Source organism: Numida meleagris, chromosome 3 (assembly GCF_002078875.1).
Source record: "Numida meleagris isolate 19003 breed g44 Domestic line chromosome 3, NumMel1.0, whole genome shotgun sequence".
Lineage (NCBI taxonomy): Eukaryota > Metazoa > Chordata > Aves > Galliformes > Numididae > Numida > Numida meleagris.
Genome location: NC_034411.1, coordinates 18,925,044 through 19,069,222, shown reverse-complemented (window position 1 = coordinate 19,069,222; position 144,179 = coordinate 18,925,044). Strand labels below are relative to the sequence as shown.

The following is a 144,179-nucleotide window of genomic DNA, read 5'->3' as shown; positions in this document are numbered from 1 at the left end:
CAAAAGCAGTGAGAGAAGATGGTAAGGTAGATACAGGACACAAAAAAAAAAAGTCTGTTAAAAGATCTTGACTGTTGGAAACAGAAAATAAAACTGAACTAAACAATGGAAAGAAGCCAAAACGATGGAGGACGATGTGATATTAACATGTATGTAGTAGTTAATGTAAAAGAAATAGCTTGAATTCAAAAAAATGTTCATGTTTAAAAGGTATCCAATACTTTTTAAAGTACCTGGAAGATAGTTATATCTGTAAAATATGGGATGTAGTTAAAATCAAATTTATCTGTAAGTAACATGCCAGCTAATTTTTCCTGCCACCAGCTGTATAAAACCTGTTCATGAGGTGATATGTTGTCTTTGCTAGCATGTGTGAACATCTGCATGTACATTTTAAAATGTCATAGGCATGAATTTTCCTCAATCACAGGAATGGGAACTTCATCCACAAAACTGTGATAGGGAGTAAAATCTCAGTCAGTGAAATAACAATGATATTTTGAGTATAATAGCCATGTAATAAACCTAAGGATATAAAATCACAATATAAATAGAAAACAGAATCTATGTTAATTTATATTATCTTTACATATATTCTAATAAGTATGAAATACGATATTATTTAATAATCATAATTGTATTAACAGCAATTGTAAACCAGACTCAAACTGTCTAAGGTGTGATAGGCTTGGGTTGCAAGTAGAAATACATTTCCTGTATATTAGGAAAATGCCACCACATATTGGCAGCCTTTGCCACTAGCTACTTGATCCCAGGCATGACCTGTAGAATTAGAACAAATGTAGGGATTCAGGCTAAACATGTGAAGGGCACAACCTATGTGTCTGCACAATTCCATTTAGAATTTGTGGGAGTGCAGAAGAAATGTTCAGTGTTTAATCCTGTACCTTGACACTATACAGTGGACTCACGGTGCATAGCGGGTTTTCACAGCTCATTTAAAGGAGTAAGTAAGAAATGCATTTTTCCTCAAGTCACTTCTAATGATACTGACCACTGGGATTTACCAGTTGCTTTTTCTTCTCAGATTTGAGGGTTATGATTGAGTGACTGTACAAGATGCATCAGGACAGTAGCACAAGTTCAAATGCTGGTCTCAAGAGTCCTGCCCAAAAAGAAGAACACTGTTTAAGGCAACATAGCAAAATAATCTTTAGACTACAGTCTGAAGGGAAGAATTTATAGAAATTCTATGAAAAACCTGACAAGCACTCTACATCCCCTTTATAGGTTTAGGAGGTGTGGAAACTTCACACCTTATCAGAACTCTTTTTCTAACACTATGATGTTTATTGTGTACATGTGTTCATAATGCATGGCATCAAAGTTTTCTCAGAACCCTAGAAAAAATGGTTTTAGGAGTTCCTTTGTTACACCTACTACACATTTTCATCAAAAAAATGAGCACGTTTGGGTTTGATTACTATTGTGCTCACTGTGCTTTTCTGGGGCTATAGAATTGCAGCACAGAGGCATTTCTAGAAAAGGACAAAGGGCCCTTGTGCAGAATCTAATTTTATTTTGCCTAGTTTTACTTTGCTAGTGTTCCCCATCAAAATTCATTTAATTACAGAAACTACAAACACAACCCTTCTCTGTCTTCTATCTAATCTATCAGGACTAGGAATTAACAAGGCAGTCAGTCGAGGGTGTTTGTTTCAGACAGTCTGATTACCATTATAGTTCCAAGTTATTAAACCTCCTTAAACAGCTCAATCTCAACCTCTGTAAAAATGTACAAAACTTCTTGACTCTTGCTGAATAAGATGTGTGTTTAAGTGCCTGATGATTTTTTATGGTCTTGGGAACTCTGAACGTTTTAATGAGCTACAAAGTGGTGAAGATCTGTGTGTTGCCCAAAACCAAGCTGTTTAACTTAAGGTTTTCTTCTAGCATATGCACAGACTTAAAATGTGTTCTGGGTTATTTGTTGGTGTTGTTTTTTGTTTTTTTTTTCTTTCTTTCTTTCTCTTTCCCTCCCCCCTCACACCCCCCCACTTCTGGCTCCATTCCTTTCAAAGCTTAGTGCTAAAGTTTCCCCAGGCAGCATTTTCCAAAACAGCTCAATTTGTTGGTGTCATAGGCTTGCTTAGCACACACAGGACACATTATTCCCTATTTATTTTGAGTTCCAGTATAAACACATTTGCAGCATTAAGACCAGCTCCTTTCTGCATGCCTGTGATTTCTGTTTGGTGGGTGCCAAGCTGCTTCTGTAAACGTAAGGGTGCAGCCAGAATCCACTTTGGTGGCTTTAGTAACCCAGTCTCTTTCACTTCTTCTGCTTAGCAATATTAGGTAGTACAAATAACGTTTGAAGCAGAAGATTCTGTGTGTTCATGTACATTTTCACTTCGTCTAAAAGAAGGAAAAGAAAAATGGCCCTGGATTCATTTACAAAGATATGCTTATGATGCAAATGCACAGGAAGTCTTTAACTCTGTATTTACCCTGGGATGCTCAACATGTATGTATTTGTTTGTGCCAGAAATCTTTTTTTCTCTGAAATATTTTCTCCACTCTCTCCCCAGCTTGTTATGGTCCAACAGTAAATATTATTCAGCAGCTACGCAAGAAATATTGTGTGTGTATTACTGTTATGAACAGCCATGGATCTGGACTGAGTACAGGTAAAAAGAAGCTATTGCAGATACCACAAGCACAGGCATTCTGCCTATTGCCTCCTTGTATGCTTCCAACTTTCTCCTCCATACCTGGCCATGCCACCACCAAAGCAGGCCAAACTTGTTGATCTAACCACACATACTTCATTGGTATTTCATACCAGTTTACAAGAGAAGCTGACAGTTCTTCAAAGTTGGAGTTTCTTTTTTTGTGTGTGTATTGGGTGGGAAAAAGTTAGAGCAGATTGCTCATGTGGTGCAGTGTTCATTGATGCAGGAGCTGGATCCTTGCTCAGTCAAAATGTTTACCATCAGCACTGCAAAAGTTTACTCTGATTAATAAGCCACACAATAAATTTTTAAAATGAAAGTTTTTAATATAATGAATCTGCTTAGTTCTGTATTTGTCTTTGCTCCTAGGATGCTATTTAGTGCTTACAGGCTTCCTTGTCTATATCTTTTCGGAGACAATATTCCATGGAGGTACACAGGCTTCAGCATAATTCGATGCATGTTTTCTACACAGTTGAAACACTGCAGTAGAAACAGAGTTAAAAAAAAAAAAAAAAAAACTACACAGGTAGTAGAGTAACAGTGGATTAGAAAGTCACTAAATATGTGTTAGGACAAGAGTCTCATCTGGCTCAAAGAGGTATATTTCCATTGAAATTGAGGATCTGGCTTCATACTATCTAAGCACTTGAAAACTTCAAGACTTGGCTGCTAAGCTTGTGAGAACAAGCTTTGTTGCAAGATTTTCAGCATTGAATGCTTGAACTTGGACCACAAAGATATCCTTTCGTAGAGTGTTTTGGCATTTCACCTTCTGGCTTGGGCCAGAATCGAGATGTACATGAACATGGAAAATAATTTTAAAGCAATGGAAATGTTCAAATGGAAACATCAGATGTGTCTGTGCTAATGTTTAGTTTGAGGGAAAACTTCTGATCACAGTTATTTTTATGTGTACCATTTCATTCATCCATCATTCAGTAGTGCTCATTTTGAAACGGACTGAGCTTGAATCTCCCAGGAGGGGAGAGATAATTTTGCGGTTAATGCACAGAACTAGTAGTTTGGAGTTCTGGCTTCTCAGTCATCTAGAGTGATTTTAGGCAGTTCTCTTAAGCCCTGATTCAGAAAAGTATGTAAGCATGCGAGTAACTTTAAGTAAATGAGTGGCCTTATTAAATCCAATAGTTCATTTAGCAATGCTATGGACTATTGTAAACTATTCTTGTTGATGAATAAACAACTGGTATTCCTCAGGCTGTGTGCTCAAGCTTTGGAAAATAAGAAGAGAATGCACTGGGCAACAGAACAGTTCCCAGTACAAAGGAATATTTATCAGTACAAAACACTGGACAATCTTTGGAAAGGGTACTGACTCTTCCCTTGTTTTTGGACTAACCCTTCCTGTGTGAGGTCTTCAGATATCCCAAGTTTCTGTGGGACTTTTTGTGATTTTTCTGATGAAATAGCTGAGCACCTACCTAAAAGAATGGAACCCAACCAAACTCTATTCGGATGAAAAACATCTAAAAAAGAGTTGTAGATACTGACTGAAGAGGTAAGAGAACTAAGGAAACTGTTCCTTCTGTGAGGAAGAACTTTTGTGTTGGGATGCTAGGATAGGGTCTGGAGTTTCATAAACACCAGTGCAGATTTTCAGGATTTTGTTGGCAAAATACTGAAAATAGTTCATGTAGAAATGTGTAATAAAGCACAGGGGCTGAGGGGGTGTATTATTCATTACTCTGCTTTATTACACTGCTCAGGAACTGCGAGAGCTAGTATGAAATATGTTGCTTCTCCCAGCAGATTCTCTATAAATGGGAAAATCAAAACTTATTCTACTGCCAAATAAGTGCACTGAAGGTTAAATAATGTTGTGCTATCTAGTGCTATTCTCACACAGCCCATGCTAAGAACTGCTGAATGGTGTGCCCCCACTGGTACTCTCCAGTCATGCTTGGGTGGGAGTTACTTTGAAATATCTCTTTAATACAATGTTGCATCTTATCCTACTGTAAAACAGATGGCAAGCTAGAACTGGCCCAACTTCATATCCGTCAGAGTCCTTCACTGCCCCTTTACGCTAGGAGAAAATGCCTTCTGCTTCTGTGCACGCTAGCATTGTTGAGATAGTGAACATTTACGGGGCACTGCAATGAGCAGATACCTTCTCTTCTCCATTTCATAGCTTCAGAAGAGTAAAAGCTATTTTGTCTCTTATAAGCACTTGGAGATCCTTCCTGTGCAGGAAAAAAGCCTATAAGGACGAACCTTCTGACTCACCATATACGCTGCCTGTGCTGTAGAGGAATCTGTTTTACTTGGGACCTTCTCTTCCTGTTCTCTTTGCCTTGGCCCCACTGCCACGAAAGCAGAACTTATCTAGGCAAGTATTTACTGGGCAGTTTTATTCCTGCCATTGCGACCCTGACAGCAGTATTGCGTACCTCCATATCATTGCTGGTTTCTGAGACAGTGCAACTGTGTATATGGGAAAAATAGCCACAAGTAATGCTTTCATTTGAACTCAGGTATGCGGTTCTCCACTGCACCACAAAGGTCCTATATAAGCTGATACATCTCATTTAAAGGGCTGAAATTTAGTGTAGGCAGAAGTTCAAGAGCATTATCACCAACATACGTATATTTACATGAGTTACTTTCCTTAAGCACCTGAAATTTTTTCTCTGCCTAAATGGACAATTTGGCACCTCTCTCTCTTCTAAGAATTTCTGGAATTCATCGGGTAGGTCTCATGACACCAAAGTAGCAGGATTCACTTGAATTCACACATTCCCATCATCAAGGAGGATGTTTCCCAGCAGGTCTTGCATTAAACTTGACTGAAGAGAATGTGAAATCCAGATCCCCATACTGCTTGTGCATTTAATCTCCTGAGGAAGGACTAGAGACTAGGATCCTTTTAAAATTTAGATTTCTTACCCTTGCTCAATAAAGATTTCCTAGCAGGCTGTAGGCTTTCCAACTTGAAAGTAGAAACAATGACTCCCTGCTTTCGTAACACTGGGGGGAATTTGGAAAGGAAAATGACTGAGAGGGAGTGGGACATTGAAATGTTACATCAGCTGAGGCTTTGTAAGTATCTCAGAAGCATAGTCTATGCTTGCAAGAAAGTTATTTGTGAATCTCCTCTAATCTACTTTCCATGTTGATGAATGTCAATTAAGAGGATTTAGTCTTCTGTATTAGCCTAGCATTATTCTAAAAAAGCCCTGAAAATCTATAACCATTTTTAAATAACAAAATAATCCTAAAACAGAACTAAGGTGATTTATATTTGTATTTAATTGCAGAAATAAATTTCTTTCCCTATGGCTGAAACACAAAATCAGCACACAAAAACATTTCCGTAGGGGACTCAGTAGCTTTGTTGGTCCCCAGGATCATCATTCTCAGCATGACCAGTCTGAGGACGTTCAAGGCTCTAATTTTGATGTTATTTTTGGAAATGGCTTTGGTTTCTGCAGTTTTGGCTTTAAGTGAGATTGGAGTCATGCTTCTCAGCCCCAGCTGCCAAGCTAAACTTTTCCCTTGGTGTGAAAGCACGTGTTTACCCACGTGCAATACAAGCTACAACCACTTGCTGTAATTGCATTTGTCAAACTTCTTCCTAAGAATATTACCTCTTAACAGCATTCACCTTTTCTGTTTGTCTGTGCTCAAAATGGAAAGAGTTAAAAAATGCAACCAGCATGTATTGTATATGTGTTAGTTTACTTTAGAATGAAAACAACCCACAGCATCAGTTGCTGTTATTATTGTTAATTCATTGCTTCACAGTATCAACCTCTGTATGACTTGATGAATTTCCACGACCCATTCATTATTGCAAATGCATTTCCAAACACTTCATATAAAGCGGGCTTCAGATAGCTCACCACATTCTAATGAAAAGCAACATTGTGAACCAATACTGGGGAACAGTCATTTACAACAAACCCTCAGCACCCACAAGTCCAGCAACACAAAGCAAATAACAAACTGACAAAAGTAAGTTGTTGTTATACATGTAACACTGAATTCCTGCGTAGCTGTGTTCCCCACACTAGTGCATTAAATTCTGTTGAGTAGTTTGTACAGGCCACTCTGATTCTGCAGACCCAAATTTGGTATCTGGTTACTGCATATCATCCAGTAGACTAAAATCAAATTGGATGTGGCAGCCTTGTAGAAGGGCTACTAGCATGCCAGTTTGACCTATTTGAAATCTAAAGCTTCTTGAAACTATTTGTATCAAACGAAGACTAACCTGAGCCCTTTCAGAACTCAAACCACATTTCCACTGTGGGCCAAGAGCAATAGAGTGTAATGCCCCTTTATGCTCCTAGTCCTGTTGGTCCTTGAGGACTGACTCCAAGGCAGTTCTAGCTTCTATTTGCAGCTACATAGAAATACTTTTAATGAAGAGTAAGGGAACAACTTGCTGAAACAGTGTCTCATCCTGTCACTCATGGATACTCTCTGGCCACCAACCCACACGCTGCTCGTACCATGCTGGCTGCCAAGAGATTTTCCAGTAAATGTTGAAGTTGTTGCTTTTTGTAGCGCTACCTTCACTTCTTCGCCTGCCCTTCAATCAGGGACCTACAGTTCTGTTACTGACAGTAGACTCCCAAGTAAACCAGAAATTAATGATAACTGTTATTTTTCATTTCTTTAGCCATTTGCAAACTTTTGTTCAGGCTAGCAGACGACAGTGCTCAAATAACATATGAAAAAATGTTCATCTTCTATTTCTGTCCTAACCAGAAACAGACTGTCTGGTAAGTCTCACTGGAGAGGTTGTTCACTGAAAATTTCAACCTCCATATTGTAGAAGCAAGAGGTCTAAGTACACACTGAAATTTCAAAGTATTCATCTGGCCAAAACATTCAACAGGCTTTGATTTCCCTCTGCTACTAAAGAGCCCTATTATACTTTCTTGAATTTATTACCATCTAGTACAAGTCTGTCTGTCATCACTGCCCACTGTTTTCTCTTGTGGAGTAACATTTACTGAGTGTATCTTTACTAGAATTTTTAACAATTTCTGATCAGACAAATCCGTACACCAGGGATATACATGTGTGTGTTATCCTTTTCTCAGAATGCTGGCAGAGATCCACTGAAACAAAAGTACCATATGAAGTCTGTACGAATTAGACCTGAAAATATATACTTGCATTTCTCATTCCGTTCAAGACCTCAAAAGCTATATTTGCAGATAGCTTTTTTGTAAGCACACCAGAGATTTGATAAGGTTTCGCTTACAACACCTCAATATATTGTTCCATTTGTTCACCTGAATCCATCTTAGAACGTGAGAAAAGCCATCCTGTATCAAGACAAAGATTTCTCTAACTCAGTAGCCCATCCTTGGCAGTAGTGATAGTGCACTTAGCAGTGACCTTTTCTCTTATGAATTACAGAGCTCCTTGTCTTGTAATATGCAATTTAGGGGGACTGAGTTGGGGACTGAGTTGGATTGCGTTATGTATTCACCACTGGGCCTGTCCCTAATGAGCTGGTCTAATCACCAAAAGAATCTCTTTAAACTTTTGGCCTTCACAACGTCAGGTTGTAACAAGTTCCAAAATATAATTATATGCAATGCGAAAACATTACCCCCTCTGTCCATGCACTAAATATACTCCTTTGATGAAGATACTTATCTCCTTTGCTTTTCCTTGGACTGCTTTTCACATGTTGATTCTGACTGGCATCAGGAGATCAGGAAGACACATTGCATCTTGGAAGAAATACAACAAAAGCAATGTGGCCTGCTCCTCTCATTTTAAGGGCGCATTTATATTTGTTTATCTAATCAGGTCTATTACTGCATGTGCTTTGCATACATCAGGAAATGTTCATAAGAGCTGTCAGGAAAGAACTATGTGGAATTCAGTTGTACTTGAGAAATAATGATACATTGCCACAGGAAAGGTTAAAAACAGCTTGTGAAAAACCCCTTAACAGAAACGATCAAAAAAGTTGGTTGGTTGCATAATATATATAATTATTATATTTTATTATATATATAATATATATATATATATTATATAATATATTATATATATTATATATATATAATATATATAATAAAAACAATAATTCTGTTGGTCTTGATACTGAGTCGTCTGTTTATTCCCAGCGTATGATGACAAAGTTTGTGGTTGGATTGTGTTTTTAAACACTCTGCATACCAGAAGAGTTCAATATGGAGGCAAAGAGAAGGTGCCTTGCTCTAATTGTTTTATGCAAAAAATTTTACAGTTAATTGACAATAATAGGAAATACACCTGTTTTCATTTTTCATTAAAAATTAAAATCTTGGACTGTATAATTCAAGTGTTTGATTTCAGTTCATAAATCTGTTTAATTAAAGAGAGAATATTTATGATTTCTTATGGTTTGATATGAAGTAAGGTAGCTAAGTGTGTGGTCTTTCCTAAGTTTTACTTTGAGACCTGGGTCTTGGGTCTTCTTTAAAACAAATTATGTAGGCTACAAGTTGTAATGAATTGAAACTGATGATGGCTGAAATGAAACCTGTCCTATAAGCTGGAACCTCAAAAGCAAAGCTATATTCTGCTTTCTTTTAATTTCCTGCATTACACCCTCGCAACCTATAATCTGTGAAAAGGATGTAGCAAATACCTCACCAAAAAAGAAAGAAAGAAAGAAAGAAAGAAAGACAAAAGAAATAAAAGCAGAAAGTAAATATACAGACAGAAGAGACATCACCATTGACAGACAGAAGGTCATAAGGTATTCTTTTTGGTCAAATATGTTTAAAATGGATTAACTTAAACTGGAACAGCTTTAGAAACTCAAGCTTTTGCACTCATTAGAGGAATTAGAGAAAATGAAAATAAATTATTAATATATCTTAGGAGAACAAAAGCAAGAAGGGGATTTGTTTGTGATATATGAACATTTCAGAGGGAGTAAAGCAATTGCTTCTATACAGCAGTGTTGACCAAGAAGCTAATGGCTTTAAAGTGGGAATGAATAAACACAAACCAAAAGTGAGAAGAGGTTATTAGCCATCTGAATAGCGTGATGCTGATGCAGCCTTCCAGTGGGATTCACAGGAACAGAAAGAACTTGATTAGTTTCCGAGGCAGATTGTGTACCATGGTTGATTGCAGTAGTAAAGGGCTGCATTCACTGACCTACAGTTCTCATAAGGTTTCATGTTTCTGTCTTCAGATACAGTACTTGGGTTTAGTTCACTGAGCTGTTAACCTTGATCCAGATCTTCAGTACAGATTTTTGGCTAGCGTGGTCTTTACTGAAACCAAAGAAAATATTTTTAAGAAAAATCTGCAGCAAAGTGAAGTGCTTTGGGTTCTTAGGCACAAACAGAACACAGCAGGTAGGGTCATAAGAAAAGAAGTAATATAAGGCATATATTTATCTCCATACCATTTTTGAGCAGATATTATTTTAACTGATAGCATATTTAATTTATCTTGGTCTAGGTTCCAGGTACATGAAAGAACTCTGATACCACACCTGGACTCAGAAAAAACAATATTCAGATGTTTTTCAATAGCTGAATTTCAGAGGAAGGAGAAAAATATTTGTGATTTGCCTCCAATTATATCCTTAGTGAGCTGAAAAGAGCACCGAATTATAGCATGGCTTCAGTTGGAAGGGACCTCAGGGAACACCAGGTTTTGCCACAGGCAGGGCTGTCAACAACTAGATCAAGTACTAGATCAGATTGCTCAGGGCCCCATCCAGCCTGGCCTCAAACACCTCCAGAGACAGTATCCACAACCTCACTGGGCAACCTGTTCCAGCACCTCACCACCCCTCAAACACCTCCAGAGACAGTATCCACAACCTCGCTGGGCAACCTGTTCCAGCACCTCACCACCCTCTCAGTGAAAAACTTCCCCTACATCTCTAGCAGAAATGCTAAATCACGGCCTGAAACTGGGATTGAGGACCTGGTGGGAAGGCAGGGCCAACCCAGGGGAGCTCAGGTGCAAGCAGTGCAACTGAGTGACCAGAAGGGGTGGATCCTGGCTCCACCCCTTCCCAGACCTCATTTAAGGGTTGGCAGTGGAAGGAAGGGTATTTTGCTGGAGATTCTTATGTACCTGAGGCTTTCTGAAGGTAAGCAGCTTTTTTTCCTTTATTTCTGTGCCCATGGCTGCTGCATTTGGGCTTATCCTTGTTTGCTGCAGCCTGGGACCTTGCTGCTCTGCTGTCACTGGTGTGCTTTCCATTGTATTGCAACATCTAATCTATGTCTTTCCACCTTTAGTTTAAAACCATTCCCCCCTTGTCCTATCACTACTTACCTGAGTAAAAAGTTAATTTCCTTACTGATGGTAATCTCTCTTTAAATATTTGAAGGCCATAATGAGGTCTCCCTGGAGCCTTTTCTTCTCCAGAGTGAACAAGCCCATCTCCTTCCGCCTTTCTTCATGGGAGAGGTGCTCCAGCCCTCTTGTTTTCTTGGCCCTCCTCTGGACCCTCTCCAAAAACTTGACATCTTTTTTTGTGTCGTGGGCCTCAGACTTTGATGCAGTACTACAGATGGGGCCTTATGGGAGCAGAGTAGAGGAGGACACTTATCTACATTCCTCACTCTGCTGGCTACCCTTCTGATGCAGCCTGGGATGCCATTGGCCTTCCACGCTTCAGCGCGCACTGCTGGCTTGTGTTAAATTTCTTGTCAGCCAGGACTCATAAGCCCTTCTCAGTAAGGCTGCTCTCAAGAAGTTCTTCTCCCAGTCTGTATACACATCTGGGATTACCTCGACCTTACACTTTGCTTTGTTGAACCTCATTAGGTTTGCATATGCCCAATATTTGCATTTGTTTTATGGATGTCAGCCTTCCAAACTTCAGAGCAGCTTGGCCCAATTTTTAGTATACATTCATATATCATCTATTTATATTTTCTTATTTATCTTACTCATCAGTAAATCTCATTTTCAGAAAATTCTCTCAATTTTTAATTAAGTCAACATTATAATTGCCAGGCACAGTATCATTACTGCAGTAGGAATTTCACCTTGTGCCAGTAGAAGTCATGGGACTTATGCCTGAAGGCAGCCTGCAAATCATCTTCATTAGAGGAATACAAGCAACTGACTCTGAGGCTTTTAGCTTTAGATGAACAAAGAAGCCATATGAGTGGTATTACAACCTCTGGAAGAGGAATGGTTCTGCTCAGTGGAAGGCTGGTAATCCTGCTTCAGGCAGGAGGTACAACTAGATGACTATTGGAAGTCCCTTCCACACAGCATTTCTATGATTTACTATGATTAAAAATACCCAGTTTATAGTTACAGTATTTTTAGCTTTGGCTTCAATCATTTCTCTTAGAAGTCACATTTCCTATGGAAGAGAAAAAACTTTCTACGCAGCTTGAAATGCAGCCTTAGCTATGGTTTGAAAATATAATCTATATTGCTTCCTTAGCACAAAGAGAGCACTTTGCATAGCATCATGCTCTTTGGGTCTTTTCCTTTCTCCATAACAGGCTGACTTTAATTTTAGTGGTTTATGATCAGGTACTCAGAGACAGTGAGTTGACCCACTTCAGCAATAATGTATTTATAAATACAAAAGCATTGTGAATCAGCAAGAATTCTTAACCACTAAATTATTTATTTTAATTTTAAGAGGATCAAAAAGTAAATACAAAATATAATGTCTTTTGAAGGGTAAAACTCTTTAGTGGAGTTCACATTTTAAACCAAATATGTCACCAAAACCAGGAGTTTACAAAATTGAAACTGAAGGTAATTAAAGGCTGAGAATAGGCTGGCAACCAAGGAAGAAGAGCTTGATAAATGAAAGAGGACAAAGCAGGATGCAGACAAGTTGAACTGAAATGAATAAGAGCCCTTCATCAATAAATTGGATGCTGCTAAGGAAGTGATATATACTCATTAGCCATGTCTTGTCATAGTTCAAAATGAGTATGCTTAATCTGCAGCAGGAGCTTTCTGAGACAGGAGTGAAACTGAAAAGAGCAACACCACAAATCCAGTGTCATGATGACTTTACAACCTATACAGTTAAATAGTTCATTACATTTCTCAATAAAAGGCTCAGAAAGGGCCCACTAGGTTACGATTTTCTTTGGCAAAAAAAAAAACCCTGATTTAAACACAACAAAAAGACTTGCATGGGTTCAAGAAGGGTGACAAAAGCACTGTTTTTTGCTATCATTGGAACACTATCAAATTATGTGTCCAAAACAAATGTATCTGAATGGAAGTAGTTAAAATACTGGAGTAAACCAGTCCAATTCTTTTAAAGATATTGTTGCTAGCAGTATCCTCCCCCATTTGAAATCTGCATTGGGAGATAGAAACCCACTTCAAGTAAATGAGTCACTTTTGCTTCCTAGCCAGAACAATTAAACTTCTTGTATAAAACATGACCTGAAGCCTGCCCTTCACCACATCATCCCTCCTCAAACTCCCAGAGGTCGGCTCTGACATTTAACAGCTCACAAATTTAGTTTCTTAGCTCCTGAGGCCAACAGCATGCTTTAAAACCAGAATTCTGTTATTGGGATTCATATGTGCATGTGCCATACATGTATACACATACACAGCAAGCACGTAGGTTGTGAGCTTGCTTCCAGTTTATTCAGCATTATAAATGTATTTCTATCATAATGCAAAGATAATGTCTTCATTTTTTTTTTTTTGTATAGCTGCTGTAAGTCATCAAGGTACACATTGTCATACAGAGCACCCTGTCACTGCTTCAGGACAGAAGCCTGTCATATGAAACTGCACAAAACTGATGATAAGTCAAAAAAAACAGTTAACACATTTTGTAATTTGGTATTACTTTATTGCTCGCAGCTGAGTAGTTTTAGGTGAGGGCTTTTTTTTTAAGTTGTTATTGATCTCTTGCCATATTGTGCTCACAATTCCCTAAAAACATTAGCTCACTTCTACGCCAGTTTTAAAGATTAGCTCATCTGGGCTATGTACTTCGGTGTGTAGGTGTTGAGTGCTAAATACAACTTAATTTTTCTTTTTTAGAGGACATTTTTAACAATAACAGCTACTTAATTAGTTTGATCTTCTGAGCAATTTATCACACTCCATGTATTGGGATGCAAACGAGGTCATCATTTGACAGGTGCAATTTGAGAGGTGAGGAGGAGGGAAATCTGTTATTTATATGTATTTTCCCCTTATAATTTCCTCAATTTTCTAGAATGTTTCTTTTTCAGTAGCAGTAGGAGTACAAGTATTTCCTTATAGTAACAGTTCTAAATCAAAATTGAGTAATTTAGAGCAAATAAAGACAATGTGTCTTTTCCTTAGCTGCTCTACCTCTTTCAAAGAAATTCCCCAGTGCATGAAAGAACCATTAATTATTTTGGGGACTTGATAAGGCCCAAATGAAATGGAAGCTACAGATGAGGGGTTTTTCCAAAATTTATTCTTCCAAATCAGCTTCTTTTTGATATATGCAAACTCTACAGCAAAGTTTCCCTAGTGCAAATCATTTGTGAAATCCAATTTTATGATACTGAGAGAAAGTAGTAATTATACATAATGTTATATTTTAAAAATCCCACCCAACAACAGATCCCAGGTCTTTTTCTAAGTTTGTGAGGGCTTTCTGTCTCCACTCTGTCACACCCTTAAGCCATCAGCCTATCAGCATGGGTAAATGCATGGAAAAGCCCCATTGAAGCTACAAAGATTCATCTGAATAGATGCACTTTCAAGGTGTTAAAGAAGACTACCTTTATTTTTCTGATTTATAAGCTGAGGAAGTTATCTTCTAAGCAAACAAATAACAAACTCAGACATAGCAATGTAATAAGTTATATTACGTTCCTTCTAGCCAGATTTTACAAGCTGGCCACCAAGGTCCTGTAAAATTAAACCAACAGCTCATCACAGAACTTTGCAGCATAGAGAGAGCATAGAGATGGAGAAGCCCAATTAGGTCATCTACTCCAGCCCACCCTTCACCTCTGCCAACGATGCAAACTTCCATGGTGTTCTCATTTTATCGTAGCCCAAGGAAAATGAATTCCATCTCATATAAAAGAAAGAATGTAAGGTCAAACATTGAGACAGAGTACAGGCTGTGCTTACAATAGCCAACGCAATTCTGCCGAACTGTCTTCCATCCAAAAGAGGGGGGAAAAAAAACCCAAGTCATCCAAGCAGCTGAACACTTAAGTGAAGGGGTATTTTAGTCATTTTGTGAAAACTGCTGACATCAGCAAATGGAATTACTCTTATTTTTGAATGACATGGTCTGTGACCTGGTGTTCCATTCTTGGAGCTGTAATCATGTTATGGCACTGAAGTCAATGCTGTTTCTATGATGTCTGATGGAAAAGAGAAACAATGCTTTTTTTCTTATTTTTTTTTCACAGACAGCAGATTTTTTTGTATTATTATTATTAATTTTCAGGAAAGCCAGATGTTCTTATGCCTCCTGTAAACTAGTTTCTTACAGTTTCCTATTCATTTTAATTTTAAGAGGGTTAATTCTGACTGCTTGCCTTTGAGGTTATTATTTCAGAAAGCCCTTTGATTTTTTTTCTTCCAAGATTCATTTCATAGACTTTATGAAAAAGTAAAAAAAAAAAAAAAAAACTAGATAGGATGTTTCGGAGTCCGTTAGTTATATTGGCTGGCTGTTTTTTTTTATTGTCTTTGTTTTCCTGTGATCTTTCAAAATCTAATGAGCCAGCTTCTGGAATTGCTGAAATCACACCACTGAATTGACAGACGAAATTGCTCAGCACCTCAACAAACAGAACAATTGGAATTTGCACAAATCTGAGTCCCTCTCCTTCCTTTTCTGGGGAAAAAGATGCTTTATACAAGTCTGCAGCAGGCAACTGGGTCGTCTTTAAAAGCATTTTTCCAAGAAAGAAGAATAACATGGGATGGTATACAACGATACTTCCAGGCACAAAGTGTGACTGGAGGTTGCATGGTGCTGTGACTGCAGAGGGCAAGCAAGGGAAAAACAAACAGGCTGGCATCTCTTCCCATATTTTTAATACCACAGTTAAAACTGGAATATGGTGTAGGTCAACAGGAATACCAGGTGGTTGCATTTATGGAGGCCGGATAACCATTAACTTTTACCCTTGTCGTGAAGAAATGTTTATAAAACCTCCATAGCTCCTGTCATTTGTAACACTGATAGTGATCAGAATGCTTCCAACAATGCTTCTTTTTTGTATTTTGCTTCAGTTGTATATTGAGTGGAATTTAACTCTAGTTTTCCAAAAACTCAAGTTATGTTAAATGAGTATACCCACACACTACCTCAAGATACATGGTAAAAATAATGCTCTTAAATTAATGTGTTTCACTTGTATTTGTATATGTTTCAAATTAGCTGTTATTTTTAATGGTTCACTATAAAAAGCCCCCATTCTCTGTCAGAGGGGAGTCTGTTCCTAAATGGCATTATACTCTAGGGATATATTTAAATAACTGCACAAGTTCAGATTTTTATTTTATTTGTGATTAAATTATGATTTACTTGCAAATCAAAATTTAAAAATGAAGTGTTAATTCATTTGTAATTCTTCAGTAAAATAATATTGCAGTCCCATGGTTTACTGTATAACACACAACATGTAGCAAAAAAGAAAGAACGTTCTAATATGGAAGGTGTACAGGAGTTTGCTTCCCATGGTTGCTTTAGATGGTCATATGGAAACTTTTCTCTGTCTATTGAACACATTTCCAAAGTTAACTAGGCCTTGACCTACTAAATAAAATAAAACAGGTCATAGAAAAAAAAAATACTCCAAAACTATGAAACTACTGCCTACCGTGGACGCACTCTTCTTTCCTTTGTCAGCTAAATACAGCTCCCTCACGTAATTTATCACTTTAGGAGAATACCTTCTTTGTCTGAGTCAAGATATTCAAACATGACATCTGTGGTGATGTGTGTGGGATGAACTGATTCAAATTATTCACTAGGAACTGCAGAGCTTTTAAAGAAGTAATGGTGTGTTGTTCACAGAGGTATAAAAGCAGGACTAAAACAGGCAGCAGAGCACAGTCTGGAAGATTTATGTAGGTCATTCTGAAAGTAATGCCTCCTCATTGTTTCCAGGGAATACACAACAGATATAAAGAGCACGATAACACTGTAAGCAATCTTGGCTCTTCAGTGTCCAGACTAACTTGGCAGTTGCTAACTTTTGTCACCACACAACGTATTTTACTCTTCATCTAGGATCAAAGCGATTAGGAGGTTGAAGTAGTAATTAGTAATGATTGAGCTACCGATTACTACCCTCCCAACTACTACAGAATGCTATAAATTGAGTGTAAATTTCTCCCAAGACCCTCTGTGAAATATTTGCACCTTGTAGTAGGTGATGGCTATGATGTTCTTTATTACTTGACATTTTATAGAAAGACACTTCAGTGAAGTTTTCTCTTCCATTGGTCTAAATCCATATAGTTCTTAGAGAAACATGAAGCAATAAAATGAATTATATCCCCCCAGTACTAAGGGCTGAATTATGATTGTACTACATTATGACTGATGCATATTAGGACTGAAACGTACCACCTTATATTGTGTCAACTGGAAAATAAAAATAGAATGATTGCCAGCTAACATAAGGTAAAAAGTACCCAAAAATTGTCTGCAATTTTTGCATATATTACTTGAATTTGCAGTGCATCTTTGAAATGCTGCCTTTATACATAATATATGCTGACTGTGTTTTATGGTCCTTTTTTATTTTAGGACCTGAATTTTCAGGATGAATGTTAACAGGTATTTCAAGCCCCACTGTGAAAACTCTTCCACAGATGAGTAACAAATGTCTCTACCTACAAGCATAAAGCTACTTGGTTATGGAAGAGAAAGGATTGAACTCATTGCCAAAGCAACATTTGCTTGTAAAATCTGTGGAAGGATGGTCTGTGGCAGGAGATTGGAGAAACAGAGAGTCTTTCTGAGGTTTTATTCAGACAACAAGCTTCTTGAGAAGCCTCATTTAGTCTGCAGAACCTGCACAGGAAAACAGGGACATTTTCTCATTTACTGCCTATAGATCCTTAACAGTACAATCAATCAATAATAACCAGTAATACCAAGATGATTGTTCCTTGACTACCTTTCACTAGGACAGAGGAGAATCAGTTAGGATCATAGACGCTTTATACACATTGCAAAACACGAACACGACCAAGGACAACCAGGTTGTTCCCATGCACTAGGATATCAGAAACAGATATTTTGAAACTGGGTAGAAAGATTTATGCTTTGCATAAATGTATCATTCACTATTGTGCAATACTAAACAACGGTGGTAGAAGGACTATCTCAAGCACAGAGAACCTTCACAACAGTAAAAAGAACTGCTAATCTCGTCTGAAAATATGGGTATGATGCTTTCAGAAGTTGGACTAATGCCTTTGTGCTGCACTGCCTGGTGCTATATGGGGCCTTTGGCTACCTACTATATGCCCCTTTCCCTACAGGGCCACAATGAATGAAGTAAAGAATGTGTGTTGTTTGTGAACGATGGTGAAAACACGTCTTTGGCAGAGACCCTCCTGTGACATATTACATGCAATTTTAAAAAACAAAGGGGTAAAAGAGAGAGAAAGGAAGGAAAATGTACCCATTTTATCCTCCTCCATTCTCTTAAGATTTGCCATTGCCATATGGGATCTTGTTTTGCAGGGCTTTGGATCAGTATCAAGGATTTTGTTTCTTCAGTTTTAAGAACTTTTCATCACTTTTTCCTTCTAGCCTGAAAATGCAACCTTAAATACTTTACCAGGGAAAGCTTCGGTGTTTGAAAAATAATTTTACTCTGTGCCAGCATCTGCAATTGAAATCAGTGTCAATCCTGATTCAGTTCTGACTCCCACAAAGGAATATTCATTTTCACCAGGAATTATCTTTGTACATGTGTACACCTATTGCACTGGGCTGAAGAAAGAACAAGGAATTCTGTTATTTGAGTACACCCTTCTATTGTTTGTTCTTCCTTCTCTGATTCCCTCCATACCCTGTAATGCACAAAGACAGAAGAATATGGTCTACCACAAGGTGTCTTTGACCCACAGGTAGGGTGGAAATCACAGCCTTGCATTACTCAGAGATGAATATGGAATATGAACTAATTAGTAGGGAGGGGGAGAAATCTGGTAAATGACTATCATTATGATTGTTGTGCAACAGATAAACATGTACAGGACTGCAGTGCGTGGGAAGCTGGAATACGAGATTTGCCCTCCTGGGTCAGGACAGTGTTGGGTTAAGCTGAGTATTCTTCTGTCAGCCATCTTCAATGTGTGCTGCGTCTGAATAATGTGAGAAACCACAACAATGAGCCCACTCATGTGCAGCTCTTAAGGAGAGAGTTGAAGGTGAAACTGTCCCCTGATCTCCAAGTGAAGAATGAAGTTTATCTTCATTTCTTCTGTCTCACCAAGTGTTGTGAAATGAAATAATCTTCATATTCTGTGCCTAACTAAGATACTGTTTACACCCTAGCGTTCTCCTTCTCCCATGGTTACTCAGTATAAAGCTGATTTTATTTAGCATGAATTCTGTATTTAAAACTGTATGTATCTCACAAAACCACTCAGACAAGTTTCTGATTCATGAGCCTTGCTGGATTTGGATGTGACCCCCTAAAGATGTTACTGCCCATGGCTGTCCTGTGTACTTATGAACTGATAGTTGCCAAATCCATCTTAGAAGAGCAGAACAAGTAGCATCTACTTGCTAGTCACATTCCCTGAAGAGTATATTAACAAAATTCAGATTATTTGCATTAATCCCTTGGCTGGCAGCAAAGCAATGGACACATTGCTGATCCTACTATTCCTGCTGTAGTTTCATTATCCTGCAACAGGGTGTAGATGAGTGTGGCACTATCTCTGCATGGCTCCGGGGTCAGCAACTTCATGCCTGTGGTTCTTCCTTCCTCTTTCTGTCTTCTGAATTCCCACTTGATAATTTACAGAGATGTCTGTGAACCTTTAAGCTACATAAATGGCAGCACGTAATAGCCTGAAGTTTTGCATTCATAAATTACGCAGTGAAAATTCTGCATGACCTTATAGCATTCCACTACTACAAGGTCTGTAACACAACTTTATAAATATGTGGGTGCAAATATCTTGGCTAAAATCAGCTGCTTTCTGATAAATTTTGCTGTGCTGAGGGTAGCAATTCTTTTAGCTCTTCTCATCTTGTTAACATAATGCTCAACTTTCTGTATGATTTGTATAACTTTATAGACGACTGTTTATGCTAAAGCTTTAGAGGAAAAAAATGGTACTGACACTCAAATTTTATCCTCTGGGGTTTTTGAAAGCTATATAATTGATTATTTAGTATCCAGAAATATTTCTTCTGTGTATAAGGTGATTTATAACCTTAGTTTTAAACAAATCTTGGACCTAGTTGAGGCTTCCACTTGAGTGGTTGATTAAACAAAAGACGGAAACGGTGACAGCTACTGTATAATGGATTTCTGTGATGAATTTCCAGATGATTGATCATTCACCCAAAAACTTTTGAACTTCAAATGTTTTCAAACGTTGTCATGTCTAGGCTGCAACTTAGCCTGAATATCTGTGAACAAGAGGTGGCAAGAGCCTAGCAACAACAGTAGTGAAATATACCCTGAAATAATTTTGCAGAATTACTTGCATGTTATTTTTATCAGTTCATCAATTCTAATTTTCTGTCAGGAGTTAAAAAATTAGTTGTCACCAGACTGATTTCTATATGGTCCTGAACTCAGAGTCAACAGGAGTTTTTCCACTGGCTTCAATGGGATTTGATCAGACCTTAAAAGGAAAACCTTTCTATAGGACTTTCCCCTAAGGACATAGTTGTTCACAAGGGCAAACTTCTAACAAATCCTCAACTGCTCTGAAATATAGTCAGCAGTCTGAGACCATGAGATAGAACATTTCTGTTCATTACTTGTTTTCTGCAATAGAAAATTCTAGTCTGTATGAAGTACAAGTTGAATTCCTGTTTTGAAAATTTAACTCTGCATTCTTCAGTAAGTGGATGCAGGAGATACTCCTTGCTACTACACTACTACACCATTTTTTTGTCTGATCTCAATCCTTTTTTTTTTTTTTTTCTTTTCCCTTCTTCTTTCTTCTTCATTTTTTTCTTAAGATTAGCTCAGATGTTCTCATAAGAACAAAGTGATGACCAAACAATGGCATGGTGAAGAAAGTGGTGTTTTTTTAAGGCCCTTGGAAGAATAGCAGGGTTACCAGGAATTAGCAGAATGTTAACAGAAGAAGCAAGGAGCATTAGGCAGAGGAAGAATCTGAGAACAGGATGCTGTTGCTCCCAGTCTGGACCTAACAGCCACTATCAATCATAAGCACTGTATCATGCTGGAAAAATGCAGGAATAGTGTGTTCACAGTGACACTGCAGAAAATAATCTTACCTCAGTTCATAACCTTACATTTCAGTTAATAGTTCACCTAGATAATTGCAACATATTCTTCCAGCACCCGACGCTTGATCCCAAATCATAGTGGAAATTTGGTTGTTTCTATTTTACAGGCAAAACTGCAAGTTCCCTTTCTGTTAAGAGCTTTTTCCAGAGGTTGAGCAAGGATATGAAAAATGTAGTTGATATGCAAACATATTCTTCAAAAAAAATTTGATCAAGTTTACCGAGTGCTGGAATCTAATCAAGTTAAACTAAATGGAAATAACCAAAGTACAGAAACAGTGGACTGGAGCCAGTAGTTCATACCCCTGTGAGTGGTGCCTCTGAAGTCCATGGTCTAATTTATTCTTGGTATAATTCTGTGGATAAATCCACACTCTTGGGACTTCTCTGTGAGTTGCAGGTTCCAAGTCTCTATCAATAATGAAAGCTGAATTGCAAATCAGGAAAATACACAGTGAGAACAGGAAGAATCTGCTGATGCTTATACATGTTAAGAGATGGAAACTTCCAAAGGCAGAGCATATTGTGAGCCACAAGACATAAAAGTATATTGGTTATTAAATGGGTGGACAATATATGGCCCTTGCAACATTTGGGAGTGCTATTGAAAGGGTATTCATAACTTTTTATTTCCATTTCAAAATCAGTAAATCTCCACTGCATTTTTTCCCTCTTCTGCTTTATCCTAGTTGCTTGTGTTTAAATAAACCTCAGTATTGCACACTGTTTTAGTGCCAGTGATAAGTTTTTAGCATAGTATATATTCATTACAAAAAGGTAACTTTTTGTTGTGTTGTTAAATTTCTGTTCACAGGCTTAAAACTATATTATTTTTTTCTTTTCCCCCCAATAGATTAATATATTTAACAGATGCCATTTCAAAGAAATAAGAACAGATTTTCTTAAGATTTTTAAGTGCTTATCTTTAGAGAGCAAGTCACGTTCTTTGGAATCATTTAATGTGTCACAGTGACATCCTGATTTCCAGCTAGCAGTTAAAATGTTCTCATTTCAACATGTGATTATTTCTCTCTGGAAAGAATGTAGTGGCAAATACAAAGCAGTATTTTTTTATTTCTCGTTTTGATTTTTTATATCCAAAATGGATGCTTAATTGAGAAATAAAGAAAACAAGACATAATTCCTGTTCCAGTGAACTTGCATCTAATATATCATCATGGTTTTGAACAGAGATGAATGCTGTGGAAAAAAAAAGAATAATCTGTGTAGCTTTAGGGTCAGCTAGGCATTCTCAGGAATCATTTTCCATGTTATTCAGCCAGTAGAGCACTTACCATATATGTTCATAATATTTACATACCATACTGTTCTTAGTTGTAAAAGCTCAGGGTCATATTGTCACACGCCTTGGAGGATTACTGGGAAAGTTACTCACTTGTAGCTTGGTGCCTGCTTGTCTGCATGCACATTGCAAAACAAAAGGAAATCCCCTTCAATTCAACCTATGCCAACGGCACTCCTTCCTAACCTTAACAGAGAAGGTCGGCTTTGGTGTAAGTCTACTGACTCTAGGATTTATTAACGTTTCAGTAAGTATTCCAAAAAGAATAAATTCATATTAAAAGAAATATTGTCAGAAGTACCTTGAAGATTTAGGAGGACAAATCCAAAGAGTAAAGGATTTATGAACCCAGACTGCATAGGTTATATTTTTCCTAAGAGCATCCTGGGAAGCTGTCGCGATACCTTGCCTCTCCCACTTTCTTTACATCATGAAGAGGCTCAGATGCATTCGGTGCTGGCTCTCCCACGCGCCTGCAAGCACTCAGGTTTGCAGCTCCGCTGGTGAGCCTAGCAGCAAGCAACCTGGAAGCTGTCTGTCTGTGCAGATGGGAGGACACTGGGAGGTGCAAGGCAGAGCTGGCGACTGCTCCAGGGGACTGGCCTTCCAGTCAGGGAAGGCAGAGTCCAGATTTGCGCGTGGACTTCAGGGGGTTTTTCCCAGATGACCTGGCAGCTTTCCCCTTCAGCTCTGTCTTTTGACATGCTGAGTGCTAGAAGTGAGAAAAATTGTTGAAGAGCATAAACGGAAGGTCATATTGCCACTACTATAATCACTATATTGTGTGTGTGTTCACGCACATTATGTTTATGTTCACTATTGCCAGACACCTTCTTTTGCAGTCAGTATTACCACAAACTAGTGAAAATATGTTATAAATTTGCAACCAGTCATCTGGGCATCAATATTTCCATATCCATTCAAGTTTTAGAAATTTTGCAGACTTAAATTGTTGTTCCTCTTTGAAAGCTTACAGCTGCCTTTGATTTTGTTCAAGTCTGACAAGAAAGCAAATACCATTTCCCTTCCCTTTTTGCTGATGGTGGTATTGCTTATCTGCATTTCTTTCTTGTATAGTTCCCTGGCAATCCCTTTGCGGTAAAAGATGAAAAATATGAAGAAGTCACCTCAGAATCGCTGCAGCTTTTCTCACCCCTGAAAAAGAGAATTAAAACAACTTCACATCAGTGAAATTGACTGTGATGCTGCCAAATAGAAATTATTATTATAAGGCCTTTAGATGTTAGCATAACAAAATAGATCTTAGATTAATGTTACCCAAAACAGCCTTTAATGGAAAAAAAGCCACACCCTGCTAATGTCTCTGAACTTAAGGGATGCAAAAAAAAAAAAAAGAATGATAAGAGACACCGCACAATTTTGTACAGAGCACAGTGTTCCAAAAGTTTAACAAATAAGGGCATGGAAGAGCAAATCCTGTTGGTAGTTCTCATAAGTTAAAGATGACTTCATTTATTATTTTACCGAATGACACTCTCTTGTTCAAGTAATTAATATATATGTTGGAGGACTCAGCTCAGGACACAGCATTAAAAGTTTACATTTTTTGCACACTAACTGCAAATTTCATTATGACTGAGGGAAAATAAGATGTGCAGATTTTTAAACATCATAAGTGATCGTGTGCCTGGTGAAAACTGTATATTTTGTATGCTTTTTCATCCCTCCTAAAACATGTCCTTACAGTGACCTTATAGCTATGCAATGTCCCCGTATAATGACATCATAAAGAGGCCTCTAAGTTGTAGATTAATTTGCTTTCTGCTAGTAAATATTAATCTACTGTCATTAAAATGGGAGCAGAATGCCCACATCTGTGTCAGAGTCAGGCCTTTGGAGACCGTGTTAATGTCTGCAGTGAAACTGTGTGATAAGGAGCTGTCAGAAACACAGGAACTCTTACATTTGTGCTATTCTGAGCTTCTCTGCTGATGCTGAGTTAGCAGTTAATGTGAACATTAGATCATGTTCTACCTGTAGCTCTCATACTTTTCCCTCTCGCCTTTAACCTGCAACTGTCTGTAAACAAATTTGGGAAATGGAAATTCCCTCCAAGCTTCTTGGCATCTTCCTCTTTTTTGCTTTTTTCTATCACATTTTCATACATTCTTTCTTTATACGGTTTGAGCTGAGAAAACCTTTTTAATTAGACTATTGTGATCTGATCACCACAGGGGCAAGGAAGGAATTTCTTCCTGGAGGGCAGCATTGCAGAATTAGCCCAGAGGGATAATGCTTCACTTGTTTTTACTTTCCACTCACAAATCTGATGTTGGATGCATAATGCAAGACTTCATGGACCAGTGGTCTGACCCGATAAGGCAAATCCTATGCTCCTACCTACACTGCATGGCTGGGATTTTACTTAAATCATTAAAATCTACATTAAATTGAGTAGCGCATGAGGAATCTTGAATGCCTAGTGTTTAAATTTTTATTTTTATTTTTTAACTAAAGCCCTTAATTAGTGCACAAAAGGAATGCCAGAACAGTATGAGTCAGATCAGCTGGATACAGGCAATGTAGCAAAAAAGGAGAAGCCCTTCTTCAGAACTGAAGAACCTGATGAAATAAAAGCTAGTTTCTAAGCAGCTGTGAAGTGGACAGAAGAGCCTTCATAGCCTGCAGCCACCACCTCCTGCATGGGACAACCTCAGAACATTTCTGAATCATCTTTGGGATTTATAGAAGCCAAAGACTGATAAAGAGATGAGCCGGTTTCCCCAGAGCCTTACAGGGGACTTTTGTAATCTCTTGTTTGAGGATTCTAACCCTCAGGGGAACCCTGGTGAAAGGACAGACCTTGTAGATGCCTTTGCCACAGATTTAGTAACAATAATCATCATAATCATAATCATAAAAAACACCACCAGTGACAAAAACTAACATCCTTTTATTTAGAGCCAAAAGTTTATAAGTTGATTTGCAGAAAAATTCCATTGGAAGAAAGAATGAAAAAAGTCTGCTGATGAATATGAGCTTGTAGTCTCAAAGTAAAGTCAGGCCAATAGTAATTTATTTGGAATATCTGTATTCCAAAATTCTGTATGAATTTTGTTACACATAGGCTTAAGTCTGCTTAGTTGCTGTCCTTCAAACAAATGTAGTCACAGTTACAAAGGTTGAGAAATTCAGACCTAATCAGGAGACTGAATGATACAGAGCTGAAATCTGATTTCCAGTGGATATCGTCTAAGTAATTCCTCTACTTAGCTGTGGCATCTGTGTGCCTAAACCCCCTACATACTTCTGTAAACCTCAAGCCATTATATGCATGAGTGAGGAACTATGCAAGTTTTTGTGCCTGCAACTCTGAGCACACAGAACTGGAGAGTATTTCTCATTTTTATAGAGTTGTATATGATGTCTAGAGCCTAGCCCAGCTACTATGAAGCATATTTTATATGTTTTATTTTTCAGTAGCCTCAAGCTTATAAGTGTTCTGCTAGACTGTTATCAGTAAGAATTTTGTAGAAGATGAGAGAAAAGAAGATAGTGCTTCAAAATAATGCTTGGGAAGAATGCCACACTCCCTGAATCTGAAAAGTGGCCATCATCCAGTTTTCACACAATCCCATCACTCAAAACATTTTTTCCTTCCAAAAGTGTAAGAGACTGGATTGAAGATCTAAAGGTTTGCTGTAGTATCATCTCAGGCACAGGCAGAACATTAAAGATGGAGAAGCCTGTTGTGGTAAATGGTTTGACTGGAGGAGGTGACTGCAACTGAATGTTACTACATCTGTAGACTTTATAAAAATGTGGGTGGCTCTCACAGACTAAATAAATTCCATAATATCAACCATTACAAGCTTTGTAGAATGGGTCTGCAAAGCTTTGTAATGACTATCCATGTATTTGATGTCTATGGTTCTTACAGAGGAAGTACTGTGGATTTTAATAACGAGGGAAGAGATTTTTTTCCTGCAGTATAATAGATAAAAGAGGTCTATAACTGTGCCCAGGAACTGAGGAGTTGCTTAGAGGATTCAGTTTCCTGTAATATAGGAAGAGCTCCACCCAACATGGACACTCTTGATCTGAATGGGAGGGGATGCATAAATCTCACATTAGTAGATATGCATACAATACCAGCACTGTGAAACTATCTGAGTAGTGGGGGCCATGTCATCATTTGCAAATGATCAACCAGTGCTGTGTTCCCTACTCTAATTCTTAATAAAAAACAATCAGGAAAAATAAGTTGTGAATCAGAAGCACTGAGGAGAAACTGCCTTAGAAAATATAGAAATTGTATCAAAAAGTGAGTAATGTCATTCACAAAGGCCCTTCATTTAATCATACCTGTAAGAATAACCTCCAGGTTCCTTCTCCTCCCTCTCCACCTTTTCTCTGGCTGCATTCAGCATAGCAGAAATGTTATACAAGAAGGAGCTCTTTGCAGAAATGTAGAATGAAGGGTTGGTTGAGGGCATCAAAACAGGGATTATAAAGGAAACTCTCACACTCAAAGCAGGGGACAGCTATTTGTTGTCCCACAGGGTGGCAGGTTCAGCTGTGGCTTATCAAAAGCTATGGCTATTAAAATGCTATTTGTTGTAACCGTTTACCATTTGCTACTGGCTTTTAAGACTGGGTGCATAATTACTCTCAGAATCTCTGCTGGATCATTTAGAATGGCTATTGTGTATTGCTGCACTTTAATAATTTTCAAAGGCTGGTAGCCAAAAGTGAAAAACACAACCTTCCCTTTTATGTAGGAATACCTTAAGCACTGCCTACAGCTAGATTTTAACACTAGGCTAAAGCTGAAAATATTCACTAACTGCTAGTGTTTTGAAATAACTTTTCAGTTTCTTGTCTTGAAGTATTGCTTTGCAGACTTTCTGATGTGATATTTGGTGTAGATTTGGTGATATTTAGATGAATTGTTGCCCAAACACTTCTGACTTGCAGGAGGTGACAGAAGGACCAAATACATAGTTTTTCTCCTAAGATGACACTTTTGGGAAGAGAAAGAAACACAGCTTGAGCTGCTACGTCTTTCCTAAAGAGAATGCCATCAGGAGCTCTCCTCCTACCCCAGTGATAACTTCACTCATCTTTGCCCATATTGACATTCCCAGTGCAGGCAGCCCTTCAGTGTTTTCACCTAAATTGTATTCCATGTTATGAAAAAGTTTAACAATATACGTACCACTAAAATCTCCTAGAAGACTTACCCATTTGTTTTGCATAGGAAACAGGAACAGGAAGTGAAAGGAAGGGATGTCCTACATGCCACATCCATATCTGGTGAGCATTGCTTCCTATTAACTGAACTCTGAGTGCAGAAACTCATCACTAATAACATTTTACTGGCTGCTGTGAAGAAACACATTAAAGAAAGAGAAAGTGCAGGCTCAATGCTCTGAACACTATTTAGGAATTCTCCAGAGAAGAACAGAGAGAACCAGCATGAATAACTGCTAGCAACTTTCTCATTAATTAAAATTGGACAAGCAGCTGGCAGCTGAAAGGGGGAGCTGTAGGTGGGGGAATCCTGTGGTTTACCACTGCATTCCTTACATTCGTGAAAGCTATGGAATATTTCACTGTAGGCCTGCCAGAAACATTGATGGAGATGTGAATTAAAAGAAAGAGCTGTCTGAAGGTGACAGAGATATTGGACGTGGCCCAGGTAATCCACAGACTAAAATATATGAAAATGTAATGACATATACAAAGCAACTTCTGGAAAGAACTTTTATTCTGCTGAAAGGTGATACGATTCAAGAGATGCTATAGTCTGCAAGATGAACCCGTCTGGGCAAGAAACTCAGAGAAGAGGTAGAATAAATTTTTCCCGTGCCATCCCTCTGAGCCCGAACACTGTGCTAAGGGTTTTGGCCAGAGCTACTCAGCATCTCCATAGGAGCTTTGCTGGGTTGCAGCATGCTGTGGTGTAGCTTTTCCTGTCCTCTCATGAAAAGACCATGATGCGTTTTGTGAAAATATTCCTGCTCTAAAAACCAGTATTTGCCATCAGCCTTGTACATAGCATTGTTCTTGTTCCTGGAAATGCCACTTCAGAAAATGACACGCTCATTCCTGAAGGCAGGTACCTTTTATTTTTTTCTAATTTGCTCCCAGTCTTTTCTTTAGACTGTGTGTGTATAGCTGATCAAAATGCACTGATTTCCTTTTGCAGCTTGGTCCTTCTGCTGGTACCCTTGGTCTTCTTTCCAAATTATCCCTTGTACAGTCATGGAAACACTTGGAAAGAATGCAATTATTGCTTCATAACCTTGAGATTTTTGGCTATCTGGCGTAGAATACAACCTTATTCAGTGTCTTTTCTGTATCAGTTCTGAAGGACTTTACAAATTATGTGAGGAATCAGTAGTGCTGTGACTTGGAGATCCACAACAGGAGCCATCTTGTGTGCAATAATTAAATGCAATTTCCTTGCACTTAGAACACTGGAAAGTTGGCCAGTCATTATCATGTGGAAAATAATTTTAAATCCCTCTGGACAGTCATCACAGACAGCTGGAAGATTTTACCCCAAAACAAAAAATCATCTTGAAAACTGATGACTTTGTTACTGTTGTTCTGAGCGTGAACCAAAGGCTTGGGAAAAAATAAAAATAAAAAAAGAAGCCTTTCTTAACCATTCTGTCATCAGTTACCATAATTTCTTCCCCATTTCATCTTTCTAATGGCTCATTTCTGTTCATGGGTGGCATTTAGACGATGTTTGTTGCTCAAACATTTCCAAATTTCAGGAGGTGACAGAGGAACAAAAAGAATGTTTTTAGGAGGGAGGGAACCATCTCTGATTCCTCTGTCTCATTAACATTGGTCCCTATCTTAACTTTCTTGCTTTGTAATAGGAGACTATTGGAGATTTAACTAAAACAACCTCTAATGGTCCTTTTATCCCTGAAGTGTAAATATATGGGACTTCTAACGCTTCCTTGTTCTTTAATGAGGTGTTTTCTCTTTCTCACTTAACAAAAGTAGGGGACATCAATTTATTTCTTCTAAGACGACTGACTACAGTTGTCTTTTCCAGCTGAATCTAAGCATGAGAGAAAGAAGTTCTATGCTCCTGAAGCAAAGCCTTTGGTTTTTAAATAAGATGAAGTTTTATATAAGAAACACATACAATGAATAAAATACAGTTATACAATATATCCAGTGTAAGTTTCCTGTTCTGCTGCTGCCAAGATAATTCTTCTTCAGGGAGTCTTTTGAATATTCACTTCTAGAATGGGATCCCTTACTTTGCTTTTTCTTTCTAGTTTATACCCAGGCATATGGTTGCTTCTGGCTGTAGAGGAAATTTCAAAGCATTTCTCAAGCAGCCTTTTATTTCTCTGTGAATTTAGGGGACTTTGTTTTGTGGCATCGCTGGTACCTGCCATAGGGAAGAATCTAAAAGGTGCACTCAGACTATCTGATAGTACAGTTTTTTGATGGATACAACAGGCCACAGCTTGCTAATTCACCAGCCTCCTTTTCTTTCCCTGTAGGCTGTGGAATGAGCTGTGCTCAGAAGTGAGCATGGTCTCATTCTGCAGGCTGTATACTATACACAATTTGTTTTTTCATCTGGGTTTCAGACATTCTTCAGAGACCATCTACAGCAAAATACACCCTGCTAACTTTGCGTTGTTGTGTTGATATTTCTTTTTGTATAATTAATACCTTTCCACTTTTTAATGGAAGGAGTTTTGAAACAATCTAGATTTTTCAAGTAAGAATGCAGTTAGAGAACTTCAAATCAGTTAATTACAGTTAAAGATTAACCAAAAGTGGTCTTTACATAAAGGATTTTATTTCCATTAACCAGTATTCTCAATAGATTCAAATACTAGAAAAGAAACAAACTTTTATCACATTTACACACTCAATACACGTAAATGTGATATAGTTATATATGGTAATGCTACAACCATAACATGGTTCCAAGAAACTGTTTGAAAGATCATACTCACTTCTAAAGCAAACTGGGGGAGAATTCAGCTGATATTTCTTCATATACCTGTATTCCTGGGACACATATTTTCCTTTAAACATTTATTACTGCTCTGTGTGTGGCATAAACAGATAAAAGCAGTCAAGTATTACACAATGAAACATTTTTGTGATAGACCCTTTTTTTCTGCTGAATTGAAGAGCAGCCAAAGACAGACTGACCAGGATTATTATTCATCCCATTTTTAGTGAATTTATACACTAAAATGGATGTCAGTCTTTTCTGTTTCCTGTAAAGAAAGTATGTATTTATGTTGAAATAATGATACTGTGTTGGATTGGCTTAGTGTAACAGTCTGTATTACTTTCCTCATTCTACAAACTGATGTTTTGTTCCCTACCAGTGAATCCAATGGAAGATCCCAAAGGAGGGCAATGGATTCCTTGGATCTCAATAGGCTACTGTCAGCATTTCCAGGAAGGTGTTAGAGCCGGAAAACCAGATGCTTCCACAGTGGTCCTCCTCCTCATCTTGCACCTTCTTGCTGTACTAAACACTCAGGCTTTTCTGCCTCCCAGAAAGCTTCTTCAAGTTCTCATTTATTTAATTTCCACTTGTATTACAACTTCTTTTATTTTTTTCCTGGTGTGAAGGGGAGGAAGAAGAAGGGGCTTTAAAATTGTCACATTTAGGTATCTTCCTCCAAATTAACTCAAAAGACTACTGGTAGGATCAAATTCATGACTTGGCAGTCTGGGTGCACTCTTTCCTTTGCATTCTTGTATTAATTCTTTCCCCATTACTATATCAAAAATTAACTTATCTTTGTAAAATCCTTACATTGTTTATCTCCTATTAGATATTCTTGCACACAGTGGTTGCCTCCCATCTTCCTTCCTTACATGCCCATAACGCTTGCTTTGACCCTCTTTTCCTAGTCTACTCCGAGCACAAGAACTATCCTCTCATTCCACTTGCACCCTGAAACTCAGTACTTTATCATCTTTGAGGTAATGTCATGTTTCCAAAGTAATCCTTGCTCATTTGACATACGTGATTTCTGTTTGTTTGTTTGTTTGTTTGCTTCCTATTTGATCTTCCTCTTAACTTACCCTCATGTCAAAATTTAGAGGTTTTCTGAATCACATCCTAACAAACATCTTGAATATGAGTGTTTCAGGTGGCATCCCTCTGGAACTGTGATGGTGCTTTTAATCATCCCTCTTCTTACAAACATACATATGAAAAGGGCATAGAGGGTTTCCCAGAGCCAGCCTTGTTTGGGTATTCAAACTTGACTCCTGACCCTATGCTTTGTGAAACTAGATTATGCTCTGTCCTCAGCAACAAACAAGATAAACAGAGTAGAAACAAAATCAGTTCCCAACTGGCACAACATGGCATTGCTTGCAGTGAAGATACCCGCAGTAGTTGTGACTCCCCTGGTGTCCACCTCTAGGAAACAGAGGATTAATTCTGTAAGTTGCAGAGTTAAAACCAGAAAAAGGCTGTGCAACTACCACACTAAAACACAGCACCAGAAAACATAAAAAGCAGAGTTAATAATATATATAATAAATACAGAAATACAATTTCAAAATCAGTTTCATTTTTAAAGAAGTAAAACTATAATTTACATAATTGTTTTTCTTAAAAAAATCCTCTTCCTCTCATATTTATTATTAAAAATAATAATGTTGTTAAAGGGACAGCATAAGCCCTGTGACTTTTCTACAACATCCTCTATCTTTTTCTACAACATCCTTTATCTTTTTCCCATGAAGATAATAAAATTCTTGAAGTAAACAGAGCAGATACCCTAAAACTTTCAGTGAATTCTAACAAGCACCTCAATTTGACTATCTGCAATCACTGGATCATCTTTTCATGTTGTGCATTGTCTTTGTGCTATTTTTTTTTCCTCTTGATCTCCTGAGAATCATCTGATAGTTGACTCTCCCTAAATTCTGTTTACCCTGTGAGAATATTTACAGTTGGATAAGAAGGTGTAATATCTGATGGCCTATTTCTGCATGTCTGAATGCCTCCTAGTTCCCAAGAAATCCCTATTCCTTCTCTATTCAAAAGAAATCAATAAATTAATTATTTGCCAGAATTTCTTTTAATTTTGCATGATAGTTGATATGAAGGAATAAGGAAATTCTGGAATGCTGGCCTATTTTTAACTCTGTATATTTCCACGGTCAAAGTTATGCAAGTGTTTTCTAAAATAGTGTAACATGTCCTCATAGTGGAACATGCATACCTTACAGCTTTATCATCAAATGCAGAAACAGCCCTAAACATCACAGGCAGACAGCTGAATGGGTGGTCTGAAACTCCTATCTTCCCTTCTCAGAGCAGAAGAGAAACTCAAGCATCAAGTCCTTGCAGAAGAGACTAATGTGTGGCTAGAAGATCAGATAACTGCAGTGCAGTTTACACTGATAAGGTCATTAATCCTTGCTGTTCGTAGGTTCACATACTTAAAAACTTTTAATCAGTAATTTGAGTTATGAAGAAGTGGGTGGCCAGTTAATCTGTTATTTGGCTTTTCACAATCAATTTCATAATATGTTCTGGATACAAAGGCAGCTTCTCTCACAGCAGTGGATGGATTTTCCTTCACTTAGAATCACATTAAAATATCCACTAAAAAATCTGTGCATACATAAGGAAACAAAATAACTTATTTGCTTGTATTGTTTTATTTCCCTCTATATGTGTGAAATCTGTTGTTTGGTAGTTGCTATTTTTAATCTAGCAGTGTAGTATAGTGCAGTGTTTCACTACTTTTTATACACCTTTGCACAGAAAGATTACAAGGCAATTAATAGAATCATAGAATCATGGAATGGTTTGGGTTGGAAGGGACCTTTAAGATCATCTAGTTTCAACCCCCCTGCTATAGGTAGGGGCACTTCCCACTAGACCAGGTTGCTCACAGCCCCATCTAGCCTGGCCTTGAATGCTTTCAGGGAGGGGGCATCCAAAACCTGAGTTAGAGAGGACAGTCGAAGGGTTAACTATTGCATGGAGCTGGGGTAAGTAGAATGTAAGGCAAGATAAGAAAAGGAACTCGGTGAAACTCCATTATCAGCAGGGACCAGTACAAGGAACCGACTGAAGGCAGAGTGACTCTGCAAAGCAGTAGTGGGGTGAAAAGGGCAGAGTGATGAAGACGTCGAACCTTCATCCAATGACCACCAGGAGGAGGGAGGAAGACCTCGAGCCTTCATCCAACGACCACCAGGAGGAACTACAACGCATGCGCTGGAGGGACGGACCATATGCAAAGGAATTCCCAGGAAGTGATGAATATGTAGATGAGTCCTGGGAAACATGCTGAATATGTAGATGGGTCCCGGGAAACCTGCTGAATATGTAGATGGGTCCCGGGAAACCTGCTGAATATGTAGATGGGTCCCGGGAAACCTGCTGAATATGTATAAGCTTGGCTTTTAAATATCTAACATTTCTGCCCATGGTTATGCGAGTTTGGTAGGGCGGTGACCCCCCTCGCATCCGGTGTGGGCGCAGCACCGTAATAAACATACCTGCTTTATAACCTAATCTCGGGTTATGGAGTTTGATTCCGCAAATCAAACCTCTCTGGGCAACTTGTTCCAGCGTCTCACCACCCCCACAGTAAAGAATTTCTTCTTGATATCTAGTCTAAATCTACCCTCTTCCAGTTTAAAGCCATTTCTCCTCATCCTGTCACTACATGCCATTATAAAAACTCCCTCCCCAGCTTTCCTGTAGGCCCCTTCAGGTACTGGAAGGTCACTATCAGGTCCCCCAGAGCCTTCTCTTCTCCAGGCTGAAGACAGCTTCTCAGCCTGTCCTTGTAGGGGAGGTGCTCCAACCCTTTGGTTATCTTCATGGCTCTCCTCTGGACTTGCTCCAACAGCTCCATACCTTTCTTGTGCTGGCAGCCGCAGAACTGGATGCAGTACTCGAGGTGGGGTCATCCTTCAGTTCATATTTTTTAAATTTAAATCCTTTTTTTGTAGAATGGATTCAGTCTGAAATATAGAATAACTTCTTCAAAACGTCACAATTTTGCTTTTGGTCTCATGCCATGTGGAAGGTACTGATGTCTTGTTCCCTCTGCCTCTGAACGTAATGTAACTCCATCGGCTTTTCAGGAGCCTATAAAAGTAGCACAAGTCTGCCAACAAGGAGTGTAACGCAGCTAAAAACTTCCTGCGTGTCCAAGTCTGCTTTCAGTGCCTACTAACTAAGCAGTGACTGCCCTTGCTACTTAGGGGACCTGCTGTACATTTAGGATGGCAAATTATGTGGAATTTCATCTGGAGCATACCCTGAAGTCAGATGGACAATAGTCACATTATGGAAAAGTTCTGTGTCCTTAGTGAACCTCACAGATCGGCCTCTTTAAATCATATCATTGAAGTAGGCAAACGGGAAAAAAAAGTTGCAAATTCAACACATTTGTGAGAAAGGGGGGAAATACGTTTTGGCTAAACACCAAACTCCATGATGTTTTCTTTTGCCCTTTCAGTGAGTGGCCTTCTAATTTGGAAAAAGTAAAGCAGTACACAAATGGCCCTTCCTTTTGTGCAACAAAGCGTCTAAAATTTGGGAGCAATCAAGAAAATCAATAGGCATAATCAGTTTTGCTTCTTCCCATCTCTTTCCTTTGCTGTCATTGTGACAAACACAACACCCTTGGTGATGGGCTGTAAATGCTCCAGGGAAATGTAGAAAAAGTACTTTAAAGTAGTCCTAACTCGCCTTTGTTTTCACAAATCTCCTACCAATTGTGTCTTTTGTAGACATTCTCTCCCCTTCTGTCACAGCCTAAACTTTTGGTCTAAGTTACTTGACAATGACCCTTTTCAAGTACTCAAATAAAACATGCAACTTTATTTGCAGTTCCTGAGGCAACCGCTATAAATGGAAGTAACACAGAGAACTGCTGTCAGTTTACTGTTATGTCACTATGGTGTCCATATATAAAAGCAAACTACTGTTTTCTCTGGAGCTGTAATAAATACATTTTAAGGCACTCAGTTGCTAAGGGAACTGATTGCTTTCAGGACAGAATTTGTAAGCTGGCTTTGGGGAAGAGGCCCAAGAGGCCCTCAGTGTGCCACTGTGGTTCTCAGCAGTTGCAATAACTGGTAGGACATGGAAAAGGGCTGAGTCCATCCCCAAAACAGACCTCTGGTCTCTCTGCTGAGTTCTTGAATATACATACTCTTGGGCAAGCCGTTAAGACCAGGAGAAAAATCTGATGGTGCTGTACAGGAACTGTTAGATCACCACCTGAACGAGTGATTGAGCATCTGGTGAAGAGGCATGGCCAGCCCTAGGAGCACAGGTGCAAGCAATTCATCTGTGAGACTGGAAGGGGTGGATCCTGGGTCCACTCCTTCCTAACATCTTTTAAGGGCCAGTAGCCAGGAGGAAAGCAATATCTGAGTAGAGGTGCTTCTCTCTGGGATTTTTCAGTAAGCCCTTGCCTCTGGAACAGGGTAAGCTATCCTTTTCTTATTACTGGCTTATGTTTAATACTTTTCATGCGTTACTCTAAAACTAGTTGGAGGTAATTTCATACCTAACCTGATGTATTGCCAGATAATCATTTGGTGCTATGAGGGTTCCTACTACTTCCCTAACTCTTCTGTTGTTGTTGTTGTTTTTTAAATGGGAAACATCCAGATTTTTTTCATGATGATATCTTAAAATGAAAAATGATTAGCAAAATATTGCCTTTGATTCAATCACTGTATCATTAGCACAGAACAAGTGCTTTTCTTGGTGTAATCTGTAACAGAGGTTCCTGTATGTGTTCTACCTTTCACAGTCAGTCTGCTAGAATTTCCCTTCTCATTCTTTTTATCCTTAGTATAGACCCTTGAAATACATAAATTGCTCTTATATATTTCCTAGGAAAATACCAGATACATCCATCTTACTGTTTAGAAATTCTTCATGTTTCTAGCAGGCTGCAAGAGTAGATCAGAAAACTCGCGTACCTACCTCACATCAAAATGTATTTGATGAAACACAGTTACTATCAATATATTAATGATCTTCTCATGAAACTAAAGCTATTAACTCCTCAATACTTTCCTTACTTTTCAGGTTAAGAGTGGATGAAGAAGGGGGCCCAGGTGAACTTCATGAGGTTCAACACTTAGGTCCAAGTGCGTGTACTTGTGGGCTATGGCACCCCCCCACTATCAGTACAAGCTAGGGGATGTAGAGATGGATGGCAATGCAAACCAAACTCACCTGAAGCTGTGAGTGATGGGACATTTTTAAGCCAACATTTCTAGTTGCAAATCAGTATTTCTACTGATTCTCTGCATGTCAATAAGACATTTGTCTTTGCCTCGAGTGCTAAAGAGCACTTTGCACAGCAGCTGGTCATACAACACCTCTGCATTTTCAGTCACCTTACTAATGACACTACACACAGCTTGCTTTCTGGTCTAGTTAGGAAACACAAGCCTGTATTTAGGTTTTCACATCACCTCAATTAGGCTTTCAAATCACTTCTGCCTAGCAGAAGGAAGGATGCATGCACACCTTGGTGCTGTCAGCAGGGCTGTGCTGACTCACCTGTCAGAGGAACATAACTCTGCTGTGTTTGCTCAGCTGGCCGGCCTCAGGGGGAGCATGCTGAGTGTCCCATGCCTTTACCAGCGGCAGTGGAATTAGTTCTGTTGCTCCCATCCACATGGAGTCAAAGCGCCCTGCAAAGTTTTAGCAAGACTCATTTGCAGGTGACGGAATCAGCAGGGCACAAAGAAGTGATTATTTACCTCCTTGTGTCTTGTCCTGTGCACTAGGTCAGATTGCTCTGTGGTGGTAAAACTACATTCAAGTGAAAAAGCAGAAGATGCTTATGTCCTGCAGATGAAAACTGCATGAGCCTTTTCTTACCATTGAGTACAGTTTCAAGGGGCAGTGGCTGTGATGAATGTAATTAGCAGATGGAAAATGGAAGGGTAATCAGTTCTGGACAATGCTTAATCCCCACAGTCTTGATATTCACCACAGCCCCACTGTGACTTAGGGATGTGCAGTGCGTTTTTAAAAAGTGTGAAGATGCAAGGCAGAATTTGAGTAATCAGAGATCTAAAATACTGTGGCTCCTGGGTAACTTTTAGGACAGATCTGGGAGAGGAAGGAAGTTGGGGTGAATAAGGATCCATCCTGACATCAGAAAGGGAGGATTCCTATGTTTTTTTCCACGTTCTTCAAAATTTAACTTTGTCAGTGAAAAAAGAAACCAATAGCCAACCTCAGAAACATTGATCTTAACTTCTTTCTTTCCAGTTTTATATTGTCTTAGCCTAAAAAGAAGTCATCTTTGGAAAATAAATTCCTTTTCCATTAAAAATGGGAAAAATAAATGGAAACACTCTTAAAGTGAGAGCAAAATGTTTAGTGGTACTTTTCTATTCAGTCCCTTTTGACTGAGAAAATAATACCCCTCTTGAGTTTTTTGATCGGGAAACCTAGAGCAACTTTGTGGAAAACATAAGCATGCAGAAAAGATAGTAGTAAAACATTTAAGGTAGCCATATGATGATCACTCAATCATAGAATCACATAGTGGTTTGGGTTGGAAGGGTCTTTTGAAATCATCTAGTTCTAGTCCCTGCCATGGGCTGGGTTGCTATCCACCAGATCAGGCTGCCCATGGCTTGTTCAGTAGGTGAGAGAATCCGAAAGAGATAGAAGCATTTTCTTTTAGCATGTAGAATGTGTATCAAAAATAGTCCTAGGAGAACTAAGGGGACTTCTAATAATAACTTTTTAAATGATTTTGGTAAATGATTTTAGCACTAAAAATGTTTAGCACAGAAAGCTATATAGCAGTAACACAGTGGGTGATCATCCAAGAATCAGTTTTATTCTTTGAAGCCCATTAGAGTTTCTCACAATATCCATATCCAGCAAGTGTGGCAAAAAAAGGCCTTATGTTAGGCAGGCATACAAAAGAAGAGGCAGGAGCTAAGAAGAGCTATGAGAAGAAAGGGGCAGCATGAAGGAGGAACAAATTCAAGATGTAGGAAAGGGTATTAAGAATGAGATTAGCCTGTCTGGAAGAATCCTAGACAGAATATGCAATTGGGAAGTAAAAGATATAGGCAGGTGTGAGCTGACAGATACAGCCCCCTGAAGATAAAGTGAGGGTGACTGAATGTTGTGATGTAATGGTAAGCCAATGGAAATAGCTTGTCTGAGAAGGGGAATTCTATTAAAAGAGCAAGATAAAATACAAAGTTGAAATATTTAGAGTATTACTTGTAACTCAGAAATGAATCAGTTCACGTATTCCAAGATAAAACCTGATATGTGTTGGGGTTTAAAAAAAAAAAAAGTTGCTTCTGCTAAGATGAGGGGAAAATTGTGGCTTATGTTTAACATAGACTAATTCTTTCAGAAAGTCCATTACAGGTTCTACTGAAGTTGAGTGTAATTCAAGAGACAAAGACTAAACAGCAAAGAATTCTTCTGGTGTTTTTTGTTTGTTTGGATTTTCTTGTTGTATCTTTGGTGTTTTATTTTTCTTGTTTTCTTTGTTTTTCTGGTGTAATTATAACATGGGCAGGAACCCTATTGAATTTCTGGAAACTCCTTTCTGATTTACAGATACTTTCGAAAAGTCTGCCTTGGGCACATGCTTTTTTGTGACTTTACATGGGTGTAAAACATTGAGCTATAAACTTTTCTTACTCCTTAAGTCATAATCTCCCAACAATGTAAGATACTAGCATTTAACTATAGCAAGTGAATCTCTCCAAAACTGAGGCGTCTGTCAGCAAACTTCCAGCAATTCTGACAGTTGTAGGGTTCATGAACACTTGGTGATTGCAAATACCCAAATTTGAAATCTCAGACTTTAGACCAGTTTTTTTTACCAGAAAAGTCAAAAATAAGTTCTACCTTCAGGTGCTATTCTAAATTACCTCAAGCAGAAAATGATTTTCATATTTAGTGTGCATTATAAATTTGCTTATGCTTATAGCATCACTGGTAATATTTGAATCCTTCCTGTGATTTTTCACATCCTTCTAAGGACTTGAGAACATTTTGAAGATATTAATTAAGTTTCAAACTAGTTCACTGAAGCATCGTCTGCCTATGTTCTTCTTTTCAAGAGGATGCTTTTCAGATGTTGCAGAGTAATGGACCTACCCAAGTGCTGATGAGATCTCAGTAACACTCCAGCTAGTTGCCATTGCATCTGGCCAGCCCTCAGGGTCTGGAAGATCTTTCTCAACTGTTTAACAGCCCTCACCTCTTGCAGGAGCTGAAGAGACAGACTGGAGAAGAGAATAATAGCATTAAAACTGAAAGTGATATTTTTTAACATGTTCTTTCAAGCTTAAAAGTGTTATTTTCTATGATTTTCAAAATTGAAAATCATAGGCAATAATCAGTTCCTCTGAGAATTTCTTGTTTAACTTGAGTTTACTCTTAAAAGGTATTCCCGTAAGAAGGAGGGACTCTTCTTTGGTTTGATTTATTATTCCCAGCTTTAATACTTCGCATTTCCTCAGGTTAAATTGTATTCTTCCCTGACTGACCTAGTGCACAGAAAGGTTTTTCCTCCTCTAGATCTGCTGCAATTACTCCTCGTTATTTTTTTCTCCTCCTTTGATCAACAGTAAACTCTCACTACTTTGTTATTGCTGCACTGCCGAATAATAGATCGGACAATTATGCTACTGAGTGACTTAAAAATACAAGGAACACCAGCTGTCACCAAATCCACTGTAACTGGTAAAGAAGAAAAGCTCAGTATGCACAAATACTCTGGCAGAAAAATCCAAGGTTTCTAAAGAGAATTAGCTTAACTAGGGTAAATACTGCAACTGCATTTTAAGGCCAGAATGCAGTAGCACCTACAAAAGGAGAAAATGAGGCTGCAAACCAGGTGAAGCTACTTTCACTAGTGCCCAATTGCTGACACCACAAGTCACATTTTTTTCCTGGAGGATCTCATCAAAAGCTCTACGGTAATGCTAATCTGAAAGTGTTTTACTTATGCAGATGCACTTATCCTGAAACTTGAGAAATTTTTTTGGTGTTTGCTGCTGATATTAATACAAGCTGGGGTATGTAAGGATGGATCACAGCCCTGACAAAAAGGACCTGGGGGTACTGGTGGATGGCAAGCTGGACATGAGCCATTCACATGCCCCTGCAACCTAGAAAGCCAACTGTATCCTGGGCTGCATCAAAAGCAGCATGGCCAGCAGGGTGAGGGAGGTGATCCTACCTCTCTGTTCTGCACTGGTGAGACATCACCTGGAGTACTGCGGCCAGTTGGGGAGTCCTCAGTACAGGAGAGACATAGACCTGTTGGAGCACATCCAGAGGAGAGCCACAGAAATGATCAAAGGGATGGAACACTTCTCCTATGGGGACAGGCTGAGAGAGCTGGGGCTGTTCAGAGAAGAGAAGGATCTGGGGAGATGTGAGGGCGGCCTTTCAGTATCTATCGAGGGGCTGTAAGAAAGAAGGGGACAGACTCTTTATCAGGATTTGTTGTGATAGGACAAGGGGACATGGTTTCAAACTTTGGATATAAGAAAGAAGTTATTTACAGTCAGGGTGCTGAGGCATTGGTGCAGGTTGTCCAGAGAGGAGATGGATGCCCTGTCCCTGGAGGCATCCAAGGTCACACTGGATAGGGCTCTGAGCATCCTGATACAGAGTAGGTGTCCCTGTTCATTGCCCGGGGGAGTTGGACTGGATGGCCTTTAAGGGTCCCCTCCAACTCAAATGATTCTATGATTCTATTCTAAGACAGCAACAACTAATGAAAGGAAGGAGGCTTTTCTCTAATGAGGCCCTCAGACGAATGCAGCAGTAGGTAAAGTATTCTCTTGTGCAGTTATTGGCCTCTACAAAATGCAGTGGCGAATAAAGGTCAGTAAGTGTCAGCACTACTACTACTACAAGAGGTGAACTCAGTGATCGTTATGGGTCCTTTCTAACTCAGATTATTCAATTATTTTACTTTTATATAACAGATGAAATTAGGAGATGGCTTTTAAGTGATACTGGTGCACTCTGCTTGAGCTGTTGGCTCTCTCAAGTGTGGGTGTTCCTGATTCTCTTGTTTATACACATAATATTTAGGAAAGCTGTGCCTTCCCAAGGGTCCTATTTTTGTAACAGGGATCAATGGTGGCTGAAGTCAATGGAATTTCAGAATACGCTGTAACACACGCTTCAGTGCATTACTCAATTGGAGCTAGGATGAATGGTACTGTTCAGCATTTCTAATCAATAGGGTCTCGTGTTTTTTGAGATGTGCAATATGTGCTTTTGATTTTCTTCTACTCTCTGCCTTTAGAGTCTGTAAAATTCCTCTTATTTGTCCTTTTGTTTTCATGATAGGTTTTCACTTGAAAGCCTGATCTTCTGCTCTGAGAAAATATTCTGAGATGTTTAACAGCCAAAATTGAATATCCACTCTAATTTATTTATGGCTCACTTTTGGCCTTTCAAAGTCCTCATTTCCAGAACCTCTCGCATTTTCTGCTTCATGAATTCTTAATGAGTTCCAGTTGAAAGTGGAGCACATCTGCATTTGAATCATAAAACCCCCCTGAAAGGTACTGTATGGCTTCCCACAAGCCCCCATTTCCCCCGCTGCTCCAGTCACTCTCCCTTCTTGCTAAATGTTGGCAATTTCACCAGTGCTCAGGCTGGCCCACTAGGTTTTAAAATCCTTTTAATCCTCTTTATGGTAACAGAAACATTTGAGACTGATCTTTGAAGGCTTTGTACAGTGCAGAACACCTGCAGCTTAACACACTGCACTAGCAAACACCCCCTATGAGTCTAATGCAGTCTGGCATTTGAGAGCACTGCTGCACAACACTGCTGGAATAATGAGGCTGTACCTTCACCTTAGGGCCCATACTGCCACCACTAAATCTGCTTTATCGAATGGCATAGCCAATAAGATTGCATCTTACAGGTGTTGCTGGAAGTGGTGTATTGTGCCAATCAGCAGCTGAATGCCTCCTGCTCAGTGCAGAGATCTGCATCCAGCACAAGGCAAACCTGACGGAAAGGCTTAGAACTTGCCTGAAGGTTGTGAAAATGCACTTGCTAATGTGCTCACCTGTGGCTTTTGATATTGCTCTAAAAAAAAAATAGATTTACAAACATGTAGACTGGATGAGTTTATTGAGATATAGAAGTTCTGGAAAGCTTCAACGGCTTCTGAAAATGTTGCCAAAAGAGATGTCATCAATCTCCTTATGTTTCTCTGCTGTCATTGAAATGTTCACCTTTATTTTTTTTATCTCTGCATCTTTTCTTTTAGTAGGACTATGGTGTACCAAACTGTGAACATACTGAGGTGTTAGCTCTGAAACTACTCTGATAAGGAGATACAGAGAGGGCCAAGACATAAAGAAAAGTAAGCTGTGCTGAAAGACATAAACCCACAATTACATGAGGAAATCCACTGTGCAGTCTTATAGCCGATAAAGAAGGTAATTCAGTGCAGAGGACAGGAAAGGAGGCCAGATTGGCATTTGTGACAACTAAAAGCTTGGATGGTAGAATGAAGAGCAGAAGATGCACGTCACTGGATTTCTGAGCGCACTGTGACTGTGCTGTGAGGATCGGGGTGGCCTTATTGCTCTCAACAGTGACCTGAAAGGAGGTTGTGGTGCGGGGCGGGGGGTGGGGCAGGGCAGCCTCTTCCTCTGGGTAATAGCGATAGGATGAGAGGTGATGGCCTCAAGTTGCCCCAGTGGGGATTCAGGTTGGATATTAGGGAAAAACTTCTCAGAAAGAATAGTACTGGCACAGGCTGCCCAGGGAGGTGGTCGTGCTCAAGGCATGTGTAGATGTGGTACTGTAGGGCATGGTTAGAGGGCATGGTGGGGATGGACTAGGTGATCTGAGAGGTCTTTTCCAACCTTAATGATTCCATGATGTTATAAATACAGAGGTGCAAAGCAGAGCTGTGACAAATGCTGCTAGCCCTGGATTAGATTCTGAGCTCATAGGAACTGGTGGGGCCTAATCACATAAAGGAGGGGAAAAAATATTTTGTCTATTTTATGTACTGCTGGCAAGTGTGGCACTGGTTATCCTAAGGAGAGCAAACGTACATCACAGGGAGAGATAAAGAATTTTGGCTGGGAGTTAGTCTTCCCTCCACATTCTCTCCTCAGTTTTGGAAAACGGAGGAGTCAAATGTTCCCAAGCTGATAACAACTCAATGAAAATTAATTTTCTTTACAAGCTGAGCCTCCTTAGTAGATGTTTTTTTTGTTTGTTTTTTTTAGTGAGAAGCAGACCTAAAATGCCAACTGTATTTTGCCTCTTAAATTCTTGGTTTACCAACATGTGATTAATAATAACTAAATTCATTAAGTACTCTTAAACTGCCACTAAAGTGCTTCAATGAATCTTTACTGGCTTTAAACTACTTAGGAACAGAAAATATTAGGCAGCTTGAAAGAAAATGGAAAACTAATAAAGTACTAGGCTACATTTTGCATTTATTTACACTGGAGAAAATATAGATCTGCACTGTTAATCCATTTATATGTAAACCTACCACATTTTTCCACTGGATTTTCTTATTGGAAGTAAAATGTTCTGCAGTTTTGCCAGTTCTACTGAGTAAATTCCCAACAAAACCAACTTGCAGATGACAGAAAGTAGGGATAGGTCTATATTATTTTTCTAGGCATTCTAGAAAGGCATTTTGTTTCCTGGGCCATGTGCTACATAAATGGGCTTCCGGGAAATAGGGTGGTCTGCTCCCTTTCAAGCGTCTTAGCTCTTTGGACAAGGGAGTGGCACCTATAGCTTTGGAGTGCATATCACTTTTACCAGAACATATTTAAGATCCTTGGGACTTAGAAAGATTATCTCGGAAACCATGCATCCAAATTATTCCCTTTCAAAACTGCAAAGTGCTCTGAGTTCATGCTTAAGAAAAGCAGATGGATTTTTGCGCTGGGTATTAAAATTTTAATTTCCATTATTTGTTTTTTCTAAGTAATTAGCTAATGTAAAGTTTTGGGGGTTTTGTATGTTCATTTTTAATGTTTTTTTGACTGTAAAACTTAGATAAATTAATTTGAAAATAATGCGATTTCTCTCTGGTTTCATCGTATCGTGGAAATGTTCCAAATCACACAGGTTTGGATTCAGAGAGCTTTCCTTTATATTTTCCATTGAAGGTCTGTGATCATGTGAAATGCCTTTTTGCTCTAACAGCCTTTTCATGTAAGACCCAGAAAAGCCTATGGAATTTCCAAAAGAAACCTTAAGGCTTTTTTTTTTGAGAATTAAGGGAAACAATTGGTAAAGGTTGCTCTTTTGAAGAACTCCCTCACCACCTCCAGACTTCCTTCTGATAAATGGAATTACTGATGAAACTCTATTTTCTGTTGCTAAAAATATAAAACTGTAAATTTTCAAACTGAAAAAGAGCCAGAAGAGCCTAAGGAACAATTAGAGTCAGATGAGAGGAACACCATTCCCATTTGAAACAGGAGGAGGTGACTTTAGCTAAGCTAAATAGTGAGTCTTGTAACATATTGTCCTTCAAATTGCATGGTACAAGCAATGCTGCAAATGCATCTTCACGCTAAGCAATGACTGACCTGCAGTTCAGGGAAATCTCAATCTCCTGCTTTCAAGCTATTTGGAGGAATGTGCACACAGGCTTCTGTAAGTACAGGGGTCCTTCTGAAAGTACACCTTAGCGCTGACCTATAGCTTTTACTGAATTTTTTTTTCTGCTGTTGCTATGGAGTCTTTACTGATTGTACAATGTAGAGTTTGGGTCATTGGAGTTGCTGCCCCACACAGGTCTGTCATCTCAAAGAGCTATTGTGCTGAGTTAGCACCTGTGAATGGCAGAGAGAAATGAGATGAAGAGAGATTTATTTCACTGTGATTTTATTTCTTGTACTTTCTTGCTGGAGTAGTATTTAAATGGCAAAACTTTGCCTAGAAGGAAGTGCAGTATCAAAGAGCAGAGGTATAAAAATACAAAAGCAATCCTATGCTTTTTAAGTTGAGCTCTAGTTCAATTTAGGAATACAGCAACATAAATCATTAGCAGTGTACACCTCTAATCTGAATTATGAAGTAAGATCTAAAACCTCTGCGAATTTGTGGGAAATTTGGATCAGTCTAAATTTCAGGACGTAGGTCACTCCAGTGATGCAGAAATATTAAGTATGTAGAAACACATTCCCCTATGTGATGAACAAAATTTTGTTCATGTCTGATATTCAGGATCATGCACTGAGAAGCTGGGTAAGCTCTATCCTGCCAATATTAAAAGACAAAATATATTATTTGCTTATCTGTATACCTCCACTGTGTCTTTTCATCCTCACAAGAGATGAAAGAAAGGGATGAAAGGTCTGTGCCCTTCCTTTTTTTTTTTTAAGGCTCTGAAAATCTCATAATCTAACTAAATTTGTCTTTTGCTGAAATTACTAGCCTTCCTTCCATATTTAGAGAGTTTATGCTTGTTTCTTTAATATAGTTCCTCTGAGGAGCTGCCAACTTCTTAAGCTCCTTTCCCTGAGACTTATTTTCACCATCTGTAATTCTGAATGTGTTTATTTTACAAGTGAAACAAAATTCTTAATTGATCTCTGGAAAGGCAATTCTTTTAGGCTCACCAAGTTCTCAACTGTTCATATAAGAATACTTGTAGATATGTATCAAAACATCAGCATCAACCATCAAATGCAGGCAAGGTATCATGTATCTGATATTATAGTGAATCTATACTATATTCCTAACTAAGACCACGAGAAACATTCACAATAAAACCACACAGTACAAACACAGAAACTTAAATCATGCTCACTGTAAAGTTTGCCAAGGTTCATGAATCTTCTGAACCAACCTGGCCCTACTTTAAAATGTGCACAAGACATGATTTTGTATTGAAACCAGGTGGGACTCAGGGGTTTTTGGTATTTGGGGTTCATTTAGAGTTGAAACTTGAAGCTGAAATCAAACAGGGTAACCCAAAAATGATCCAACTGAAGAAAACCTTTCAGATATTGCCGACAAACAATCAGATGTTCTTAACTTTTATAAGTAAACTAATCAAGGCATGTATGCCATTAAACTGTGAATCATATGATATGATTACATACATGGTTTTTGGAGAGTGCTTTCAGGCAAGGCATATAAGTAACTGACACGTCTCATCCACAAACAGGCTACATCTGTATCAGTGAAGGATATAAGCCCTCTTGCTTATCTGCTGGATGAAATCAAGACAGACCAGAGCCTAAAAATCCAAAAGTCTGCATTGCCACTGTCAGAGAGAAAAATGATACATCACTTCTGATGGAGAAGCTGGAGGAATGAAGCTTTTTTCTGTCCTTGTGAGATGCTGAGCAAGCACTCAAAGTGTCCTAAAAGTAAGAATCTTTGGTGGCCATAAACCTGTTTGAGCATGACTGTGGGCTTTTAGCAATTATAGAAGGTGTATAAATATGGAACTGGATTTGTTCTGTTAGAGAGCTCAAAGCCTGCACTCTAGAGATCTTGATTCTCCTCAAAGTGGACTCCATGTTTAAAAAAAAAAATGTGGTCTCAGTTTCTTGGTCTACAAGATAGCTCGTGTGATACGAAGTATAATTTGTAAGGCAATTTGCAAAAAAAAAAAGCACAGTAGAAAAGATGATATAAAATATTAGAAAACTAAAGGTGTAAAATTGAAAGTTGCTCAAGTAAATACTTAGACATGGGGTTTTGGGTTTTTGGTGGATAAGAGATAGAAGAACTCGTAAGTAAATGGTTTTTCTCCTTGATAATCATGTGAGAAAGGGTGGTTGTTGTGGTGGTGGCTTTGTTTATTTTTAAATATAATAGAATGTGAACAATTAACAAGTAAATCAACATTTTCTGAAGTAGTTTCATTTCTGGATGCGAGCTAATATATGAACAAGGAGTTGACTGATGATAATTTGGAGTTTAAAACTAGAAATTGAGTGTTTTTTTTTTTACCAGTTCCTACATTAAAAGAGGAGAACTTGAAATATGCCTTTGAAGAGTGGCTTGCACATTTTACAACACAAGAGAAGGCAAGGCCAAAATGAAGCCCACTAAATTTTCAGTACCATGAAAACCTAAAGCAAAGTCTCTGGGGAGCAGTTCATTGCCATGGAAGCAAACACATGAGAGAAAAGTCTTTGGATCCTTTTCCTACCACACACAGCTAAAGATACATGAATGTAAGAAGGAGTTGGATTGACTGACTTTTAAAATTTTTTAATTGCATGATTTTAGTGTTTGTGAAAGGCAATGGATTCAGACATCTCTGGTGGCAGGGACCATGCCAGCCCAATTTTCCCACATTGCCTCCTGGGTAGTTTGCAGGTCCACCTCTCTGGCAGAAGTAAGACAAATTCATTAAATTCATTTCATAAAAACATTCAAAGAGAAACCAGGTGACCTGTGTTCACCTATACAACTCAACCACTGCAGAGTTTGAGGCAGGCTCAAATAAAGGAGTCTTTGCCTCCTGGTGTATTTATCTTTCCTTAGATATTAATTTCTGGATCCAAATGCCTCCAAAAAAAAAAGTGTGTACAGATCAGCAGCTCTGGTTCATGTCCATCTCTTTACACAGTGATCTTTCTTGCCTGAAAGCATGAAAACAAAGAACTTGCCAATATAAAATGTTCAAAGCTAGTGGAAAACATTTGTTTCCAATATCATTTGTGAAGGGATTTCACTCATCTCCCTCTATAACTAGTAGAGATGAGAAGATAGGCTTGATGCATTTAAATGGAAGTAAGCAAATAGAGATAATTAGCTGAGATAACAGGGTTAACTCTTGCGGCATGAAGCCTGTCTTCATGCTGAGCTGATTCACGCAGGTCAGAGGAATGATTTTGCATTTGCAGTTTTGCAGCTCTCAACATATGATGTGATTAAAGCTCTTTTTGATCCAGAATGTTAGAGCAGCAGAACTGCAGTGCCCTCATTCTACTTCTAACAGTCACCTGGAGGCATTCTGGGGCTACTTTATTGTGCCACGCCCTCCTCGATGGTCCTACATAACAGTGTTGGGTTTCAGTCCTCCCAGTTATCCAAGTACATTACCATCAAGCCTCACATGTATAAACATCTGAAAGGGAGTGCTCGTGGACTCAATGTCTGATTAGTGTTAGCAGATGTGTAATGAACTGGGAAAGGAACAGCAGAGATTTTCACTTCCACCATTCTGCCCATCTGCGTCCCCAGCTGCTTTCTTAGAGCTCCCAGCGGTTTGCATTCTCCCATTGATTTTTCACACATTTCTGCCTTCTCCCTTGTGTTGACAGTGACGGCTGTGTGTCTGCACTCTACCCAAGGTGCAGAATGAGGGTGAAGGTGACTGACAGCAAGGAACAGAAACATTAAAGGAAACACAAAAGGTAATCCCATAAACTGATTTTTATTCACCAAGTCTGTTTCGAAATCTAGAAGACAAATGCAATGTGTCAGCTTAAAATCTCATTATTTTAAGCCAGTCTTGTGAAGGCTTGATTAATTTTTTTTTTTAATTTGATGTTATCAATACTGTCAGTGCACTGGGAACAGCTCCCAGCTGTTCTTGCGTCTTGTCTTCCCAAAATGGAGGGCGACTCTCAGGGTTTTGGGGGTTGTAGATGTTGTGGGTTTTCTCTAAATACAGTGATTTCCCATGCTTACAAGACCAAGAGCTCCCACACACAGCAGGCACAAGGCTTCACTAACGCATGCTGTATGGTGGTGAGGAGAGGAAAACTCAGCACAGTGGCTCTGCTTTGCTGGACAACAAAAGTACTAACAAACTGGACAAAGAGCACAGAAGGGTTGAAAAAAAAGCCTCTGATTCAAAGCAAGTATATTTATTTAAATTTTCAAATGAATGTACTTTTTAAGCATTCCTTCCCTTCTGGGCTCACTTTCCATAAACACACTAGTGAATGAACTTTATAAACAGGAATACTGCTAAAAACTAATTTTAGAGTCTGAATTTTCAACTGTTCTCCAAAAGTAAAATCCAAACCAAACTTTAATAAGAATTTTACACTCAGCAATGCAGTTTGGGCAACTAGGAGTGCTACTGTTGACCCAGGCACAGCAAGTGCCATCCCGGAGCTGTGGCTGGCCAGCCCTGCCAGGGCTCTCTAGCTCTGGTCTGTGAAATAAGACCGCTTCAAAGGATAACATGAAAATTATCACACTTTGCCTTTTTTTTCTTCTTCAATTAAAACAGACCTGAAATGTACGGGATCAGTCCAGAGACAAGAGAAACTCCTAAATCATTATTTAATCCAACAGTATAGCAGCTTCTAGCAAGGGGCGCTAGCAGCTCTTCATCTGCATTACTTTGTCTGACTGCATGCTTACAAATGTGAAGTTCTTCGTGAGTTGTATAAACCATTATACTGGAGAGCACTGGAAAAACCATCTAACAAACTGTGCCACTCTGTGCAGAATTGTTTTTTTCCCTAACAAGTTGTTCCCTAAAATGTCATTTCTTTTGTAAAGAAATGAGTGAAAAACACAATTAGAATAAACATGGGAACATAAATGCATCAATGTCAGCAGATAAACATCAGTAAATACCATCACATTAATTGTGTAGCTCTAAAGAAAAATGGCTTTGGTCACCTCTAGCAGGGTACTGCACCAACCATTCTGCATTACCAGCAGTATATATGTGGCCAACTGGTGAAGTTCTGCACACACCCTCAGTGTTCCCAGATAGCATCTTCTGTTCCATTTCAGGCCCATCTTTAAGAGGAAGGAGACAAATAAATCTGCCATAAGGTATAAAGACATCAAGCAATACAAAAAATACAATAGCAGTGCAGAGGTTTTGCAATGAAACCACAACCGTGAGAAAATCAGAGATAGAGGAAGTGAAATCCCAGCTCTGTTTCCAGCTCGTTGTGTGGTCTTGGGCAAGTCACAAAGGGCCATGTTTTGAACATCTCACACTAGGAACCGGCTCCTTACAAAGTGCTTCTGCTTAGCATTGCAGTCCACACAACTCGCACTTGAAATATGGAAGCAGCTTGGATGTGGGACTATATATGTATGGTTTTGCAGTCTGCTCCTGGAGCTCTGTTTGACCCCATCTACTCATATAAAGCAAAGACAAAAGCTCTTACCGCTGTGACAATGATGTTGCTGAGGTTCAGCCTAATTAGCGAACGTTTGCATAGCTCTTGGAAAATGTGAAGTGCGAAGTAAGTGTTGTGCAGCTGGAGCAGATGTAGCTTAAAACTAATCTCCCTGCTTTGGCTTGGCAGGCATTGTAAGGAGCTGTGGAGCAGAGCAGCATGCGTGTGAAAGGGGAATGCAAGGAAGTCAGGATACCTCTGGTAGGACCAGAGCCTTTATAAAAGTTCACAACACATCCTATTTTAACTTGTATTCCTGTTTTACTGTCATGTTATCAAGAGAGCGGCCTGCCACAAGCCACAGACATCGCTCTACAAATCTTTTAGTGTGCTGGGAAGTCCCAGAGATATCTGCACACCACAACACCATTATTACATAGTGTGGGTCCAACAGCAGTACATTTCACATATTCCAAATCTTTTCCATACATTTGGCACTGTCATACCTTAGTCCCCTAGATTTTACTCCACCTTTCTTGTTTCTTTAATATGGTTAATGCTACCCAGCTGTTTGCAGTCAGCTTTAAAAACTGTAACTAAATTAGCATTCCTGCTGAAGCTTATTCCCTGAGTATATATTCTCTACATTACTGATGTTCTCCATGCATTTCTTGACATTCAAGTATGGCTTCACTTTCATTTGCAGAGTGTCATATTTCAAAAAATAACACTCGTTTGGAAAAAAAAAAAAATGTAGAGATGGGCTGGGAGAAAAATCCTGGACCCCATAAGTCCCTGGATGCAGGGGAAGTTTACATCCAGACTGGATTAGAAATGTGCAAGTAACCCTCATCATCAGATTCTCTGTCCTTCCGTTAAACTGTGAGTTCTTACAACATGTATGTCCCAGCAACGGTAAATCAAGACCGTCCCAAACTACGAATTAGGGAGATAAGTTCAATGATGATTTTTTCATACCACAATTCGGTGTTTAAAACCAGGACTGAAATTCTGAACTGCGCATCTTGCAGCCCCGGTAATGCAGTTAGACATCTTTAAGCCTTGCTTTTCACATACGCTGTAGAAAACAAGGTAGGGAGAGCCCTTGGGTTAAGGGTGCAGCACCAGTGCTGTGGCTTTCTGCTCCAGGGACAGGATTTTTAGGGTTTTTATCACCTGAGTTTGCCATTAGGCACCTCTTGGGTAGCTTGGCTTGCTGGTTCAGTTCTTTCAGTACTGGGTTCTAAAGAAAATAAAGAAATAAAGTAGTACTGCAGTAGCAGAATGTAGGATTTTTCTGGAAACTGGCAAATTAAGTAACATCCCAGTATCTAATGTGGCCCTACCTGGATTTCAGAATCTATTTCTAAACCTTAAAAATAAATCATTTTTCATTATTTCTCCTCCACAAAGTCTTCTGCAAGCATCTCTCGTTTGATTGTGGCTTACAATTGGGCAAAAGAAAAAGGAGCCTTATTCCACAGGGTCATTCGCCCCTTGGTGCATGGTCAATGTGATTTTTTTTCCCCTTCCTTTTCTCCTATTACTTGCACAATGCTGATTTCCTCTCCTATTCTGTGTTAAAAACCTCCTCCTGTGGTGAGCACATTCCCCACTATTCTGGGTTCAGTGAAGTGCGTCAGCCCTGGGCAGCCCCTGGAAGCTCCCAGCCTCAGCCAGAGCTCAGCAGCCTAATGAAGGCAGGGACAGGATGGAATTAAAAGTGCATCTGCACAAAGCCAGCCAGTCACCAGCAAGCTCCCGTTGGCTGCCCATGCACTGGCCTCTGATTGAGCAGCACATGTAAGGGGGGTAAAAAATGATGGAGAGAGGAGTATGTGTGTGCCGAGAGTTCACCGTGTGCTGAAGTCATTTGTTCACTCAAGTTTCAAAGGCCTCCTCTGTCATCTGCAGCATTAAGGGTCGGATTATTGATTTAACGGAGCAGTTGCACTATGCAAGGAAGTGGAAAAAATCCACTTCTGCCTTGGCCTGAGCAGGAAAGCCAGGAGCAGCGTTACATATTTCTTGTTGCATGCACTGTGCGCGCTCACAAGGATAGGGATCGCTGCTCCTTGCACTGAGAAACTCTAGTGTCAATCCTGGCATGCTCCTCAACCAGTACAGAGCCAGTGATTGCAGCAGAGCTCTATGTACCCGCGGCCGGTTCCAGCACAGCCTGCGCTCACCAGCCGTCAGCGATCCAGCGCCAGCATCGGGACAGCAGAGCACGTTTGGGTTTCACACTGAATTCCAGGTTTTGCTTGAGTGTCTTTAAAGACATGCCCCATAGGATTTAAGTGGGAGAAGGGCTGGTTGATTGGATGTGATGCTGCGTGCGCTGTGGGGGGAGTCTGTACTAATTTCATAGGAGGGAGATACTTGGAAAGCAATGGCACTGAGTGAGACCTAATGGATGTTAAATTAGATATGAACTTTCCATTTGCTAAAATGGCAAAAAGCCTCATGCAAATATGGGATGCATTTACAGACAATTCATGTCACAGTCCAAAAAAAAGGAAACTTTCTTTCTTTAAATGGCAAAATACCAACAATGGCATAATACCTAGAATCCTACAGTCAGCATTTGACATAATTGTGCTCAAAGATTTCAGAGAAAATTAACACAAATTAACAAAGGCTGGAGGAAAAATTCTATAAAAAATGTGAAATGGCTGTGTGTACATACAGGAAGACGCAGTCAATCCACAGACTGGTCCCACAGCATGGTCCAAAGTGATACCGGTACAACCCAAGGTGTCTCATCTCACATGAACTGGACCCACTGAAGCAAACACATTTCCAGTCCCAAGGTGAAATGAATCCAGTGTTAGGGGTCCCCTCCACTAAACTGAGCAGGAGTAGAGCTGGTTGAAAAATGAAGGCTTTTCAGCAGAGAATATTGAGAAAAGAGAGCTATTTTTTAAAGTGTTTCCAAGAAACTGTATTCCATTCTCTTTGTATAGAACTGGAATCCAGAGATTTGCTCTGAAGATAGAGTGCTGAATTCATTGACCACAAATATCTTATGTGTGCAGCTTTAATTACAACTTTCCAAAACAAAAAATAAGTGCCTGAAAATTCCAGGAAAACAATCTATTTGTTTCTCGTTTATCACTTTTAAATAGAACCCACATCTCAATACTATTTCTACTGCATGTAGTGCTGTGCTGCAGAGTCCAATATGTCCAACTACATTTTGTCATGAATCCTGTCTTCCTTTGACCTAAAGGATTAATTAGTTTGGATTTTTTAATATAAACCAGTATTAGCATTGTCACAGAATCACAGTATGGTTTGAGTTGGAAGGGCCCTTTAAGGTCACCTAGTTCCAACCCCCTGCTATAGGCAGGGGCACCTCCCCCTAGACCAGGTTGCTCACAGCCCCATCCAGCCTGGCCTGGAACGCTTCCAGGGAGGGGGCATCCACAGCCTCTCGGGGGAACATGTTCCAATGTCTCACCATCCCCACAGTAAAGAATTTCTTCCTAATATCTAGTCTAAATCTACCCTCTTCCAGTTTAAAGCTATTTTCCCTTGTCCTGTTGCTACATGCCATTACAAAAAGTCCCTCCCCAGCTTTCCTGTAGGCCCCCTTCAGGTACTGAATATAGGTAGTAATTAGTCTTGTATTTCAAGGAAGGATTATATACCCCTGGCCTCCTTCCTTGTGTCTGTCCCTTTGACAATGAAAAGTGACAGAGGGCTATTTCCAACACTGTGCATCCCAACTTGGAGAATTCTAGTAGAAACACAAGATAAATGCACTTCTGCTCTTATTTTATACTTAAAGAAGACTGCTATAGCACAGGCAAATAAAGTGCAAAAGGAGGTTTGGAGGCAAGGGCAGTCAACTTTAAACTATTTCTGTATTTAGTATTTCCCTCCAAAATTAAAAGGCTATGACATGCATTCTGATGACATTTACACTTGACCTACTAATTATGAAAGTTATCACAGGATATGTTGCTCACTAATAGGAAATAATAAATAACCGTATCAATGCAAAACTGTTTCCTGTACTGTTAATTGCACAAGAGAAACTCTTTCCAGTTAAAGGAAATGATCTATTCAAAGAGCGTTAACATTTCTGGCTTAATTGATAACATGATTAACTGAATAGGATCAGGAAGGGAAGTCCCTTTACCTTGGAGGGGTGGGGAAACAGGCAGTAGAGGTGCTTCTGAGGTGGTGTTCTCACACTATGGACAACCAAACATAATGAGCAGGATTTCCTCAGCGACCTAGCAGAGGTCTTCCTGTACAAACTGTGGAGTTTCTGACAAAAAAGTATAGATAAAGATGAAAATGTACTGAAAAATTTCATGAATGGGAATCACCATGGAATTAGTATACAGTATCTTTAAAATCCATGAGGAGAATAAATATATTTTGAGGAGATAATTTAGAAGAAGACGACCCTCTGGATCAAAATCAGCTGTGGATGAAAACATATACAGTTGTTGGTATAGCAAAGAACAGAAATTGGCGTAACTTTTTCTGCTCCAACAAAACTTCCAGAGGCTTGGAGTAGCTGAGCTGTCAAATTCCCCAGGGTTGTAGAGTGTGGAAGGAAATGGCCAAGAAGATCTGCCAAGGAATGAATCCATCACTATTGCCCATTCCCCATACTCCCTGTTCTCACATCACAAGTCATTGGAGAATGGCTTGCTGTACTTTTTATTTCAGCCAGTTCCCATGTGAGGGGATAAAATGATCTGGTTTTCCAGTGATGCTTCCAGGTTTTTGGGGAGTTGTACTGAAATCAGGATATTGTCCTGCAGAGTTTGGGAAGGAGGCTGGAAGGAAGAGAATAAAGGATAAGCTCCCGCCAACCAAAAATGTGGGCCCCCAACTCATTATTTCCTATGTTTCTTTCTTCATTGTTCATCCAATCTATCATCCCACTGTGTCATCTTGTGACATGTTTCACATCCCATCCCTTCCAGATCTAAACTTTTTTTCACTCTTCTTCTGTTACTTTCTCTCCTGTCTTTCTTCCAGCAAATAGGCACCCTAGATGGGCTGAGCATATGCACTCACACTGCGTGTCCTTAGAAAGTCTTACAGAGTTGGCTTCCAAATTCTGATCGCCCTTCCAGTTCAGAACTGATTTTGAAAGACTTGCATAAGTCCGTACCCTGTGTCTGTTCCCCTGCTCTGTTCTTCATCCTGGTGTAAATTAGGGAAAGTTCTACTAACATCAGCTGTGTTACTCCGGTAGAAAAATGACACGGGTGGCTGGAGAATCAGATCTATCTGCTTTATCCTTTCCAAATTAAATGACGTAATTTGTTTGCCTTCTTAAAACGAAATGGTCTTTCAAAGGTGGTTTTTTCCACTGGATATCACATGAGCCTTCCATTAATAATAACAATAGTTACATGAGCAGACTAATTAAAGCACATGGTCTCCTTGGGTTTCTATTACTGCTCTCCATGTTCAATGTTGAAAGAAATATGAATAGCAGGAAAATAACCCAAAATATTACTTCACCGAGATTGATTCAAGTTGCTGCTCAGAAGATACTGCACCGTATGGAAAATGTAACTGAGTAGCTGACAATTTTGTTTAGTTTAAACAAGGGTAGGTAAGATCTGATAATGCATGGGATCATTTTGGCTCATAGTACAGTTCTCCCAGACCCATTGCATTATGCCTATCATCAACTTAGTTCGTCTAACAGCACAAAGTGGAACACCCTGACCCTTCTTATCCCTGTTAATCACTTTTAAGTAAATAATACCCCTTTGGAGAATAGTGATTCATATTCTGCAAACGAAGACACAGTCAAGCTGTGAACTGGTCTTCCTGCAATGACAGGTAAAGTCAGGGAGCAAAGATAAGGGAGGATTTTGTCAGACTATTATCATTACTTCGCTTTTAATTGCCTATAAAAGTTTTTTAAAGCAGCAGGACTGCATCGAAGAACACAATCCTTTCTGTTTTCTTTCAAGTCAGCTTCTAAACAGCTGTTCTGTTTCTCTCCCATCGTCACCTATTTAAGATAAGGGATCCTTAGGAGCCATTTCCTCTGTGAGCAGCTAAGAAAGGTTGTATATCTCTAAAATGTCCCATGCTATTTCCTTTAGATAAAAAAAATCACCACAATTCCTTGTTTCCTGAAGCACTGTTATAGCACTGGTCACACAGGGCATAAGCTGAGCAAGATGTTGAGGACCTTGCAGTTCAGGCATTTACATTTCCACTTCTCTTTCTGCTTTCCTTTCCCAGGATCCAACCCTGCTTTATGCTCATCTACCCCTATATCATCCTAGCCTGAAATAGGTGGATCCGGACTTTTGCTGGACTGCTCTTCAAATGGTTTCGGAGAGGTGGGTAAAAATCTGTTCTGATTTTCATTGGAATAGGAAGCTGAGGTGTTTTCCTTATTGCCTCATTAAGCTGGAGTTATGGAAATAACTTGTGGAGCCAAAAATGTTGTTTGTCCGCATCACACCAAAAAAGACAATGTAGAATTGCGAGCTGTGTTAGTCAAGCTGTCGAGCAGAGTGTGACCAACTGGAGACAAATCCTCGGATCAGGACATCAGTGTTTGAACACCAAACATCCAGGGCTGGTGACCCTTGTTTCTTTGTAATGCCATCTTGCAGCCTCTATGCCTCATTCCTCAGTGCTGCATACATGTGCCCTCAGCTAGGTACAGAGGCTGTGAGCTCTCCTTGAGGGCTATATGATTAAAATTTTGCTGCTACTGTGGTTTCTAGCAGTGCCTGGTCACTTTGTGGACAAAAAGCCAAGATTCCACTCCACAAAATGTTTAAGACATTTATCCAAGTTGCTCAGAAACTGGAGTCACTTTGTTCACAGAAAGATGGATGATGTGTGAGAGTCAGGTACTTTTCAATGGACAGGTCAGGAAGCTCCATTTTATAAGAGAGGCAGATACATTAAATGTTTAATTTATCAATCCATTTAAAGAAAACACATCATGTTTCACTATGTGACCAGTGACAGTATATGTTTTGTCATGTTATTCGTGAGATCCTGTGAGCAAACTCTGTGCTGGAGGAGACCTGGCTGTGGATTTGATTTTGCTTTGACTCACTCTCCCACATTTTGCTGAGGCTGTAGAAGAAAGTGGCATGATATTTGACTTACCTTCACAATGAGTAGGTTCAATACAATGAGACATTTATCTTGTTTGCATGGGTTTATTCCACCGTTTCCCTAAATAACAATGCTAGTTTTTGTCAGAGATTATATCTAATGAGTCTGCTTGGCAGAGAACAAGAGGTCAAATGCTCATCTGGTGTAAATCAACAGTACCCATAAAACCAGTAGAGCTACACCGATTTACACCAGCTATCTGGGCTCAGGGTTTGTGTTGAACCATATAAAGTTTTTTGAGGTGTTTCCAGTTGCCTCAAACACATTTATCTTCAACGCCTCAGTCAGAGAGCACTGATAATCTGTAGAAGCAGACCTTGAATGCTTTATTTCCTGAGAAACTGATGTAGGGTAAGAGTGTGCCTTTTGCAAGGTCTGGGAAACATATGCAAGCTGCTTTGGCAGAGACCCAGTTCTTTTGTAAGTGTCTAATCCTGAATGAAAATCTTCTCCATAAGACACATTCTTCTTCTATGAATGTCTTCTGCAGATGCCCGTACTGTCTTTGGTTTTTTTTAATCTCTTTATTTGTCCTGATATCCCTAGAACAGCCCCATAAGCTTCTCTAATTAAAAAAAAGAAATATCTCAACTATTTAAAAACTTTCATCTTTCTACTTTATGCACTTTAAGCATTTCTCAAGCTTACATGAAGCTTGAAATGGTTATGATTTTGCTGATTGTAGTACAGAGGGGGAAAAAAAACAGAAGAACAAAAATCTTGCGTTTCCTGACTGAAAAATTTTATTAGCCTAAAGATTTCTGATAGTCCTTAGAAACAGAAGTTCAGCACAACTCCATATCCCAGGGTAGAGAAAAAGGGAGAAGTCTAGGAGGACTTCACAACATGACTTTGTCTTGGGCTTTCTGTGAGCTTCCACAAGAAAGCTTTGCCTACAGCACAACAAACATCCACATGCAAATACTTCATTCACAACATAGTGTGAAACTATGAATCAATTCCACTTTAACTAGCTTGCTAATTGGAATGGAATACTTTGTGGTTTTTACTTATTTTCATGTAAACAAAATAGAAAAGAACATACTCAGTGCTCAGCTGCTTGACACCGTCACCACGCTCGAAGAATTTTTTTAATATCTTTGGAACGACTTTTCTTGTGTGTTTGTATCTCCTCACATACAATCCTCTTCTGGACTAGTCCTCTATCTTTTGGAATTAGAATAAAAAAAAAATCAATACTTTTATAGAGATATGCAACATTTCCATTCCAAAAAGATGTCGTAAATAGTTTAGTGTCTGAGTATGAGCTTAAAAAATAACAAAAGAATATGCTTCTGAAGTTTTTGATCTTATTGTGAGCTTTGAAATTTGCTGTGCAGTGAATTCATTAAAAAGATATAAAAGATAAGCTCAAGACCTCAGATTTATTTGGTGCTACAGAAGCCTTCCATTCCAAGAAGAAATGCATCACTAAATGAGTGTGCATATCAAACACCAGCCCAAATAATGCCATGCTTATTTTAATTTCTTGAATACTGCATAGTTAACATTCAAATCCTGATGCAAAGAAAACAATTTTTTTAGAGATTTTACTTTTTTTTTCTGGGCTTTGTTTATGGCAGTCAGGTTATGCAATAAGTAATTCAGAATTTCCATTAGACACAACCAGTAAAATGTGATGCAAATTAAGGGTGGGCAAACCCATTCAGCCACGGGATGAACAAACCTGAATCTCAAATGAGAATTTACTCTAAGATGCTCAAAATGTGCTTTCATATTTGGAATGTTTATTCTTTTATTTTCAATCACTTTTGTGTTTCTTCATTCTGAATCAGCCAGCAAGGACAAGTGAATAAACGCTGCAATGCTTTCTTAGAAGACTCTTTTCATTTATCCCTTTTCATGACCAATAACTTTGGTTCTGCCAGCAATGCCAGTCTCATTCCAGCATTCATTTCTCCCATATAGTACTTTATTTTCCATTATCCCTGTTTCCATACACTCAGTCCCCAAACTTTGTTAATTTACATCATCTTGAGATTCAGGGAGCTGGGAATTATACATATTCCTTTCGTTCTTTGAAAAATTTTGAACACATCTGTCCAACTCTAATCCCAAATGTTTTCTCCTATTTTATTTCACTGAGACCATTAACTGTAGCTCATGAGTGCCTTTTCCTATTTCACAGAGTGTTAAGTGATATTCACAATGTGATATCTACCACACACGTTTCATTTTTTATTCCATTATCTCCCTAAAGGAAAAATGTAGGAAAAGTACTTTGTTCATTTGTTTGCTTAATATAATGATGTACTTAAAGTGAATGGTATGCTTTTACATTTTAGGAGGTAATAATTTACTTTGTTCTTCAGCTGGAAATTCTGAGCACTTCTGATGCTTGGTGTATTATGAGATACCATACGTTATAATGAAGCTTTATCTTTGTAGTGCTGAGCTAAGTGTGCAAAGGAGATAGTGCTAGAACTCAAGCCCTGGAAACTTCTGGTAGAACAATTGAGAGCCAACTTTTAGAATCCTATAAAATCTGATCTGCTGCTATGGTATGATCAAATGTATGATGTCTCACCCTGCTTTGACGCCAGAATTCATCAAGTGCCTCAACACATCAGTCAACAAACAATATCTTATTTCTGCCACTTGAGATCACTGTACATAAAAATAGACTAGAAATTATGTGAATGTATGTGATGCCTTAGCTCTGGGAGAGAGGAAATATGTAATTCTTGAAGAAATGGTAACTTTCATGAGTATTGGTTCAAACGTACAAACATGGACTGTCCCAAACATTGCAAATGTTTGAGAGGATCAATAGTGTCCATTACGTAAGAAAAAGGGGACCAATGAAGAGTAGAAAGAACAGAGAGAATAAATGACTGAGTCTTTTTACTCGTTCCCATCACCCTGAAAAATTCAGTGTGAGTGAAGGGAAGGCAACTATCTCCTAGACTATACCCAGACCAAATTTTTAAATTTTGCCCACAAAGACCTGCTTCCTTTTGTCCTAATACTAGGAAGTTTAGTCAGCCTGAATGACACTTGATAACATAAATTGATCATTCAACTCTTAAGACATTTTTTACAGCTTTCATTGAACAAACTGACCCTATAAAGGAATTATTACAGAAGTTAGAATTTCACGAAACCTTTTGAAAATCTTCCTTCTGTCTTCACAGAGGAGCTCCATAACCAGAATTGAAAAAAAAAAAATGGTTTGAGAATATTTAATTCTCTCTGCCTGCAAAGAATCACAGTAAACAAAGATGCATCTCAGTAACAAACCCAGACTAACACTGAGGCAACATTCCCTCAGTTTAGGTAACGTTGTGTGAATATTTGGCATTCATGGAAACAATACACATGGAGAATGTCAAAGCTCAAGCTACCAAACTATTTGCAGCTCAGATTCATGGTGGGTAACTCCATGGGCACTATCTCATTTCTCCTTACATGTACAGAACTGCAGATGCAGTAGTTTTTCCTTTCCAGGAAGAGCTCTTTTCATCTGATTCCAGCTCTGTTGATTGGTGGGCCTCAGAGGGACAGAGCAGAAGTTATACCACATAGGAACAGGTGAAATGGGTTAACTGCTTCAAAGTAGAGCACTTAGTGTTAGTCAAGTTTGAGGAGGGGCACGTGGGGAAGAACTGCACTTGCAGGACGTGGGGAGCTTGGAAGCGTTGGGAAATATAAGTTTCTTTGTAGAAAATCAAAATCATCCTTCCTATCCCAAGCAGCCAGCACACACATCCAATGCAGAGCAGCCATGTGTTCAGGTGCCCAGGACCAAAGGAGTCACTGAGGATCAGAGCTCTGAAAAACTCTGATTGCCACAAAGCTGGCAAAAAAGCACAGCTTAACACTTTTGCAATGCAGCAAGGCATTTTTCATTCTTGTCTGAAATATTCAGGAAAAAATGGAAGTTAATTTTTCTTTGCTGTCTAAGGGTGAAATTCTTTTCTGAGCAGGACTAGGATTTAAGCTCAGGAACAATACAAATTCATAATTCAGTAGGCAGGAAGTGGACACTCATTTGCTAGGAAATTCTGCTGATTTGAAGGGAAGAAGGCTTCAAAACTTGTGTGAAACACAAATTCCAAAAATGTAAGTCAGATGCAACATATTATTTAGATAAAAATTCTGGTTAAAGGTTCCCCACTTTTAACTTTTTGGTTTTTAATACAAATAGCAACAAAACTATTTCAACAGGAAAAGTTTTCACCATTACTGAAAGGCCTTATTTTGCTCTTTGCAGAAAAAAAAAACGTGACAATTCATGTCTAAACATATTTAGCTTTACATGATAATGACATTCTTCTCTGAAGATTTATTTTATCAAAAATTCTTATTAATAATTCCCAAGAGAAGTATCTGTTTTTCTCTGTGCAAAATGGTGAGATATTCAACCATGCCAGGTATGTTTTCTGTATTTCTGGACTACAGCAAAGCACTTTCGCTTTTTTTTATAGAGTGATATATTATTTTTATTTAAATTTAGTCTGATCTGGTTAACATATTAGCACTATTTCATTCCTGGTCTTCCTCCACAACTGAAAAGTGTATTTTTTTATCATTAACAATCGTAGCATCTAGCTAATTATTTTGCTCATTTTCTCACTACAGTGTCTTTCTTCTGCAGGAGGCACCAGGCCTGTATACAGTACTCTAACTGGGGCCTCACAAGGGCAGAGCAGAGAGGGACAACCCCCTCCCTTTCTCTGCCTAAACCCCTCTTCTGATGCATCCCAGGATACTGTTGGCCTTCCAGGCTGCAGTGCACACTGCTGGCTCATGTCCAGCTTTTAGTCCATCAGGACCCCCAAGTCCTTCTCCACAGGTCTGTTCTCAATGAGTTCTTCTCCCAGTCTGTACTCATATCTGGGATTACCCCAACTTAAGAACAACACCTTGCACTTGGCCTTGTTAAAACTCATTAGATTCTCACGTACCCACTTTTTGAATGTGGCCAGGTCCCTCCAGATGGTGTCCCCTCCTTCTTTTGTGTCAACTGCACCATTTAGCTTGGTGTCATCAGCAAACCTGCTGAGGGTGCACTCCATCAGTATCTATGTCATTGATAAAACTGTTGAAGAGTACTGGTCCCAAAATGAACCCCTGGGGGATACCATTCATGAAGGGCCTCTGCCTGGACATAGAGCCATTGGCCACAACCCACTGGCTGGGGCCATCCAACCAATTATTTATCCACTAAACAGTCCACCATTCAAATCCATGTCTCTGCAATTTAGAGATAAGGACGTGGTAGGGGATCATGTCAAAGGTCTTGCGCAAGTCGAGGCTGATGACTCCAGTTTCCTTTCCTTTGTCCATAGATGCCGTTGCTCCGCCATAGAAGGCGACCAGATTCCTGTACTAAAACTCTAATTTCAAGAAATATCATTACATTTCTAAATAACTTATTATACATTTTAATCTGATATTTTAACTATTTTATCATTGTGCAGAAGCTGTTAAATTGCATTTGATTAATGCCTGTCTTTCATACTGGCATGAAAAAATAAACCAGTTCCCTATTGGTTGTTTGAAAACCCATGTTCTTCACTGTTAAATTTGTGTATTTAGGGATAATGATTTTGTCCATGCTTATTCAGAATACTTATTTCTCTTTTTCACATATGGTGTGTTTTTGTTGCCAGAAAATGTCATATAAGCCAAATTCAGTGCTGTTTGGTGCTTTACTGTAAAAGCTCCATTGATTTTTGGATGGCAGTGGTCTGTGTAGGGCTTTTTTTTTTTTTTTAATTTGTTTATATGTGGCTGGTGTAAATTGACTTTTGTGCACTATGATAAAATTATGGTTTGCCGTGTAATACATGAAAATAAATATCAGAGCAATATTTATAAAATATAAACAAGATAAAAGTCACATCTTTGAAAAGGGAGAGGAGGTAGAAATTCTGAACAATATTTCATAACTATTTTTTGAGAACAGTTGGTTTAAATTTCCAAATAACTTTTGTTTCAAAGGGACAGTATCAAAACACATGCAAAAAATAAAATTCTAAATAAGGCACAATAAATTATTTCACTACTTAGGTATTGGATTTCAAAGGGAGAAGAGTATGCACAAGGATATTAGAGTAGACTATATTGTATCTTTGGGAATTGCTGTCAAATATTGATGAAAATAGAGAGGCTGTCAGAGATCAGATAAAAGAAAGAAATGATTACATTTGGAAGAACAATGTGAAATGTGTGGCCAACAGAGATTTCAAATGTAGGCTAATAGCAATCCACCAAAGAACAAAGCTGGAGGAAATCCCACATATTCAATCGCATTTACAGTCAGTTAGCATATGTAAAAACGTTATGGTGCATTTTTCCTCATTTGGAACTCACGAAGTACTCAGTTCAGTAGATTTGGCTATGGCACATAGTTACAGTATATTGCCAGGCATCAGAGAGTTGCAAGAAAAAGTGACAAACACTGTTTAGGTCATTTTGTTATAACTTTGCTTTTCAAAATACTAACACAACTATTGGCCTTTCTGGAGTTTAACCAAGTTATGAAAAGCAAAAGCTTACTGCTTTTATACATTACATATGCCCTCATGAAGAAGTGCTGGTCCTTCAGATGCTATTTTCATGAGTATCATGGTACCTGGACGCATGACACACAGCATCTTGTTTTGAAATGTTTGGTTGCAGTAAAAAACTAGAAGACATGGCAGAAATGCCTGTTAACATAGTGCTTTTCCTGGAGTGACCCTTCCTTCCTGGAAGAAGAGTATTTCAAACAAAGTCTTTAAACCACAAATTTCCACTAAGATAACTGCTGCAAGCAGCAAAGATTTCAACAACTGGCAAATGAGTGTTTCCTAGGCCTGCATAAAGATTTATTTGCCAAGTTTTTAAGTTTATATATAGAACTACAAAATCATTAATCTTTAAATATAGCAGAGCAGGAGTATAGATTCTCTACACTCAGACAGACCTGGGCAATATTACAAGTTCACTTAAAAGTACAATAGTCTTTTCTGTAACAACACAGCACTGCAGGTTTTACATAGCTTCAAATATTTCAAGACAATTTTATGCATAGATTCTTAGATATGTTTAGTTTTGTTTAAAAGGGCAATGAACTTTGTGTCTTGTGTTCAGATGTTTGTTATATTGCTTGTAAATCTTGAGCAACTCTGTGGATTTCAGTGCAGTTATTGTATACATAAGTGTTGTAACTGAAATCAGTGTGGTCTTCTATCTTGGAGAGAGGTTACAACCCATCCCTTCCTTTTAGCAGCTCTTAGATCAAAATTTGTATTTGGAACCTCTGTACATGGGCACTGCAATGCTGACTACTCCCCTAGATTGAGGATGAGATGGGATTCTTGATTCTGTTGCTTTGGGTTTGAATCTGGAGTTTCATTTTTCATCTTATCTTTACTGCAGTAAAAATGTAAAGAGAGAATAAAGGTATCACATTATAGAAACTGTCATCATTGCATTGCCCTTTTCCCCATATTTCACACTGTTCTTCCAAATGTAATCATTCCCTTTTGTGATCACAGGGATATTTCACTCACATGTGCTTCAAAGCCTGGCTCAAGCTGGGTAAATCCCTAAGGAAATGCGAGACAAAATAAAGACATGGCCCTCAAGGGGAAATTCTTTGACTGCTGCATTTGGATTTGAAAAAGGCATGATAACATCATCCAAAAGATTCAGCACTGATGATATTTGCCACGTGATCTTCATAAACAGTTATATCATAAATACACAGATACAGCCCTAATTAGAGTTAAATGTTTCTCAGCCATGCTCCTCACTCCTGCTGGAAGTGAAAAAAAAAAACAGCCAAGTGAGCATTTGAAGAACAGGAGAGAAGTTATGACCATAGCCCAGAGGAAGCGCAGTTAAGAGGCGTTGTACTGGAAGTGCATGTGATGGCTGTAGTGTGTACTATCCTACTATAAATTCACCTTTTGATCTGAAGAACTGCTGTCTGCATCTGAAAACATAACAAGAATCTGGATTTTAGAGAAAAAACAAATCTCTTAATTTCTGATAACTCTACATGCTGCCCCCAGAGGTGAATAGGAGGGCTTTGATTCTCAGCACCAAACTGACATAAATCTGTGCTAGGTGGTGCCGTGATCCAAATGGAAAACAGTAACATCCCTACTTGTAGCCATCTGTATCAGTTACGGAAAGTAACCTCTCATAGGTTAGAGAGAGGATGAACTTGGAGAAAACAGTAGTTCCCATGAATTTTTTATACAGGGAGCTTTAGCTAGACTTGGAGTTCTGCAAATCACTGCTTTAGTAAAACTCATTTACCAAGTTTGGTCTTCTCTCAGGTTTCAGCCTCACATGAAGTATCTCAAATTAAACATCTAAATACAATTAAAGTTATGACACAAATGCACCGATGCCAACAGGTTTTAAAGGAAGACATGCGGTTCCCAGTTTTGACTGATGTTTTCTTGGTTTACACAGTGTTTATAAAGTTATTTTGTTATCTTCTAAAATGTAATTTCTTATTTTATTTATGTGACAGTAGACTGAAAAAAGGATCTGCTATTGAAGCTTATAAAAGACCTAGATTTCACTGGAGAAGCTGGTGATGTGATCATTTACTGATTTCATTTGGGCTGCGTACATATAACAAAAAGCAGAATTCAACAATCTGTCCCTTGCAGTGAGAATGTGCAGACATACCAAATGTCTGTCATAAATGTTCCCAGCTGGAATTGAGACCTATATTTTTCTTATAAGAACAGCACATAACTTGGGAAGTTTGTCCTTAGCTCAGAGCTGGGTGGCCTAATTCCTTCTGTTTTAGTTTTCAGACCAAAATCAATGTGTACATCTGGGTCATAAGTGCTGAGAAATTTTGGCTCATAGTGGGAAAGATTACAACTAGACCAGTATTAGAGGTATAGGAGGAGCTGACAGCTCTGTGCACTCCCACTGAGTGATTCTTGGACCATTCCTAAGAAAAAGGGTTTTCAGCAGGCAGTCTTGCCAGCAAAGAAGAGAAGATGGGCAAGATGACTACAAGCTTTTGCAAATATGACTTTGCTTACAACCACACTGCTTTACTGAACTCTTCAAAACTCCCCTAAATAAAAGATGAGGAGATTCAAATACATGTTTCTGGTTTAGACTACCTCTGCATGAGGGAATTTTGCTTGTACATTCTCTTATCAGTGATATTAGATTATTGTCTAAACACCCATGTCAGAGGTTGCCAGAGAAAATGTAAAATGCCCTTTCCTCGACTGTGTTCTGACTAGGGCCAAAGGCAAAGCTCATGTGGTGCTAGACCTGTTTCTTTCCTCCTGCCCAGTGAGCTCTTTTTGGCCATCAAGGAGGTAGGGTAACCTTTTAGACTCCTCTTAGAGGAAGTACCAATAGTGCAGTTTCAAGCTGGAGGTGCAGGGGCTGGAAGGTGTGCCACAGAAGAGTGGCAAACAAAAAGATTGTTCATGCTTGTGGAATATTGGTTTAGCATAAAGTCAAGAGTACATATACTTAGAGAACTGGTGATGTGTCTCCACTTCACGTAGTATAGAAGATTTGGGATAGCAAAGTGGCATATTTTGTCAAAACAAGGAATTATGAGTCTCTTTGAAAGGCAGGGATTGTTGGGGAAAAGTCTCATAAACAGGGAGGCATTAGATCTGATCCTGACACACAGCAGTCAAATAGAGCTTGGGTATGTTGCTAACTTCCTTGGTCACTTTTAACCAGAAAGGTTTGTTTCCCTTAAGTTTCATCTGTCAGAGACAGTGAATCTCTTTGCGTTGCATTTGAAAACTTGAGCAGTTCAGCGTCACCTCATGCCTGAAGATCATACAGTGTAGGAATAAACCAGTCCAGGACAGCAATGAACTAACAGTTGTAGAACATGCCACTTGATGATCCAGCTTCAGCATACATACCGCTTTGGTGTATGCTCAGACTTTGCCTGAAGAGGACTAGGCTGTTTGCATCATGCAAGCAAATCTGAACTGACTTTCCCCCTGCTCAGAGGACATTAGGCCACAATAATACATTGTCTCTAACTACTCCTTAGTGTGATTCCACATTATCCCCTCTTGAGCCAGACTGCACGATCTGGCCCCTCTCTCTGAATTGCAGAGATTACCAATGAAAACACAAGTTGTTGTGGAGGTTGTTTGATAAGATTTTCTTTACACACCAACAGCAATTTCTCAGAATTTTAGATAAAATTAAATAAAATTTTAAATAAAAATTAAATAACACATAAACTTTTCTGCCAATATCTGAGTTCTAGTGCTAGTCAGTCTTCAACTTTGACAGCAGCAAATCCAGATTAAATAGAAAATACCATTAACTTTAAGTAATTTACATAATAGTTACATTAGCAAGATGAGTATTTCTTCCAAAAGAAGGTCACAAATGCATTTGTGACTCTTCATTGTTTGCAGTCAATTGGGAAGCTTAGTCTGCACGCAATAGTATTGGAAGAGTTTGCAAAGCATTATTAAAAGGACACTAGTGTCAAAAGACTGTTCCATAAAAACACATGTACTAAAACCTTCAGCATTAATTGAATCATGCTTGTGTTTTGGCAATGCTGGAAACCTGGCTCCGTCGTAACTCTGGTGATTCATTAGTGCTAATTAATGCTTTTTCCAGGCTAGTAACAAACTAAAGAGAGACTGTTTTTCTCTACTGATCATTCCACAGTTACAGTAATGGTTTGATTTATGTATCAGCCACTTAATGCTCTATTTCATTCATTCCTAAACCAGTTTCAAAGGGATGGAGAGTACTCATGCTCATGTTTAAAACAAGCAAACAAACCATTGTGTTTTCTCTCAGCACTGCTAAGCAACAATGCTGGGTTCCTAAGGGCTTCCTGCCTAACCTGCCCTGGCCTGTCTCCCCCAGGACTCAAACAGCGTCCTTTCCCTTCCTGTTCCCAAGTGAGCGAGCTGGGCTGGCAGTGTGTGCAGGGCTACCAGCTCTACCAGCTGTGGGCAGCCTGCTGGCCAGGGGCTCAGGAAAGGTCTTGTCTGCCCCCTGCTTACTCCTTTGGGCTCCACTGTCAGTGTTCCCAAAAATGCCTCACAGCTCTGTGCAGGCAGTTCAAGCCAAGGGCAGAATTGTATCTTCAGACCTACACCGTGGACCTGAACTTCAATATTATTCTGCTCTAGGATCTACAGGGTAGATTTCGGATCCAATATTTTGCTCTCACTACAGGCACAAAAATATGTGTGCCAGCAATAGCATAAAAAGTGTAAATGCTGCAAAAATATGTTACCATTTCCTCTCACTCTGCTGCCCAGTTTAGAAATTTGGCTGCAGGCGTTCACTGCAGTTTGGAATTTTCTTTTAATATCGTTTTTCTGTAACTGTTTTCTTTTACATTTTTGAAACATTTTTAGTGCTCAGGAAATGTCTTAGAAGGGGAGTCTGGAAACAGAAGCACTTTGCTTACCCATAGATCAAGAATAGGGTGAGCAGTACCCCATCCTGCCAAGGAGCTTCAGTCAAGGGTGATCTTCTGAGTGGCTGAGAAAATATTTCGAGCTTCATGCACATTCAGTTCTTGGCCACTTTTGGCTGAGCAGTGACAACTCGAGTGTTGTGAATCTCTTTCCATTAAGTACAAGGCTGACATCACCAATGTGTTTCCCATATGACAGCAAAGAGTTTCCAGATGGAAACAAGTTTCTAACTCTGTTGAATGACCATGAACTGTAGTAGGGACAGAGAGGTCTCTGAGTTAGATAAAATTGCTATTGTAAAATAATAATAATAATAAAAACAATAAAATATCTGACTGAGAAAATATGAGAGGAGGAAGGGGGAAAGTCAAGTTAGTTTTATAGGGACTGCTCACTATGCAACACGTATAGGATCAGACAGATTGCTTTTGACAGAAACAGTAAACCACTGTGGCCTTGTGAGAAAGGTGGTGTACATTTAAGCTGATGTATAAGATCACTTAGAAAACCATTTGTGCTCTCTGTCCTTTAGATATGTTAATGATAAAAATACCATCTCATAACATATGCATATGTGGACTAATAATAAAATATTGCTCTTTCAAACTCCAAATGAATATCATTTGCAAATATAAGACATTTGAATTACATGCAGCTTAAAATCCAACAAGAGAGAAAAATGGGAAATTAGAGATTGGTGTGCAGTTATGAGGCTACAACCTCAATAGGATCACAGAGGTATGGTGGGACAGGTCTCATGGCTGGAATGCTGCACTGGACAGATGCAAACTCTTTAGGAAGCTCAGGTGGGATGGCAAGAAGTGGATGTCACCCTGTACATGACAGAGCAATAGGGAAAGCATGGATGTCTGTCTAGGGAGGGATGATAAGCCAGATAAGCATTTATGGGTCAAGATTAACGGGCCGAACAAAGTGTGTAACTTTGTGGTGGGTATCTTCTACAGTTTGCCTGGCCAGAAAGAAGTAGGTGAGGCTTTCTTCTGGCAACTGAAAGAAGCCTCATGTGGGGACTTCAACCATCCTGAGATCTGTTGGAAGAACAGCACAGCAGGGCACAAGCAATACAGGTTTTTGGAGTTCACTGATGACAGCTTTCTCACACGGAGGATTAAGGAGCAGATGAGACGAAGCACTCTGCTGGATCTCAGAATGGTCATGGGTGTGAAGGCTGGGGACATCCCTGGCTGCAGTGACCTTGAGATGGAGGAATTATGGATCTGAGAGGACAGAAAAAAAAGCAAAACCTAGGACCACCACTGTGTGCTTCAGGAGAGCAGAAGGGCCTGTTCAGGGTCCTGACAGGAATAACCCCATGGGAGACAGTCCTGGAGGGAGGAGTTATTCAGGAGAGTTAGTTGATATTCATGGATCACCTCCAAACTCAGGACTGGCCCATCCCAACATGTAAGAAATCAAGCAAAGGTGGCAGGATACCTACTGAATGAATGAGCTGCTCCTGACAAAACTCAAAAGTAAAAAGGAAGTGTACAATAGGTGGAAAAAGAGGAGTAGGTGACTTTGGAGTAATAGAAAGAGGACTGGAGAATCGAAGAGTATCAGTTTAGGAACTTTTAAGCAAACTGAACATCAATAAGACTTGATGAAATTCAGCCATGATTGCTGAGGGATCTGTTCAGTGTCACTGCAAAGCTACTCTCAATAATCACTGAGAGATCATTGAGACTGGAGGAGCTTACTGAGGACTAGGAGAAGGGAAAGGTCACTCCTATATTCAAGAAGAGCAAGAAGAAAAATCTGGGAAAGTATAGGCTAGTCAGCCTTACCTCAATCCCTAAGAAAGTGATGGAACTAATTCTTCTGGAAGCTGTTTTCAAACATATGAAGGACAAGAAATTGATTTGGAGCAGTCAGCATGGATACATGAATGGGAAAACACACACCATCACCAATGGGTGAGGACAGTTGTGCTGCCATTCAGAGGGGCCTAAGCAGTCAGTAGAAATGGGCAACAGACATCCTAGGAACATCAATGAAGGGAAAAGGAAAGTCTTGCACCTGGGGAGGAACAACCAGGATTAACCCCAGAGATGCCTTCCAACTACCGCCATTCTTTGAGTTAGTGATTCTTTTTTTGTTTGACTCTAGTTGGAAGAAAAAACACCATTTTACCCGCTGTCATTATGATTTCACCTTAGAAAAACAATTTGAAGTAGATTTGGGACTATCCTATTTGTCTATCTGAGCTGGTTCTTGAACTAATGATGAATTAGAGGGCTCTGTGTTTGGCGGAGTGTCACATTTTGAAAGTGACATAAATCTACATCCCAAACACTGAGATCATGAAACAGTTCCTGACAGTTTCTCAGCAGTATTGCTGTTAACCCTACTGAGCATGAGAAATGTCATTTTAAAAAATTATGTATTTGCTTCTATAAAAGTCCTTTGATTTTGTCTGGCTGTAATTTTTCTGATTCTCCAACCACCCTTAGAGTTTATAAGATGTAATTCCATATAAGTCAATGCGTTTGCACTTCTGCAAAACTGGTTTGAGAGAAAAGCCTGACGCAGAACTCTCTTAAATTCTGCTTTCCTGCACACTGTTAAACTGCTGACACACCTTGCTGTAAAAGTTTTCTGTTGAATATATGGGACATTGGCACATTGAGTTATAACCAAGTTCTGAGGATGAATATGCATATTCAGACATGCGGTCACTGAAGATATTCCAGATTTGTACTACTGAACCTTAGATCAAAACCATTAACTTTTACACAGTAACTTTTACATGTTTGCTCAAGGCTTTCAAGGAGCTTTGAACAATGTCCAGTTGCAATAGAGCTACTAGGAGCTATATGTGTGCTCTTTCAGTCTTTAGCTAAATGCAGAAAAGGGGGAAAACACAATGCAGATCACTTGTTTTGCAGGAGTTATTTGAGTATCTATGGTAAACACATCACTAGCACTATGATACAATTCAGAGGGGATGTACAAGGAATGCAACATTCATAAAGGAATAGTGCGGGGTTAAGAAGAAGAAACATATTCACTGAACTAACATTGGGAAACTGAAGCTGATAGCTCAGAATGTAAATTTTTTATGTAAAAATCAAGGCTGGTCTAAAAACTCAGAGCTTGTAACGTTCTTTTTATTTGCAAAAAGGCATGCAGAACTAGAAAACTGACCTTAAATTATATTATTGTTGTTCATTGTCGTAAATCTAAAGCTGATTTTCACAACAACAAAAATTACTGGCATATATTTAGACCATGCATTACCTTGCTGAATCAACATGGTATTCTCAAGAACAACACAATAAAACCACATGACAGATTCTTGTCTTCAGACTCTATAGATGCATCTCACAGTAGGCAAAGAACAATTACAGTAGGTATAAGGGAACTAATTTTATGCCCTGTAAGCTGTAGGTGACATTTGGCTCCATTCATGCTACAAGCAACAATGAAATCCCTCATTTAAGCCCTAAGTCCTTCAGCACAGATATGAGTTTCATTTGGAGTTGATGGCAGAACAGTTTGTCCAATTACAAAATAAAACATCCTCACACAAGCAAACTCCCCAGAGAGGTGTACATATAGTGCAGCTAATTTTCTGAGCTTTTCTGGAATTGCTACAATATTAACTCCTCAGAGGAACTTTTGCAATAACATTTTTCATGTTGTCTTCCCACCATGTACAGTGGAAAGAGGCATGGAAAAATCCCATCTCAGCTCTGTGTGCCTCTCATTCTTCTACACTTCTCTTTGGATACAAGAAGACAACAAAGCCTTTTACTGGACTAGTGATAGATGCATCCAAAGTTGGATATGGGAAAATGAAATGCTGTTAAGAAACTGAATTGGAGCTATTGTTGTTTTTCTGGTCTTTCCATGGGTATTGCATACAGATATAGAATGTAATGTGGTGGCTCCCAGCTCCGGTGCCAGATTTGGTCATGCCTCCATCTACCAGAGATACAGTGAATTACATGCTAGAGTAACTGTGAACTTTTCAGAAGGTGACTGGAAAGTGCCCTACTCCCACTGCAAGGAGGATCACGTCATTCCAGCTCTGCTGCAGAAGCCAGAGTCACCTGAACTACCAACTCTGCAGCTGGAAGAAGATCTGCAGCACACTTCCCCTCTCTTTCACCTCCAAACGTACACAACATTGGGTTGGAATGCTATGGAAAATGGTGAAAAACAGCATGGTGAAACAACAAAACCACCACCCTGGATTTGATCTCTCTTAGTTCTATCTGTAGTAAATAATCATAATACAAGAGTATTTACAAGCAAGTACTTGCCCCTCTCCAAGTTCACCCCTGCAACACAATGCTCTGTATCTGTTCGCTACCTATGCTGCCTGTAAAGTAACAGGCATGTTTTCTTTTTTGCTTTGCAATCAGAGTAATGTTTTTATTAATCAAAACCCACACTTGATTAATGTTCCCCTGCCATCACTACCACAAAACTGACATTTAGCCCAACGCTGAACAAGATATTGGCTGCTGTTTTCCTATCATCAGAGTGCATTTCCTTAATATCCCATGTTAATATGGTGTATATGACTAGATAACTAAGACAGAAGCAGAGTTTTCATATTTCACTTCAACACATTGTATTCTGGGAGTTGACATTTTGGCACAACACAGCACAGGCTGTAGCTCAGCAAAAGTATAATTTCCTTTGCGAGAATCTCTTGTACAAGTTGTTAATTGAAAATCTTTGCTCTGTGGTTGGCTGTACTGGATGAAGTGTAAATGTGTGTCCCTGACACTTTCCCTGGGAGAAGGAGAGGAAGGAAGAAAGTTTTTAAGGTTTTGCTAGTATGATATCTGAGGCTTGAATAAAAACCTTACTCCAGTAATTCAGTAGGCAGCAGGACAGGTTTAGGAAAAATAAGGATACCACATGTTAAAACAGTAATCTGTTTTTTATAAAATCAAAGCTGAAAAAGAATCTTCGGAGAGATTCTGAAGTGCTTGTTTTTATTATTATTTTTTTTTCCTCTTCTGTTTAGCTGCAAAAGTGGGAGCACCAGTAGTGGCTGTGGAAGGTGACTTCGTATTACTCAAAGATGATCAAAATGGGTGTGTGAGAACATGTGGGTCTCCCAGAGCTCACTTTTGTAGAGGACTATGTTTTCTCCCGAGCTTTCTGCTGCTCTTACACAGCCATCACTGCTCTCCCTTCCAAATAATTACTTCGGATTCATACCACAGGCTATGAGAGGGAAAAAGGCCTTTCATTTCCACTGCGGTTGTACCGGGGTATATTTGACTCATGGGTGTCAAATAATCTAGGTCAGCATCAGCTGCACATGAGACCTCTTGGGTGGTTTTCCAGATTAAAACCATACTACTAGCTCCCAGCATTTTTTCCTTCATGAACTGATAGCTGAAAAATGCACACAACTCTGGATGACAGAAATTATTGAAGAATGAGGAATACTTAAAATATCGTAAAAAGAAAAAAATTCCACTTTCTGCTGTGGTTGATTCTTGCAAATACAGTGTTAACCCACTGGGATCTGACCCCATCTTCTAAAGTATGGCTATCTATGTGTGGCCCATATGATGGGAGATCTCACATACATGTGTACTTAAGTATTTATTCACCCATAACATGAGGTATGCCTCTCACTTTAAATTCAAATTTACTCTCACTCTCATAAAGCAGATGGTATCTTAGTAGAAGTTGTGGGGTCACAGAATTTTTGGCAGCCAAGGCATGGACTGTGAGCCCAGCCTGCTTTGGAGATCAAAGGATGAATAGAGTCGGAACATCTTCAGAGCCTGGTGGACAGATCTCCTTTTTTTCTAAAATGAAGCTCTAATGAGGTCAGATTCACACTGCCGCAATTGACAGATCCATTTGCCTTACAGGACTTAAATAAAGATGGCAGGGAGAAAGGCACAAACTCAAAATGAAGAACCTGTATAACCACTGCTGCTCACGCTCCAAAAGTAATGCCTCCTGTTTATTTCCACAGAAACTACAACAGATACGAAGAACACAATAATACTATTTGTAAGAACAAATTCTCAGCTACAAAATAGTATTTTTCTGCACAGTCACCCTATTAACTATGCATCTTCACTGATGATGAAAATGGGCCTGCATGCCACACTCATCAAAACTTGAACGAGTGGAGGTGACCCACTGTCACTGTCACCACTGCTGAAATGCACCACCCACCATCTCACTGTGCTCACTTCCACTGTTTGGTCTCCATAAACATTCATCAAGCATTGATGAATGTCTCTGCCATTTTTTCCACGTGGAGAAATTCAGTGACACACATTTGCTTCGTATGCATTTCCATGTCAGATACCATTTTGTCAAACTGCCCCTCTGCTGCCATATGTCCCATGGCAGCAAAATGTAACAGGATATTAGTGGGAAGGTTCAACTTCTACTGCCATCCCACCAACATCCACCTCTGATGTTTTGGGCCAACTTAATAAAATAGGTGGCATTACTTTCAGAGCAGCATTTGAGCCTACTCTCACCTTTCTGTATCTTGATGGATTAGAACTCTGTCACAAAACTTAGATCAGAGCTCTGTCAACTTTCTAAGGAAAGTATGACAAGGGAGTCCTATGCATGCAACACTGCAAACCCAGAGCATGCTCAAAGTGTGTGTGTGGTGAAGGCAGTGTGCTGAGACCTGCAGATGACAGCAAGCAGCAGTGACATGCACCCAGAAGTGCTCTGCTAATCCTCCAGCTAGGGCAGGCACAGAGAGTGAGCTTCATCTCATGCTGCTTGGCCACCTCCATTTTAGGCATGTTAGCTAAATTACATGTTCCTGCTCTGGCCTACATGGCCCAGTTAATTCCATCCTGAAGGAGAACAGTGTGGGTGCCTACCTCTGCAGTGACCCCTCACGAAGCCTAACAAAGCACCACTGAAGCCAGATGAGACAGACCCAACTCTTAGAGATGGTGATTCACTGACATGATTCAGTGCAGCCCCTCAGATGTTTCAGGGAGGACGGAACAATCTGGCACATGCACATTTTCACAGTTAACTCATAATGCACCCGGTGGAACCAGTACAAGCACAGGGACTCTGGGCAGATGCAGCCCTACTGATCCTGCAGCATCCAGCCTTCAGACGGCCTGCACTCGCCCACCAGAGAGTGAGAGATTACACCCACACAGCCTTGGTGATTTCACTGACATGACACTGAGGATACTATCCAGCCCTTAATGTTTAATCTCAAAGAACACATGATAAGTAAAATCAAATGAAACCCTTCTGTGATGTGTTGCAGCTGCCATATTAACTGAAGTTCTGTTCAAACACCATTCTCCTTGTTGTCACTATAAGGTATTTAAAAACTCAACAGAAAGGGCTACGGACTAAATCTCTGAAATGCTTTCATTCCATCCCTAAAGCTCTGTAGCTTTTCACATATACTCCATGGATAGTTTTTTAAAATATATTTTGGTGGCAGCACATGATAAATCCTCCTAAAGGATCACTATCTACAGAATTAATTATTCCACTCTTTATTCATTTTATTAACATATTCTACTGGTCCACGCAGTATTTGTTTTCTCTTTTTCCTTCCTTCTTGTTTTCTTCTTAGTACATCTTTTATTTCAAGTCAAATTAACATGGAATTCTCATTAAACTTGTATGAATAAAACAACCAGCTTCCCCTCTTCCTCTTATTCCTCCTTCCTCTTTCTTCATCTCCTCCGTCCTTCCTCCCCCCTTCTTTCTTCCTCCACACTTCCCTCTCTTCCTTTCTTCCTCTCTTTCTCTCTCTTCTTCCCTTCCTACATGTCTCTCCTGATTTGTGTTCATTTTCCTCACTGGGAAATGAAGGATGTTGCTGAGCGCTTTAGAACTGATTATTTTAAGTATTTCCAAGTAGCAAAGATGTCTCTAAATCCAAAGCGTCTTCCCTCAGGTTTTAGAAATCCGGTGGGACACTCAAAAAATGCTACTTTTTTCTTCTACCTACATTTCAATCAGTTCTTTTTTTCTTTTGTTATCTGCGTGCTCTGAAAAGGCACCTCTGCATACACTGTACAGCTGAAGTCTGTAAATTTTCCAAATCCAATGTAATGAAAGCTTAGGATAACTTCATTAGATCTCTACCAGAAACTACAGTGATCTAGGGTTACTCTATTGTCTTACACTGAAAATTAATGTGAACAATAGTTAGCAGTCAAGTTTGGTTTTAACTTCTGGTTGCTTTGACTGATTTATCGATTGGCTCCAGTTCACAGGCAAGATGAAGTTCTTATGGATTTTGGCTTTGTGATGGCAGCTTAGCCTTTGTAAACAGGCTGGTAAATCAGACTCCCAGAACCACCTCTAGCAGAACTATTTGGGTTATTTATGTATGCCTTTGAGAAGTATAGCACAGGAGTTAGGCCACTAGATAAAAATAAGAAAAATTCCTCCAGATGATACATTATTTTAGCATCATCAAAACAGGATCCTGGAAAGTCGATACTCTTTTTGATGAATAGTCCTAGGGAAAAATTCCTAGAGGGTAATTTATAACAGGATTGCGATAGGACTGGTATCTCTCTTTACTGTCACATACAGTGGTCCCTTTCCCATCTCTTAGTTACTTTTCTCACTCTCCTCTGTGCTGGGAAAAATCTTTGCCTTCAGTGTTTCTGTGGCCCTTTTTCAGGTGAGGAAAGGAAAATCTTTGATGAAGAGGCAGAAATGGATTTTTGAATTTCTAATGGATGTAGGGGATGCCTACTTTTGACGTGCTGTCTTGGGTATATGCACCATTGCCCTCTACTGGCCAGGAGCAGAGCTGTGATGGATCCTTCCTGAGTCAAAGCAGCTTGCCTTCCAGAAAGTATTTTGGTTGTGTGAAGAAAACAGGCTCCTTGATACAGCTTCTTTACTCTCAGGGAGGAGCCAGGGATTTGCTATAGCATTAAGTTAAGGACAGCTGTGTCTCCACAAGTCTGTACTTCCCACTTGGATAACCATGTCATGGTGCCTATATTTATTCATCATCCAAAGTATATGACCAACCTGAGTCCTCTAAACAGGGCAGAAAAACAAGCATGTTTTTTGCTTCCTCACTTCTTTCTGATTAAGAATTGAATCAGTAACTGGCATGGAGCACTCACTGGGGAAAGACAGACAAGACAGAAATGAGAATGAACAGCTACTCCTAAAAATTGTACTTTCTTGACAATGATGGCAATGAAAGGTACTGAGCTCAAGAACTAGCAGCCAGAGAAATGCTTTAAGTCTGTGCCTGAAAATGAGATCGCACACACAAATGCCACAGAGCCTGACAGTGGTCAGGCTTTGAAGATGATCCCAAGAGATCTGCAGTGAAAATTCTTTACACAAATAGACATCCAGAGGAGAAGAGGCTAGAAGAACTTGCTATAGTGGTTCAATAGTCTAAAGACACTGTTAGCATTACTCTGGAAAATGAGGGTTAATTTTCTTGTGTATGACAGATTACCAAATGCAGAGTTAAAAATTGCTGCTATGCCATGTAACTATTGTGCAAGTCAGTTTTTAAAAGTTACTTGATACATCACTTAAAATCACTGTGAGCAGTCACTGGAAAGTATTAGTTGCACAGCTTCCACTGAAAATGAAAGTACCTGTTTATAGTTATGTATTCATGCAAACAGCGTAGCATAAATAAATATCACCATTCTGTTCTGAACTTCACAGTGGACATGAAACAAGGTAAAGTCCAATGCATAAAAACTTTATTGGATCTCAGGAGGAAGAGAACTGCAGCTTTTTCATTGAAATGTCCATTGGTCTGTGCTGTCAACGCTAGTTCTCCAGTACAGTACAGTCTTTCTAATTGTGCACAGGAGAGGCATATGCTATTGTAGAAAACATTTGGTAATGTCATGTAACCTGCTTCCTCTGGTCAGAAGTTTTAACTGTTTACTGATAGTTGTCACACTGTTCTTGAATTTACATTTCCATTCAACTTCTTACTAGGGAAGCTAAAGGGAAATCACTTTTTTGTGTTTTAGTAGGAAATGTACAGTTTATACAACAACAGCAGTAGGCCTGGATGATAACCACACTCCATAGAAGGACTCATCACTGCCAAGGGCTCCTAGAGGCACTACCACCCTTTAGTTTCCTCATCTGGAATTATAGGGATTAGAGGTATAGGAATTTTTTACTTCTGTCTCCTTCTCAAGGGCTGAACAGATGTTTAAATCAAATTCACTCTGAACAGTAAATGCAAGTGCCACTGTAGTGGAAATGCTAAGTCACGGCTTGAACCAGTGATTGGGCACCTTGTGGGAAGGCAGGGCCAACCCAGGGGAGCTCAGGTGCATGCAATGCACCTGAGTGACTGCACCTGGTGGAGTCAGGATCCACCCCTTCCCAGACCTCATGTAAGGGTTGGTGGAGGGTAGGGGTGAAGTAGTTTTGCTGGAGATCTCTGTGTACTTGGGGGTGTTCTGAAGGTAAGCAGCTTCTTTCCTTTATTTCTTTGCCTGTTGCATTTGAGCAAGTCCTCACTTGCTGCAGCCTAGGACCTTGCTGCTCTGCTGTCATTGCAGCGCTTTCTATATGTTGCACATGCTAACTTTGGTGAAAATAAGACATGGAGTAAATAACATTCTGACTTGGATTTTGATCAGCGATGGAGTAGAGTCATAGAGAACTCTAAGACATTTATTTTTTAGGTAAAATTCACGAAGTGTATTGAAACTCCCTGCCATGGCAGAGGGGTTGGAACTTGATGATTCTTGTGGTCCTTTCCACCCCAAGACATTCTATTCTATGAATCCAGTAATTAAGAGTATTCCAGAGTTAACAGGAAGAGGTTTGGAAATATCATATCGAATGTTACATTATTTAAATAAAAGCTGATAAAACCATATTTCTAAATCTAATATTTATATTTAATGATAAGTAAAAACTGTAAAGAACACTGGCCTGTGCTGTAATGGTTAAAAGCTGAAGGTATAATTAAATAGCCATCTAACAGTGTAGATTTTACATCCAGAATTAAAGCATAGTTTAAAACAGTGTGTTTGAATTCTATATTAAAAAAGTAGTTTTATGTTGCATTATTTGTATGTAACTTCATTGCTTGGTAAAAACAGTGAAATGCTTCATCTGCAGGAAAAACAGCATGATGAGCTGTAGGCAATCCGGGAGGTTCCTGGAATGCATCAAGGATAACTTCTTGAGCCAATTTATAGATGGCCCCACCAGGAGGGATGCAATACTGGACCTGCTGCTCATCAACACAAGTGAATTAATTGGTGACATCATTGGAGGCTGCCTGTGCTGTAGTGACCATGCTGTAGTGGAGTTCACATTCCTGAGGGATATGAGACAGTTAAAAGAGTAAAATTACGGTGCTGGGTTTTAGGAAAGCTAGCGTCCAGCTATTCAGGGAGCTGGTCAACAAATCTCCCTGGGAAATAAGGACAAGGGAGTGGAGCAGAGCTGGCAGATCCTTAAGGAAGCTTTCCTCAGGGCACAGGAGCTCTCTATTCCCAGAAATAGGAAGACAGGAAAGGAAGGCAAGAGACTGGCATGGCTGAACCAGAACCTGCTGGTCCAACTGGAGAGCAAGAAGAAAATGCACAGCAGTGGAAGCAGGGACAGGTAACCTGGGAAGACTATATGGATGCTGCTAAGCTGAGTAGGGATGGAGTTAGAAAAGCCAAGGCCTAGCTGAAACTGGACTTGACAAGGGGTGCAAAGAAGAACAAGAAAGGCTTCTACAGGCACATCTTCCAGAAAAGGAAAGTCCAAGAAAGTGTTCCCTCATTAGTGACCAATACAGGCAGGCTGGTAACAATGGACAAGGAGAAGGCTGAGGCACTCAACAACTACTTTGCCTCAGTCTTCACTGGCAACTGCTCTTAATACACCCCATTGGGCGGATGGTCAGAAAGTAGGGTCTGGGGGAGCAATGTCCCTCCCACTGTAAGTGAAGATCAGGCTCACAACCACTTGAGAAACCTGAACATCCATGAGTTTATATATGTCCGATCAAAATGCATCCCAGAGTCCTGAGGGAAATGGCAACGTAGTCACCAAGCCACTGTCAGTGATATTTGGGAAGTCATGGCAGCCAGGTGAAGTCCCTGGTGACTGGAAAAAAGGCAACATCTCATCTATTTCTAACAAGGGTAAAAAGGACGACCCAGGGAACTACCAATCTGTTAGCCTCACCTCTGTGCTGGGAAAGATCATGAAACAGATCCTCCTGGAAGCTATGATAAGGCCAGGGCTCTGAGCAACCTGATGTAGCTGTGGATGTTCATTGTAGGGGAGCTGTATTAGATGACATTTAAAGGTCCCTTCCAACTCAAACCATTCTATGCTTATACAATTACCTTCTGGCTGATCAACAGTAATGTATTAAAACATGCTGAAAAACTACAGTTTATTTCTGAACGTTGATTATTTTCCATTTGTTGTAGTAGCACAGTGTTGTCTTGAAGAGTCTATAGTTTCTCTTATGTTTGCTGTTTTGCTGCTCTCAGTGTTTCAGCAAATATCACTTGTCCACTAGAGCAACGGACACTGAGAAACAGTCTCTAACTTTTCTATCAGTATTTGGCACTACACCTTAAATGCAAAAAATGAAAACAAGAAGATAAGGTTTGTCTTCTTTCCCACTTGCTCTGTTTGAGATCTTTTACTCAGCCTTCTGAAAGCCATTCAGAGGTGTTTGTATGTATTGTCCATGCAGGATTTGTTTCCAGATTGCTCATAGTTTAGTTCTATCACCTCCCTTTATATTCCCATGGTTGCAGTGCCCTGGCATATTAAGGAAAAAGCTTTCTTGATACAAAAAAAAAAAAAAAGAAATCTTTCATGTTTTTCTTGCAGTGGATACTTTCCTAGATGAGTTAATTTCTACCTAGTGAATCTTTTGTATCTTCTAACTCAGAGGATACAAGCCTTTTCCTTGCTGAGGGCCAAGCAGACTTTTCGTGCATCTTTCATGGGCCACACAGATCCATGTTATTTTGTAATCTGGGAGGAAAAAAAAAATATTGCTTCAAGACATGAAATAAAATTTCAGGCTAATCCTGCCAGTGGGTTCTCACATCTTCTCTACGTGACCTCCCTTGCATGGTGGACTCCCATATTTATACATGTCCTTGAGAAATAACTTCTTAACACTTTATTATGGGAAATACCAAATGTAAGCATTCCAGAACTCGACAAATTCACAAGGAATGCCTCTGAAATTCTTCGTAAAGTATAGCTCATCTCTGGCCAGGTGTTTGTTTAACCTAAAAAGATACCTGCTGAAGCAAGAAGGATTACGTGCATTTTCCTCTACCAGCTCCTTCTGCGCCCTGCTGCGTTTGCTAAGGAGATGCCAGGCAACAGCTCCTATGGATATCTGTTACTGGATGCAGTGCCAACCTCCCACAAAAGCAGCAGTATTTGTGGAATCCATGTCAGCTGAGGGTGTGTGAAGTCTTGGGCTTGCAGTCTGCAGGTCTTCTGACAGCAGGGGCCAACAGCCAGTGCAGGCTTGGAGCATTCTCTGCACGCATCCCTGTATCATCCCTGTATCATCTCAGTTCTCATTAGGAAGAATATTCAGGATTGGGTGCAGTTTCTAAAAGATATCTTATGAACAGCTAACTCTATCTCCACTCTTTCCAAATCCCCTCCAAGTATTCATGCTCTTCTCTCTTGTACATTGGTGGTTTTCTTTGTATCAGGGAGATCTTCCCACACTCATGAAATGCTTTTGTTCTCTTGACAGTATTTGTTGACATGGATGGATTGGATACAGAAAACGATCATGGTAAGCATGTGAAAACATACCTAAAACTTAACCTGAGCCTCCATTAATTGAGAGTAGAGCTCAAGGCTTTTCTCTTGTGGATTTTAGGACTTCATATTCACTTGCACGCTGTCACTTAATGAGACTATAGCACAAACTTGTGAAAAGCCATGCTTATCGGGTTGTGTCACTCACTGAGGTTGCTATATGGTTGGAGTTTCCCAGAATATATCCTCTCTTTCTGCCTGGAAATGTTCTCTGAGTAGTAAAAGATAATTTTCTCCACTTGTTTGGATAAGTCAGCCCAGAGAAAAAGTAGCTCTCTGGCTGCCAGATGTCCAGCAGCCCCAGGCAAGCATGTGTGCAGATCAGTGGGTAGATGTATCACTTGGTGTAGTAAGCCAGATGGACCTCAAACCCGTCAATACTGTTGTGTATAGTATCTTTGCCACTCCTTAGTTTTGGAAACCTGACTTCAAAAAAAAAAAAAAAAAAAAAAAAACATGGAGCCCCATTAGCTGAAATTCCTTGATTTCGCATCAAATAGCAGTATAGAAGTAATAGCCTGCAATTTTTTTTCTTAAAATACTTGTGCCTGATTTTTCTACATCGCCAGCACCTCCTCTCCACTTTAAACCATCAGGCTCTGTGCTCCCTAGTGCAATGATTTTTTTTTTTTTAATCCAGTCTGATAAGTGTTAGATTTAAGAGATCTTACCAATGGGAAAACCCCGGCCCATGTCTTGGGGAGTAAGGGGGTTCTGGTGGTGCGTTGCTGCTGGGATGGCTCCTATAGCATCACCTAATCAACCCCATCAACTTTTGGCTGTCTGAACAGCGTCAAGTTGCTGGGAACTAGGCCAGTGGCTGAACCACCGAAGGTGAGGGGTAGATCAGCAACATGTGCTCCTGACCTCTCAGCTTAATGAGAAGCAGTTCAGATGCGATTCATAGTCAGTATGTCTATGGAGATGGTCTGTGGAATGCATGGTTCTAACTGTGAATAGGAGTTCTTCTGTATGTGTTTCATACTGCCACAAACTGATTTCACTCTTATCCCTAGTTTTGATCACAAACGCCCTAGTAAGAAATTGGCTAAAGATAAATGGCTGTGGTGGCTCATGGAGTACATAAAAGGAGACAAATGCAAAATGGGCATCAGTACTGCTGAAAAGCAAGTCTAAGGTGTGATGTCAGAAGCAGATTTTTGTTTTACTGTGGCTCTAATTTCACTCAGCAGAGTGAAAGGAGAGGGGCTGGTGTCAGGTTATCTTGTAACCAATCTAACACACTTGAGAGTTCTCCTCAGCTTACCCTACATGCTTTGTTCTCACTGCTCTATGCTTTTCCAGTGAAACAGAGCATTGCTTCTTCAAATCTTCAGAAAACTACAGAATCTACTCTGCATTGTTTTCAGATGGCTTCCTTGAAGCCGTAGATCAGCTTTCCATATTTCCTTTGTGCACTAGGAGCTAAAATGAGCTAACCTTCTGTCAAGCAATGAATTCCTGTACATTTTTTCCACCTTTGTAGCCATTATATGGTTAGAGTGAACCAAGTACTTAACATGGCATGATGAGGAGGAACTCTGGGGAAAAACTAGTGAGCTCATAGTCCAAAACTGATGCAGTCACAGTACTCAAAGAAAAAGAAAAAAGCCCTCAAATTTTCCACTATGATAAAAACAGAAGCAAGTGCTAGAATAAGTAAGTTTTGACATCCATTATTCAGTGTCACAAGAGTGTTATTTCTTCTTATATAGCGAAACAGTGGTTAATTCATAGCTCCTGGGATTTTTTTTCAAGCATAAATCACTACAGGGTTTTTTCCCAATATCAATCAGAGGTTTGTAAAAATCTGCAGGGAGAAATAAACCATACAAGCTGGCAAGTAGTTTTAGTGGCATTTAAAACAACTGTGGTAGTTATAAACAGTAAACAAAACATAGTAACCAATTTAAACACTAGAGATTGTTGTATCATAGGAGCATAAATCATTAACTTAATAATTTCAGCAGCAGTGACTCAAATACAAAATTAAGCCAACAGTACCCCCTGTGGCAATAATGAAGTACTGTATGTCATACAGAAAACAACTGACAATTGGTGATTGCAGCATGGAGATCCTCTGAAGGTGAACCTTGGAAGTGAGACCTCCAAGTCACTTTAGCATAAATGGCTTCCCTATAAGGAATGATGTCTCAAATGTATTATCATAAGCACAGTCCTGAGCCTATGAGCAATGGAGATGAAGCTAGAGGTATTTAAGGAAGAGATACACACATATAAGCATGATGGCAGATCACAACTGAGATGCAGACCACTCAGTGTGTTTAGAAAACACTGCTGGTCATTTCTCTGAAGAACCTAGTGACACATCTGTGTTATGCAGTAGCTGATTAAAATATAGAAGGGTCTGAAGATGCAGTGTTGACTCTGGCTAACCTCCTATTACAGTAGGACTGAAGGGTTCAGATCCAAATATTCCAGCTGGCCCTCTGCAGAACACTGAAGCATATCTGAAATGAAATTGCATTCTCCTTCCCTCAGCCAAATCCATCCTACGGCTCTTCCTACTGCCTGGAAATGAAGCTCAGAGGGAAGGCTTCTCTCTAGGCGTTGTTCATGGATCTAAAGGGAATGAGTCTTTGCTTTAACTCTCCTTAAGTTTTTGGAGGAAACTGCAGAACTTCTAGGATGTGTGAATGCTGCTCAGCCCAAATTTCTTTTAAATACCATCTTCAGATTTTGATAGCTCTTCAAAGTGATGCGAAGGTCCAAAAATGGCTGTCAGAGTTGGCAGGAATACAATTCATTTTCACCTTCTTTCTTTTATGTCACTATTTCTCTGCTAGTGGTCTTTCCAGTACAGCATCTCAGATGCAAGAACAAATCAGCTATTTCTGATTGTTAGATTATTTTTTCCCCTGTAGTCATAATACCTCACTTCAGAAGAGACATTTAACTAAGGTGCTTTTTAAACACAGCTAGCTCTTTTATTTTGTGAAAATGTGCCTTGACATACATTACCACTCACAAGAAGTATGAAGTCGCTCCCTATGCACAAGGGAAGATGCAGACTGAAAAGTATGTGAATGACTGCAAACATTCCTGAATGTGAATGCAGACTATTGATTTGGGCTTATGGATTGTATATAACATGTACGTTAGCAAATAAAGATGATGAAAGGAATTTGCAGAAATGACATGTTGCAGTGCTCTGTATTCTAGAACTTCCACCTCAATTTCTAAAATATAATCTTCTAGACCTTATCTAAGAAACTATCATAATCTGCAGCAGTTTTAACAATATAACATTACCTTCTTAAAGCACATCTGAATGTCCTGGAACAATATGAGGTCTTTTTATTCAGTGTATCAGAGAAAAGAAGATGCAGCAGAACATTGCTATTACTGGTAAGTAATAATTAAGTAATTACTGGTAAGTCACGCAAACAGTTTGGGTAACCACCAAAAACCGAGTCAAGCCTCAGCTACCAGAAAGCCTTTCTCATGGGAAGACCTTCTGAAAATCAAAATACAGAATAAGGAAAAGAGATCTAGGATTGATGCAGATCATTCTGAAGCTTGAAACCAGTGCTGTTGTCAGGTTATTTTCTAACAGAAAAGCTGTATTCTCAGACCTGTGGGAAAGCCATCAGGAATGCAGGTGGTAAAACTGCAGGGAGCCTACACAGCAGAGGGGCTAACCGGGAGGCCACGGGAAGATGGGCAAACAGTGACAGCAAATGGAATCCAGGGCTCGTATCAGCAAGAAGAGGTGATTGTAAAGGGATGAAGGGTTATTATGTCTTCCATTAAAAGCTAGAAGGCAACATTCTTTCTATATATCCAGGCAACTACATATGAATGGGGAAGGGATATTGTGGCATTCTGGGTAGCTTTGAGACGGTATCATTTGCATGCTAATACGCAACAGATTAAAATCCTTCAGCCTTAGCACTCCAGAGTGAATTCTCAGATCACCTTCCAGAGTGATCACTCGTATTTATATCTATTTAAAAGTAACCTGTTGCTGTATACAATACCAGTTATCTCTAAATCTAAACTGTATGTGCACTATGGCAGTGAGATGTGCCAGGCTTTGAAAGGGATGAATTCAGTTCGTATACAAGCATTTATCCATCATATCTAGCAATAACACACACAAAAAAACATCAAGTACCTCGCTTGGTTTGAGATTTCCTTCTTTCAGATGTGCCCTAGTGTTTGCTTTTCTTCCAAAGTAGAGTTAGCCAAGAAAATCCTGACAGTGGTCAGATATCATTGCTGTGTAGCCAAACTGAGAAGTAATAACACATTTAGCTGAAAGCAGAAAGCTTAAGGATGCATCCTAGCCAAAATATTTTTCAGGTACATAATAATGCTTCAGATCATTGCATGCGGAAGGATTCTGCCTCATTCACTAAAAAAAACAGCATCACCAAGGAGATTCCTCAAAGACTAAAACTGAATAGGTGGCCAATTGTTCAGCTCTAGCTTCTAGCAAGAAGTTGTTTAATAGGAAGAGGTGGTTTGTAGAGATTTGCATTGGACAGTACACCCTGGCTTTGGTTTCTTTTAGCTCAAGAATATAGGTAACCAATGATTCCAGTAAAATGATTAATTTCTTCCAGGACTCCAGCTGTGAACCCTCTGAGAGACTGTGTGAGGAATGAATGCCCCTCAGGTGAGTGCTCCACCATAGTCTGCATCCTGGCTTTTTGGAATAAATGGGATTTCTTCACCAGTGAAGATCAGACATCTCCCAAAATGGAAGCTAGTTCAGACCACAAAGCCATCACTAAACTGTGACCACCACTCAGATCATCCACTATTTAAAACACATTAAAAAAAACACTGAGAAGTTATTTCAGCTGTAGAGTTCATGGGTTTGCAAAGTATTGCAAAATGGAGACTACTCTTCACGATGTAGGCTAATATTTTTAATAATAGAAAACCAAAGAGGTCTCATTTTGCTGTACTTAAGCAGCAGCTATCTTCCTGCTCTGGGTCTGGATTAATACACATCCTTGGAAGAAAATAATTAGGTTCTTAAGTGTGAGTCAAATGTCACATTATGAATAGTGCATGTCTTCGTGATGAAGAAATGCTACATATGAGTTTAGTCTCTTAACTACATTCTCAGCCAAATCTTCTGGAAATTACTTAATATGTGTGAACAACATAAACTGCAATCAAATCTAGAGAGGGAATTTTGTCCCTGAAATACAGCTCATTAGGTCCTAGGGATTATCAAATCAGCCAATTTGCTCTACCATTAGTTTCTCTTGAACAAAAGGAGTCTATTTGTGTCTTAAGTGTATGTCATGAATAATGGGATAGTGTTCTGACCAAGTTGCAGACTTGACAGGCACGGTGGCAAAGGCATGATATAGGGCATAGTGCTGTTCTTGAGCTCCTATCGAGAAATATCAAACAACTTTAAAAGGATTTATTTTGCAAATATTGTGTGAGATTTTTGTCAAAATGGAAAGCTAAATGAAACATTATAACAGTGCTGCTACATAGGATGCCTATATATCTTCATCTACCCAATGTGTTTCAATTCCCTTAAATCCTCATTTATCTTCAGAAATTCTTAAATGCCCTCAATATGCCATAACACTTAGACTAGGGGAGATGTTACTGTTCCATAAGCATCTACCTGAAAGCACACCCATGTTCCTTTTCCAAATTCTCATCCAGAATGACATCTCACTGCAAAGTAATTGCTGTTGTTTCCTTCTCTGGTCCATGATCATTCAACTCTCCTTCATTTTCTCTAAAGAGTATGTAAACAAAATTTCATCTAAAATGACAAGTCTACTTTATGATGATTCTGCCGGTGAACTACTAGAAAGGACCTTTGCAAGCATTTAATCTTGATTGCCAAAACTGTTGTTCTGTCATCTGGAAACACAGTGCACCATCTGGAAGGGCTAGAACAAACCTAACTGTAGTTTGCATGCTGCTGTTGTTTTGGTCATGAGAACATTCTGTTGCAAGACAGCCCACTCTTATGCACATTGACCCATCAACTTGATCAGGTTGCTTTGACTTCTACTCCAAGTATCTTACTAAAACTCATACAACCCCTAATATATCTCTGTAATAGAGAAAATCTGTTATTTTAGCAGCACATACAGAATAAAACCCTAAAAGCTGTGTATGCTTAAAGCAATAAAAGAAAATGTGACTATTGATGCCTCCAGGATAATTAGAAGTGAAAGAATTTTAGCTTGCCAAAATTACTTTATGAGGAGCCTTACACTTTTTATATTTTTCAAAATATGATCCTATTGTCTTTATTTCTTGCTCCTACAGCTAAAATTCTGGGATGGCAGCATGAGGAATTGTACTGTAAAGTATATTTAAGGACAGAAATCTAGTACACATAATGCTTTTGAACTCTGTAAGTAAGTGATAATGAAAAACATACAACCCTTCCAGGCAAAGAAAATCTATTTGTGATCCTTATTTACCACTCCAAAATCAAATGAAGGGATAAAATACACCTATATAAAAACACACTGACAAGCTATAACTACATAAATCATTTCAGCATAATTTTTGAAGATTCTGCATGAGACCAGGAATTATAAATAAGCATGTGTTTAATAGTCAATGATATTTTTTGATGTTATTTTGAAATGTCAGATACGCCCAATAGATGCAGAATGGAAAAACATGATAACATCTGGTGTTGGAAGCAATCATTTTCTTGAATACCACAATCAACATGCCTGAACACTCAGCATTTCTAACCTGTCTTCACTGTTGAAACACTGAAATAATTCACAAATATGTAATGTAATTATGTATTAGCAACATCCAAGTATGTTTGCAGTTGTATTTCCGTCACTGACATGTATAGAAGCATTCATCAAAATCTGGCCCCATGCAAGGTTCTATTCAAAGAAAAGAGAAAAAAATGCTATCAACCTAAGTAAGACAATATGTAATAAAGGCATGAAGAGAATACTGTGGCCTTTCTCACTGTAGGCTATGCCTACAAAGGGGGATAACTTAAAATTTTTAAGTAAAAAAGCAGTGAGTTCTGTATTCTATTAATTTTTTTTTGTCTCTGACAAAATAAGACATATCATACAAGAATTCTGTGAATGCTTTTATTATGAATCACAATTATAGCATACATTTTGAGACAGTCTAAAGAAGAGGATGACACCTGACAGTCCGTAAAGAATCTAAGCTTGTGCTTACATTGTTGATTCTCTCTTGCATAAATTTGCTATTCCATAGCAAACTTATTCCTTGCAATAGCAGTTAGAAGCCAAAAGCATGAACATTCCCAAACATTTACAACAGACTCCCTTGTTCTTCAGTTTCTGCTGTACTTTCCAGTTTTCCTGAGAGTATCGTGATCCATTATGTTACAAAGACTAGACAATCACCTTTGCACTATCTTAACAAGACTACTGGCTATTTCATGCTTGGAATGTGTTTTTTTTTTTTTTTTTTTTAATGTAACTGAGAACTGTATTGTTCAGAACTCAAGGAAGTTTATTCCCAGTACATATCTAGTCTATCAGAAAGCATAAAACCAGTGGAGAGTCTGACATGTAATTAATCTTCAATGAGCTGATAGTCAGTGCTGGTCACGAATGTAACACTGGCCACAAGACAGTCCTGCTCCTTCAGAGGATCTGTTTCCATATTATCCGTATCAAATTTAGCATGATCAAACATGGGACACGGTTTGTCAGCACTTCCAGGCTAGGTGCCCCAGTCGTGTTTCCTTGTGTGGAGTAAGGATGTCTAGAGTTGTTTGAGAACATCAGTCAAATATTTCATGACAGGAAAGATGGAATAATTTGGAATATCATAACAAAATGAGTATGTTTTTGCTAATTCTCCTCTATTTGTCTTTCTTCCTGATAGCAGGAAAGACATTGATAAACTGGAGTAAGTGCAATTGAGAGCCAGCACAATGGTTAGATTGGAGCACATGAACTACAAGGAGAAACAGACAGGGTTCAGGTTTGTTCAGTCTGGTGAAAAAGAGGATAAGGGGGGAAATCACTCGTGCACAGTGCTCCCTTATAAAAAGCTGTTCACAGAGGAGACAGAACCAGACTTTTCTCAAGGTGCCCAACCAAAGCAGAAGCAACAGCTACACATGATAGGAAGGAAACTTCTGTCTGGGCATCACGAAAACATCACGCTGAAGGTGGTGCAGTGTGGCTGTGAAATCTCGAACACTGGAGATATTTAAAATTCAAGGTACAAGGTCCCAAAGAACAGTATTTGTCTTAGTGCTGCTTTGAGCAGGGCTAAGACGACTCAGCAGGTGAAAAAGCGTACACTTCCGCAGTTGTGCAAGAAGCCCAGTCACATTACATCAGCGGAGACTTCACTGTGTAGAGCCCAGTTTTCTCAGAGGGAATAAACATCAGCCATGTCCACTGAAGTCTATGAGAAATGTCAATTTTTAATATGGTGAGGAAATTAAAGGTAGGTCACCACAATTCAAAGACCAGATTTTTAAATCTCCTGTATGAAAGGTACTGAAGGATAACTGCAGACACATCTATCCTGTTAGGTATCTGAAAACTGTTGCTAAAGCTCCACAGAAAATCAGGCCCTCGTTGTCTTATGTGTCTCCTTTGTTAGTTACAAGGATCAGATTTCTTTTGCTATCCCACAGTGCTAATATGTGATGCTGTGTTTATTTTCCAGGTCAAGTAGTTTCATGCACTGGAAATTTAACTTTGAAGAAATAATATGAGAAAAAAAAGAGATAATCTTAAATCTACCGAGTTTAAAGGGAAGAGAAAAAAAGTTCTGTTCACATGATTAACTGTCATAAGCACAGTGCATACCATCAGAGGTGCCAAAGCCCAACTTGAAAGGTTTTAAATGTTTCAAGCTGTGCAAGCATGCGTTTCTTCAAACAGGCAGAACTGATTATGATGATCACAGGCAAAACCTTAGTTAAACAGAGAATGTGCAATTTTTGTAAATCGTTATACAGTGATTACTAACTATTGAAGTAAATGGCTCAAATGTTTATTAGCAATGGAGTCTTTTTTTTTCCCCTTCTGTAACCCTGCAAAGACAAAGGAATGTTGCAGGTGATGAAGAAAACATTTGTCATCACCAAAAGATATGCAATGAGTTTGGGGAAAAATCAAACTTGATCTAGTGTTCTAGATTTCAGTAAGTTTGGTAAAATTGGGATAGTTTTAATTCCTGAATAACTCTTTTCTGACAGTTAAGAGATTTTCTTTAGATTTTTTTTACCCCTTTCTTACTTAAAACCCACACATTCTGATAGCAGCAAGAAGCTGAATGAACACATGCTCCCCACTGTGTTAGGAGATGTACACACTCCTGAATTCTTGATACGTTATATGAGTGGACAAACGGAAAAAAAATGAGATGTTGAAATTAAGGATAGGGTCATGAAGTCCATATTATATCTTACAGCTCATGTTCTTAACTCTAAAAAAAAATGTTACTTAACTGAACTATACGTGTTGTCTCTCAGCTAGAGACACCTGAAAGAAGCCTGATCTTCAATAAATGGTGAGTTCTTACTCTTCTTTTTAAAATGTTGCTACCATTATCCTTCCAGAATACAGTGCACCATTCCAGCTGTGATTCACAAAACTGTCCATTGTACTATGTTTAAATACACTGAAATAATGACGTGCTCAAACAATATCCTCATTAGTATGTTCTTCATGTTTTCCTGGTGGGGTTTTCCAACCAGAGAGATTCAGAGCGCCTAGAATAAACCAAAACTATTTGACTATTTGCTACCTTTTTTTTTTTTTTTTTTTTTTTGAGTACAACCAGATTTGATTTGTTTTTGGTGATAAAACATCTTGATTCCTATGCCTGGCTCTTGGTCACAGTTTATTGTTTCTTCCATTTTGTGATCCATTACACTAAATAGGATTGGTTACCAACAGTAAAAGCCTGTGGATTTTTTCTTTAAATCAAGCATTTCATAACAAACTGATGCACCCATTGGCAAGCATCTCTCTTCCTCTCTAAATACAGATACATACTCTCCTGTCTATTTCCACTGAGCTATTTTTCATATATACATAAATATTTGGACTCTTTATGAATATGTATCACTTTCTGCATGCATTATGCAGAAGAATAATACACAATTTCTAGTATATTGAGGCTGTCATTCTACAATATCTTTAAATTTGTAATGGAAAAAGCCAGATCCAATGGGAAATCTAAGAGGTTGATTAATACCAGAAAAAGAATAAATAAGATTGGAAACAGAGTAGATGCCTGAAAATCTTACTTGTTTCTATCTAAGGTCACTAATTTAATTTTCTCCTACCGTCCATGTGGTTTTTGTTTTTTAATTTCCAGGAATTCCTGACTGTTTATTCTATAGCAAACCAATGGGATTTTGAGACCATGGTATGTTGTGGGAAATTTCTCAGTAGTATGTGCTCTCTGTTAAAAGTTGCTGTGGAGTTGCCTTTGTGTAATTGAATAAACACTAACTATCCCACTTTTAAAAGGGAGTGTAATCTGCACATCAATTAAAGCCAAATGTCTGCCTAATGGTTAAGACAGGACTATGTGTCATCCTCCCAATATTCAGCAAAGAAGTGTTCATATCAAATTGCCAGCATAAAAAAAAAAATCTTCAAATAGATGTGTGAAGGCAGATGGCTTGTTTATACAAGATTTTAATGAGAACAATGTTTTTCTAATAAAATTGTGCGTGATTCATCCAACACATCCAGCACAACAAAGGAAAGCAAGAAGTGGGCTTTAGGCACAAGCACACCGGCTCTGATTGTACACAGGGCTCCAGTGCCTGCCCAGCAATGTGCTGCCTCCCACCAGCACAGCTGGCTCAGGGCGAAAAGCTGGGGCTGCAGCCCAGCACTTGGGCAAATGAGTGAAACTCTCCCTAGTCTTCCTCTCACCACATCCCTCCCCACTTCTAACAAACCTTCCATGCTACATACAGATGTAAACATGAAAGACTTCTGTTATAACAGAGGTGCTGCCACTGGTAGAAGTGTGTCCCTGACCTAGGTCCAACTTCACTTGTCCTTCCTTGCCACCTCCCATTGCTAATATTCCTCCCAGTGCTTTGCAGATGTTTTGTTATCGTGCTACTGCGTGGTTATTTTTCAAGTGGCTTCTTAGAGCAGATGTTCTACAGGCACGTGCTCCTTAGCCTTCTGTTGACACTATTTCTCATACAAAAGAAGCATATTGCTTCTCTACTCTTAAAAGAAAGAAAAATAAAACCCAGGACTTCAAATAAGCAAACAAATCATTGGGGATTTTAAATACCTACTGATAATATTATGACATTCCTAATCAGCTTGGATGTTGTTGTTATTATTGCATGCTTTACAAAGCAGCTCTTTCAAAATGTCTCTTGCTCAGAAAGCTCTAGCCACCCTATTTAGATGCAGGACAAATCCTTTCACACTTATCGATGAAGGCTACATGACAAATAAACCGTGGCATGCATGCATTTAAACACACACAATTTCAGTGGCAGATTTTTATTATTTGCTTTAGCAAAAGAAGTCCCAAAATAAAGGAATCAATATTTGGTTTTATTTGGTTTTATGCTAGCATGTGAATTAATGCACAGTTCATATACTGGGGCATGTTCTTACTTGGGCTTGGCATCTTTCCAAGGGATGGAACACCCCCCACTAGGAAGACAGGCTGGGAGAGCTGGGGCTGTTCACCCTGGAGAGGAGAAGGCTCTGGGGAGACCTGAGAGTGGCCTTTCAGTATCTAAAGGGGGGCTGTAAGAAAGAAGGGACACTCTTTAGCAGGGTCTGATGTGATAGGACAAGGGGACAAGGCTTCAAACTAAAGGAGGGGAGATTAAAATTGGATATAAGGAAGAAGTCTTTGTTAATGTAAAGCAGCAAATGTGTCTCTCTCAGAGACTTCCAGAAACTTAGAAGTGGGGCAGGGGGAGAGCTGCAGTGTGACAATGACAGGCAATGAGGGAACAAGGTAGTCCTTCCATCAGGAGGCCTTCGGTAACTCTGAGACTTCTGCTCTGAAGCAGAGCTTCAGTCCTGAACTCATCAGTTTAGAGAAAATGAATCCAACTTTTTCTGTTTACAGTCTCTCTGTCCTCAGTCTAACATCACTCCTCTCTCACTGTCCTACATACCACCAAAACATCTGGGCTGGTGGCCTGTGCCAGAACTCACACCAAGAAGTCCAATTGGTCAGATGTCCCCAAGGACAGGACATATGCCTCCTATCAGATGTCTCCCCATCCCACTAATAGCTTTGCTACACTAAGAAAATCTCAGTACAATTGTTTAAAACCAAAAAGGAAAAAAAAAAAAGAAAAGAAAAGAAAAAGAAAACCAGAAATATGAGGAGGAAAGAGTAGGATGTAAGCAGTTTGGAAGCCAGGGTGATGAGAGAGAGGAGAAAGGGCTAAATATAATTCTTTGTGTGCATGGATATGTGCATTTGTACACACATACACACACATATAAGCTTCCCTCAAAACATACAAGATGGATGGAGAAATTTCAAGGGTGAGTACAGAATATTACCAGAAAGAATAAAAGAAATAAAGTAGCTGACTTTGACAAAAAAAAAAAAAAAAAAAAAGTGGAAAGTATTTTTGATTGGATTTCTACTAACTGTGGGAAAGCTACTAGGGGAAAAGTGGGAAATGTTTAAGCAACTGTTGGAAAGAGTGCAGCTGAAATTCTTCCCACTTCAATCTAAACCAGGAAAAGTGCAACATAGGCCATTGTGGTTAGGTACGGAATGAAATGTAAAGAGTTTTACAAGCAGAGAGCTGAAAGCTTTTAAAAAAGATAAACAAATCTGTGCAGAGGATTTGGAGGCACTGTATGTAAAAATAAGCAGAAGTAAGTTAAAGGATCAAATTAAAGGAGCAAATGAAATTACTGAATGCTAAACTACACAAATATTTCAGCTGACAACAATGGGCTCTTTAGACATATTCACATTAAAGAAAAAGGAAAATATAATAGTGGTCTCCTAAAAACATACACACACAAAAAAAATGAGAAACAGAGACAAAGGAAATGGTCTAATAATAGTATAGAGAAGGAAGGGAAAAAAACAAGGATTAAGTTACTGTTCCTGATCTAGAGCCCAGCACTACAGGAATTGAAAAGCATCTTTTTTCTCCATTAGGGACAGACCTTCAGCTGTGCCAGGTAGAGGCAAAGACAGAAACAGCAGCACAAAGTGGTCACTTGGTCCCCCTGTCCATAGCACTGGCTATGGGGAGATATAGCTCAGGTTGCCGGGCATGGAAGAGGAGGCACGAAGCTTCATTGGCTGCAGTGATGCTGGAGGCACATCTCTGATATTTGTGAGCCGCTGGGAGTCAGCTATTTCTGACCACTTAGTAAATATAGCCCTGAGTTGATGCCAGAGGGTAAGGTGCTATAAAGCTATTCCAAAAAACACTTTGGCACCCTTTTCTCTAGAGAAAACCCAAGGCAGCTAAGCAATACTTACATTAACCTACCTATTTTGCTTATATTTTTTTTGTCCATGAAAGGGAAATGGCATATTTTAAGACAATATTGAATCTCAGGGTAATGTAACAGACTGTTCAAAGCTATCAGTGACAATCAGATAGCCAGTGATCTATGTAGGACATGGAAAACTTAATTGCTTTATATTGCTTTCTTTTATATAGGCTTTCAAGGCAAGAAACATATGCAGAAGAGGATTTAGAAAGGGAGTGGGTTACCCCCCTCTGCATTATTGCATGGTTGTGCTGTTTGATGGCAAGAGGCCTTTGCACTGCTCTGCAGTAGATATACCAGTATTTTTCCTCCAAGCTCTGTCTCCCCATCTGGCTCCACACTTGGTATGTGTTAAATTTATTTTCAGTGATGATGAAAAACATTTAAGATGACCTAATAGATGTGTACAAAACAATGAAGGAAGTGATAATGATGTACACGGTAAAACATTTTCTCCCATCCAAGTCGCTCAACAGCCATGAAATGTGGCAGAAGTGCTCTAAACATAAGCCAGAATAAAACCCAGTAAGAACTTTCATTCACTAAGATATATAAACACCTGGAATAAGTGATCACACTGGGCAACAAGAAACAAATTGCAGCAGTGATTTAAGTGTTTTCATGCTGTAAAAAAATATGAAACACTGGAAAGCAGGAATGAGATAAATCAAGAAAATGGAAAAGACACTTAAACGCATCCCTGTGCAAGCTGCATGTGGAATAAAAGTGACTGCAAAGGAGCGACTGTTTATTATTAGCATTTATCATCATATATTTGCATGAGGCCAAATGTATATGAAGCCAAAGCCAGATATTTACAGTGGAATTGCAAGGACATGCTTGCTTACATGTTTTACAAGAACAAATCCTGCTCTCTTACCTTGAGCAATGACTGTTCAAAATGATGGCACTCATGAAGTATGCCAACCTTTCAGAGATTAAGACCACTGTTACTAAGAATATTTGCTGCTTTGAAAAAGCCCTCCTGGCCTTTCATGCTGATTTATTCCTTTTAAAGTCAGATTCGAACCTGAACTCCAAATCTAAAACCTCAAAGGTGTGTTTCTTCCCCTAAATCTGAAACTCAGAGTCTTCCCCAGTACCGACTCTTAATAGCCCTTTTGGTGACACAACAATTTACACTTGCTAAATGCGTGGCTCTCTGTTTATTCCCCATAGACTGAGCTGAAAAAAATATATAATATACCCTATGCCTATGTATGTTTTGCCTCAGCTTTTGAAAGTAATATTAAATAAGTAATATTGTTACAAATATGGAAGTACATTCAGTTTCTTCTTGAATAGCTCTACTCTCAGTTCTATTAATTGTTGCCCTGAAGCAAAATGCTCACATGTACAGATAATACTACCCAAACATGTTGGATGACAACCCTCTGTTTATATACAGGACAATCCTTGGTCCAAGTTTCTCTTCTCAATCCTCACAAGCTGCTTTTTGTGTTGTTCTTGACAGATTGTGCCTCAGGGCAAGAAATGATGTGGTTTCATTACTTGTTGCTTGGACAACTGCTGGTTACTGCCCACTATAGACATAGGGTTTTGTGATGTCACGGCCCCATGTCCGACAACCAGACTGGCATGGTGAAGTCTGTCATTCCCCATTGCCCACATGCTGTCTTAGGAACCGACCTCCAAGAAGCTGCATCTCATTACTGGATAGTGCCGAGCCATGTTCACAGGCAATGATTAATTCAACAAATTTGGTGTGCAGATGTGTATTGAGATTACATTATTCCAGTGAAAACACCTGGATGTCCTTAGGAAATAAATATAATAACACTAGTATTGAGAAAAAGAAAAAAAAAAAAAGAATCACTAAGAATTTCAAAATTGGGAAACAACTAGAAACCATAGCTTTTATATATCAAGAACCAGCTTGGTAAACCAGACCCTTTTGTAGTGTTATCAAATGCTGACACATGGGTGACGTGCATAGTGCAGGTTTCCTGTCCTGCTAAAATATTCGGGCAGGGTTTCATTCATTGAACCCAGAAAATCTGATTCAAAATTAAAAGTTTTGATAGATGCTTTCTATACCACTACAAAACAAAAATGTATCAAAAGAAGTTACACTTGTACGCCCCCTAACTAAGATGAAAATGTAAGGGGCATACTGTTTTGCTTGCTCTCTCATTTTCTGGCTTTTTTGATAAGGCATTGGAGCATTTGGGCATAACTCAGTTTCCTTGCTTCTCCCTTAATAAAAGATAGTAATATTGGAAGATGCAGTAAATTCATGAAACCTATCCTCATCTACCAAAAGAATGAAAGGTCCTGGTAGATCTCAGTCTCTAACCCAGTGATTCTACACCATAATCACTAAGACTCTACTATTAAACCACCATTCAAAAGTCTCATGGTGGCCTTTTGGTTGAGTTTTGGACCCTTTATAAAAATGAAATTCAGAACTACAAATGGTCATTTTTTGTAAAAAGTCAGCAATAAAAGCTTTTCCTGAACAGTCCCGTTTAGTGTTTCAAACAGGCCATATAGAATGGCAGTGACCAGTACTGACAGGTATAAAAAAAGAATTTCACCCCTAAATCCATTTTATAGGATCTTATTTGAAATTTTAATTAAAAAGAATAAAACTCTGCATTCCTAAGCATTGGCACCAGGTACAGAATAATTTTGTGTGTTTTGAGATTCCAGCTATATATCTTTCAGAAATCCATTTGAGAGCAACACAACCTAATCTCAGTACTCTGAGATAATAAAATCTGGGTGAGGGGAGTGAGTGCTTCCAGCTCTTTTCTGCTGAAACCTCTCATGGTCCATTCTATTTGCAAAAGTGCGAGATTCCTTTTAAATCTCCAATTTCTGTATTCAGTCAGTAGAACTAAGCTCATATATGATCTTACGGAACAAAAGAAAAGAAATGTGATATTGTAACAGAGGTACTTTTTTTCTATTTTGTATTGCTACAAAGTCCTATCTTCTCAAGTTCACTGCTGATAACATCAACTTAAATCAGATAAAACAGGACAACTCATTCTTTTTCCACAACTTTGGCCTGGCCTGCAAAATCTTTTCAATATATATGATTCCTTCTTTAACTTTCTGAGATAGTTGTATAGTTTAATTTTGTGATAGAAAAAGAACATCTTACACTTCAAGGACAACTTCTCTACTCTTCTAAATTAATAGGACTAATCATCTTTGCTAAAAATATAACAGTTCAAAACTTGCAGCATTTCTTTAAGTAAAATACAAGAACAATTTTCACTTTAAGAAGGTAGACAAAGGCATTATTTGTACTTATAAAATACAACAGAAACCAAGTTGCGCAAGTCTTGCCTACACAATTGTACCTACATGTATAGCTGATACATGCTTTCACCATGTTATGGTCTTCAGTACCTTTTCATTCTCTGTATCTGAATAGTACAGCACGATACAAAAGCCACAGCATCATTAGTAACAAGAGATGAACTCAAATGCTTGCATATTTAAACTGCTGCTTGAGCATTTCAAAATTGATATTTGCTTGTTCAGGATCCTACTGCAACAATTTCAGATGAGGATTTCAGCATAAAATACTGATTTCATTCATTATAAAACCAGACCATGACAGAAATCTCTCACTTAAATCTATGCTGAACTTTGGCTTACCTTGAACAAAATTTAAATAGCAGTGTCTTTTTTTTTTCCAGGGTATATCTAATTAATAAATACATTCATTTGAAAAAACGTCACCTCAAGTTCCTCTAGGTCCACCTTTTAAATAAAGGCCTATTTTCTCTTCCTGACATCATTCGCTGCAAAGACAGATAGATTGTGTGCAGAGTTTATTACGAGATCGATCAAGATAATTGAGGTATAATTTTCTCAGTGATTTCTGCCATCATTTTTAAAGGCAGGGATGATTATGTTTCTCTTTCACCCATCTGGGAAAACACACAGTGTTCTCATGTAATTTGAACGTTTCAGCAAGGATGTGAGACCATCTTTCTGCATGTAACTAATAGCTCTGCCATTAGGCCATCCTCTCCTGAGAATTCATTTTTCTTATTAATAATCATCAACACTATCTCCTGTTCAGAAAAAAAACAGCCACACCTAGGTCTTTCTTTTCCTCACTGGCGCAACAGCCAATTTCAGATTTAAAATGTGGCTTATGGTTATGACGATTCACGTGCTCCCTGTGAAAATCTCCACAGAGAATCCCTTTTTTTTCCCCACTTTTTTAAGAATGATTGATGCAAGTTACTCTGTTGTGGTTTTTTTTAAGGCCATTTCAAAACTAAACTCCAAGTCCCCTAGTTTTGCTCGAGTAACCACATGAAATGTTCTAATTTACACCAATTTTTCCATGCCATAATTTAAGTGAATTATTCTTAATTACATCTAGCCATTCAGGAGATCAAGACCCTGACTGTCTGCAATGTTATTTTTCTCTTGGTCTTTTTTTTCCCTGTGTACTACTCTGTGTTGGTAACTGTGATATCTTCTATCACAAAAAGCATTGATTTTCTCAAATAAAATTTCTTTCGTCCAGTATCAGATGAATTTCTGGATCTGAGATGGCAATGCTGAGTTTTACTGTGATCACCTATATTTCAATCTACTGTAACCATCAGCTCGCTACCAAGGAATTTTGTTTCAATCACTTTCACCCCCTAAAACCCGTAAGGGGTAAGGCTTCAAGGTAAAGTTTTTGCCTCTGCTTATTACTAAGATAAAACCATGACATCAAATATGTTAACAACACATCCATGACTGTATATTATTGTCTAAGTAGTTTGTATTATTGTTTTGAACCCTGATTTTGTTTTTCTTCTATAAGTGGCAGAGATAAAGCATTCCTACTGGATATAAGACCTGTGATCCCCAAAGATGTTTGTGACATAAGCATATTTAAGCTTCAGTATCCATCCCTAAGCAACTATGTCCACATTAAGCATTCTTTGCATTGTATATATACATACATAATCTCTGATGTACCTTGTGCACCGAATCCAGTCATATTACAAGCATAATCAAATGCAGCTGCTTGCTCTGCACTTAACTTAGAGTAATAATAATAATAATAATAAACTTATTCTGTTACAGCTTATTATTTGCCAAGATTTTTTCTGTGCTACCAAAATAATGCATTGGACCCAACTTCATTCCTGAAAATAATTACAAAACTTAAAAATAATATCAAATTAAATTGTAAACTTTATAAATTCGGATCATAATGGTCAGTTATGCGGGACTTTCTTCAGGACTGTCAAAATCTTTTTTTAAATGAACTGTATATTATTCATTATCTATATGGAAAGTTCAAAGCTCTTCAGGATTTTACCCAAGAGTTTGCCTGATCTGACTGGCAGCAAAATAAATATGATGGGTGGTCTGTTTAAGGCACCTATCCAAATCTAATCACATTACATTTCAATAGTATCAACATTTGAAAACACTATAGCTGTTGCATCAACAAAAGTGCATGGGAATATCTCCAAAGCAGATGGCAACTAGCACATCACAAAAACATGCAGATTCCTGAGCCAATTTATAGAGCAAAACAGCATCTACCACAGAGCAAAGGAAAGAATAATTAGCATATTCAAAAGTTCAGAACACCCCAACATCACATGGTGTATGCTAGGGACCATGAAAAGTAATTGCTGTCACGTAATACTGTCTTTCATTTGGAAAGGACCCAATTCAAGCAGGGTTCAGTCAACTAAGTAATTCCTTTTGAATGTGAAGGAATACAAATTTGTTTGAAAATAGTGGATAAATTTTGAATAATTGGAAGTATAGTAATTCTGGCAAGGATCTTCTTAATCCAAACAGCTGAGTAGTTTGGTGTCAGCTCCTTCAAAGAGATACAGTTCTAATGTCATAAACTTACCAAATTTTCTTCTAGTTCAAAGGCATTTAATAAAGGTTACCTTTCAAGACAGCACTGAGCAACGTGCACCTATATAATACATAATTCTTCAGATCAGATTTGTTTACATACCATATGCCTAGGTCTTTCCGCAGTTGTTTCCACAAACACTGAATATGTTTGTCTGAAAGTATATTTAATTTTCTACGTAATTGTCTCTCTCTGTCAATTGACTCAAAATGGAATCAAGAAGTTGTCCCAATATGTGACTTGATTTTGTAGTTTTCACATACATGAGAACTCATCTGGGTATGCAATGGAAGAACTGCTCTACAGCTGGACTGAGAGTAGATTCACCATTCTAGTGGGTAATTTCCCTACACCGACCTGTTCATATTTTTCATACTCTGATTCCACAGTTCCTCTGCTCTAAGAAACTAAAAAAATCCTTGTCATTGCTAGCTTGATGGTGGTAATTTTAAAAATGTAGGTACATTTCAGATATGACAGAAACAGATAATAACTACTCTGTTGTTACACAGTCAACATCTTCCAACTATGAGAGTTCAGAGATCCAAACATGGACTGAATTAGAGTCCTAAGAGACAATTTCCAGTGTCTGCTAATAATGGTATGGCAATGATCTGGAATCCTACAACACAAAACCAAAGTAGAAACTTAGGGTGTGTGTAATCTTACCTAACTTCAGACATCCAGAATTCAAGTAGACATAACAGCTCTAATTCCATAAGCAACCTCTACCATCCGTAGAGAAGACCCAGTGTTCCTCTTGACCACAGAAAAAGCCTAGTATTACTGACCCAGAAACAGATATCTACACCATTAAACTCCATTAATAAACTACTACTAAGGAACTACTGCAGTTTTTATTATCCGTAGCAGACAGAAAAAAATAGTACATCCAGAATTTATTAGCAGAGATTACACAACATAATATTGGGACATAATTACTTCAAGAAAAATAAATGGGCCGTAACTTAATAAATGTATATATGACACTCACTATGCATATTGCCTTTACATTCAATCACAAATTTCCATGTATGAAAAATGTATTAATGTATCATATCACTTATACCATATCTGGTCTATGAAGAAAAAAATACACCACTGTGCTTTATCTTCAGTCATTACAAATGTTAACTTAAAAGCTCAGAGTATGGTATTACAGCACTCAACTCAATGTTAATATTATACATGTATGTACATACATATATGCCACTCTTTTGAAAGAATTGGGTGCACTGACATTAAGATAATTTAAATTAAAAATACAACACATTCCATCTAAAGAAATGGGGTTTCCATCAATCCACTGTCTGAAAGTGGAATGATATATCTTTAGGATTCCCTCAGACTTCCAGTGTTCCAGGCATCTTGGATCAAACAGTCACAAAATTGTACTGGAAATTTGAACAAGATATTTGCTTTCCCAAATGAAACACCATAAATTTAGGCCAATATAAACCTGTCAGAATTATGCCTCTATAAGCTTCACATCATGATGTGGTGCCGTACAGCTGAGAAACTGAGCTGATAACTGTTGAAAAATGCAAAATGCTGCTTTATGGCATCACGTAAATTGGCACCAAAAAAACTGCTTGGACCTACACCCCAGTTTTGACAAATACGTATCAAAATGTGGAAGCTATAAGAACAAAGTCCCACCAGTATGAAAGCAGGAGGAAAGAAACAAATAGGTCTGTGAGGGAGTTCTACATTATAAGTTTCCTGAGTTAATAAAGATTTGTATATTTTACCTGCTGAGGCTCAGAAAGAGTAAATTAACCAAAAACAATGAAAATGTGAACAACGATAGCTTCCACAGACACTAAAAATTTGATTTCTGCCATTTCCATGTTCTAATGCCATGACAATACCATGAGTCCAAAAGACTCTCTTGATTGGTCCAACTTAGCTTTGGGTCAACCAGAGGATTATTCCAGATCGACAGTAAAATAACCAAAACCAGATTTTAGCATTAAGAAAGCAAATTTAGATTTTGTCATAACTGTATAAAGATTTGCCAATATATTTATATGAGCAAAGCCTTCTTTCAGACTTCCAATTTATACTGGCAAAAGTACTCCACATCGACATCAGATACTTTGGTTGGATACTTACATACTGCATTACTATAGAGAAAATGAGAGAGATTGCTAGCACAGCTATGTTATTTGAGAGCACAATATGTTTAACACTCCCAGTTCCCATCCCCGTGAACACAGAATGCGGCAGCACAGATCTGGGCATGCTCATTTATGAAATTCACTGCAATAACCTGAACAGAGTGGAGTGCTCCCATTAATATCCTGAATTCGCAATTCTAAGTCAGAAGTAAAAAAAAAAAAAAAGAAAAATTTCAAAATTATGAGAGTTTAAAAACAAGAATCTTGGGGATTTTTTCATGTATGTCTGGAGTTTAGGGTGATGTCTTCAAAGCTCTTTCCTCTACTCAAGATAGTTTTTATCCTTTTAAAGAAATAAGAACCTGCAGGACACACTCATTAACATATATGCAAGAAATAGTTTTCAAAAGAAATACCAAAGCACACAATGAAATCACAAGGGGTAACAAACAGGATCTTTCATTCTGACATCAGAAAATTTTCCAAAGATTGGAATAATACTGTGCTCCCAGGACCTCCATCCTTTCACATAGAAGCTCCAATGGACCCAGAGCATCTCAAATTACTCCAAAAAGCCTTCAACTCACATCTCACTGCCAAGGTTAGTTCAGTACCCAGGGTTAAGCATCTCTGGAGTATTGTCTGACACTTAACGCAGCTGTGCCAGCAGCTGTCAAGTCAACATAAAACCAGTCATACCAGTTAGTAGCTCTAATCAGTAACATATTAAAGAAAAGGCTGATACCACCAGACTCTGCTTTAATAGAAAGCAGCTTTGCTGTTTGCTGGGAATACTGTTAATGTGTTTTTGGTAAGCTCCGAGCATGTCTGTGAGATTCCTGGGAGAATTCTGCTTGAGGAACATCCCTCCAGGCTCCAGCAGGCTATAAGCTGAACAAGATGGATGAAGGCGCTTGCCTGGGAGATGGCTGCAGATGCGGCAGCTGCATGGACATCCAAGTGTCTCAGAAGCAGCAAACCCACTGCAAAGAACAAGCAGAAGAAACACACTGGCCTCAGTAACATAGCCAAGACTGGATTTGTTTTGGCAGGGTGCTGGCGAGCTGCAGACTCTGATTTCTAAAGAAGGGAACTGCCTCCTGTAGTCCCTGGGACTGTGCCCTCGTTTGTTTTTAAGAAATTGGATGGCAAGCAGTAAATATCTGGCTTCTGCTAGCAAAATTATCTCACAAGACTCTAACTGCTAATTATCCGTTGGGCCAAAAAGAACAAGATTTGTTTATTTATCACTTGTTTCCCTTGCTGTGGTAACTAGAAACATTGGATCAAGATCCCATTGTGCCAGGAGTGTTGAGTTGCTGAACGCAATTTGCTTTTCTCTTTGTGGACTGATTTCCCCCACCTGACTGCATGGTAAATAGCATCTGTATTCACAAGAAGAGGGATGTAGCCAAGCTAAGGAATTTTTTTCCTAGTAAGGAACAGGAGAACCAGGTACCAAAATATATGTCTCATTGGACAGCAAAAAAACTCTGAAAAAATCCATATATTTTGAATGATGATAAATTGTCAAAAATCAAACTTTTTATTAAAAAATATCAATGTAAATACATTTTTTATTTGGGTTCCTGAGGGCATGAATGTTTTAGCATGATAAATGGGGCACTAAACTGTGCACTTGAATAGCAACTACTACAGCACTTCCTACCTCTGCAGCAGGTTAGCAGAGAATTCCTGGAATAAATTTTTAATATAATCTATGGAAAGATGGAGACTTCCAGAGGAGACCTAAAAATAAAACATGCCATATAACTTTTGTGTCAAATTACTGTGAAGATTTGATGTATTTTATTTTTTGCTTTGTTGTAGCCATCTATGAAGTACCTCAACCCAACACGCCTATTAAAAAAACCTGCGGTAACAGCACAAGACCTAAAAACTGTTTTTCCACGTGGGATTCAAGGGCATTAATTCTACATTACAAGCAGTGTTCCTGGATGCTACATATGTACACATGCTGTACATAAAAATAACTGCAACATACTGTTTTCAACTAAAGTTAATTTTGAAGTGCAAAACCATTTTAAATGAGAAAAATATCAAAACGGTTGCAAGTAAATTAAACCCTAGTGGTTTCTTCTGAATACAGTCAGTATGAGAGAACACAGTCTGAACAGAGAGCACTGCGAGCAACAGCCCATCATAAGGAAGAAAAAAGTTCACACTTAACAGTTACTTTCTTTAGAAAACTTAAAAGTGTCTCACTCATATTTCAATTTTTATGCAGTATTTATATCAAAATTTAATCCATTTATTTCTCTGAGGCCAGGAAAATTTTAAAAGAGAGAAGCAATTGCAACAGAATATGCTTTTAAGGGTGTGAGAAGACAGCTCACCAAGGTTGTGAAATATAATAAATTCCTTTTGGAGATGTTATGTGTCAGCAGTGAAAGACTTGTAAAAAAATATGAGCATCAGAAGTTAAGCATATGCCAGTTTAAAAAAATTGGCAAGCTATTTTCATATTGCCTATAATTTTCTAAAGCTATTAACATACTGTTAATTCATTCACAATAGTACTTCCAGTTTTAGCAGCAGCTATGAGTTTCATGGGTTACGTCCGTCTGCTTTGTACACTTCATGTGATTAGCCCAGATAAATAGTTATAACACTTTTCTAAACCATACTTCAAGCATATTCCCACCTTCTTCACCTCCCTAGGAGTGGAGGGAGGAAGTGATGACAGTGATGACACTACTTAGCAACAGAAAACTCTCAGAATTAAGAAAAATCATCTCCTGACAATATCTGAGCATTTGAGTCAGCTCTATCACAGTTAGAAAGTGTTGTGGTTTTTTTTAAGTATCACTAAAGTATTTCCAAGTATCCTCAAACTTTAATATCATCAATATGATTTAGAAACCCCAAAGAATTGATTTTTCTCTGGTATAAATAATACTTTGTTACAGTAAATCTGTTGTCATCACTATTATAATTCAGCTCTTTCCCATTCCTGCCTTTGCACAGCTCTCATTTTCTCTGTCTACACAGTTGGATACTTTGTCTTCAGTTTTTGAAAAACACTTGTCTTTTCCCTCCATATAGAGAAAGACAAAAATATCTCTGCTTGCTTTCTCGTAGAAAAGAAAGAAAAAAATTTACAACTCAACATTTTCTCTTTAAAAACAGCAACAAACAAAATTCTTAAATTCTAGAGACCTATTTTTACATGGTCTGATACTTTATCCTTTGTTTTTTTCCTGGCATCAAGCTTTCTTTACTAGCACAAAAAAACATTGTACCTCCAAGCTTCTAACTTATCAAGGCTGAGAATGGCAAACCATAGCTTTAAAAAGATTTGATGATGGTTTGCTGTCGTAAATGTGTAGCAGAGTTTGTCCAAAGCCCCTCATCACTGTTGCACATTTGTTCAGTCATCTTTCACATAATTATAATGCTCATGAAAGACGACATGTTGATGTAATTATTAAAAAGAAGTCTGATTAAAAGAATAGATATGTCCTATAATTCTGATAAAACACTTCTGCTAAACCCATTTTAGCCTTGATGTCTCAGATATCACACTCACTTCTGTATACTGAAAGTCAAATGAAAAGTCACCCATGTCTTTGGTACCAGGCAGTGGCAATAGTGACTGACATGGAGATATGGCTTTGCTGAGATTTTGTGTTCTTGAGTTGGACAAATGGGATGGTAAAAAACCTTGAATCTTTCATCCCTTCGCACCATGCAATTTTCTCATTTTCCACAAATATCAGATTTTTTTCCTTCATTTACTTCATGAACCAGCTGCAGAATGCTTCTAGCTACATTTAAAAGACAACTGAGTACATTTTGAGGGGGTATCATAACATGTTGTTTGTCACTTCAGGTTTAATCGGCACTCTAAGCTCTCATAGCCTAGATATATAGGAAAATAGTAGTCAGAACAGTAATTTGAACAGAAATACAAGCACAGCATGCTCTTCGTATTACACACACACCAGTGCTTCATCTACTTAACCCACAGGCCATTCTTAAGGTAATAACATGCTACCTCAAGAGGCTAAAGTTTCATTACATTTTTAAGAACTAACAGGTGTGCCCTTAAAGCTTGCCAAAATACTTCATGATGAACTGCAAAGCTAATCTGTAAACTTGCTGCTCACCCCCTGGATCACACTGCACCTGGCTAGTGAAATGGCAGTAATGGAACTTATGCTTGGTCATCCTTATACCAGTACTGCAGACCTCAAAGCACCGAGGCAGATGGTTAATCTACACATCGCTAGAAATAAACCTTACGGCTTTGATGAAAGTGTGTATTAAGATTTTTTTTTTTTAAAGTTAATATAAAAGTGTAAAATGTGTTCCCACTCTTTAACCCCGTACAGTGACTCAATGCAACCTACCAAGGGCCACTGTGCTCAGAAATGAATTAAGGTCAGATAAGCTTTCAAATCTCTTTTGGGTATGTTTTATGCTAGCCCTTGCAGGCCCCTTGCTTTCTGAAATGAGGTCTAAAGGAGCCATCAGAGAGTCCCGTGCCACCTGCTTCCCTTCTGCTCCTTTGCCAGTGGGGCCTTTATTCTTTAAAACACACACCTGGTGAGGCTGAAGCCTAATCACATTTCCAAGCATCTATGGCTTCATAAAAGGGACAACCCCTATTCCTCCCACTGTTTGATCCCTAGTTTATTCACCATATGGCATTTCTAAATATGGGGTCTGTACAGGTATACCATTTTCCATAAATAGACTGTGGTAATGGAGTATGGAATTAAAAGTGAGGACTTCAGAGTCAGGCCTAACCAGGACAGCATGGTGAGAGTTCTAGTTGCTCTATTAAAAAAAAAAAAAGAAGGCAAGTTTACAGCCACCAATGGAAACTTCATTTTAAATCTATGACGGCGCTGTTTGAAAAGATGAAGAAATACAGGTGGACGCGAAGAACAGCAAAGAAACAACCCAGTAGCACCGAAGTTTCTTTCTTGGGCCTGGATCAAACAGCACGGCCCTGCCCGCCCGGGGCCGGGTCTGCGCCGGCGCGACGGGTGCGCTGTGCGCCGGGCGGAGGCGGGGAGCGGCGGGCATGGCGGCGCTGCAGAGGAGCGTGGTGTCCCCCGCGGGCCGGCACACCGCCTCCCTCATCTTCCTGCACGGCTCAGGTTGCTGCTTAGGGCCGCGGCGCGGGGCAGGGGCTCGCTGCCTGCTGGGAAGGGCGGGGAGAGCTGCCCTCCGCCCCAGTGTTCTGCCGGGAGCGTGGCGGCTCTCTTCGGCGGGGCTGAGTGAGGAAATCCGGTTTCGGGTGCCTCTTGCCCTGCGGCTTTAGCTTCTCCTTCCTGTCCCTGGAGCCAGCGTGGGGCTGACCCCACGTGGGAGGTGGGCTTCGTGCTTGGGCTTTCCCTACGCTTGGGTCAGTTGTAGTGTGTGGTTCTGTCCTATACCTGCTCGGCTCGCTTCACCTGGAAGCTGTGTTCTCGTTAGTTTGATACTCCGTTATTTCTGAGAGTAGCAACGTGTGAAGGATGATTTTCCTAATTAAAATGTTTATAGGAGTTTCTAGGATCAGATTGTCAGAGTACTGATATCGTTCCCTGCAGAAAAGGACCTGGGGGTACTGGCAGATGGCAAGCTGGGCTTGAGCCAGCTATGTGCCCTTGCAGCCCAGGAAGCTGACCTGGTTAGATCTCACCTGGAGCGCTGCACCCAGGTGAGGAGTCCTCAGTACAGGAGAGACATGGACCTGTTGGAGTGTGTCCAGAGGAGGGTCACAAAAATGATTCCAGGGATGGAACGCCTCCCCTGTGAGGACAGGCTGAGAGAGCTGGGGCTGTGCAGCTTGGAGAACAGAAGGCTCCAGGAGACCTGAAAGCGGCCTTTCAGTATCTAAAGGGGATCTGTAAGAAAGAAGGGGGCAGACTCTTTAGTAGGGTCTGATAGGACAAGGGGAAATGGATTTTGAAAACTAAAAGAGGGGAGACTTAGACTGGATATAAGGAGGAAGTTTTTTACAGTCAGGGTGGTAAGAGAGTGGAGCAGGTTGCCTGGAGAGGAGGTAGATGCCCCATCCCTGGAGACGTCCAGGCTCAGGCTGGTTGGGCATCTGAGCACCCTGATCTAGCTATAGGTGTCCTTGTTCATCTCAGGGAGTTGGACTAGATGGCCTTTAAGGGTCCCTTCCAACTCAAACGATTCTAATGCTTTTAAAAGCGTATGTTAGTAGGTTGTATAAGGCACCTGCTGGGAAGATTCCAGCCTGTGCAGGTGGGCATCCTGGCACCTACAATAGGCCCTCAGCAGTCCAAGAATAAGAGGGGAGAGTTCATTCCGAAGGTTAATGTTAAACAACAGTAATAATGTCCATGTGACTTCAAAAAAAAAAAAAAAAAAAACCCTATGATCCTTTTTCTTTTTTATTAGATCAAGGCCTTGCAATCTGTTTTGTTGAGGAATGTGCACATGGTGACATGCTTAACTCCTTTGGTCTTACTGTAGTCTTTGTTTTTAGGTGACAAATGCTTATTAGTTATGGCCTTTTTACACAGATTAATTACATTTCTTTCTAAAACCTTGAAAGTTTAAAAACAAAAATGAAAGAGAGTTGGTAAGGTGTGTTCAGCCCTCTTGTTAATGCTAATGTTTTGATACTCAAGGAAATAATTTCTTCTCATGTTGGAGGAGGTAGGGAAGATTATGGTTAGAGGTTGGTTCCACATGTGGTCAAAGCACTCTACAATTTTTCATTTTTAATATGACTTCAGTCATAATGTTTGCAAGGGGTAAGTATGAGGGTGCTTTTATTTGGTTTTGTTTAGCAATTCCGCTGGATAGAATTTAAAACAGAAATAGCCACAGTGCCATTGCTGTGGGCTGGCATATAAAACTGAATTGGTACCTTCTATACAGCGCTTGTGATGGGAAGTGGCAGTTGGATGGCATGAATCCATTTTGTTAATAATGCTTGCTGCAGCCAAAATGTAACAAGTGGAGTATGTAAATACAAAATGGTATGGGAGAAAAAAAACGCTAGAAAATTTCTGGTACTGTACATCCGATTTTAAATAGAGGGTCTGTTTGGTAGCTCAGAAAAGAAGGCAAATGGTTGTTAATCAAACTTAAAATTTTTGTACATTTGATCAATTTAAGTTTACAACTTTACATAACAAATACTGAAAGAAAATTTGATAATGAAATATGTATTTTAAAGGAAAATAATTTTTCTTCAGGGCAGGGAGAAAAACTATTGCTGCCATCAGTTTATTTCAGGTTTGGAAGCAGAATTGACTGTTTGCCTCTTAGTAATGGTCAGAAAGATAGACAATGCTAAAATCTAAGAACAGCTTCAAAGAGAAACGTTTTGGAATGCTGTTGTGTTTTGTTTCGTGTCACTGTGTTTTCTCTCCCTTTCCTCCATTCTGTTCTTAGCAAATCAATTTTTTTTTTTTTTTTTACCCCTGCATACATGTACGTGCAGGTTGCATAGCATTTGGACCACAGGAACTCTTGGCGTACAGTAAGCCATTGTCAAATTAAAGAGTTTTCTATTAACTTTTCATTGGCAAACTGGCTTCAAGAACTGTAAATGCTTCTACTGATGTTGGTGAAAACCTTACTACCCATGTAAGGGAAGTGCTGTGGAATGTGTTCTGAAGCATCCAATTGAAGATGTAACTTTGACTTTTAACTTTTAAAATAGCACATTAATGTGTTGTGTTGGTTTTGGGACCCTATTGTTTATTGGCCACCTGGGATATTTAGCTCAGAACTTCATGGTTTTGCTATGTGCTCAACAGGAAAAAAAAATGCTGGGTTTGGATCCTTCTCATTTCCTATTGTCAATTCTAAAATGCACTGACTGTAAATATAGTGAAGTCTCTAAATTTTCTGTGAATGGCAAAGCAAGAGAAAACCTTGTCTACTTGGGAATTATAATCAGTGTAGCAGTAAGTTGGTTTATTCATGTGTCATTGTTCAGAGGAACCCATGTAAGAGGGCAGAAAGCGTGGATTAGGACCATTTTTCTTGTGGCTTGGTCACTTCATGGAATAAAATGAGTTCTAAAGTCAGCCTGACCAATCTGAAATAAAACAACAGGGAATACTGTTAATTCAGTTTAGTGGTCTGAGATGAGAATATGAAGGAGTCTTTGACTTCAGCGAAGAATGAAATAATATGGCACGAGTGGCAGAAGTGAGATTCCAGTTTGCTGAATCCTGCCTGACTTTTTAGGTTGGAAATTACTACAGATTATTACTGCCTGCTAGAAACCATATTTTTTGAGCTGGGATGTTGGAGACCTCTGTGTGCATGCGTTTTTAGGGAGGTGACAGGTTATATTTGAAGCTGCTGGTGAAGTAAAGATGAGGTCTAGAAAGTGTGTGTTTGAAAGGAACGCATGCTGCATTTGAATTCAACCTATATATCTATTCATAGCCCTTCTATTTGTAGGGACTTTGACTATAGGCTGAGTTTGGATGATTAATAATAAAGCATACTCGTAAGACCTGTTGGATTAATGGTTTTGAGAAGCTTGCCAGATATTTGAATTCAAACTTGAGCACATTTACAAAAAGTTTGACTGATACTTCCCTTAAAGCCTATGTATAACATTAGCATAATTAAATGTGAAGATTCTCTTTACTGCATGACTATGTATTAAAGTAGCTTAGTATAAAATGCTGTTCCCTTTAAAAGAGAGAATCACTTTTTACTACAGCAAGTTTTCTAACTCACTTTTTGGAATGTCCACTGGTATTTATTTTATGTTTTGTTATCAGCAAGTGAGGTAAGTTGCAAATAAGATGTAAGACCGTGTGCCTGATTTGGAGGTATTCAGCCACTGGATGTAGTAAAGTCTTTGTCGACTTATGCTGTGGAGCCTCCTGAGGAGTCTGTCTCTAGGAGTATTTGAGTCCATCTTCATTTTAAAGGTTATTTTCTTCAGGAGTTTGGAGGATTAACTTTGTGATTAAGAAATTGGCTCAGTCTTGTATAAATACATTTGACATTGCATAGTTTCCCCTCTGTACAGAGTAATTCTTGCTGTACTCTTCTGTGCGTTACAGGTGATACTGGCCAAGGAGTAAGAACATGGATAAAACAAATTTTGAATCAAGACATGGCTTTCCAACATATAAAAGTAATTTATCCAACGGCTCCTGCCAGGTATTGCTTAGTATATTTTAACAGTATGATTAAATTATTCTAATCCACTACTGTAAAGTATGCTTGGGAATATAGTACAGATTGCTGTAATGCTTCCTTTTTAATGTTTATGCCTTTTGGCAAAATCAGAGCTCAACAGTGCGTTGCTGCACTGCATCTGCAATGCTGAAGGATTAAGACTTCATGTAAGTCGCAATTTCCAATTCACATTCAAGTGTTGTCCTTACATCTTTCAGCCTCCTTGTGGTAAGTAGAAGATACTCCCGTGTGTGCTGTAATTGAATTATAAAGCCGTATTCTGTGTCTCTGTTCTACCTGCATTAATTTAAACACTAAAATACTTTGTTGTATTTAATGCTGGGCTTCAGTGCTTCTTGGTAGACTGTCTTTGTGACCAATGGGATGTGAAAAATCTGCAACTCTTGGAGGAAGGACTGGGAATTTTAAATTATACTTTTCCTTAATTTTGTCTCTGACCAACTGTTAAAAAGAACGGTGCTCAGTGTTCACTGTAGGTAAGATCTTGTTATTAAGTGACACTTGTGTATTCAGTGGTACGCCACAAGGAGATAAAAAATATTTACCTCTGTGATTTTGAAAGTTAAGGAGGTCAAACATAAAGGCCAGAAGTTGGTCACCTATGCCTGTATTTAACTGTTTAAAGATATGGTCTTATATTTCAAAGATGCTTAATTTTTCATAATATCAAGTCATTTTTTAAATGTCTGTGGCGCTAGGTTAGGAAAATGTTTTCTTTAATGGTAATGGGGCTTAAAGTTCTGTACAGTTCTGTGCCAAAGTGTGGCTGAGTGCTGAAGGAAAGGAAGTTGTGATATTCTACATGAACTTTCAAGGTACAGAGTTCTGAAAGTCAGAAAAAAAATTCTTGGAGCAAATTAACAAGTATAATAACAGATCTTATCTGGCAATCACTAATATGTGAAAAACCTTTCCTTGACCATGTATTTTTATGATCCACTTAGGCAGGAAAAGCAATTGAGAGATTGCTGTGTGAATATACTCACTGTTACAGAAAAATCAAGCTCATGACAAGTCTTTAAAGCAGTGTCTTTTGGGTTAGTAGGTATTGAATATGAGTGCTTGTAAATAATGTGATCATTACTTCAGTAATGACAGACTGAAGTGATAGGTGGAATTTTCAGTGTCAGATCAAACATACTGATGGGCTCTATTTCTTCCCTGTCAAGAGCAAGTACTAGAGAAATGTTGAGACTTTGCTACCCTATGAAATGTCAAGTGTTAGGTGCAGCCAGAGCACTTCAGACCACATCTGTGAGGCTGGTGCTTCGCTTTTCCATCCCACTGCACTTCTGTGGTCCATAAATCTCATTTATTTGGGGGGCTTTTTGGATAACTACAGACAAAAGCTACATATTAATTAATAACCAGCAAGATCAGAGTTAAATGAATGACATTAATGGGTACATGAATTGATTTTATCTTAAGGCTTTGAATTTCTTTACTTTTATAAAGAGATTGGGAGAAAGATATGGTCATAATTAGAAGATCTGTGTAAACAGAACTTTTTTTTTTTAAAAGCAAAGGCTGTTTTTAGTCTTTTCAAGAACAGGCTGAGGCCGTGCATGATTCTGTTAAGTGTTTTGTAGCAAAATTGTGAGAAATTATGTATTGAAAGAATTAAAAATACCCACACTGTTTCTCTTTGGCAGTATAAATTATGCTTAGGAGTATTAGTGTAGACCTTTCTGTTGCTAATAAGCACCATTAGCTGACATAGTGAAATAAGACAGATATCATCAAGTACGATAATGTTCGGCGCTCTTTGCAGCAATGAGAAGTGAGAATAAGTATTATTGATTGAAACAGAAGTAACAAAAGCTTTTGCAGACCCTTTCAGTGTTATTTTGGTGTTAAAGTTCAAGCACCTTATGCTTTTATATATTTGCAATGATTCCTTTCCTTACAATCGTAGAATCACTGGGGTTGGAACAGAGCTCCAAGATCATCCAGTCCAACTGTCCAACTACCACCAATATTTCTCCACTAAACTATATCCCTTAGTACAGTATCTAAACATTATCCTTTCAGTCCACAGAAAATGAAAACAAGATCTGGAACATTCAAACTTAAATAGCAATGGAAAAATCTGCATTAAGCGCTTGAATGTGCTGTGATTTTGTATATGAACATACATATGCATGTATATGTACTTAAATTCGTGTGCGTGCATCTTTGGTAAGAATGCCAAATGCTTCCAGCACCAACAGGGGAATTCAGTGTCCTTGATAATGGTACCTGCAGGTGGGCAGTTGCATGTGTGCAAGTATGCACATATGGTTCTGATCCAGCTTTTGAGCATCTGGAAACAGATGCTGATGAAAAGCTGCAGCGATGAGTGAAGGAGTATCTCTGGATGGCACAACGTTTCCCACTGCATTGTCAGTTTTAGGAGCAGAGCACAAAGCTTTGTCAGCAGGTTTTTACACTAATGATGAAATCAAAGAAGAGCTTTAAGTTAGGCAAGACCATACTAGGATTGCTTGGCTAATAGGCTCTTCTGGCAAAATATTGCTAATGTGAATGTAGATCATAGTCTATAATAAACTCCAATCTTTGCCAGCATAGCTTACCACATACACATTAAACACTCTTGAAACAGTTATGCCAGTAATAGCGGATTTAATATAACTGCAATGCTAGAGGCTTTCACAGGATAAACTGCATGTTAGAAAATGCCTCTTGAAAATTTTGACTCTTGAAAATTTAATTTTGCTGGTAGGTAAGTCTTTAGATTTGGGTCTTCAGCTCTTAAATAGAGTTCTGAACAGCAACAGAGCTCAAAATTCTCTGTAAAACATTAAATCTCCTTTGTGGAGCTCAGATGGGTTTTGTTTTTGAATGTTATTTGGATTTTTATCCTGAGCACGTTTCCTTTATTACTACAGCATCAGATGTGTTTTGATTCAAGAGTCAGGACACTTGAAAATTATGTTGGAAAACCAGCCCAGCACGTAAGCTAGAAGAATTCTAAAACATGTTTTCTGTTTGATTAGCATTGATTTCAACAAACACTAGGTAGGATTTTTCTTTTATGTGGGTAAAAGCAACAGAATGTTTCTGAAATACATTTTATAAAAATTGTTTTCTACCTCTGAAGGTCTCTGTAAAATACTTCAGCCTTTTTTCAAGGCTTACTTTTCTTTAATCATTCGCTTTTATAATGTTCAGGGTCTGTCTAGAAAATTATCCTCCACATGTCCCTCAAACAGATAAAGTGTACACCCCATTTTCACACTTTCCCCATTACTTCAGAGTGTCCTGAAGTTTCTCAAATTTGCCTGTTTCCTGACTGGAAGTAACAGAATGTAGTTAGAAACGATGTAGGTGTTCTAGCAGCAAATTGCAGTTACAAACAAATCCTGTGGTGAAGAGCGTGCTTAAATAAAAAATGGAAAGATGCAGGGACTTGAAGTCTCAGTGAGATGTAGTAGTGGCACTTGGAAGTGCAGTATGTTTGGAAATTAAATGCCTGAATGTGATACGTGAAGATTTTGTTCAAGTGGCTTGCTTTACAAATTTCCAGATTTTGCTGCTTAAAGAATTTTTGCTTTCTGTCACATAGGCATTTGGGTTACTGAAAATCCATAAATGTGTTCTATTTTAGTGGGTTGTTCTTTCAGCTTTAGCTTTCTTTCAAGACCAGTGCTAATGTACATAGATTTAACTTGATAAAGACAACAGAATTGTATTTCTTCTCCCTTGTAATGCTAATGTGTGACTTCTAATTAAAACAAGGGATCTCAAATTGTAGCCCTAGTAGCTGATGCAATCCCTAAAGCCACGTCTACAGTAATAGTTTTAAAGGAAAGGGTTTCCTTTTTTCCTTTTTTTTATTTGGATCAGGATGACTACAGCTTTAAATACTGTTTCAGCTGCTATGACTGTGACTTAAACATTAGGTTTCTATTGAGTTTCTAAATCAGAACTGAATGCTACCCAATTTAACTTTTTTTTTTAATAATAGAAAGTGATAGTTTAAATTGGCATTGCAGGAGCTAACGTGGTAAAGTTAAAAACCATTTAGGCTCCACTTGTTTTAATAAGTATACCTTACCTTCTGTAATTTCCTTAAAAAATCTAGGTCAAAGATTCTTTGCATTGTCTAGCATTCCATTCTGACAGTCTTCTTTTGCGAGTCAGAAAGTAAACTATAAATACCACTCACGCTATTTTGTGGACCTTTTCTGAGATTCACTCAACATACCTTTCAGTGGCCAATAATTCTTTGTGGAGCTTCTCTGTTTTTTCAGTATATTCTAATTTTTGTTGTCACTAAGTTTGTGGCTGCTATGAGCTACTCGGTGTTATACATACTGGTCTCCATCCTTTCACCTAGGTTTGCATCTCTGCTCACGGGTGGAAATTAGTTTCATCTCCTCATAGTCCCCATTTGGCTATATTGCAAAACCACCAGACAGTTTGGCACCGTTCAGCACCATTGGCAGTCTCTGCTAGTGAGAGGCCTAGGATTGGAAAAGCAGCAGGGGTACTGCAGGTCAGACTTGAGATGGATTGGCAGAGCCGTGTAGGGGAGCGTGCATGGTGCCTATCATACTATGCTTGGCTCAAGTGTGTGTTATTAATCCCTCACTTTTGTGAGCCCTAACCTCATTCATAAATTTAACACAAAGTTGTCTTTTAGAAACAGAGTTTTAAGGGACAAATGCAAGTTTTGGTTGGTATCATGGGATGGTTCTTTTGTCTCCTTCTAAGCAGAAATAAACCGTATTCTGCATAGTAATGATGAAAGCATACTGGGAGAAGCTTCATGTCTTCCTTTTATTTCTCCCATTCTGTTAGGTGAGGAAAACATGGATATGCATACATGTAATGCTTTCCTGTGGGTGGGAAAGGTCATTTACGGTCTACACATCCGCAATGTTATTGCTGTTTTTCTGATTTTTACAAATCCCTGCAAATGGCATCCTCTCCCCCAAACAAAAAGACAAGACAATTAATAAAATAAAAATCTGCCTGACCTGCTGAGTTTGAGTTTTATGTCAGCCACCTTTGAAGCTGGCTTTGTTTTGAATGGGTAACACTTTATCAGAAGTAACAAAAATCATCAAAACATTGTTTCTTCAGGTAACTGTAATGTATTTGCTCAGTTATTGCAATTTCAGGCAGCGGAGGTTCAGAACAACTGTTTTAAAAGCATTTGCGTTTACATTGCTGTGGTTGAGTGAAAAGGCACGGGATGTTCTGTTGAACAGATGGAATTACTCCTTGTGGAGATGACTCTTTTTTGTGTACTTGTTAAAGCCGTTTGAATTTCTGGCACATTTTATGCTGTTACCGTACTGTAAAGATTCATTGTTAAGCTGTGTTGAACCTCAGATTTAGCATAAGATATAACTTGGATCAGATCTCTGAATAATGCTTCTGGTTTGAATATGTGGATTCTCTGCCCTCTGCCTTCTGTCTTTTTTTTTTCCAAGTACACTTTCAGCTTCAACTTGACAGTGGGATTAAAAAGCAGCATTAAGAAACAGATATTCTGTTGTGGTGCATTGGTATCAGCAGTGAAATTATGCAAATAGAATTTGGGTTTAGGGAGTAAGATTGAATGTCTTTTTTTTTTTCTTCAATGAAAGCATCTGTAGCAGAGTCAAGACTTGCTTCTACCTCTTGGATAATCTGGCACTGTGCTCTGTAGATTTTCTTGAAGGGACGTGTAGACTTCTAAAAGACAACATTACAAAGTCTTATGTGACCCTGTGCCTCCTAACTAAAAGGAGATGAATTTGGGAAGGAAGCGAAAATAAGGATTTCAAAAATTTTTGGAGTATCTTTATTTGAATCTTGAAGCCGAACTTCACTATAAATTCTCAATTCTGTCTCACACCTCCAGAAGTTCTGTCTGGAACTTCAAAAAAACCTGAATAGATCCCGAGTGGTCTGTATTTCATGTGACTATCAGCAGGGTGATCTGAGTGTTGAATGTAAAGACAGTGATAAAACTATGTGTCAAGAGGAAGAGTTGGTGAAATATATTTGTTGTTTATCCATGTGCTTGTCTGCTATTCAACACTTCTTACTGAAAGCAGCTAGTAGTCTTGTCTTACCCTTTTATGTCTTGTAACATAATGTTTGTCAGGGACAGTTATTTACAGGTTAACAAACAAAACATCTGTACTTTTATTTGAATTTATATGCTGGTAACATTTTGGAGACAACTTAGCATGGGTTTAGATCTGAATTTGAACTTTGTGTGCCATTATCTGGTTCCTCTCTGCTTGTTTTAACTTAAGATCACTTCAAGCTATTTAGCACAAATCTATACGAGATTAAGGCATAGAATGGGTCATCTATGCTTCAGAAAGGTGGAAAAAGATGAAGGTATTGCTGTCTACTTTCATTCTGTTTTCCTTGTTAGTATGTAACCCACATTAGCAGATGCTAATCTAGCTTTAGTTTGTGAAAACATGAATGGTTGGTGTTACTTTGGAACTTTGCAATGAAATGAACAGTGAAGATTACCTCTGTATTTGAATATGTGTTTGTTATCCTTTTAATCTTTTAGAGATACTAGAGCACAAATTTTTCTTTTAAGACATTCAGATGGGAGGTGTGTGGGATATTCCTGAACTACAGTTTCATATTGTATCTTATTCTAGAAGTATATCCAAGACCTGTGAGGTACTAAGAAGAAAATGATCTAGAATGATGTGAGAACGCACTTTAAGATCCTTTTCCTGAGAGTTCTTGCAGTTTCTTAAATGCTGCTAGCCATGTCGCCCTCCATTCAATCTCTTTGTTAGAGAGTTAGTTAAACTTGTAGGAAGTTGTTTCAAATCTCTTAAAAATGGGTATACATTTGAAAGTTCGATATACCTGGAAGAATGTTTCTTGATTACTGTTTTCTGATATGATTTTGAATCTTTTTTTATGTTCCAGAGGCTTAACAAAGCAAAAACACGTCCTTCAAAACAAACAGACAAAAACAGAACAAACAAGCCTTGGGTCTGGGCTGTGTATTGGTATGCAGAATCTCCAAAGCTTGTGTTTTAGGGACATGGAGTTGTTTTTACTACCATTCAAAAAGAGTAAGAGAAGTAAGGTACAGAAAAACACGCTGGGAATAATGTTATACAAGTTTTGTTTGAATTTAGGATAGCAAAAATCCAAACTTAGCGGCCATTTGATTTGACACTGTCCTTAATTGACCATACTTAATAGATGGAGATTTCACTCCAGTCTCTATTTCTTTGCTTTTGTGTATTTTGGTCCAATCTCTTGTGTCCATGTGACATAGGAATTTTTTTCTTTTGTGGTTTAATTGTATGAAAAAATTTTATGCTGTATTCTTGGAGCGGCACAGATGGTTCCATGCCAAGCATATTTGTTTACCGTGGTAATGTCTGAGTTGTAGTGTGCCAGCTAATAAAGAGATTTATATAAAGAACAAGGTGAATGACTAAAACAGATGTGCCAGTTGGGTGAACCATTAAAAGAATCTTACTTCCCAACTTTTACATAAAGTTATTCTCAATGTATTTCTGAGAAATCAAGAGTGGTTGCATGGATGTTTTTGAGACAGCTGAAAGAATCTCATCTGTTTGCTTGGGGGTCTTTTACTCTGGGATTAAGGCACATTAGTATTTCATCTGTTTCACTGAAGAACTTGCAAAGACAGAAGGTAAAAGTCGTGAGTTTTGACTTCTGATCAAGCATTATAATCTCATCATGGGTTTAGTACTGACTCTAAATTGTCTTTCAGTTAAGGGGAAATATGTTTTAATTTTTTGATAATATGTATTTTCCATGAAATAAAACACATCTTCATTACATGGAAGTCCTTGTTCAACCTCCTGTGATAATACTATAATCTTATACATCTTTTCTCACGTATACGTGTTACTCTGGTTTTACTAGAAAATAAAGCATTCTAGCTATGACTGCTAAGCATTTTTTACCAGGACTGGCATAAAAGTGAGAAACTAAACCATTGTATTAAATTCTGTTTAACTGCTTAGTCTGTACAGTATTTTGTCCAAGAGACTTCGAGAGAATCCATTGGTTTCACTGTTGGTGTTTTTGACTGGAGCAGTTACTCTTAGAAGCTGATAAGCAAATCAGAAAATTTGTAATCTTGTTTCTTAGGCACTGGTGAATTCATTTGGGAGGAGTCCTGGATACAGCCTTAATGCTAGGGAATTAAAAGGAGATTTTTTTCATTCATCTTCAGCTTGCTGGGTGAATGAAATATTTCCATTGTATTTCTTTAAATTTAGTAGTTAAACATTTTTAAAGGACAAGTAAGGACTAAAATATGTATATGTATATGTTAGTTCTGGTGGTTAAGTACATGGTTAGTTTTGAATTAAGCAAATGAGGGACAGCCTAAGGTACGCACTCAACTAAAGCTGACCATCTTGAGCATGAGTGGATTGCTTTAGTTTTCACGTACTGAAACTGTGCTCAAGTAGGTGAAACAGCGCAGTCTGTGCGTACCTGCCTCCTGTTTGTTGCCTTTCTTTATACCTGGCTTATCAGCTTTTAAGTCATGGATCTTATGTATTTCATGTTCATATCTCCTGGTAGAAGAAAATCTGTTCTCTCATTTTTTACTTGTATGACTGAGTAACGCAAGTAGTATTCAGCCTTTTGCATACTTCAGCTAGTGGCAGTATTTGTGGTTTAGAAGTAGACATTGACATATGAAATGTATGAAACCTCTCTGGTATTAATAAAGGCAGAATTTGTTATTTCATTAAGGGTAATTGAAGTAGTGCCTTTCTCATTTTAAGCTAGCTGTGTTTTTGTTTAATCCTAGCACTGAAAAAATCAAAAGCGCAGAAGTCAGCATTAGCTTTTCAGTGGGTTCTCATACAGACAGACTTATCAAAAGCTGTCTGTTTATAGGCAGTGATTGTAATCTGATCTGAGCTCACCTAAGCTTAAGTAAAAATGAAGTATGTGCCCCCGATTAGACATTGCAATTAAGGATTTTAGGGGGCTTGGTTTTGAGCTGAAGCATCGATCTCAAAGCAAGATTTTTGATATTAAATTGTGAAACCACTGCAAGGCAGTTAGATCACCTTTCTTGGGATTTCAGAACTCTATTTATCTTTTTTCTTTAAAAACAAAGGAAAGGCTGCTTTCAATTGGAGCTTTCATGACTGTGAGGTTTAGGCAGTACTTAAAAATATTAATCTGACAACACAGTATTATGGAGGAGAAAAAAAGATTGCTATGCCTTTAATTTGTCTGTGCACCAACCAGTAAGCACATGGCATTTCTTTCAATTACTTCTGAGTTACCTACCTTATTAAGGTGAAGATGGCTGTGTTTATTTAAGAAGAAAAAATTAATGGAAGAAATGTCTTAAAAGTACTTGAAGGGTCATAATATGCATCTCCTGTTAATTTCAACAAAAATAAGTCAACTGAATCACATAACACTAGTTCCTTCAAAGTTGTCTTATTGAGCAGCTACTTAAGTTTGTCCTATTCCCCGGGGGATTTCAATCCTAGCTCTGGGATTAAGAACCTCTTGACTGGGTTAGGATTGATAATGTTTAGCTGAACTGATCAACCTTGACATTGGAAGTTTCAGTCAGTTCATTTTGTATAGCTGCCAAATGCCTTCTTCACTCTTGAAGAACAGTCTTTTGAATGCAAGAAAATGCGAAGTGATTGGGGATGAAGTGAATTAGAGCTGAAAGACATTCCTTCTTTCCTTTGCTGGACAAATAGCAAATTTTATTTACCAATTATGTTGACAGCTTTTGATCTTTTGCTTGATTAATCATTTGTTTCCTTTCCTTCCACCACTCTAGGCCTTATACACCTATGAAGGGAGCCATTTCCACTGTGTGGTTTGACAGATATAAAATATCTAATGACTGTCCAGAACACATTGAGAGTATTGACTCTATGTGCCAAGGACTTACAGATGTGATTAATGATGAGATAAAAAATGGCATCACAAAGGACAAGATACTAATAGGTAAGACTTAATTTTTGATGTGTTTATTTTAATTTTCTAATTGTTGAGATCATCTACTTTGAGATTACTTCGCTCTAAAAGCCCATGAGCCTGTCTTGCTGTTGCCAAATAACTCTTTCAACAGCCAATCCTCAAGAACATTCAGTCATTATTTAAACCTATATCACAGGATGAACGTGGCTAACTGCAAACAGTGTCCTCAGAAATGTAATATATAACAACTTTAATTTGAAATGATCATTTCTAATCATAATTTAAAACATAGTGAGCAGTGCTTTACTGGAAGCAATGGAAAAATGCATGCCTTTTACTTCTAGCCATTTTAGAGGGTGAAAAGGCGTACTTCTGGCATGCTTTACCAAAGAGGCTTGTATTTTGGAGAGTGCAGAGGTAGCGTGTAAATTGTCATGGACTTTTCCATACTGCTTTAAAGATTCTGATTTAAGTTAATGCATGGGGAAACAAATGGCATTTTATACATCACTAAAGGTTTACACTTGACGACAAATGATGTGCTAGTTGTCATATTTCATATGTCTATCTTCTTGTCCCTCTTAATTTCCACAGATTTCCAGCGGCTTTCACAGTAGTTCTGTGAAATAGGGAGTGGGATATCGAGGCACAGAAGTTGAGGCCAAAGGAGTAGCCTGCATGAGAGAGGGAGTGAGAATTCAGGAGTCCTTGGCTCCTTGTCCCATCCCTAGACCACAAACTATTTCAGGTTGGGGAAAAAATTCCTAATGTGGGAACTTTAAATTTATGGCCAAGTGAGTCATGCCATCGAGCTCCTGCGTGGTGAAGCCACTACCCTTCAGCCTACATGTTTTCTTGGTCCAGCCCAATGTTACTCTTTGAAGGCCTCTGTTTACTTTCCCTTTCTGGCTTATTGCCCTGGCTGCGGAATGCATTGTTTTGGATGGCTTTCAGCACAGCCTTTGATCTCTCTTTCCTGTGTTATACCTGCTGGCTTGGAAACAGCTGAAGAAGTGCAGGTGCTTTTTCGTAGGGTGAGCTGGGAGATGTTCTGTTTACAGATCTAGGTTGCTACTAGATTTTTCTTCTTTCTCTGTAGCCCTCAAAATCATTAGTAGACTGCAGTGTGAGGTGCTTTTTTTTTTCCCCCCACAAATTTTAAACAGAGTATAGTTGATGTGCACCAATTGCTTCAGCATGTATTTGGGAGTCTCTGTCTCTGTGTACTTGCATTTCTCATCTGTAAAATAAAAAAAAGTGCACATTTTCCTCACTCTAAAGAACATTGGTTTCAGGCTTCTGGAGTAAGGTACTGTTTCTTTGCACAGAACATCTTTGAACAGATGCTTCATCCTAGTGGATCTGATTTTCATGTAACAAACAAAATAAGGCAGCCCTGAATTAGTTCCAGCCAGAGAACAGAAGCAGGGAGTCTGCATGGATACATTAAAAAAAAAAACAAAAAACAAAAAAAAACAAAACAACTAACTAGTGGAAAATGAATTGTCACATATGGCTATGCAAATCTTAGTGTTCCTTCACAAGAACTTTGTGCCTTCTCTGTGCTGGTTTTAATGGTTAACTAGTATGGAATGCAATAGAGAACGAAGCTTAAGAGATCCTGTGAGGATTCTATGAATAAAGGCTGATTTTAATATCAGTAAGAGTCAGCGTAATGGAACATACTTGATAGTTTTAGGTAGGCCTTTGTGAAATAGTTTAACATATTCTGGCATTGTTTCTTGCAGGAAAGCAGAGCTCCTGTAAAGGCACTTGGTAGTTTTATAACATGAAGAGCAGCAGTGGTCATTTTCAGGTACATCACAGAAGCCAAGAACAGTTGCATGAGCAGGGAGGGGAGTTACATGGGATGAGATAGTTATTACAGGGTTATGGAGAGCTGGGTTGTGGGACTTTCTATTTTGCAGTAAGTGGGTGTTTTAATGAGTGGAAAGAAAACAAAATAAGTATGAGGAGGGTAACAAGATTGAAGGTTCTGGTTTTATATAGAATAGTGGACAAGAAATTACAGGCTGAAGGTGAGTGTCAGATATTGTTAGATGATGGCAAGCTAGGTGTTAGGCAAGCAGGAAGGGGGAAGTGGTGTAGGCACTCAAACGGTGGAAATGAGCAGCCTGTCATCTGGTGTTCTAGGGGATGTCTCCTTCTGGAGCCGTCAAACTTTCCACCAGGCTGAAGATTGCAGGTACAGTAAGATCATACGTTCTGAGAAACTACAGCCTGTACTGTTACTTTGGGTAGCACAGTTAGCTCTGAAATCCAAAAGCAGCTGCCTGTAGAGCTGAACCCTGAAACTATGGATGAAGTCAGATTATGCTATGCCTCTCATTTTCTATATCAATTAAAACATTGCAGCAACTTTGTTTTTAACAGTTGCACTGTGAATCTACTTCTAAAGCAAAGAACTGAAATGCTTAATTCACTGGATGTGGATAAATTGTTATTAAAATCAACCAGCATACAGTGCTATGCAGCTTATCTGCCTGTTCCTTTCCTGATAGTTTGCATTGCTTTCATGCCAATGTAGAAGTCTCTTGAAAGAAGTAAACTACTTATTCATTGAGCATTTTATTCCTCTTGACTTTGTAAGGAGAAGGAAGGAAGACTCTGACTGAAATATTAATTACTCTAAATAATTATATCATCCCTTGAATCCTTTGAATGGAAATAACTTTCTAGCTAAACAGTCCTTTTGAGTTACTCTTACTGGTGTTCCTGGCTGAAGCACGTCTTGCCAATAACCTCAAGTTATTTGACTTTGGAGATAAGAGCATGATAAACATTAGTCAAATTCTGATTCTTGGAGCTTTGATAGTACCCCTTCTTAAAAGCTGGTTGTGATCCTTCTTTATAGATCTCTGAATTCATCATTAAATTAGTTAAGCAAATAGCATTTTAAAATGCGGGACAATCACTTCATTTTCTACTTAAAACTGAGTTAGTTTTCAGGTGTTGGTGGGTCTTTTGTGTGTTTAACTACTTCTGAAGTGATGGTGTACTATAAATTTCTTAGGTGGATAATGCCAAATATTTAGACAGTCTTACTCATGAATATGGTGACGCTTGATAGAAATAGACACTTCTCACTTGGAGCATAAGGATAGGGTTCACTTTAGTCAACTACGTTTCAGTGAAAGGCCATCTTTTCATTCTCTTCATTGTTCTTAAGTACAGTACTTTTTGTGTAGTACAGAAATGCTGACCCAAGCACATTGGGCTCTGCCACCTGTAGTCACTTGTATAAGCGGCCAGTGAAAATAAACTTTCAATAACAGTCCTGTAGATTTGACTGTATGCCAAAACACACACACACGATTCCTGACCCCTTGCACTGTAACAATAACAAGACACACAACCACTTTTGTTTATTGCTAGACTTCTTACATAGCTACTGAACCATGGTGGAAGTAACATGAAAGTTCTGTGCCTCTTGTAAATATTAGCATTTCCATCTCTGTGTGTGTGAGAGACTAAGATGGGGAGGAGAAAACTTTGCTTTGACATCCCAGAGAGAAGATTCTGTTAATATGAGAAGATGAAAAATCAGCAATAATTCATTAAAACACAGCGCGCATTCAAGACATGCCTCAGAGTGCACGTTGACATGCACTTACTTCACGACTGTGCCTATAGGGTCATAGAAGAGAAAGGCTTCACAATGTCAAGTTCACTAATCCATCTTCAGTGTCAGTGCAGATTCAGTGCTACTTAGGCAAATCCTTACCATTGCTTTTCTGTCTTTTTTTTTAAAAGATCTCGAGTTACAACTTTCCTACAACAACCTAGAATCACTCACCTGTTCTTTTTCTATTTTAAACCTTTCCCTAGTATAAACCTTTCCTAGTAGACCATGTTGATGCTGTCTCCTTTATAATTCTTCTCAATGTCCTCTGTTTTACAAAAGATAATTATTTTTACTGCAAGCAACACAGCACATATTTGCTAGCAGTTTGGTATTTGAGTCATAAATAGTACTTTCTGCAGAGAAACAAAATAAATGCTCCATTTTTTTTTAAGGTGAGAGTTGAGAGAAGGATTAACATTCCAGATGAGTTCACAAGTATACCAGGTTACCATGGAAGAAGCAAAGGTATGAGATAATAAAAATATATGGATGGGAGTAGCAAGCAAAGCTGAGAGATAAATGACAGGAGTTGGAAAGCAAGTTTTCTAAATGCATTTTTCTTAATGCATGTTTAATGATGGGTGAATATCTTTTTTCCCTAGTGCTCTTCCACGTAATTTTCTTCTCTTCTTTCATTCTAACTTGGCTTCAAAGGTTCTCCTCTTCTGCACCTCATGAAAAGTAAGTTAGATGTTCTCTTGTTGGGAGAAAAGTTGGTTTTGGAGTATATACTTGCAGTTGTCATGGATCTTTCCCCTTACTGCTGGTTACAACCAGGATTAGGGAGAAGAAGCACATGTGTCTCTTCATGTTCATAAGTTGAGCACCATAACACATGGGCTATGAGGTCTGCAGGTGTAGGTGTTTCAGAAATCAACCTAATATTACAAGACTGAGCTGACTGTAAAAATTACAGCTAAGTGTGGCAGGAGGACTATTTTGTCATTTTCAGAAACAACCGTGAACACGCTTGAGATGTAGCTATATCCACAGCTTTGGTGGAGTAACATCTGAATGAACACTCGTTTGAGACTTCATGGCTTTTACTTTCTTTCTAGTTCTGAAAGTTGATTGCTTATGTTCTCTTCTACCACCTATTTCAGTTGAAAATCCATAACTAGATTATAGTTTAACTGAGGTGGTGCTTCAGAAACCACTGTATACTTTTTATGAGAAAACAGTAAAACTCATGTCACTTAAATACACTTTCAGACATGCTGTTTTTTTTTTTTTTTTATACTGAGAAAGTTGAATAGCAAATTTATTCCAGAGAAGAGGAAGTGGCTGAGCCAGTCAAGGGAATTTGTTCTTGTAAAGACAGTGAGTAACAAACAGAATAAAAATGCTCTTAGGGGTTAAACCATTCATTTCAGTTCTGCTGGTTTGTAAGTTTAATATTTAGTGAAGTTCCATAAATAAAAGGAGAAAAAGGCTGATATAAGGAAATTCACTTGAGACAAAGTGCATGTTGAAGCTTTTACACAGGAGCAGTGTTCTGGGACTTTTGTAGAGAAGGGAATTTGCTGTTTCACTGGTATATTTGTACTCTTCTCTGATATTCATATATGAGCACTGTTAAATGTATATAGTACTTCCATTCATGTATGGAAAAAGGAAGGTCAGAACAAAGTCAGCTTTTTTGCAGTTGATGTGTAGAACAAGGATTTGCTGTTACCATTAATAGAAGGTAAATCACAGTAAGTCCTTAGGGAGAGCAAAAAGTAAACTGAAATGTAGCTTTAGGGAAAATTCATGATAATAAACTGATTAAAGCAACTGTAAGTTGAAATTTCAAAAAGGAGAAATGGAGAATGAAAAATGCTATGAAAACAAAAGGAAAACTAGGCAAGAGCATGTAATATATTGTGATGATAACAGAATGGGCAAAGGCAATTACCAGCTGCTAGTGTAGCCTGATAGAACAGGAGGGTAATTGTCTCTGATTGCACAGTGCTGGTACAGAGGCTGTGACATTCATCTCTTGCCACTTTGTTACCAAAGCTGTACTGACAAATTTGAAGAAATGCAGGGAAGATGAAAAATAACTATTAGAGAAACAAAAGAAAAAAATTGTTTAAAATAAGCACTTCAAAACCCACTCCTACATCCAGATCTCTATCCTTATCATAAAAGTCTGGGCGTAGCCTCTTATCCTCTTGATGCTGTGCTGTAATGAACTAGTTTCTAATTCTGCAGCACTAACTCATGAAGAGGAGCTCATGCTTTGTCTCTGCAAATAGTGGATCTGTACTCCCTGCAGATATGAGAATTAATGCACTAAATGTGGTTAATAGTCAAGATTGTTTCCTGCCACTGTGATTTTTACTGTGGAAAAACATCTTGAATCACTTTTTAAAAATCATACTGGAAGGACCTAAAAGTGACCTGGTTCACTGTTTTGTAAATCTCCATAATCATCATGTGTAACAAAATGATTAAAGCATCCTGGAATGTGTTGATGATAGCTTCCTTCTCCAAGTGATAGAGGAGCCAATGAGGAGAGATGCTGTGCTGGACCTCGGTCTCACTGAAGTGTGACTTGTGAGGAATGTGAAGCTCAAGGGCAGCTTTAGTGGCCCAGAAATAGTGGAGTTCAAGATTCTTTGGGCAATGAGGAGGGCTCACAACAAGTTTGCAGTCCTGGACTTGTGAGCATAATTTGGCTTCTTCAGGTATGCTTAGTTGAGTCCCATGTGATAAAGCTCTGGAAGGAAGAGGGGCCCAAGAAAACTGGTTACTATTCAAGGATCACCTTCTTCAAACGCAGGAGTGTTGTATCCTAACAAAGAGGAAATCAGTCAGGAAGTCCAAGAAGGCTGTATGGATAAACAAGTTGTTCTTGGACAATCACAAACTCAAGAGGTTAGAACTAGATTTTCTTCAAGGTGCTTTCCAACCCAAACTAGTCTGTAATTCCATATGATTCTATAGGTTTACAAGAAGGATGGGAGTAGTCTTTATCAGAATTTCTTGTAATACAAGGTGTAACAGCTTTAAACTGAAAGAGTAGATTTAGATTAGGTATTAGTAAAATATTCTTTACTATAAAGGTGGTGAGGCACTGGACCAGGTTGCCCAGAGAGGCTGTGGATGTCCCATCCATGGAAGTGTTCAAGGCCAGGTTGGATGGGGCTATGTGGAACTTGATGTCATGGGCAAGAAGTTGGACCTAGATGGTAAAGGTCCCTTTGAATTCAAACCATTTTTATGATAGTACAGTCAGATTTATAAATCAAGACGCAATCAGCAATATTGAAGCCGTGTTTAAGTTTTTGTTCCCTTAGGAAAACCTAGAGCGTTCTGAACCCAGGAACGAGTCATTGCATGTACTAAGTGCAACACAGGGGGAAAAGACAGTTAACATTCTCTCCTGTATGTGGGATGCTTAAGAGGCACAGAGAAAAATAAACCTTAGTGCTAGATAATGTTTTTTCACCTTCGTGGATACAAACCCAAATGTTGTTTTACCAAATACAAATAAATGAATAAAACTGAAGTGTGATAGTAGGTAAATGTTTGGTCCTGAACGTAATATTGAAGCACCATCACAAACCACATTATCATTTCAAACTGATAGAAATAATGAGAAAATTAATAGAAAGCAACATCTATAGCACAAGTGAGCTCAAGGCTTTATACAAACATCTTTACCTTTAAAAGTTCCTAAGGCTACTTATAAGTTCTAAAATGGTTTTATCACTGAAAAGTGGCAGTGGTGATGGAAGTTTTTTTTTTCTTCAAGCGTGAATAAATTACATACAAGCAATTCAGTCTCTCTTCATTGTTACATTATGTTATGTTAGTATTGTTACACCTTATTCTAGACAAGAATGTTTTGTTATTAATAAAGTAGATCTTGGGAGTTTCCTTCTGAGTCACATTCTTTAATTTGGAAGTGTGAAAATCCTGTGATTTCAACAATTTGTATTTAGTTCAAAAATTTTGTATTTAGCACAAAATCTTTCTTAATTAGCAAAGCAAGTTACAAGCAGTTTTATTCTTATTGCAGGAGGGGTCTCGCCTAGAAACCAGACTATACAGAAGCAAATTTGAGGTCATAAATGCATACTTGAGTGAAGTTCTTTTGCTAGAAAAATCTGCTCTACTGAATTGAGTCTGTTTTGTATGTGGTTATGCTTCAGCCTGTGCCTAAATCTCTTCTGTAAGGCAGGCAACTTAAACCATTTACATTAAGTTTCTAATCACTAGTATTAATACTTTCCCGAAATGGCATCTGCAAGGAGAAATAATGCTACTGAATCATTACTCCCACACATTATAAAACCAGTGTTTGGTAGTTGTGTTTTTCTTAAACTTGTTAATGATTAATAGCATCTCTTTAAAAATAGATACAAGAGGTGAAAAAAAGTAGAAAATTAGCACAGGTTTTCTGTAAAACTTGTTAGTAAACTCTGAACCTTGTGCACAGCCTTTGCACTCCTGCCGTATACATTGTCTCAAGGGAAGGTCTTGCCTATCTAAGATCAAAATGCTGCAGTGTCATTTTTGATCTTGATTAATTCATGATAATCTTAACAATGCTGTAAGGTCTATGTATAGGTTATATTGAGATCATAAGTGTGCATAAATGCACTTCTCTGTATTGCTTATGTTCTATCACTTCATATGTTATTTCTTATAATATCTGTACAATGCCTATTTTTCTTTAATCTGAAAACTCAATTCCTGCAGAAGTTACTGACTGAACATACTTTTTTTAGCGTTATGTCGAACTTACATTTACAGTGTCATACTTCCTGTAGTTGGGATTTGCCTCCAACTGCAAAAGCTTATTCAAATTGTTTCAAAGTATTTACTGTATGGTGTTTGTTCAGCGATTATTGTGGTGTCAAGTGATAAAATTCAGGTTTTCTCCTGGAAAACCAATTTCAAAGAGCTAGTTGTCCTTTGTATTACATTTTTCTTATGGTAGTATGAGCCACATGAAAGAACCATTACCTAATGTTCTTCTAAACAGAAGGTGACTGCATTGTCAAAGACTGCTGGTGAGTAATTGCAGATAGTGTTGCCAGACTGTGACTAACTCAGTACAAAATTTTAGATTAAATCATTTACAAACTAGTAATGAGTTTTCAATGCAAAGGTTTTCATATTCAAAAACACTGAACAGGCTTAATTTTCTAAGTGGACAAAGCATATCTGCATTTATTTGTAAACTGTCTATGACAGTATTACAGTGCTTCTTGCAGAGGATTGACGTAACAGCATCATTCAGAATGATCAAAAGGAAAGGGTAGAAATGATCAGGTTCCGCAGAAGAGAATACAGAAAAATTCATCTCCATATATGTTGTTATTTGTATGATAGCTGCGTAACTTGCTGTATTTGTAGGTACTTCCATAGGCTTTATTTTTCTTTCCATGAATCTGGTATCAGTGGTGTTGAAATTTTGGGGATTACTCTGAGTCTTTTGCAACGTGTTTTTTTTTCATTGTTGAATCCTCCGAAGTATGAAAGAATATGTCTGGTGGGAGGTGATGATGCAGGTGACAGGCTTGCAGTGATTTTTCAATATTTTTGTGAGAACAAGTTTCTTCAAAACTTCACACAGCTCACATCACCTGAAGTGTGTTTTGGAATTACTTACTCATGCATTCTTCAACTACCTGTATTTCTGAACTGCCAATGAGTACTTAGACATTACTTTTAACTTTAAATTAAAGATTGACTTCAAGGGTAAACAGCAAGTCCTGTCCTTATTTACCAGAGATAAGTATCAGAGTATTATCATCTCCCCCGTGCACAGCTACGGGATTCCAGGTATATCTCCTAGTTTGAAGATACAACTCTCCTAATTCAGTTGAGGGTCATGTTTGCAAAGGAAGGCCAGACTCCAGTCTTCTAGACACTGTGTTCTTCTCTCTCTCTCTGATACTCGTGTTAAACTGAGATACTTCAGTTACAGTTGAGGTGAATATGGCCAAAAGACTACAAATGACAGTAACTGGAAAGAAGAAACCAGAGTTCAATAGAAATTCTGATCAGAAATTGATCAGAAATTAAAAATACTGTTGTGTGAGAGAAGTAGAACACTTTGTCTGGATTAGTCTAGTGTTTGTAGGAAAATTTTTGCTCAAGTCAAGCCAAATCTTCCAGTTACAGTACAAGATGTTCTGTAAGCTAGAAGGGTGTTAGACCTTGTGGGACATACAATTGTACTTATTGAAGGACACTTCCCTGTTTGAGGCTGTCTCACTGTGACCAAAATAGTAATTAGAGTGCAACATTTTCTGCCTCTGAGCTTGTGTGCCCCGAGGATATCGTGTGTGGTTGCAGCATCCAATGAAGTGTCACAGTTGAATATCATTGGGCTCAATTTCAGTACTGCAGAGGTGCTGCACTTGTTGGGCTTTGTACAGCAGCGATATGAAACTTATGTGTACGACAGAACGGGCTCAAAACAGAGGGCTCGCATAGTCCTTGCAGAAGAGCCACACTCATTTTCATGTCTCCCTTTGATCACTTCTGAAGGCTAAGCTAAAATGGTTGTGTGTTTTGTCTACTTGTATTTTTCCTTCAAGCCCTATCTCCGTGTTTTTTGCATAAAAAGGTCTCAGTACAGAATTTTGCTACTAATGAACATGAGTTAACAGCTTGGCACAAACCAATGATCTCACCAGTACGTGTATGCCAGTGCTGCTCTGAGCACGGCTGCTGTCACAACCTTTCTGCCAGTTATCTGTGTGCTAGAAAGGTTTTAGCAATCCAGTCATTCTTCATGGTAGTCATTATCTGGATACAGTCAGCATAGTACCTTATGTACTGCATCCTTGTGAAGCAATGCAGTGGTCTGGATTTCTTTCCTAATGAGTGAGTATTTGTCTTGTGAAAATCATACCTGAGGAATTCTTGCATAAGGAATTTGTGCAGTTGAAGATACATATTTAACAGAAAGCTGTTAGATCAGAGATATTGCTAGATCTCTGTTGCCCCTGTTCATCGCTGGGGTGTTGAACTAGGTGATCTTTGAGGTCCCTTACAACTTAAATGATTCTGAGGTGGGCTACCTCTCTGTTTTTCCCTGTATGTTGTCTATTCTAAGGAGTAACAACAACGAAAAGGACCTCAAACTCTGAGTAGTCTAATGTGTTTATTGGTTGAATACAACAGCGAAACAGATCTTTTATGCTTAAATGGTATTCAACTAAGGACAAATAATTTGCGTTAAAAAAACAGGAAGAATTCTGTTTACAGAATTTTGCTTTGTTCATATATGAATATATATACACAATGTTCAAGTATCTGAAATAGGGCGTACATGAACAGCCTTTAAAGTCTTAGTATTTTGGTTTATATTTTTTTCTTTCTCAGTGACGATCCTTTAACAGTTCTTCAGCTGTCCGACTTCTGAATTGAATCAACTTTTGATTTAAGATTATTGTAATCTTGTTACTGAAAATACTTTTCTGTTGCATTGTGTTTAAAAGGTAGAAGTCTGAAGATAAAAACAATCAGACCGGATACTGGATTACAAATTTATAGTAAAATCCTATATTTGTTTCTTTTGTTGCATCATAGGAGGCTTTTCAATGGGAGGTGGAATGGCAATGCATTTAGCATATAGGTTTCATCGAGATCTTGCAGGAGTCTTCGCTCTGTCAAGTTTTCTCAATAAAGATTCTGCTGTTTATGAGGTGCGTGTGTGAAAAGTTTTTACAGTAATATTGCTTAGCTTAAAGAAAAGCATGATAATTAAAATCAAGTATAGCATGTTTCTTCATCTGAGGTATTAGATTAATAATCTAAACTTACATTTCCTAGAAATAGGTAAGCAGAGTATTAGAGAAATAAGTCTTTAAAACTGTCCTTACATGATGTTTTGTTCCTTTTTGAATAGGCAATACAGCTACTTTTTTCAGAGTAAATCAATGCAGAAGGTGAATTAACAAATGTTTTGCAAGTTGTCAATAGTTTTTAGAGTAGATGTAACTGTTTGAAAATTTATAGTGAATTAAAATACTCATGGGCTCCATCTGCTGCCATGAATTTCTTTTGTTTCTCTTATTTGGAAAGGGATGTAGTCTTAAATTTAAGCCTTATCATTAGTCAAGACTTACCACTGGGACTTGAAGTGCGTGTTTTTTTCCAGCTATATTTCTTTGTTTGCTTTTGTATAGATAGTACAGTATCTGCACTAGTAGACAGATTAGTAAGTTGAACCGTTATGTAAATTGTTACCATGTAATTGTAAATATTCTTTAAAAATTTGTAGTGGTGTCTTTCACGGTGTTTCTTCTCCATCTAGGCTTTGAAAGGAAATGAAAGTGTCCTTCCAGAATTATTTCAGTGTCACGGAACTGCTGATCAACTAGTTCTTTATTCTTGGGGTGAAGAAACCAATAAGGTGTTAAAATCACTGGGAGTATCAGCATCTCTTCATACTTTTCCAAACCTCAGTCATGAGTTAAATAGAACTGTAATAGAAGACCTGAAAACCTGGATTCTGAAGAAATTGCCTGTTGAAGCAGGAAAGTCAAATGAATAAAAGATACAGTTTTCATAGACTTTTGTTGTTTGTGGGTTTAAAATCATACACATTATGTAAGCACACTTTCAGGTAGACACTGTTATATTCCATAGAGTTCAGTTAAGTAGCAACATGATGGTGCTGGCTATTAACACCCACTTCATCATAAGGATTTCTTTTTTTGTTTTCTTGTACATTTTTTAAGTACACATCCTTGTCAGTCTATGGAACATAATGACTGACATTATTAAAAACTTCCTTGAATTATCCAAACAATATTCAGGAAGCAAAGTTGTGTATTTCTGAGATACGTATTTTTTCTTTGTGTTCTGAGGTTGAAAAGTATACAGTGCTATGATTGTGTCCACTGGCGTAAAAGTAGACCAGAGCAGTCATTAAATAATGGACCTTTCAGTATACAGTTCAAGCTAGTTAACTTGGAGCGACTTTATTGGCTTCATGAGAACTTTCAGCATGTCAGAATGAATATGTATCAAAGCAGAGTTGTATGTTGCCTCAGAAAAATAACTGATCTTTGTGATACAGTTTTCAAAGCAGTCACAAGTAGCAAGTGTCTGTCTATACCACAGGCTCTTGTTATTACTTAGTATCATTGAGGTGCTACTTAGAGATCTACTGTTATGTGAGCTCTTTAAGCCCTGTGTCTCTCTGTAGGTTTAAAAAGAAAAAGTGCCACGATCCCTGGTAAGATATCCTGTTTTTGAAGAAATCATTCTTTGGGCACTATTCCTGTAGAAACTTAGTTTTGCCAACAGTTTTATTTTGGCTTGCAAGATCACATTTTAAATTAAAAGATGAGGATACTTGACTCCTCCATGAACATTTAGAAGAGTTGTAAATAATAATTGTGATATAAAGAAACGTTGTGTCCATTTTAATGGTGGATGATTCATCTATGTGTCAGCTTGATAAATTAACTCAGAGTATAAATATTCTTATGTAATTTTTATGCTTTTTTTTTATTTCTCCCCCTCTGCCCCAGTTTCTCCTCCCCAAATTCAGTAACTTTATTAGCATGACAAGGTATTCAGCCTTTTGCCAAAGTCAGTAGATCCAAGTCTCTTGCTTAATCTTCTCCTTCCCCCTTTTCTGAAGAGTGGATCTAGGACACTGTTGTTTGCTCTGTCACAGCAGATTGTTGCCAGTGTTGGCTATGACTCCAGAAGTGTCGGCCAGCTCCAGGGGACTACGAGTTTTGTTCAAATTCTCATGCACGGAGACCTAAGCCAGCTTTTACCTATCTTGAAGAATAAGCAAAGGGGAAAAAATGTCACTGTTCAAGTACAAGGCATGTAATTGGCAGTAGCAAGTAACAACTTCCTGCTGCTAAAAATATTTTCCTTTATTTCATTTTGCTAGCGTTAGCAAGTCAGTAGTCTGTTCTGAAAAACAGGATTTTAAATGGCACATGAAAACTCTGCTATTTGAAACAGTAACTGAAAAGCATTTTTTTCCCCTGGTGCCCTAGGCTTCTTAATTATTACAAATTAAATTGAAACAGGTGTGTTCAGAAGCAGCTAAGCTAACATTGCCCTGGCCCAACTCTAATTACAGTTGTTCACAAGTACAGTTTTAACATTTGAGTGATGGTACATCATTTAGAGTTTTGCACTGTTTTCAGCTCTTCAGCTCGTCCTGCAGTTTCTACCATGAAGCTGTTTGAACCACTGGTAATGCAAGGTGGTAATTCGTTTTGGTGACAGGGGCGGATGGATGGGAGATTGGCAAGTTACAAGGCCAGAGAGTAACACAAAACAGTTTAGAAATTGTTACCAAGTCAAATCGAGTTCTTATGGCTGTTTTTTTGTTTGTTTGTTTGGGGGGGGGGGGGCAGGGGAGGGGTTCAATCTTGATAACTGCAAATACAGCTTGGTTTTGTTCCCTTGATATAATCTGAGAAGCAGTTAAGGTCAGTGTTTCATGACATTCTTAGAAAGCAGTGAGGTCACCAGTTTGTCTGTTTTCTTCCATCTTCCTCAGCCATGAATGAAATGCCAAGTAAGAGATGCATCATGACATAAGACTGGAAATCTGTTAGGTCTATGCTGTAAAGGGATCCCAAATCTCAGAGCCTGAGTAACCTTGAAATTAAGAACATTTTGGGAAGGTAGTGAACAACAGTGTTTTATTTGGTCTGCAGGAAGCTGTGGTGAGGGCAGTGTGATGCTTAGCCCATTGATTGAGAGTGGTGTGGTGCTGTGTCCCAGATGGTGCCTTGCTAAGATTGGACAAACAGATTGAAACTATGCCTGGAAAAAGTTGGACTGCTATTGGAATTGAGAACCAGCCAGAGGCAATATTGGTCCTTGAAGACCATGGGCCTGCTATTAAATCTCTAGTCAAAAGAAAATTTTAATAGCTGAAGCTATCCCAGCTGTTTGACAGAATATAACAGAAGGAATCCAGATAGATAGATTTTTGGCTGTCTGGGCTTACCTTTTTGACCTGGCCAGTTTTTACTACAGTTTTAAAATTTCACTTTTAAATGGATACTAGGGCTCAGAGCAGTGGCTCATTATCCAAAAGAGCAACTCAACAAAGCTTAAGGCACTACAGCTGCGGGATGTACTTGCTGATTGCTGGGTAGAGTTTTAAGTGCTTCATAGAATGCTTAAAGATTGGAATGTGTTCTCTTTTAACTAACTGGTTGCATGTTACTTATTCAAAACTTTTGAGTGTTACTTGCATTTTTATCAGTGATCTGGTTTCAGTTCAGTGAATCCCTAGCAGTGCTTACAGTTGCAGGTGACATCCTAACTAGGAGGTGCTGTTGACTCTCTGGGGCCTTGCAGAGGGATCTAGATAGATTGAAGCTCTGCGTGACAGCAATGGCAAAAATTCAACAAAGAAATGTCAGGTGCTGCACCTGGAACAGAGTAATGCTAGACAAAGGGTATAGGCTAGGAGATGAGTGGCAGGGGATCAGGCCTGCAGAAGGGAAGCCAAAGGGGCTGGTGGCACCAGCTCAGCATGAGCCAGCATTGTGCCCTGGGAATCAAGAAGGTTAACTGTGTTCTGGGATGCATTAAACAAAGCACCGGTAGCTGGTCGAAAGAGGTGGTTTTCCCACAACATTTAGCGTTGGAGCAGCCTCACTTTCAATACTGTGTGAAGTTCTGGGCAGAACTTAAAAAGAAGGTTAAGGTACTTGAAAGCATCCAGAGCAGGGCAACAAAGCTGTAACAGGCATGTCCCATGAGGAAAGCCTGAGAACACTTAGACAGACCAGTCTGGAGAAGAGGAGGCTGAGAGGCTAGCTCATTGCTCTCAGCAGGTCCTTGAGGAGGGTGAACAGGGAGATGCCAGGCTCTGCTCCTGGGAACCAGTGGCAGGATGGGAATGGCACAAAGCTGCACCAGGTAAGGGTCCCGCTTGAAAGGCGGAACATATTTATAATGAGATCGAGCAGTCAGACACCAGAACAGGCTTCCTAGAGAGGTGGTTTGTTCCCCATGCCTGTCAGTGTTCCAGGGACACTTGGACGATGCTCTTACTAATATGATTTAATTTTTAGTTGGCCCTGAAATGCTCAGGGCTCAGAGTCAATTATATTTCTAGGTCACTACCAACTGAACTACTCTAATCTATTACAAGTTTTATGATTCTTTGAACGGGTTTCATGTTCTTGGGACAGAGTTGCAGTTTGAAGTGCTAGGGCATATGGAGCCCTGAACTGATGTGGCCATTACACGTAGATTTAGAGGAAGAAATGCAACTATTTCCATTAATCCTTAACTCTTCCAATACATTTAGGGATGTTTACATAGATGATGTTAGGGAGTTGGCTGCCATATAATTCTGTAATGAACAAACTCAAGGCCCCATCTCCTATTTCTTTCATATTGAAGGAGAAAAAACATTTATTGACACAGTCCTGTACATCATTTTGAGGAATAAATTTCAAATCTTCAGTGCCGAAAATGGATCTGTCACTTGAGTGACTAGAGACACAAGAGCGTTAACTAGAAAGAAGATGGCTCTATGCTGATTCAGAGAAGGCAGGAGCAGGTAGTTGACATACTGCTCATAGTCCTAGCATAGCTCTTCTGAGGTCTTTTTTTTCTTTTTCCCAAGCTTAGAATAGAGTTTAGCATTTAAGCATGAACTTCTATTTTAAAAATATAACTGTAATAATTAAGTAAAACTATTCAGATTGGTATCTCTCATTGGAGCTTGGTACTTTCTTGATGAAAATCAATTTAGTGAGCAAAGGAGAACTAGTTTAAAACAACTTTTTTGTGCTCAGTGAGTGTGTTCTGCACTGTTTCAGAAAGAAAGCACTAGCATTTGGACTCTTTTTAGTTTTCTGACATTACGCATTTCTGTTTCAGGTGTCTGAAATCTGTGACTAGATCATCACTGTGAACTTTTATGCCTTCTGAGTAATTAGTGTTTTAGAACAAGCATGCAGAGCCAGAGAACAAATGTAAATAAAGAAAGAAGAAATCAGCTGATCAAAGTAGGAAGCCAAAAATCATTGGTAATGTAATTTTGACATTAAAGTAAGACATTCTCTACTTAATCTCTTCTCCTGTTAAATTTTTAGCTTTAGTTTTTGTAGTAAGTAATTTTTAAAGCCATTTAACAAGTCTCTACAGATGAAGTGAGCCAAGTAAGTGGGTGAATGTAACTTGTATTCATAAAGATGAGATCCAGATGGCAGTACATGGAAATGGGAACCTAGTGGACTATGATATAATGAAATTTATTATGGCATAGATGGAAGAAAGCAATAGCATTTTATTTTCCTGTTGACACACATTCTAGGACTGCTAAGTACATTGTTTGAGAGGTCTTAAGCGAAAAAAAAGCACCTATTTCATGACTTCTCTTTCTGGAGTCAACCTTAATTTGTGGTGTGGCTAGTTAAAGGTGCTCTAGAAAAAGGAAGTAACGCAATTACCAATTCATGCATTTTCCTAGCTTGCTTATTTTTTTATCCCCTTATGTTTGGGGAACATGATATCACTACTCAGAAGAAACAGCTGGCAGTTCTATTTTCAATATCAAGTTACGTGCTCAAATGTTTCTCTGTACACTGCTGTGGGACTTTACTGCATCCTGTTCATGTCTTAGTTACTGACTGATCAGTAGCACTGGCCCAGAATGTGGGAGACAAGTGTTTTTCCTGTGCAGAGCTGTGAGTGAGAATATTTGTCTTTATAAATGAGCGCCAGAAGGAAAAGGCAGTGATTCCCCCACTCCCATTCTGTATTGCAATAGTTAGTGTTAGCTAAAGACGTGAGACACCTGGATTTAATTCCCCTGCCCATCTGTCCGTGTTCACCTGTGTGCCTGTATAGTCAATTTATCAAATGTCTGTTTAGTATCGACTGTATCATTATTCGCTGTGAGAAAATCTCAGCTGCCTTCTCTCTTTTGCTTAGGTGGGTAGCAGGGAGTGAGTTATGCTCATTCTCCATATCTCTCATAAGAGACTATTTAACTGTTACAGTTGAAATAGTGAAGACAGAGCATCCTGCACTAGTCTACTGACCACTGGTTTGAGTCATGTCCTGCATGTGTGGAATGCTGACCGGCACCTTCTTGGGCAGAGGTGGGAAGTGAGTTTGTGTCCCGTGTCTTTGGTAAGCACTGTGTTCACTGAACTGCTGGATTTAAAAAAAGAAGTTAGCATTGCCAGTGATGTGGACTAGGACTCTTACTCCTCAGCAGCTGGCTTGGCGATGTTCATTTTCCTAGCATACTGAGGTTGCTGTTGTGTGTGGGATTTGAAGTACAGAAATTCTATTCTTCTGTTATGCATGTGAGGGCTGTAGATGCTGCCTTGGTGAGGAGGCACCTGAAATATTTTGAGGGTTCATTGTGTAAAACCGTAGGCTCCTCTGAAAATGCAAGCAAAATTTGATTGCTTGTTATTAACTCAAGTTTTCAGAAAGGCTTGCGTAGTGAGTGTTAAACATTACTCTAGGGTTGTGAATTACTAGTGACAAGAAAGTTAGATTCCTGAGAACAAAGCCAGTGAGACTTCATAACCTGGGCCTTAAAGCATAGTGAAGGCAGTCAAAATAGACCAGAGTACACTTACGGCTTTTCCAGTACTTCATGGGGCTGGTATTTTGTGGTTTTGCAAAGCGCTTATTGTTCTAAATTAACTGCAACATGAAGTAGTAATAATCTAATGCTTTGGTACTCAGAATAAAACCACAGCAGAGTTATTAATTGGTTTCCTGTGCTCTCTTGGTGTAGTTGAAGGTGTTTGTCAGAATGTATACTGGTAGATATCTAACATAAAATTGTAGTTTGAATTAAATAAGCCGTCAAGAGATGTTACTATCACGTATACAATAGGGAATTTATACATATGACTTCTGCTGGTTCTTAGCCTTTGAAACATGCAGAACTAAATCAGACCACAAAGCTTGCCTGTCGTCATAGTTGATCTTAGATTAAAAAATCCTCTCTGGAGCACGTTTCAGCCAAATACTGATTGATACTCAAGCGTATGAACATCCTCTACTGCCTTAAAGCCTATGGTTCCCACTGATGAGTCTGTCTGACTTCAAAGATGGAGTTTATTTTGTTTTAGGTTGGAGGGTTTGGGGTGAAGTACTTAATGTAGCCAAGGTCTTGTGGAGAAGAGCCAAAACAGCAATGAACCTCGGTCACAGTAGTATGCCAAAAATGCTAAGACAGTGATTTAGAACTTCCAGAGCAGTAAGAATGGTTAAATACTTGACCATCCTTCGCTTTCATAGCTGTGATTTTTAATTGCTGATCTTCTGCCCAGTTAATGTAGACCCTGAAGAAGATCTCCAGTTTAGGTTTACTTTCTCCTGAAGTTTAAGAATAATTTGCGTGTTAATATGGTGCATTATTCTGGCAACAAACTTCATTTATAATTAAAATGGAACTTCCCTTCATTGTATTTGCTGTGCAGAAGTAGTAGTGACTGACTGGTGACCTTCTGGGTGAGAACAACTGCACTGACATCAGTGGAATTTTTTCAAGTATGCAGAAAGTTAAATCAAGTTTTATCCGTAGATCTGTCTGTAAGTGTTGGTCCTGCACCTCTGAGAAAAACAAATGCTTTCCAGTGTTTCCATCAAACAGTTTACAGTCTAAATTAACTAAATAAACATCCAGTGAGGAACTCAGGGTTTGGAAATTGGAGGAGTCCTTTATTTGTTATATATCAGACTATTTTTCTCATTAGAATTTGCAGGTGACTGTCATCTTCCCTTCCACTGATTTGGGAAGGGAGAATTTTGTTCAGAATTAGATTCCCTCTCCTGTTGTCCAACAATCAGCCTGTGGAGGACTAACTGGTTCCATGATACAATGCATGAGCTTAACATTTAGGAAACTGTGCAGATTTTTCTTTATAAAGAAAGATCTTCATGCTGAGATGTCACTTATAGCACATACTAGGGTGATATGGAGTGTCATATGCTAATTTAAAATAATTTTATAAATAATGAACCAGATCAGAAATGAAGGATGAAGCTGTCTGTATTTTTAATAATATATTGACATATTATTTGGAAGCAATGTGGTCCATGCTTCTGTTTGTATTTATAATTTAGCATGACTCATAACCAGAAGTCAGAACTGTCCTGGTGAAAAGAAAAGAATGTGATATTAAGATTACAAGTGCCAAGGCAGATTTTGTATATTGAAAGCTGACCAAAAAAAAAAAAAGACAATTTGCAGAGGTTTCAGTAAGTGCATCATTAAGTCATCCTTGGCTCCTTCTCAATTGTTGTTTTAAAATGATGCTTCTCTAAGCAAAAATATAAACATGTGAAACACTGAAGGTGACTTTCTTGGAAGAACTGTATTTTCCCCACTAAGGAAACATTTTTTCTGAAGATGTCCAATTGATTAATGCCAGACCACATGGAATTATTAAGTGAAATCCTCAAGATGTTCTATTGTTTTTATAGCACAACTCAGTCACCAATGTTTTTCTGTATATGAAAATATTTGGCAACTTTGTTGACCAGATAGGAAACAGTATGTGAATTCTGTGTTTTTATGGAAAGGCCCTTGTTTTACATCTAAAATTTGAGCTGTTGGTGCTCAGCTAAAGCAGCAAGCACCTTCATAATTTCTGCAGAGCACCGTGAGAAAGGAGAGCCTTGTATTGTGCCCTACCAGGTCTGGACACAGTTCTTTGGTTTTTCTGAAAGCGTTTTAAGACACAGAAAGCTCTTGAGCTTGGAATTATCTGCTGACCTCAGCAGTTCTCCCCATTACCAGATCCTCTGTGCTAGTGTTACAAGAACATTCCCTCTTCATAACAGAGCCCCTTAAGTGTGGCATGAGCGCCACTGAGAAACATACATATTGTATAAAATCCCTTTTTCGAAGCACTACCAGTACTTTGGTAAAGCCACTGTAAAACTACTGGTATGCATTTGTTCATAGTTTGGCAAATACTGTTTTCATTACAGTAAACCAATATAAACATCAGCAATATTCCTATCAAACAAATTAGTTCTCATGTGAAATGTATGGTAAGTAAATTTGTTGTGTAGCTGAATACTGTGTTATTTAATGGAACTTGATTTGGTGCCAGCCAAACATATGGATCTTTAAATGCATTCCCCTTGTGGCTATGTTGAAATCATCCACCAATAACATGTACTGAATTCCCTTCCAGACTTGGAGGCTGGCTGCCCTT

At 38.7% G+C, this 144,179-nt stretch overlaps 1 protein-coding gene and 1 long non-coding RNA gene across 7 annotated transcripts; both read left to right on the top strand.

The window, feature by feature from the left end:
- Nucleotides 35,811-101,320, top strand: LOC110396909. The gene is made up of 11 exons (XR_002437352.1): nt 35,811-35,869; nt 36,483-36,511; nt 46,597-46,801; nt 48,713-48,805; nt 56,720-56,820; nt 82,757-82,798; nt 86,108-86,193; nt 87,414-87,466; nt 91,477-92,325; nt 96,461-96,634; nt 97,765-101,320. It is a non-coding gene; the product is annotated as an uncharacterized LOC110396909 (long non-coding RNA).
- LYPLAL1 (lysophospholipase like 1) lies at nt 108,973-135,548 on the top strand. Of its 6 annotated transcripts, XM_021390883.1 has the most exons (6): nt 109,297-109,411; nt 109,847-109,956; nt 113,312-113,411; nt 123,235-123,404; nt 134,563-134,678; nt 135,290-135,548. In XM_021390883.1, exons 3-6 carry the CDS (start codon nt 113,365-113,367, stop codon nt 135,527-135,529), a joined length of 573 nt encoding a protein of 190 aa, XP_021246558.1. In that variant the 5' UTR covers nt 109,297-109,411; nt 109,847-109,956; nt 113,312-113,364; the 3' UTR covers nt 135,530-135,548. The 6 variants fall into 6 exon arrangements, with proteins under 6 accessions (XP_021246560.1, XP_021246554.1, XP_021246558.1 ...); XM_021390885.1 differs by lacking the exons at nt 109,297-109,411; nt 109,847-109,956 and adding an exon at nt 108,973-109,067; XM_021390879.1 differs by lacking the exon at nt 109,847-109,956 and having other exon boundaries at nt 109,257-109,411.

Bases quoted from the DNA above. Each gene is read 5' to 3' on its own strand.
- LYPLAL1 (XM_021390879.1), top strand. From the start codon at position 109,336: ATGGCGGCGCTGCAGAGGAGCGTGGTGTCCCCCGCGGGCCGGCACACC. The intron at 113,412-123,234 runs GTATTGCTTAGT...CCACCACTCTAG, and splicing joins TATCCAACGGCTCCTGCCAG to GCCTTATACACCTATGAAGG. The intron at 123,405-134,562 runs GTAAGACTTAAT...GTTGCATCATAG, and splicing joins AAAGGACAAGATACTAATAG to GAGGCTTTTCAATGGGAGGT.